At 43.7% G+C, this 120,543-nt stretch overlaps 2 protein-coding genes and 1 pseudogene across 2 annotated transcripts; 1 reads left to right on the top strand and 2 right to left on the bottom strand.

The window, feature by feature from the left end:
• Positions 1-10,954: 10,954 nt before the first annotated feature.
• Positions 10,955-12,506, bottom strand: LOC147309377 (uncharacterized). The gene is made up of 3 exons (XM_086269846.1): positions 12,233-12,506; positions 11,007-11,947; positions 10,955-10,975 (listed from the first exon to the last, which is right to left on the bottom strand). The coding sequence occupies exons 1-3, from the start codon at positions 12,267-12,269 to the stop codon at positions 10,955-10,957; spliced, it is 999 nt and encodes a 332-aa protein (XP_086125972.1). The 5' UTR covers positions 12,270-12,506.
• A 29,830-nt stretch (positions 12,507-42,336) lies between these two features.
• On the top strand, positions 42,337-107,198 carry LOC147309375 (uncharacterized). Its single transcript, XM_086270248.1, has 14 exons — positions 42,337-42,386; positions 46,428-46,561; positions 46,646-46,744; positions 46,833-46,937; positions 51,287-51,427; positions 72,174-72,252; positions 72,415-72,619; positions 72,785-74,582; positions 89,816-89,989; positions 90,647-90,820; positions 91,096-91,269; positions 104,958-105,131; positions 105,839-105,885; positions 106,046-107,198. The coding sequence occupies exons 2-14, from the start codon at positions 46,473-46,475 to the stop codon at positions 106,567-106,569; spliced, it is 3,783 nt and encodes a 1,260-aa protein (XP_086126374.1). The 5' UTR covers positions 42,337-42,386; positions 46,428-46,472; the 3' UTR covers positions 106,570-107,198.
• Positions 104,008-104,680, bottom strand: LOC147309376 (uncharacterized; annotated as a pseudogene).
• Positions 107,199-120,543: the final 13,345 nt, after the last annotated feature.

The raw sequence follows: 120,543 nt of genomic DNA, 5'->3' as shown, positions 1-120,543 counted from the left end.
GTTATTGGTCTACTGTTCATAATAGCCTCTGCCTCACAAAGAACTGTACAAAGGCCTTCTTCGTCCAAATTCTGCACTTTCAAAATGGAATTTAACACCTTCCTGACAGACCTTATTATTGTACATTATTGTACATTATTGTACATTATTGTACTTTATTGAGCCCCGTGGGACGTTCCCAAACACCGCCATGATGGGAACCAGCAGGAGGATTAAAAATCCACTTTATGCCCTTTTGCAGCAGCATCTCCTGAATCTGTGCCTGATTCCATCCTTCCACTGCCTCTCTCAACTCGCGTTCACCACCCACAAAGTTGGTACCATTATCCGATCGTATCTCCAATACCTGACCTCGCCTTGATATAAATCGACGAAGTGCATTAATAAAAGAATCTGTGCTCAAAGATGACAATACCTCCAAATGCACAGCTCTCACAGCCAGGCATGTAAAGATAATTCCATATCTCTTTACTTCACACCTTCCACGCTTAACTTGAAAAGGTCCGAAACAATCCACTCCAACCCGAGAAAATGGAGGTTCATCGGGTGAGATGCGATCTTGTGGAAGGTCTGCCATCATCTGATATCCTGATGCTGCATGAAGTCTGCGACACACTATGCATTTAGCCAAAATCCTCCTTATGGCAATGCTTGCACCTGGAACCCAATACCTTTGCCGCAATTCGGACAGCATGTGGTTACGTCCACCATGCCCTATTTTCTGATGTACATGTTGAAGTATTAGGTCAGAAATATGCAAATCCCTGGCTATAATTGCGGGATGCCTTGCATCTTCAGGCATAGCTGCTCTACTAAGCCTACCTCCCACTCTCAACACACCATTCTCAAGCTTAGGATTAAGCCTATAGAGCTCACTACTCTTCTTCACCATTTCACCCCTCTGCAATCTACTGATCTCATCGGCATATCTCCTCCGTTGACAAAAGGAAAGAACTGCATTCTCAGCATTGTTAAGTTCTTTTACCGAAAGAAATCCTTTAGCAGCATGGTCCTTGACAGTTTGCAACTCTCTTTTAAGCTTTTCCTCAAGATTTTCTTGAGTCACGCTAGACGCAAAGCTCTCTTCCAGCTGTTTCCTCTTTTTACTAAGTTCCTGCAACAAATCTTTGAGTCTAAGAACCCATGCAACCATCCTTTTTAGACGAGTCCACGAAGAAAAATAAGTAATGAACTTCATCGCACCATCCTTATGTTCACTTGCATCAACAGCATTGACTAAAACGGTCATTTTAGTCTCTGGATCATTTATGGAAATCTGTCCAAAATCAAGGTTCACTGGCCAATTAATTTCTGGTTCAGCAAGAAACTTTGGCCGTGACAACCAGGAATCATCCTTGACAAACATCTGTTTAAGGCTCATAGCTCGCTGTTCTACAGCCTTCCTATTATTTGGCATGTTTACCTGATTGTACCTAAAAAGTGAACCAATGGTGTAATGACCATCAACCAACTTAACCGAATCCATCACTGACTTCATAAACTGCTGATCTTCTCTAGACAAAGCAAACTGCTCATCCTGAATACATTCTGGAAAATCAGCCTTCATTTGACGTTCCCACAGCTCATCCAATCTTGCTACGGAAATCCTATTGACACTCACATCAAAAATATCAGTATTACAATCCTCTCTGAGAGGACCATTCACCGTCCAACCCAGCATAGTTTTTACCGCATAGGGACCTCCATTTTGACTTCTGATAACATCCCATGGCTCCAAAGCCTTGGGCACATTGGTCCCGATCAACAGGTCTACCCCGGAATTTATCTCCAGTATGTTAATATGGCGCAAATGTGGCCATCTATCGAGATCTTCCTGTCGGGGAATATTACGTTGATGAACAGGCATGCTTTTTTGAGTAAATAAGTCAGGCAAATCACAGTAATGATCTAAACCCAAACCAGCTACTTCCAAATCTGAAACCACGTAGCTACTGACCATTTTCTCCTGACCCATTGTCCGCAAAAGAATGCCAGTTTTCCTTCCTGAAAGATTTAGTCTATTCATGAGCGCTTCAGTACAAAATGAAGCTGAGCTCCCAGGATCTAGAAAAGCATAGGTTACCAATGACTGAGTACCTTTCTTAGACTTCACTCTAACTGGTATTACAGACAGAGCACTATTTTGCTCACCGGCCCCAGTAACACCACTGCTTTGCACAGCACAAGAAGGACCTTCATCTGATGGTTCTCTCCCTCCTATAGTTTGCACTGCGACACTTTCCCTCCGCTTCGAGTAGATATGTAAGAGTGTGGGGTTTCTGATTACAAACTTTACACAAGAGACGTTTCCCACAGTCTCTGCTTCTGTGCCCAATGTGCAGACAACCATAACACACGCCATTCTCTTTCAAAAAAGATAATCTTTCACAGTGTAACTTTCTTTCAAATGAAGGACACAACTCCAACATATGCCCTGCTCCACAAAACAAGCAGGCCTTGGTCATAACTGAACCATTTTCTCGCCTCAATGCTGGCTCAATCTTCCCTTCCACCTTGGCCACTGTAGTAGCAAAACTACTCCGCTTAGCCTTAGTGTAAAACTGAGATTTACTATTCCTCGCATCTTTTCTGGTGGCTGTCGGAGGATCCTGTATATCCCCAAACAATGGATCACTTGCAATCTTAACTTGCCTTTCAACAAACTCAACAACATCGCAAAAAGACACTTTACGTTGAAATCTCTCCTGCAAATCGCAGGCAACATTTCTCCACTTATCCCTGAGCTTGTAAGGCAACTTTTTTATAACTGCTTGCATATTAGCAGAGACATCCAACTCATGCAAGGACTCAACGTCTCCCATTGCATTGCAACATTGCCTTAATAAAAACCCATATTCCTGCAAAGCCTTCACATCATCAGATTTTATAGATGGCCATTTACTGACCCTTTCAATGTAGGCAGCAGCAATTTTCAGCGAATTGCCAAAGTTCTCTTGGAGCAACGATTTAGCTTTAGCATATCCATACTCAGCAGGCATATACTGACAGCTTCTGACCATTTCTCTTGGATGGCCTCTAGTGTATTGCTCGAGAAAATATAAACAAATTCAAATTCAAATTCAAATTTTAAATTTTATTCAAATTCAAATTTTATTTGTCACGTACACAGTCATACACAGTACGATATGTAGTGAAATGCTTGGACAACTGCTCGTGACCCAAAGAAAACAAAAAAGGAAAAGGCTATGAATAAGATAGGAAATAAATATGAAAAATTAAAAAGGGTAAATTTAACTAGGAAGGAATAGAATATAAATTAAGGTTAAAAATGAAATAACTGTACAACACAAATTAGAATGAAGGGTAAATTTAACTGGGAAGAATAAGATAAAGATAAATATATAAATTAAAGTTGAAAATAAAATAACTGTACAACAAAATACACAATACACAATATAGAACTATATAAGAATGTATGAAGAAATCTAAATATAAATAAATATATACACAATAACAGCAGCTGTACAAGTATTAACCGGAAATGAAGAATATAGTGACCAGTGTTGTGCAAAACCAAAGTCCAGAAAGTCCAGTGTGTGTGTAAGAACTGTATGTGTGGGTCAGTACTGTGTGGTGGTGTGATTGAGAGACCGTATCGCCTGCGGGAAGAAGCTCCTCCTCAGTCTCTCTGTGTTGGTCTTCAGGGAGCGGAATCGCTTTCCTGACCTCAGCAGAGAGAACAGTCTGTTGTTGGGATGGCTGAGGTCCTTCACGATCTTCCTGGCCTTGGTCCGGCACCGCCTGCTGTAGATTGAGTGCAGGTCAGGGAGCTCGGAGCGGATGGTGCGCTCAGCTGACCGCACAACCCTCTGTAGAGCTCGTCTGTCCTGCATGGTGCTGTTCCCGAACCAGGTTAAGATGTTTCCCGCCAGGATGCTCTCTATGGTGCACGAGTAAAAGTTCCTGAGCACCTTGGAGGGCAGTTGGAAGTCTCTCAAGCGTCTGAGGTGGTAGAGACGCTGTCGGGCCTTTTTCACCACGGTGTTGATGTGACAGGACCATGACAGGTCCTGCGTGATGTGAACTCCGAGGTATTTGAAGCTGTCCACTCTCTCCACTGGGCACTCGTTGATGACGGGGGTCTGGTAGTTCCTCTCCTGCTTAGTGCTGAAGTCCACTATCAGCTCCTTTGTCTTACTGACGTTTAGAAGGAGGTTGTTCCTCTGGCACCAGTTCTCCAGATTCCTAATCTCCTTCAGGTAGGCCGTCTCGTTGTTATCAGAGATCAGGCCCACCACGACGGTGTCGTCAGCAAACTTGATGATGGTGGTGGAGCTGGTAGTGGCCACACAGTCATATGTGTACAAAGAGTACAGCAGGGGGCTCAGAACACACCCCTGGGGGGCTCCAGTGCTGAGAGTGGTGGAGGCTGAGACATGTCCGCCCATCCTTACTGCCTGTGGTCTGCCAGTTAGGAAGTTGGAGATCCACTGACACATAGATGAGCTGAGTCCCAGATGCTCCAGCTTGGTGGTGAGTGTGGAGGGAATTATGGTGTTAAATGCAGAGCTGTAGTCTATGAAGAGCATTTTAACATAATTCCCCCTTCTAGTGTCCAAGTGAGTGAGTGATGTGTGGAGGAGATGAGAGATGGCATCGTCTGTGGAACGATTTGGACGGTAAGCGAACTGTAGTGGGTCCAGTGTGTCTGGTAGTGAAGAAATGATGAAGTCTCTGACCAGGCGTTCAAAGTACTTCATCACTACTGAGGTGAGGGCTACAGGGCGATAGTCATTGAGAGAAGCAGGGTGGGGTTTCTTCGGGACAGGAACAATGATGGACTCTTTGAAGCATGTGGGGATCACCGACTGAGATAAAGAGATGTTGAATATCTCAGTGAACACAGGAGCTAGCTGGTATGCGCAGTCTCTTAGGATACGACCTGGGATGCCGTCTGGTCCTGCTGCTTTCCTGGTGTTCACTCTCTTGAAGGCTCTCCTTACTTCATGCTCGGAGATGACGAGCACGTTTCCGGTGCTGGCAGTATCTTCCTGTCTGCAGCCGTTAGCGCCGCTAACACTAGCATTGTTGGAGACCTTAGCTGCAGCCTCGAAGCGAGCATAGAAAGTGTTCAGCTCGTCTGCCAGAGTCACGGCCGCGTTCGTCATACCGGTTGTTGGTGCTTTATAGTCCGTTATTGTCCTTAGTCCCCGCCACAGGCTCCTAGAGTCACTCTGTTGGAGTTGTGACTCTAGTTTCCTCCCGTAGCGCTGCTTCGCCTCTTTCACCGCCCTCCGCACGTTATATGACGCGGCTTTGTACGGGTCCATGTCCCCCGTCATGAGTCCCGTGTTGTAGGCAGCGGTGCGGGATCTCAGAGCGTCGCGGATGGTTTTATCCACCCACGGCTTCTGGTTGGGAAACGTTGTGATAGTCTTTGTCTCCACGGTATCATCCGCTAGTTTCCCGATGAATCCCACAACCGCTTCCGTAAACACGTTGATGTCATCGTCGGAGCTGTTTCTGAACATGCCCCAGTCTGCGTCATCGAGTGCGTCCTGTAACGCGGCCACCGATTGATCCGTCCAGCGCGCGACCTTCCTCTGAACCGGAACTTCCTGTTTCAGCCTTTGTTTGTATTTTGGCATGAGGAAGATGGCGGCGTGATCAGATTTGCCAAACGGGGGGCGGGATTGTGCCTTGTAGCCGTCCTTGACCGTAGTGTAGCAGTGGTCCAGTGTCCTTTCACCCCTGGTGGGGCAGGTGATGTGTTGATAAAAGTTCGGCGCTGCGCGTTTGAGGTTGGCGCTATTAAAGTCCCCCGTCACAATAAGCGCAGCGTCCCGGTGTTGTGTCTGGTGCTGTGTGAGTGCCTCATGCAGCTCGCATAAGGCGGTGACCGTGTCCGCTTGTGGTGGAATATAAACGGCACAATCCTTAGCACAACAATCCTTAGCACTGTGAGCTTGACTCTCCACCATGTGCTCAAAAGCTCTCATAAATGTTTGATATTGCAAAGGATCGCCATCAAATAACTGAATGTCACGTCTTGGTAACAAAAACAGAGACTGCTGCTCAGCTAATAAAGTTGTAATTTCATTTTGTTTCTTCAAAACTGTGACTAGATGATCATGACCCTCACCACCTTGCACTGTATGTGTGAGAGGTTTTGATTGTGCGTGAGACTGCGAAATCATCTGAGTAGTTGAAACTGCACCTGGAAATACTTGATGTAACTTCGTCTCTGACTTTTCCAATGAAACGACCTTGGGTTGAAAAGTATTTTTAAACTTGGGCCTTACATCCAATACCTGTGCTTGATGATCACTAGCATCCACACCCTGATATGGTTGTTCTGGTAACACAGGTTTGAACGTCGGAGCATTTGGATTTAAAACGGCTAAACTCCCCTGTTCTCGTTCTAAATACGAATTCATTCCATCAGATTTAACATTAGCAGCACTTGAGACTCGGGACATTTCAGAAGTTTTTAAAACATTCACCTTTGCTGCTGAGGCTGCTATTTCAGTTTCTAAGTCAAGCAGCTCCTTTCTTTTCTTAAGCTGTATTTCTTGTTCTTCCAAAGCATGCTTTTCTTTCAACAACCTCTGTCGAACAAGAAGGGCAGCCATGTCAGCTTCTGCCATTATGCGTGCTGACAAGGCAGATGAAACCATTGAGCTACTGAGTGATGATTTGCTTTTCCTACTTTTGTTTCCAACATTAGAGACGCTATCACTTGGATTAACATCATCTATCGCAGCACCTTTACCAACATTCCCGGTGTGCCTAGAAACACCAGAACCATTTCCAGCAGGTAATGGATCAGAGGAATCAACACCAGGTGGATTTAAATGTGGCAAATCAAGCTCAGACACCTGATTTTTGCTCTTAGGGTTTCCCTTTGCATCATGAAGCCATTTCTTTATTTCTTCCATAAACTCAGTATTATGTGTTCGCACACTTATAAACCAAGCAGTTTGTTTTTCTTGCTCTTCTTGAGGAAGCAAAGGAAGCAAGGTTTCATGCAGATGAGTCGCCTCTTTAAGCAACACAGACAAACTCTCTAACTGAGCCTGAACAGTTGAAACATTATCCTCAGATTGCTTTAACTCTTTAATAATTTTTATGACCTTTTTAATTTTATTAATCTTAGTGTGCCGTTCTGTTTGCAGCCTTTCAATCTGATTCTCCAAAGCCTTAGCAGTCGGTTTCGGCTGTCTTTTCTTTCCATCCACATCACCACATTGTGTTAATTGGTGTGTCTCCATTTTTCTTTAAAATATTACAAAAAATCCAAACGCTGAACTGCACCTATGCCACCCAGCTTCATTCCAAAGCATCAACTTGATGACATTCACTTCATAAACCCTGGCCATACACAATTGACAGGAGCAATATCCCCCACTAACTGCCTATTAAACCTAACTAACTTAACCTAGTCTTCCGTACATACTAGCGGTGGGTATTTATGTACCTCCATACCGTCAGCTGTGAGAAAAACAAACTGTCTTAAACACAAACTGCGGCGGTACTCCCAAGCCAATGGCTTCAGCCGCCTGATGCACAAGAACTAGAAAGAAAATCAGTACAACGCCTTGTGCAGCTGTACTGCTAAAACCTAACAGGGGAACAAAACTCCTGAACAAAATGTGCTCGTGTAGCCAAAGGCTTAATCTAAAAGCGAGTGGTAAAAGACAACAGCAAACTACAAAACTATCATCAATAAAACTCATCTATTTATAAATAATCCAATAAAACCTACAAAGAGCAACTTTCTGTTGACAATTTGTTGCGGCTACTCCAACCAATGGCCGCGGCAGGCTAAACATGAGGACACCGATGACGCGCAACAATTAACGCACAGAACACTTCTGTATCATTTGCTTCTTTATTTACACATGCCACTGTCCAAACTACAAATCAGCACATGGGATCAACTGTCAAACAAATGCACAGAATATCAAATCATTCAAATTGCGGTATGTTGCGATATGTTGCGGTCAACAGAAAGTTTTGCCTCGTGCTCACCCTACCTTCTGCTCATCACATCAGGTGCTGTGCACAAGTGAGTGCAACCACATTTACCTTATACCACACCCATGAGACACGCCCCACACCCATGCACCAATACAGTGAGTCCATTTAAACCAACCCACTTAGTCAGACGGAAACAACTCATATGGCTCCTACAAGTACAATATATTACAAAATTAGAATAAGAAGCAGCAGCTCTCAGTCACATAGAATATTAAACACCTTCTTATAAAGACACTTTATGCTTTTCACTTGGTTTGTTACCTGTTGAAGTTCAGGGTCTAATTGCTGGGCTGATGTCTGCATTCACTCACCTTTAACTCCTGACTAGCCTGTCGTTAGCATGCTTTCTGTGCATATGCTTACAGCCTTGTGTTGCATAATGCAGCTGTTTCTGTCCTGGATTTTACCGTCACACTCTCTTTTGTGTAATAAACAAAGTAACACAGCATGCACAGCACATAGCACGCTGCTGCTGCTGCTAGACTGAAATCTGCTCTCCACTCTGGGATTTTAATGTTCAGTGCTTATTCTGCACAATAAAGAGAGGCTTTGTATGAATTAATAATCTTTAATGTAAAGCAGCCCTCTTGATTTGGTGGTTTGGTGAGTCTGAGACAACGCTCAACCTACTGAATCTGTGTAAAGAAGAGCTGATCTGGGTCTACACGATCTCAACATCTGTGTCAGAAGTTGAGAGTCTCAGGTCTGGGCTTGTGATTTAGCGCGAGAACTCACACCGAGTTTAAAATCAGCCTGTGTTGTGCCAAAAAGTGATTGCCATCCACTGGTGCACGCGCAGCTCCTAAAAGCTGCAGCGCCCAGATTACTTACGTAGACAGTAGGGGTGGAGCCGAACCCGAATACAGTATTCAGAAAGGCACAAATAACGTGTTTTTTTTTACGAATACTTTTTTCGAACAAATTCTTTAAAAAATATTTGTATTCGGGAACAAGGAAAAACTTTATATCAAAAAAGCTGAGTTTCCTTATGAGACCGCAGTGCATGACTGGATGAGTGAGTGACACAGGCTGCTGCACACAGCAACAGAGAGGCTGAGTGATAAAAGACTCAACTGCATCACTATTATTGTTGAATAGATGTTTTTGTACCATAACTGGGCCCCAGAGGCAGTTTATAACTTTTGTGGAGATCGGGAGATTATTCCATTACGCTGCATTACTGACGTCTGCAGTCGGGTCTCTCATGTTCGCTCTGTTTACGTAGTTCTGTTAGCTCGGTCATTTAGACAATAGGCTGGTGACAGAGTAACATTAACATTTGGTTTAAAAGATTAAAACAATGGGAAGCACCCATTTGTTTTAAACAATGGGAAGCACCCATTGTTTTAAGCACCCAATGCAAAGAAGAAGCTTTGCATTGGGTGCGTGGGATCAGCCGCTATGCAAAGGGCTTTTTTAGTGAGACGGGTGCTGTAAATGTCCTGGAGGGAGGGGAGAGAGACACCAATGATCCTCTCTGCAGCCCTCACTATGCGTTGGAGGGTTCTATGACAGGACGCATTGCAGGCTCCAAACCACACAGTGATGCAGCACGACAGGATGCTCTCGATGGTGCCTCTGTAGAAAGTGTACATGATGGGGGCTGGTGCTCCTGCTCTTCTTAGTTTGCGGAGAAAGAAGAGACGCTGCTGTGATTTCTTGGCCAGTGCTGTGGTGTTGTACGTCCAGGAGAGATCCTCTGTGATGTGCACACCCAAGAACTTGGTGCTGCTCACTCTCTCCACAGACGCTCCGTCAATGGTCAGAGGAGCATGTTGGGTGTGCATTCTCCTGAAGTCCACAACAATCTCCTTCGTCTTCTCCACATTCAGAGAGAGATTGTTGTCAGCACACCACGTGGCCAGGCGTCTCACCTCACTTCTGTAGTCGGTCTCATCCCTGTTGCTAATGAGACCCACCACCGTTGTGTCGTCCGCAAACTTGATGAAGAGGTTGGAGCTATATGATGGAGTGCAGTCATGGGTCAGCAGAGTGAAGAGGAGGGGGCTCAGCACACATCCCTGCGGGGCCCCCGTGTTTAAAATGATGGTGCTGGATGTATTACTGCCGACCCGTACTGCTTGAGGTCTTCCGGTGAGGAAATCCAACAGCCAGTTGCACAGTGAGGTGTTGAGCCCCAGCTGGACCAGTTTTTGAGTGAGCTGTTGGGGGATTATAGTGTTGAATGCTGAACTGAAATCTATGAACAGCATTCAAACATATGAGTCTTTTTTGTCCAGGTGTGTGAGTGCTGAGTGGAGTGCAGTGGAGATGGCATCATCGGTTGAGCGGTTGGGCCGATACGCAAACTGGAAGGGATCCAGGGAGGGGGGCAGGACAGTCTTGATGTGTTTCATGACTAGTCGTTCGAAGCACTTCATCAGGATGGGAGTAAGTGCAACAGGACGGTAGTCATTAAAGCAGGAGGGAGATGACTTTTTTGGAACCGGAATGATTGTGGTGGCTTTAAAACATGTGGGGACGACAGCCTGGATGAGTGATATGTTGAAGATCTCTGTGAAGACATCAGTGAGTTCCACTGCACAGTCTCTCAGTGCACGACCAGGAATGTTGTCAGGACCCGGAGCTTTACGTGCATTGATCCTGCTGAGGGATCTCCTCACGCTGTCCGGGGACAGAGTCATCACCTGGTCACGAGGAGGGGGTGGGGTCTTCTGTGCAGTGGTGCTGTTTTGGATTTCAAAGCGAGCAAAGAAAGTATTCAGCTCGTTCAGCAGGGGGATAGTGCTATCACAGGTCTGTGGTGGGGGCTTGTAATCTGTGATGGTCTGAATGCCCCGCCACAGGCTCCGTGAGTCTCTGCTGTCTTTGAAGTGATGAGATATTTTCCTGGAGTACTGTCTCTTAGCCTCTCTGATGCCACGGGAAAGGTTGGCCCTAGCTGTCCTCAGGCTTGCCTCGTCTCCATCTCTGAAGGCAACATTCTGAGCTTTCAGCAGCCTGTAGACCTCTCCTGTCATCCATGGTTTTTGATTTGCCCATACAGTTATGGTTTTCGTGACTGTTACATCCTCAATACACTTGTTGATGTAGGCAGTAACAGTCTCTGCGTACTCCTGGAGGTCAGTGGTGTTGTTATAGGTGGCAGCCTGCTTAAACATGTCCCAGTCTGTGGTGTTAAAGCAGTCCTGTAAAGCCTCTGAAGACCCTTCTGGCCACACTTGTATCCGCTTACGAACCGGTTTGGTGGTTTTAACGAGCGGTCTGTAAGCAGGCATTAGCATGACAGTGATATGGTCTGAGGCGCCGAGGTGGGGGAGGGGAAAAGCTTTGTAAGCTCCTCTCTGGGTGGTGTAAACAAAGTCCAGTGTGTTATTTCCCCTTGTTGGAAAGTCTATGTGTTGTTGTATTTTTGGAAACACGCACTTTAAGTCTGCATGATTGAAATCCCCAGCCAGGATGAGAAAAGCATCAGGATGGGCTGTCTGTTGCTCACTGATGTGCTGGTACAGTTCATTCAGTGCCTCACTCCTGTTGTTGACATTGGAGGAGGGAGGGATGTACACAGCGCACAGTAGTATGGCTGTATATTCCCTCGGTAGATAGAATGGCCGGCACTTAATAACCATAAACTCCAGCACTGGTGAGCAGTGTTTGCAGACCGCAACAGCATCGCGACACCAGGCATCATTGATGTAAACACAAAGTCCTCCCCCGCGGGTCTTACCTCCCGCGACGATGACTCTGTCAGCACGGTAGCATGTTAGCTGGTCGAGCTGAATGGCGCGGTCCGGGACACTGTCGCTAAGCCATGTTTCCATGAACACAAAAGCACAGCAGTCCTTTACGTTCCTTTGAGATGAACGTAGCAGTCGGATGTCGTCCAGTTTATTTTCTAGCGAGCGTACGTTGGCCAGAACGATAGAGGGGATGGCGGGTTTGTGTGGGCTAGCCGCTAGCCTAGCTCGGATGCCACCGCGCTTACCTTTTTTTTTTTTTTTTTTTTTATTTTTTATTCCTATTTATTCTATTTATCCCCTTTGTATATTTTATTTATATTTGTCTCTGTATTTATATATGTGTGTGTGTGTGTGTGTGTGTGTGTGTGTGTGTGTGTGTGTGTGTGTGTGTGTATATATATATATAACAATTCTGTAACTGTAACTTCGGTCGTTGCTGTGCTTTTTTTGGAAGTCGAATTTCCCAGAGGAACCCACCCGAGGGATTAATAAAGTTCTATCTTATCTTATCTTATCTTATCTTATCTTACCCCTCTTCTGCTTCCTCTCACACCGCTTGAGGCGCATCCATTGTGGGCGAAGTGCAGGAGTGGGGGTCGGTGATTGAGTAGGCCTTCGGAGCAGACCCAGATCTTTCAGCTCCTCGATGTCCACAGAGTTTAACTTAAAAAGTTTGTTTCTGCCGATGTCGAGAAGAAGTGTTCGGGCATATCCTCGCTTGCACACAGATAGACGCGACAAAGACTTACAAAAACACTGCAACTTACAGGACGAAAAACACGAAAAAGTAGTTTGTTTGGGAGAGAGAGAAGCACGCGCCGCCATGAGCCATTATCTATGGCTGATAATTACCATTTTGATTATTTAAGTCAGAGCTGAATCTGCTCAGAGAAACAGGAAAGAAGAAGTGACACCAAGTTACTTTAATTCTGTCAGCACATAGTTAAACAGTCACAAACCGTCAGTGTTGTGTTACATTAGTTACAGAGTGCTCTTACTGTGAAAATCTGTCTGCCCTCAGGTGAAGCCCTGCCTTTCCAGGAAGCAGCTGAGCTATCAGGAAGTAAGTGGAGCTTGTTGTTGGTGTGTGTGAAGAAACTGTAAGTTTGCTTTGTTTCCTCCTTTAACAGTTCAGCTCATGTTTGATTTCTTCACACAACAAACTGTGTGTGTTTGTATTTCCGGTCTCTCCATTAAAGTCAGTGTGTAATGTTTTCCTGGCTAACATCAGCTGTGTGCAGCTTAGTTCCAGCACAAATCTGCGGCTCCATAGTTCACGGTAACGGACTCACAGCTGGACCAACGAGGCCGAGTGTGTCCACCACTCCGAGGTACGTTCGTGTTTGTGTACTTACAGTTTGTACTTTGTGAGTTCATTCAGAACCCACAGAGGACGCAGCGTACGTGATGACGTCACAGCCCTTTACCTCTGCTGTCACTAGTGGTGCAACGGATCACGGTTGATCCGAAATCCGAACCGATCCCACTCCACGGTTCGGTACATACGTGATTCGAAGATTCAAAAAAGAAAAAAAAAAAGTATGTGTATGGTGCGCGTGGTCAGTCTTTCAAGCGGTAGTTATCGCTAGCGCTAGCGGTCCAAGTGGAGGAGCAGAGGAGTTTGCGGTATTTAAGCAGCCCTTTGCTGCCCAATCCGACCGGGCTAAAGCTATTACAAAAGCTATTGGGGTGTTTAGCTGCAGACGGGAGGCCGTATGCCGTTGTGCAAAAAAAGGGGTTTAAACTGTGATGAACGTGCTTGAGCCATGCTATGATTGCGCGTCCACTTCAGTGACAAGATCGTTCAGAGCATGTATGAGCAGGAAAAGTTTAAAGTTATGGCTGAACTGTCCCAGGCATCTTCTGTTGCTCTAACTACAAATGGGTGGACCTCCAGGGCAACGGAAAGCCACGTGACCGTGACCGCTCGTTATATCACAGCGGAGTGGTAGACAGAAAGCCCTGTACTGCCCTATAGATTAGATGAAACTTTATTTATCCCTCGGGTGGGTTCCTCCGGGAAATTCAGTTTCCAGTAGCACAGCACCGACAGAAGTTGCAGAATGTGAGCAGAAATATACCATGGATACACATATATAAATACAGAGAATACAAAAGGAATAAATAGAATAAATAGGAATAAGAATACAAGGGAACGGCACATTTCAAGTATTGTGAGTCTATTACACCGTTGGATATTAACAAAAACTATTGCACAGTGAAAAGGCACTAGAGCTTACTTGTTCCCCCCTCCTTTGTCCCCATTTCCCCTCCCTCTCCCCTCCAGTGAGGAGTTAAACAGTTTGATGGCGTGTGGGACAAAGGTCTTTTTAAGTCTGCTGGTCCTTGACTTTGGGAGAAGCACTCTGAACAGACTCCTCTGGTTGTTTATGGCCGTGTGCAGAGGATGCCCAGCATGGTCCATAATGTCCATATTGCACCTCACATTATACCGGAAATACCGGTATAATGTGAGGCAATGATAAGAAAATGAAATATTGTGATAGAATATGGGCAGTGCATGCGCAGTGCCTTTGTTTTCATATGCACATGGCGGCGACGGAGAATGAGAAGGGCGAAAGCGGATCGTTGAATGTACCAGATGAACCAGAATTGGTTTGTAAAAATAGTGCCAACTTCAGTGATGTGGAACTGGTTTGGTTTTTGTCCATCAGACATCCACCAAAGCACAATTTTTGGTAGAACATGCAAGCCGAAAAACCTGTGGCTGCACGGCGTCAACGTGTCAGCGCCGTTCAGCCCCATGCATGGGGCGATCGCTAACGGAGATTTGCATTGTTAATGTGGTTATTGCGTTAATGTCAATTTTAACGAGACTAACGCTGACAACACTAGTTTTAATACGACTTTGGTAAGCTAGAAGGCACACCGCTTGATGAATTGTCGGAGCATTACGGCATATTTTCAAATATATATTGTGTATTTGTATTTTGTATTTGGCCAAATTGCCCTGTCCTAATGTTCACAATGGTATTTTATTAGTTGTTGGTTTAACCATGGATGAGTCAATGGCTGATATGTTATTTTCTTTTCAATGATTTTTCATTGACTTTTAAGCCTATTTTGAATTTTGCTCCAATACAAATACAAATACTCCCCCCCCCCCCTCAACAAATACAAATACAGATACAAATACCGGCTGCTTTGTACAGGCTGGTGGCAGCATTGTAATCAGTTTCTGTCTAATACCGAAAATTTTCCCTGTGGAGTCATTGTAAATATCTTGGTGCGCAAATGCTAACTAGTAACCAGCACTTTCGTTAGCATGTGTCTGTGAAGGTTCTCAGTCATCCATGTCATCTTAGTTTAAGGAGCTTGGAAAGAAAAGCGTCTGGACTTCTTTAAGTTGCTTGAAGACGTTTCACCTCTCATCCGAGAAGCTTCTTCAGTTCTAAGGTCAAATGGTGGAGAGTCCCAGATTTAAACCCATTGAGATTAACCCACTGAGAGGGACAAAAGGACCCCCTGATGATCCTCTACCTAATCACATGAGCCAAGTTGTGAAAACGAGTGTGGGCCCCAATCAGCCAGGGTTTCAGGTGAGCTCATTGTGAGACCTGGCCCCACCCTATCATGTGATTTCCTGAGGTCAGATGACCCAGGATGTGAGTGGGCATTAAGGCGTCTGGGCAGGATCTCAAAACTGGATTATAGATGTCAGACAGGAAGACGGGAGGACGTGAAGTTGTGAAGCTCTGTCCTCAGTTCTCAGCTCTGAACCCTCTAATCTGAGAGAGCTGGACCTGAGTAACAATAACCTGCAGGATTCTTGTGTGAAGCTTCTATCTGAAGGACTGAAGAGTCAACACTGTACATTAGAAACTCTCAGGTAAGATCAAGCATTTTTTTCTCTTCAACTGACAGAATTAGCAAATTAATACTAACGTAATCCTTTTAAACTAAACTATTTTAATTCAGTGTTTTGACTAGTCTAGTATTTTATGCATTTACTACCACCAGCATTGGTCAAGTTACTTGAAAAAAGGAATCAATAACTAATTACTGATTACTTCCCCAAAAAAGTAATCCCGTTACTTTACTGATTACTTATTTTCAAAAGTAATTAATTACTTAGTTACTTAGTTACTTTTTAAAAACACGATTTACACCCTGAATATGTGATAAAGCGATAGATCTTTCAGCCCAATTCTACTTTTTCTACATAATCCATCATACAAAATGTAATCAAATGGAAAGGTCCCTTTTTAAAACTTGTTTTATTAGTTTTAATCTTTTAACTTTATGCATCAAGCAAAAATTTAACTATATGCAACATTCTCTGACTGGAAGAAATTAGTTTAATATTTAAACCTATTTTCTGCACATTCCAGCACATAATTTTTTTTTTTTGTGTTTACACTCACTCTTTCAAATAGATGCAAGTAAAACACAGCAGAAAATAAATAAAATCAAAGACTAGCGGTCCTGTTGCTCTATTTTCACCTGTAAAGCAGGAGTGGCATAGGCGGAGGTTTACCCTGGTGCAGGTGTGCCGCGGTGGTCAGTGGAAGAATCCGTGAGTTTCTCTGTGAGTTTCCCATTACATCGTTGCGCACTCAGTGCTTGCTTGGAAATTTAGGGGGGTTTTTTGCTGTAAAAAGAAGTTTTCCTTTACTCAAAAAGCCATCTCTAGACCCAGCAGTCTTAGCTAATTATAGGCCAATCTCCAACCTTCCTTTCATATCAAAAATCCTTGAAAGAGTAGTTGTCAAACAGCTAACAGATCATCTGCAGAGGAATGGTTTATTTGAAGAGTTTCAGTCAGGTTTCAGAGCTCATCACAGCACAGAAACAGCTTTAGTGAAGGTTACAAATGATCTTCTTATGGCCTCTGACAGTGGACTCATCTCTGTGCTTGTCCTGCTAGACCTTAGTGCAGCATTCGATACTGTCGACCATAATATCCTATTAGAGCGATTAGAACATGCTGTAGGTATTACAGGTACTGCACTGCAGTGGTTTCTATCATATCTATCTAATAGACTCCAGTTTGTGCATGTAAATGGAGAGTCCTCTACACACACTGAGGTTAATTATGGAGTTCCACAGGGTTCAGTGCTAGGACCAATTCTGTTTACATTATACATGCTTCCCTTAGGCAGTATCATTAGAAGACATAGCATACATTTTCACTGCTATGCAGATGACACCCAGCTCTATCTGTCCATGAAGCCAGATAACACACACCAATTAGTTAAACTGCAGGAATGTCTTAAAGACATAAAGACCTGGATGGCCGCTAACTTTCTGCTTCTTAATTCAGATAAAACTGAGGTTATTGTACTCGGCCCTGAAAATCTTAGAAATATGGTATCTAATCAGATTCTTACTCTGGATGGCATTACCTTGGCCTCCAGTAACACTGTGAGGAACCTTGGAGTCATTTTTGACCAGGACATGTCCTTCAATGCACATATTAAACAAATATGTAAGACTGCGTTCTTCCATTTGCGCAACATCTCTAAAGTTAGAAATATCCTGTCTCAGAGTGACGCTGAAAAACTAGTTCATGCATTTATTACTTCCAGGCTGGACTACTGTAATTCATTATTATCAGGATGTCCAAAAAACTCACTGAAAAGCCTTCAGCTAATCCAAAATGCTGCAGCAAGAGTACTGACAGGGACTAGAAAGAGAGAGCATATTTCTCCTGTTTTGGCTTCCCTTCATTGGCTTCCTGTTAAATCCAGAATTGAATTCAAAATCCTGCTCCTCACATACAAGGTCTTAAATAATCAGGCCCCATCTTATCTTAATGACCTTGTAGTACCATATCACCCTATTAGAGCACTTCGCTCTCGCTCTGCAGGCCTACTTGTTGTTCCTAGAGTATTAAAAGTAGAATGGGAGGGAGAGCCTTCAGTTTTCAGGCCCCTCTTCTGTGGAACCAGCTTCCAGTTTGGATTCAGGAGACAGACACTATCTCTACTTTTAAGATTAAGCTTAAAACTTTCCTTTTTGCTAAAACATATAGTTAGGGCTGGAGCAGGTGACCCTGAATCCTCCCTTAGTTATGCTGCAATAGGCTGCAGTAGGCTGCCGGGGGATTCCCATGATGCATTGAGTTTTTCCTTTCCAGTCACCTTTCTCACTCACTATGTATTAACAGACCTCTCTGCATTGAATCATATCTGTTATTAACCTCTGTCTCTCTTCCACAGCATGTCTTTTATCCTGTCTTCCTTCTCTCACCCCAACCGGTCGCAGCAGATGGCCGCCCCTCCCTGAGCCTGGTTCTGCCGGAGCTTTCTTCCTGTTAAAAGGGAGTTTTTCCTTCCCACTGTCGCCAAAGTGCTTGCTCATAGGGGGTCATATGATTGTTGGGTTTTTCTCTGTACCTATGAAGCGCCTTGAGGCGACTTTTGTTGTGATTTGGCGCTATATAAATAAAATTGAATTGAACTGAATAAATATACGGACAACAGGCTCTTACACGGCAATCTCTTGTGGTCAATAAGCAACGTTAAGGAAGCTCTATAGTATTCAATGAGAGGACCCTGCACGTCAATTCTCGGTGTGAGGGGGGTACCCTGCGCGTCGATAAGTGAAGCAGAGGAAGCCTGACCATGCGTCACACATTTGACGAGTTGGGAGTGAGAACGTGTTGCACAGATTTACAACAGCCAGTCAGTTTATTGATTCCTAAAAGGTAGCAGACGTCAGGATGAGCATGGCCAAAACAACAAACAAAACTCTCTAGAAACAGAAGGAAAACTGGCTTACCTAACAAAGAAAATCCCAAAAGAAAATGCAGTTCTCTTACCTGCCTCCCTAACCAAAAACAGGAGAAACGGTTCCAAAAGGCAATGGCTTCTCACCCCTAGAGTTACCGAGTAAATATATTTACAACTATTTACAGCAAAACAATTTACAACACAGCAAACTTCCAGAACACAGATTCACACGCAGCAACATCCATTGCTAAAGGAGGTAATAAAGGAAGCACTGAATCATTTACTCTATTATTTGAAGAATTCAAGCAGCTCTTATTGTGTTTCATGCTTCCTGTGCGGCACATGCAAATATGACAAAATAACCAGTTTCTCTCATTACATTTCAAACAGGACAGTGGTAACAACAGCAGGCTATGGATAATGTTAAGTTTTAGATTTTAAAAAGGCTGTATAGATTTCAATGGGAGCAACAGGACGGGCAAATATCACTGATTTTACTACAGAGTAGGACGGATTGTAGGGTAGCAAACATCGTCGGGAAACACGTTTTCAACACAGCAGGTTACCTGGGTGTAATGTTTTTCAGTTAAAAAGAAACATGGCCTGCCTCCTACCTAACTATATAAAGAGTAACTGAAGGTTAAATGCAGCTAATATGTCCTGTTTTAAGCCAGACACTAAACCACCTCCACTCCGCTGCGTCTCAGCCACTATCAGAATCAGAAACTTTATTGTCATTGTCACAGGTACAACGAAATTAAGAATGGTCCCCGATCATTGCATCATCCCGAGCAATATCAAAATATAAATAAAACAATAAAATTCAATAAATAAAATAGATAGAATACTTAAAATACTAATAAGATGTAACAGTAAAACATTCACATACATTCCCACACACATGCTTCAGACCGTGCATAGATTAACACAAGAGTGGCGTGATGGACATTTTTTTTGTAGTATTCAGATGTGTTATTGCAGTTGGATAACAGCTGTGTTTGAGTCTATTAGTCCTTGCTCTGATTGCCCTGTACCGTCTGCCTGAGGGCAACAGTTCGAACAGGGAGTGGCCAGGATGTGAGGTGTCTTTTATGATGTTTTGGGCCTTTTTAAAACAGTGGATGTTGTGTAGAACTTGAAGTGTGGGGAGAGGGCAGCCAGTGATCTTTTGGGCGGTGTTAATGATCCCTTGGAGTGCTTTCCTCTGAGCCCCTGTGCAGCTAGTGTACCAAATACATATGCAGTAAGTTAGAACACTCTCAATGGTGGCTCTGTAGAAGGACACCAGCAGTCTCTGTGTGATGTTATTCCTCCTGAGAATTCTCAGGAAGTACAGTCTCTGTTGGGCCTTTTTCAGCAGCTCGGAGGTGTTCACACTCCAGGAAAGGTTCTCCTCTATATTGACTCCCAGGAAGCGGAAGCTTGCCACCCTTTCTACACAGTCCCCATTTATGAATAGTGGTTGGATCTCTGCCTTTTTCCTTCTGAAGTCTATTATGAGTTCTTTGGTTTTTGAAGTGTTGAGGAGGAGGTTATTGACCTTACACCATGACGTCAGCTGCTCCACCTCGTCTCTGTACGTAGACTCGTCTCCCTTGGATATGAGCCCCACCACTGTGGTGTCATCTGCAAATTTCACAAAGATGTTGCTGTGGTGGCGAGGAGTGCAGTTGTGTGTGTAGAGAGAGTAGAGCAGTGGACTGAGCACACAGCCCTGGGGTGAGCCAGTGGTGAGACTCAGGGCTGAGGATGTGTGATGGCCAACTCTGACTCTCTCTCTACGGCCTGAGAGGAAGCTATTGATCCACACACAGGTGCTGTATGGAAGCCCCAGGTCTTGTAGCTTGGCCACCAGTTTGTGTGGAAGGATGGTGTTAAAAGCTGAGCAGTAATCCACGAAGAGCATCGGCACATAGCTACCAAGCTCTTCCAGGTGTGTTACTGCAGCATGGAGTGCTGTGGCTACAGCGTCTTCCGTGGACCGGTTTGCTCTGTAGGCAAACTGGTGTGGGTCCAGGCTGTGGGGCAGGGCTGCTGTGATGTGTCTGTGGACCAGCTTCTCAAAGCATTTCATTACCCAGTAGTAATGAAATGCTCTGGCAGCAACGGCGCTAGAGCCAGAGCAGGGGAGAGGCGAGCTGGAACAAACCATTTTGGGAGGGGGGAGGGGTTATCTATACATTTGTTGTTAAAATGTTCCATCTCAATTAAGTACTGTATGCTTTTTATATTTTTAGTAGTGTGTCACACAAACAACAAATATTGTCAAAATCTTTGGGTGTCCTTTGATTCATTTTGGGGGTACTGGATCACAAAGAAATTTGAAAGAAATCTCAAAGGTATCAAATAGTAGAGATCTCTATAATATTTGACCTGACCTGAACACAGTCATGTCCTGACCTGTTCATTAAAGTCAGTATTAGCTCGCTACTCTGTTCTAAATCATATTCATGAGCAACAGAGGTATTTTTTAATTATGTAAGGTGTTTTCAGCCAAGGAAACATTCTTTAATGGAAGTTTCAACAACCAAACTAGAAAAACTAGTAACTGTATGCGGTATAGTTTCAGTTTTCAGCATACCTAATCTTTGTGAAGCATCAACAGTAACAACACTTTATTTAACAGACCTGTAAAAAGGCTAACACAGATCATGAGATTGATTTACACTTGTTGTGGCCATTTTTGTTGAATGTTTATAAAATGCAATTTGTATTCATTTTTGTTTTTTTCTTTAAAGGTGTAAGAATATACTGACCTGGTTTTGTTATGTAAATTTGTAATTAATTTTATTGGAGAAGCTTTTGGAAAGTGATTGGTTTATTAGCTTATGGACCCTCCCATTAATCAAGAGATTAAGAGCACCCTGGATGGGTGTGGTAAAGAGGTTTTTTGTTTGCCAAATGTCAGATGGGAAGACGGGAGGGTTAGAAAATGATTTTTTTTTTGACCACTTTTGAAGTTGTTAAAGCAAATTAAGTTAACTTTCGTTTAATTTTAAGTTTTAAGAAGTTATTTGGCTGATTTCTGTTTATAATTTTCCACGAAATAAACGGCATATGATTTTTAAACAATGGAGTCAGAAGTGCGTTCTAAAACAAACCTCCCGTTGCCACCCACGGCCTTTTCTTGGACTTTTTTGGTGTTTGGAACGTAAAAGGCCGCGACATTTAAGTCAAAAAATCATTTTGACTCGCTTGGATGTCAACTCGGAAGATGGGAAAACTTGCAAGATTGGACTTGGAAGATTGGATCTTCGCAGAATGGACTGAAAAAATGACGCAAAGTTCGTGAGTAAATGCGAAACTTTGTTTGGATCAACCGAGATGCTGAGCTGCAACATGAAACATTTGTATTAAACAATTATCTTTTGGACCTTGTGAAACGAATTTTCTGGTTAAAATGGAGGAACAAGAAAGAGAGCTTTTTAATTTAATTAAAAAACGCAGAGCGAAGCTTGGCGTTCTGACAAGAAAACGAAATGACATTAATGCTCTCATTGATGCTGGAGAATCAAAAGCCTCCATAGATGAACACATGAGAACATTTAATGATTATTTGGGAGAGTTTATGGACTTACAGACTTCAGTTCAAAAATTGCTGAACGATGATGAAAAAGAAACAGATCACAGCGATTGGTATGAACCTAAGCTGATCAGTTTTAAAGACTTTCTGCATGAAATCGACACTTGGATAAATGCAGACCCTGATCCACAAAAGGATGAAGTTGTAGCCTCTAATGTTGAATCAAAGGTAGCATCTCATGACAGTGACATTGCGCCGCATGATAGTGTCTCACAAGTAGCGCAAGAAGCGAGCGACATGATTTCTGAACGAGTTGCTAAACCTGTCAGCAAGGGCTCTAGTAAAGCGCCCAGTAATGTTACGGCAGCCTTAAGTTTAAGGAGTAAAAGCTCGCGTGCGGCTTCAATGGCTGAAGTGGAAAGAGCCGCTTTAAAAGCGGAGGTGGACGCACTGCAAGAAAAACATGCGAACTGGAAGAAGTTCAATTAAAAGCAAGAAAAGAAGCATTGGCTCTAAGAACTAAGTTGGTTAAGGCTGATGCAAAAATGCAAATTCTCACCTCTGCTCAGGATCGGCAGAGCCTTGCATTCAGGGCTGAGGTTGAATCAGAAGGTGGGATTACAGCTCCTTCTGGAACATCTACTGAGTTCATACCTGCTGCTACAGCTCGAAAGGCTCCAAGAACAAAGAAAGCCCCTTTAGTTCATTCTCCTTTGCCAATGCCCCTAGAGACACATCCACCTGCTAAGGTTAAACCAGAAGGGGAAAGCCCAAGGCCAATCTCTTCTCAGGTTGATGTTCACAGCAGTGCCCTAACAGAGATTATAACAAAGCAAAATGAAATTACTCAGATGCTTGTAAAACAACAGAGGTTGTCACTGCTTCCAGTTATAGAAATTCCTGTTTTTGGTGGTGATCCTTTGCGTTTTAGATCCTTTCTTAAGGCTTTTGAGCAAGGAATAGAAACTAAAACTGATAACATGCAGGATAGGCTTTATTATTTAGAACAGTTTACTACAGGACAGCCCAGAATTTTAGTGAGAAGTTGCATGCACATGAGTCCACAGACAGCTTATGTTGAGGCAAAAAGGCAGCTTGAGTGGAACTTTGGTAATAGAGCAAAGATAACGTCTGCATTTATAGACAAGGCTCTTAACTGGTCAGTTTTAAAGTCTGATGATGCTTCAGCATTACGAGCTTACACATTCTTTCTAAGAAGCTGCTTCAACACAATGGATGAAGCTGGGTTTCTTGATGAGCTGGAAAATTCAACCAATATGAGGATTCTTGTTTCAAAGTTGCCTTTTAGACTTCGTGATAAATGGCGAATAATAGTCGTTGATATAACAGAAAAGTGCGATCGCAGAGAAGGATTTAAAGATCTTCTTGATTTTCTTGAAAAGCAAACAAGAGCTGCATTAGTCAAGTCAAGTCAAGTCAACTTTATTTGTCAATTCTGCCACATGTACTGGACATACAGAGAATAGAAATTTCGTTACTCTCAAACCCTAGATGAAATAGCAATGAACATTTAAATATAAGAGAGTGATTAAAAAATGCAAATAAAATAATTAAAAAGTAAAAATTTAAATAAATACAATACAAATTAACAAGAAAGCTATACAATATACAATATACAGTATTCAGGTAAGGGTAAATGACATTGAGTGTAAACCAGGCAGAGTAGTGCAAATAGGCAAATGGAGATTTAGTAATGTACAGTAAGAGATAGTATAACAACAAAGTCTTATGAGGTGGTGGCAGTCCAATGCTCCACAATGTGACTGGTAACTTGTGTGTGTGTGTGTGTGTGTGTGTGTGTGTGTGTGTGTGTGTGTGTGTGTGTGTGTGTGACAGAGTTCAGTGAGACCATGGAGGAGAAGAGGGGAGAGGGGGCAGAATCGGGAGGGAGTTAAGCTTCCTGACAGCCTGATGGATGAAGCTGTCCTTCAGTCTGCTGGTCCTGGCCTGGAGACTCCGCAGTCTCCTCCCTGACGGCAGCAGCTTGAAGAAGCTTTGCATTGGGTGCGTGGGATCAGCCGCTATGCAAAGGGCTTTTTTAGTGAGACGGGTGCTGTAAATGTCCTGGAGGGAGGGGAGAGAGACACCAATGATCCTCTCTGCAGCTCTCACTATGCGTTGGAGGGTTCTATGACAGGACGCATTGCAGGCTCCAAACCACACAGTGATGCAGCTCGACAAGATGCTCTCGATGGTGCCTCTGTAGAAAGTGTACATGATGGGGGCTGGTGCTCCTGCTCTTCTTAGTTTGCGGAGAAAGAAGAGACGCTGCTGTGATTTCTTGGCCAGTGCTGTGGTGTTGTACGTCCAGGAGAGATCCTCTGTGATGTGCACACCCAAGAACTTGGTGCTGCTCACTCTCTCCACAGACGCTCCGTCAATGGTCAGAGGAGCATGTTGGGTGTGCATTCTCCTGAAGTCCACAACAATCTCCTTCGTCTTCTCCACATTCAGAGAGAGATTGTTGTCAACACACCACGTGGCCAGGCGTCTCACCTCACTTCTGTAGTCGGTCTCATCCCTGTTGCTAATGAGACCCACCACCGTTGTGTCGTCCGCAAACTTGATGAAGAGGTTGGAGCTATATGATGGAGTGCAGTCATGGGTCAGCAGAGTGAAGAGGAGGGGGCTCAGCACACATCCCTGCGGGGCCCCCGTGTTTAAAATGATGGTGCTGGATGTATTACTGCCGACCCGTACTGCTTGAGGTCTTCCGGTGAGGAAATCCAACAGCCAGTTGCACAGTGAGGTGTTGAGCCCCAGCTGGACCAGTTTTTGAATGAGCTGTTGGGGGATTATAGTGTTGAATGCTGAACTGAAATCTATGAACAGCATTCGAACATATGAGTCTTTTTTGTCCAGGTGTGTGAGTGCTGAGTGGAGTGCAGTGGAGATGGCATCATCGGTTGAGCGGTTGGGCCGATACGCAAACTGGAAGGGATCCAGGGAGGGGGGCAGGACAGTCTTGATGTGTTTCATGACTAGTTGTTCGAAGCACTTCATCAGGATGGGAGTAAGTGCAACAGGACGGTAGTCATTAAAGCAGGAGGGAGATGACTTTTTTGGAACCGGAATGATTGTGGTGGCTTTAAAACATGTGGGGACGACAGCCTGGATGAGTGATATGTTGAAGATGTCTGTGAAGACATCAGTGAGTTCCACTGCACAGTCTCTCAGTACACGACCAGGAATGTTGTCAGGACCCGGAGCTTTTCGTGCATTGATCCTGCTGAGGGATCTCCTCACGCTGTCCGGGGACAGAGTCATCACCTGGTCACCAGGAGGGGGTGGGGTCTTCTGTGCAGTGGTGCTGTTTTGGACTTCAAAGCGAGCAAAGAAAGTATTCAGCTCGTTCAGCAGGGGGATAGTGCTATCACAGGTCTGTGGTGGGGGCTTGTAATCTGTGATGGTCTGAATGCCCCGCCACAGGCTCTGTGAGTCTCTGCTGTCTTTGAAGTGATGGGATATTTTCCTGGAGTACTGTCTCTTAGCCTCTCTGATGCCACGGGAAAGGTTGGCCCTAGCTGTCCTCAGGCTTGCCTCGTCTCCATCTCTGAAGGCAACATTCTGAGCTTTCAGCAGCCTGTAGACCTCTCCTGTCATCCATGGTTTTTGATTTGCCCATACAGTTATGGTTTTCGTGACTGTTACATCCTCAATACACTTGTTGATGTAGGCAGTAACAGTCTCTGCGTACTCCTGGAGGTCAGTGGTGTTGTTATAGGTGGCAGCCTGCTTAAACATGTCCCAGTCTGTGGTGTTAAAGTAGTCCTGTAAAGCCTCTGAAGACCCTTCTGGCCACACTTGTATCCGCTTACGAACCGGTTTGGTGGTTTTAACGAGCGGTCTGTAAGCAGGCATTAGCATGACAGTGATATGGTCTGAGGCGCCGAGGTGGGGGAGGGGAAAAGCTTTGTAGGCTCCTCTCTGGGTGGTGTAAACAAAGTCCAGTGTGTTATTTCCCCTTGTTGGAAAGTCTATGTGTTGTTGTATTTTTGGAAACACGCACTTTAAGTCTGCATGATTGAAATCCCCAGCCAGGATGAGAAAAGCATCAGGATGGGCTGTCTGTTGCTCACTGATGTGCTGGTACAGTTCATTCAGTGCCTCACTCCTGTTGTTGACATTGGAGGAGGGAGGGATGTACACAGCGCACAGTAGTATGGCTGTATATTCCCTCGGTAGATAGAATGGCCGGCACTTAATAACCATAAACTCCAGCACTGGTGAGCAGTGTTTGCAGACCGCAGCAGCATCGCGACACCAGGCATCATTGATGTAAACACAAAGTCCTCCCCCGCGGGTCTTACCTCCCGCGACGATGACTCTGTCAGCACGGTAGCATGTTAGCTGGTCGAGCTGAATGGCGCGGTCCGGGACACTGTCGCTAAGCCATGTTTCCATGAACACAAAAGCACAGCAGTCCTTTACGTTCCTTTGAGATGAACGTAGCAGTCGGATGTCGTCCAGTTTATTTTCTAGCGAGCGTACGTTGGCCAGAACGATAGAGGGGATGGCGGGTTTGTGTGGGCTAGCCGCTAGCCTAGCTCGGATGCCACCGCGCTTACCCCTCTTCTGCTTCCTCTCACACCGCTTGAGGCGCATCCATTGTGGGCGAAGTGCAGGAGTGGGGGTCGGTGATTGAGTAGGCCTTTGGAGCAGACCCAGATCTTTCAGCTCCTCGATGTCCACAGAGTTTAACTTAAAAAGTTTGTTTCTGCCAATGTCGAGAAGAAGTGTTCAGGCATATCCTCGCTTGCACACAGATAGACGCGACAAAGACTTACAAAAACACTTCAACTTACAGGACGAAAAACACGAAAAAGTAGTTTGTTTGGGAGAGAGAGAAGCCGCTGCGTGTGCACGCGCCGTCATGTTGAATCAAAAGATCCTGTTTTTGGAGAGAGTCAAAACACAAAAGAAAAGAGAGCTTCAAAACCATCAAAGACACCGCTTAAAACTAAAAGCAGTAGCTTTGCTACTTCTGTTGCTGTAGTTTCAGAACAGAACAATGACAAACACAAACCCGAACGGATTCAGATACAGTAAGCCATGAAGATAAAGGGTTAGATCAAACTCGGTGCTTGTTTTGTGACCAAACTCATTTTTTGGACGTATGTGACTCATTCAAACTAAAAGCCAACAAAGAAAAGGTGACATTCCTTAAGAGTAAAGGTTTATGCTTTGGTTGCTTACAGAGAGGCCACATGAGTAAAGCTTGTCCACATCGTTTGACGTGCCACACCTGTAACAAAAATCACCCTACTGTTCTCCACATAGACTCAAAAGAACGGCAGTGGCAAGCAGCTAAAGCTGAATGTAAAGAATCATCAGTCTCAAATGCTCTTGTTTCTTTGAACTTTGGTAGCCATACTGGGGCCGGGTCTAATGAATGTGCCTTGTCAGTTGTTCCAGTAAAAGTGAAGTTGGAAAATGGGACGAAGGTTGTGGAGACGTACGCCTTTCTTGATCCCGGCAGCTCTGCAACTTTTTGCACTGAGGCGTTGATGATGCAGTTAAATGCATCTGGAAAGAAAGTGGAAATCATGTTAAAGACTATGGGTCAGGAAAGGCCAGTAAGTAGCTATAAACTTTTTGGTATGGAAGTAGCTGCTTGGAAATAGAATGACTATTTGAGGTTGCCTGATGTGTACACTCAAAAGTTTATTCCTGTCACTAAAGAAAATATCCATGAAGAAGAAAACTTAAGAAAATGGCCTTACTTAAAGGATGTTGAGTTGACACCGATAAATGCTGGCATTGGGCTGCTTATTGGTGTAAATTCGCTGCAACCTTGGAGAATCATTAACAGTGAGGGTAATGGACCCTATGCTGTGCTAACTCGTCTTGGTTGGGTTGTCAATGGGCCACTCAATCAGGGTAGTGAAAAGGATGAGCATGATGCTAGTTTTGTCCAGGTAAACCGCATTTCTATAAGTAGTTTAGAGGAAATGCTGGTTAAGCAGTATAATCAAGATTTTGTGAAGAACCAGTGTAATGAGCGTGCAGAAATGTCTGTAGAAGATAAACAGTTCATGAACATAATGTCAGTCAGCTGTACTTAAGGGTGGCCATTATTACTTGAAATTACCCTTTCGTAAACCTGAAGTAAGAATGCCAAACAACAAGCAGGTGGCTCAGCAGAGGGCGCAATATCTGCTAAAACGGTTTCAGAAGGACCAGTTATTCTTTGAAGAATACAAAGAATTCATGCACAATGTTAGTATGGAGGGACATTCAGAAATCATACCACAAGAACAGTTGAAGAATGAGGAAGGGGAGGTGTGGTATATACCTCATCATGGGGTCTACCACCCCCGCAAGAAAACACTGCGTGTTGTGTATGATTGTGCTTCAACATTTTCTGGAACATCACTGAACAAAGCGCTATTACAAGGCCCAGATCTGACTAGCACTTTATTAGGTGTGCTGATTCGCTTTCGGCAGGGTCCAATAGTGCTTATGACAGACATTAAAGGGATGTTTCATCAGGTCAGAGTAGCTGAGGAACACGTAAACTTTTTACGTTTTCTCTGGTGGCCCGATGTGACATCACAAAACAGCTGGTGGAACATAGAATGCTAGTCCACATTTTTGGTGCAGTATCCTCCCCCAGCTGTGCCACCTATGCACTACTAAAGACTGCTGATGACAACCAACATCTGTACCCAGAGGAGGTTATACATACAATCAGGCATAGTTTTTATGTAGATGACTGTCTTAAATCTACTCAGTCTGTTGAGCAGGCCATCTCACTTTATCAGCAGCTTACTGAGGTGTGTGCCAAGGGGGGATTTAAGCTCAATAAGTGGGTATGTAGTGATCGCTCTGTCCTCTGTCAGATCCCGGAGGAAAATAGAGCCACAGGTGTAAAGATGCTGGACCTTAGTCGGGATTAGATACCCACAGAAAGAGCTCTCGGTGTGCAATGGGATATTGAACGTGATGTTTTCACATTCAGTATTGTGAACAAGAACAAACCACTTACAAGACGTGGTATTCTGTCCAATGTCAGCTCCATTTACGACCCTTTGGGTTTCTTAGCTCCAGTCATTCTGCCTGCAAAACAAATTCTGCAACATCTATGTAAACTAAGGTTTGGCTGGGATGAGACAATACCAGCAGAAATGGCACAAACTTGGCAAAAATGGGTTGAGGATTTAGTTCTTCTTAACAAGTTTAGTATTAGTAGATGTGTCACACCCAAAGGATTTGGGGAGATAAAAAATGCACAGCTGCATCACTTTTGTGATGCCAGTGATATCTTAGGCTATCTCATAGCAAGCAGGAAGTGTGTGTTTCCTTTATTATTGGTAAAGCAAGGGTGGCGCCGTTAAAACAAGTCACCATCCCACGTCTTGAGCTGGCTGCTGCAGTCTTAGCTGTGCGCTTGGACAAAATGCTATCAGTTGAACTTAATCTTAATCTGAGTGAGTCAGTCTTTTGGTCTGACAGCACAACTGTGCTACAGTACATTGCAAACACAACCACACGGTTCGTATGTAGCTAATAGAGTTTCCATCATTCATACTTTGACAAAAGTTGAGCAGTGGAGGTACATCAGTTCAAAGCTGAATCCAGCTGATGCAGCCTCTCGAGGAATGACAGTTGGCTGTTTCTTGAAATCTTCCACCTGGATCAGTGGTCCAGAATTTCTCAGTAAACCTGTTGTTCACTGGCCTGTAGGCATGAATTGTGTATCTGTCCATTTGGAAGCTGACCCAGAAGTAAAAGGTGTTAAGGTTCAAAATTGAGGAGGGAGAGTACAAACCACCCTTGGTCCAGAAGGTCTTGGTCAAACAATGATTTTAATGACTACACACGTGTGGGAAGAACACTCTGTACGCCGACAGCAAGTGATCTCCGACTTCCTCAAAGCATACACAGATTTTATACCGTCAGGGCTTGTTTACTGACGCCCCTTCATGTGTCACAGATACATTTTATACATAGATCAGATCAACACCACAATGACTTTTAACCCAGAAGATCATCTTCTATTTTCATGGCTGGTACTTTCCGTTCTTGTCTTAAAGTGAATTGTTCCTCTTTCTTGCCGAGACATGACTAATCTCTCCTCTAAATAAATCTAACTCATGTGTGTGTGTCACGACCTCACATGCTCTTTGTGTCACCTCTTCACCTACTAACTGTCTGTGTCTCGTCCTCAAATGCTCTTTCTCAATTCACCTGTTGCACTTCTGACCTTTCACCAGGACAGAGGCTCACTGAGACTATGTGTATGTCTTCTACTAAATAAATGTTTTAACCAAGAACCTCTACTAAAACCTTAATATGAAATGACCTGATATATAAGTGTTTTGTAAGCATGTATTGCAATTCCTTCTATGGCTCCAAGTCACTTGCACAATAGATTGTCCGGACATCGCGCCGAACAAAGCTTCCAACCCCCAATTAATTGACCGAGCTCCAACTCTTTAATAAGCACAGATATGCATTGTGTATAAAATAGTCATAACTGCACCTGAAATACAAAATTAACATCATCATAAACATCTTAAGGCCATCTTAAAGCTATCTGTTACATTGTTAAAGCCTCGTCTTAGCCTGCTGCTCAAAATAACTTCCTGCTTCTGCAAACTCTCTGCAAGCCTGTTTCCTGTCAGCCTGTGACTTTTAGCCTTTCTGAAAGACACACTGTTCAACCCCTGAATGCAATATAAACTCCAGATTATATTATTAATGCAATGGTAATAATGATGATTATTTAACAATAGCAGTAAAATAATTTCCCTGCTCCACACTCCCTCTCTCGACCTCTGGAACACCAGAGGTCGCAATACATTGTGTCCTCGCTCAGACCCTCTCTAGCCATCCTCTGGCTCAACCAGCTCCCATTCGAGAACACTCCATGTGTAAGCTTAGGTTTTCTCGGTCCCTCTCTTTTGGTTCATGAGGCCTCGAGATCTCCAGCATCCTCGCCCCTCCTGTGGTCGCCGAGATCTTCTGTAAAGGAAACAAAACACCTTTTCCTGCACCTCCCTAACTTATCCCATTTGGGACTCTGTAATCAAAAGCCTGATCCTAATTATGCTCTTAACTTATTGACTTATATTTATATATATTCTTCAACGTTACTCATCCCTTTAAAACTCTTTAAGCCCTGCTTTCACGTCCGGTTGCTCGCTCTATTTTCCCTATATGATCATCGACCTCCTGTACACAAACTGTCCACCTTTTTAACAAAAAATCATTAGAACCAGCCTATTCTACTAAAAGCTCCAAAAACAACCACTTTAATCAATTAAGTTTAAGCATATAAGCAATTACTCCTGTATACATTTCATCATAGCTAAATGCTGCCTTGAAACAACTCCTGTGTGTTAACACTAACTTCATTTTAACCTCACATTTCCTATGTTATCACCTGTTTTTGGTATAGCCTTTTATTTCATTTGCTCCTTTTAATTTAACAATACCTTCTAATTCTAGTTTATCAGACTTAACCAAAATATATGCTTTCCTTCCTCTTTGGTCCTTCTTTAAGTTCAGTTAAAAGCTAAATGAATTTGAGGCCTTTTGCCTGGAATCAATACTGTCATGTGTGTTTCTGTGTAATATCTGTCTGTGTAAGCCTACATTATAACCACTACTTCTAGAAATCAAAAGAAATCAAACCTGTTCTCCTCCTTCAACCCTCACTAATTTTCCCCTAAGGATATCTTTTTGTCAACGTGTCCCACAATTTCCCTCTAAGATTTGTGCACAGCTTTGAAAAACCGGCATTGTATCTTCTAAACAGGATTCAGTTCACTTTAATCCTTTAACCTTAACATAAAAATAACAGTTTCAGTTTTACCATATCCAAATGATCAAAAACCCCAAAAGTCCTAAAATGATCCTAAATTATTAAACAATTAAATTAATACACCCTAAACCCCCCTTTATTTTGACACATGAAATGTGTCAAAATACTATACAAAACTAAAAATGCTCAGTTTTCCCCACTCATGTTCCAATCTATATCATAAAAATAAACTTAAAACAGAACAAGTATCAGTCATGTGTTTCTTCAATTAATGGTAACATGAGTTATATCAAAAAATATTTCCCCTTTAACATTTGGCATTCTCCCAACAATATACTATAATCCCATAATCTAACCCCAGTCAACAAAACAGAAATTTTCTCTGGTAAAAGCAAATTGTTTGTCCACCTGTATTCATCCTCACCTTCACTCACACATTCACTCCATATTTTTGCTAATAGTGGAGCTTCCCGCGTCAGATTCTCCACCCTCAGCAAAATGAGCTCAGTCATTTTTTATTTTCCATAGGAAAATATTTCTTTATGCTTTTGGACTGGATTGACTCGCATAAAATCCTTTTTACAGGGACTTAGACCTGATCACAGGTAGCTTTCTCCTTAGCCAGTTGTAATCTGGAAAGCCCCCCTTACATTTGCTCTTCCCGAGAATTTTCAGCGCCGTTATTCACTGTTGCAGGCCTCCTTAAAACAGAAATGAGAAAAAATAGAGCTGATTATTAGCTCATGAAAACACAAAACAAAATCACCTGACAGGTTTTCTTTAAGTGCACTGTTACAAAATAATGGGCCCAATTTTAGACATGTCCATGTTTCCTAAAACTCCCTCTATTAAAAACAAAAACAACAACAACCCGAACCTAACTGACAAAATCAACCCATCACCACAACAACCTCAACAACCTTAAACACACAAGTCTTGCCACCACATAATTTCACCTCCTCAATACACCGAAAGTCTCATTAAAACCACACAATTTGCACACAAAAATCACCCCCTTTAACATACTTAAATTCAGCATAAAACCCCCTTACGACAACATATAATCACTAAACTATAAACTATTTCCTACCCAAATCTGTACTTCTCTTCTCTGCTATGCTTCCTCTTCTGAAAGTCACTTCCTCAGTCACACACACACACAGGAAGTTCCTTCGTCACCACTCACTCCAGCTAATTTGCATACTGAGTCATCTCTCAATGAGTTGCTGTAACAACAGAAACATATGTTTAAACATTACCAACTCATTAAATCATTTTATTTCTTTCAACAGTGATCACTAGTGTTGATCACTCAGTACGAGAGCACTCCTAAGTCACTCTTTTTAAAACTACTTTAATCACCGTTTGTTTTCATAACCCACTCCCTTTGTCATATAACTTCTTTGAGTTATTCCTCAGCTTCAAACTCAAGTGTATTTCATTAACCATTCACACCATTCTACCACTCATACAAGTAGCAAACTGATCTTCATTGCGTATCTTTGTGTTCTAAGCCAGGTTTAATCAGTATCTATACAAATAATCATCATGAGCTTGTCTTGTCTTTATAAGGTTAATGCATTTTCTGTTTGTGTATGTGAATTTGCATATGTTGCTTTTGCAGTGTGTCAGACTCCTGCACAATTTTGCCTTTAAACAGTCAATTTACTCCTTCCCAAATTTACTAACCCAAATTCTAAGTTCCCACCTTAAATAGCAGCATTCCTTGTCCTCAGCCAGAAGGTAGGGCTCCACTTGCCACTTACCCCCTCCGCCTTAGCCCAGCGGCTTTACCCTTGAGGTCCCGTCTTCTTCACTTCATCTCACCAGTGAGTCTGAGCTCACAGGGACTGAGTGAGGCCGAGTAATCGTGACTGTGCCTGCCTTAGGTTGTCCCAGGGTTTCGAGGTGGGATCTTACCCGTCATGGGCTATCCAGCCTTCCATACTCGCCTGATACGGGGCCCAAGTGGGCAGGGGAGGGAACACACTGGCTCTGGAAATTAAAGGAGTATAAGCTGCTTCCTTCATTGCATCTTATATTAAACTATCTCACTTCTGATTCCTTCCTAGAATAATTTCACATATGGCACTTTGTGTATGTGTGTTTTCTATTCATTAATGTAATTGTCAGTTATTTTTTCTCTTCATTTTACCTTCTTTTGTTTGTTTGTAACGTTCTACTTTAGTTCTACTAAACCTTGATGTAAAAACAATACTCCCTTATTTCACGCACACACTCTGCATTTTGCCTACGCACACACTTCTCTCTCAGACTTCCTTTTATGGGCATGTAACTTCCTGTCACACACATAGCACGCAGCTTATCAGAGCAGCTCAAGCTGCTTTTCTGTTTCTGCAGACTAATCAAACTCATTTTGTATTCACAATCTACAAACCCTCTGTAATTCTGCTAACTTTTGATCTAAAATGTAGCATCATTCACACAATGATTTCATAATCCTCTCACACACACACACCTGTCAGCATTCACATCACAATCTTCACCGTGCTCACTTTCACTCAGTACCAGACGCGGAGATGGACATCTCCTTTACCTAACATAAACTAAATTACCATATCAACATACAATTGCTGAAATTCAAACTCAAATACACCGTCTGTTTTAATAAAGTAAAAGAGTAAACGGGTGTACCAAGTGTATGTACTTATGCGTTCTTGAACTGAAAGAAAAAGAAACTCAAACTCTTATAACATCACTCATGCCTCTCTCAAATTAAAAACACTTTCAAACTTTAAAACATCCTACTTTACATCACCAAAGAAATACCTCTCACACCTTTATTCCTCATTCAAAACCTTCTAGTCACCGCATTCACACTTAAACTGTGACTAGAGTTGAGGAATATAACTCAAAACACACTTTCCTAAGAGTATTTTAGACATGCTTGTCATAATCAGAAAGAGCAAGTCAAAAACAAACAAACGAAAAATTGAAACCTCCATTACTTCTCACCGCACACACAAGAAATTGAAAAATAAAACACACCAGCAACTATTGCTGGAGAGAAGTAGTATGTTAGTTTTAAGTATATACAGTGCACTCAATATATTTATATATCTACATCCAAACTCAGTCACTTACTATACATCCACTACGGCAACTCAAAACTTTATTTATAGTCCTCTAATAAACATAAATGGCATCTTAAACACACACTCAACAATGTTTGCAGCAGTATTTGTAAAACCAACTGTGGTTTAAACAGTTCACTGCTTACTCATTTGCATTTTCACTCACACACACACCGTCTAAAAATAGCTCCAGCATTGCCTCAGACTCCTTTCACACAGAGATCTCTTATTTTATATTACAAAGACATCTTATATTTACAACCACTGTCAGATCTGTCAGCTTTAGCGCCTACACAATTTCGACAAATTTAAAATAACCGCCCAGCGGATAAACTCCCTGAGTTTTTTGCGACCAATTAACCAGTATCAGACTTTAACTGTTTCTGGCCTCATCTCTAAAATCCCTAACTCAATTTAAAAGCGTCAACCAACCCAAACTTTGCCTGAAGCTCTATTTTTGGCATTACACAGCCAAGGCTTACCCCGAAGTTTTAAGTTAAAGTTACACGCCCGAAGTCCAACTTCTTCTGACCAAAAAAGCGCAGGTACCGTTCCAAACGGTAAGGAGACTCTAACTCCTAGCTATTTTGGAGGTTCCCAAGTTCTCCCCGGTTGCCGACCGTACTAACCCTATTCGCCGATAGGTCAGGGCCAAGCGTCCTTGGCCGGGAGGGAGCGTTACCTCAGGGCTCTGCGCTTCCTAGCAGACTCGAACTGCCGTTCTAGAATAATTTATAATACTTTGAAACAACAATCAACACCCAAAACAAGTGTATAACTGAGGCAGATCGACCCTGATGGACAATGGGGACTCTAACCCACAAATTGACCAACAAAGGTCTGACCTAATGACCAACCGGGACTTTAACCCACAAAATGACCAAATTTCCTACCAAACTACTTGAGACTCTAACTCAATTTCTTTGGGACTTCAACCCAGTATTTAAACTTTTCCTGGCAGACTCTAACTGCTCTCGCAGACTTTAACTGCTTTCATTTCTTCTTTCTTCTTAGCAGAACTCTAACTGCTTCAACTCATGAGATTTTTCATCAAAATCAAAACAGACATCCACCAGTAACTTCAGTGAGCGGACTTAAATTTTATCATATCCAATTTGGCACACTCTGGAAATAATTCAACAGGGATTAGATACCCACAGAAAGAGCTCTCGGTGTGCAATGGGATATTGAACGTGATGTTTTCACATTCAGTATTGTGAACAAGAACAAACCACTTACAAGACGTGGTATTCTGTCCAATGTCAGCTCCATTTACGACCCTTTGGGTTTCTTAGCTCCAGTCATTCTGCCTGCAAAACAAATTCTGCAACATCTATGTAAACTAAGGTTTGGCTGGGATGAGACAATACCAGCAGAAATGGCACAAACCTGACAAAAATGGGTTGAGGATTTAGTTCTTCTTAACAAGTTTAGTATTAGTAGATGTGTCACACCCAAAGGATTTGGGGAGATAAAAAATGCACAGCTGCATCACTTTTGTGATGCCAGTGATATCTTAGGCTATCTCATAGCAAGCAGGAAGTGTGTGTTTCCTTTATTATTGGTAAAGCAAGGGTGGCGCCGTTAAAACAAGTCACCATCCCACGTCTTGAGCTGGCTGCTGCAGTCTTAGCTGTGCGCTTGGACAAAATGCTATCAGTTGAACTTAATCTTAATCTGAGTGAGTCAGTCTTTTGGTCTGACAGCACAACTGTGCTACAGTACATTGCAAACACAACCACACGGTTCGTATGTAGCTAATAGAGTTTCCATCATTCATACTTTGACAAAAGTTGAGCAGTGGAGGTACATCAGTTCAAAGCTGAATCCAGCTGATGCAGCCTCTCGAGGAATGACAGTTGGCTGTTTCTTGAAATCTTCCACCTGGATCAGTGGTCCAGAATTTCTCAGTAAACCTGTTGTTCACTGGCCTGTAGGCATGAATTGTGTATCTGTCCATTTGGAAGCTGACCCAGAAGTAAAAGGTGTTAAGGTTCAAAATTGAGGAGGGAGAGTACAAACCACCCTTGGTCCAGAAGGTCTTGGTCAAACAATGATTTTAATGACTACACACGTGTGGGAAGAACACTCTGTACGCCGACAGCAAGTGATCTCCGACTTCCTCAAAGCATACACAGATTTTATACCGTCAGGGCTTGTTTACTGACGCCCCTTCATGTGTCACAGATACATTTTATACATAGATCAGATCAACACCACAATGACTTTTAACCCAGAAGATCATCTTCTATTTTCATGGCTGGTACTTTCCGTTCTTGTCTTAAAGTGAATTGTTCCTCTTTCTTGCCGAGACATGACTAATCTCTCCTCTAAATAAATCTAACTCATGTGTGTGTGTCACGACCTCACATGCTCTTTGTGTCACCTCTTCACCTACTAACTGTCTGTGTCTCGTCCTCAAATGCTCTTTCTCAATTCACCTGTTGCACTTCTGACCTTTCACCAGGACAGAGGCTCACTGAGACTATGTGTATGTCTTCTACTAAATAAATGTTTTAACCAAGAACCTCTACTAAAACCTTAATATGAAATGACCTGATATATAAGTGTTTTGTAAGCATGTATTGCAATTCCTTCTATGGCTCCAAGTCACTTGCACAATAGATTGTCCGGACATCGCGCCGAACAAAGCTTCCAACCCCCAATTAATTGACCGAGCTCCAACTCTTTAATAAGCACAGATATGCATTGTGTATAAAATAGTCATAACTGCACCTGAAATACAAAATTAACATCATCATAAACATCTTAAGGCCATCTTAAAGCTATCTGTTACATTGTTAAAGCCTCGTCTTAGCCTGCTTAGCTCAAAATAACTTCCTGCTTCTGCAAACTCTCTGCAAGCCTGTTTCCTGTCAGCCTGTGACTTTTAGCCTTTCTGAAAGACACACTGTTCAACCCCTGAATGCAATATAAACTCCAGATTATATTATTAATGCAATGGTAATAATGATGATTATTTAACAATAGCAGTAAAATAATTTCCCTGCTCCACAAAGGGGAGGGCCTGATGTGTGCAGCTGTGCTGAAAGAAGATGTGTGTCCCACTACTAAGCTGCTGTTGTACTTCTCCAGCTGGACAAAATTAAAAAGGTGTGTGGCATGGATCCTGAAAGTAAAAGAAAGACTTAAACTGCAAACAAGGAAAAGACAGAAGTTGCTGGGCACGCACTGTGGAAGTCAAATATGTGTTAAGCAAGATGATAAATGGAACACTCTGCTCAAAACTGAGGATTTGTCCAAGGCTGAGGAAGCTATAGTGAGCTTTGTGCAGAGAAAACATTTTGCTGATGAAATGACTGCCCTAAACTCTGGCACTGTAAGGAAGTCAAGTCATCTGTATAAGCTTGATCCTGTAGTTGCTAATGGTGTCTTGAGAGTGGGTGCTGAGCAAAGCGGATTTACCTGAGGAAACAAAACATCCTGCAATTTTGCCAAAAGAAAGCCATGTTTCAAAGCTTATTCTTCAGCATATTCACGAAAAGATTGGTCACAGAGGAAGAAATCACATGCTTTCAACCCTTCGCCGTCAATACTGGATTCCTCATGCTAATTCAGCAGCTAGAAAAATAATCAGAGATTGTATAGTGTGTCAAAGACAACGGCAAAAGCCAGGTGAGCAGAAAATGTCTGATCTTCCTATTGACAGAATCTCAGCTGATCTTCCACCATTTATTTATGTTGGTGTTGATTATTTTTGGACCAATAGAAGTAAAGAGAGGCAGGAGTCTTGTTAAGAGGTATGGAGTTCTCTTCACATGCCTAACCTGTCGTGCAGTCCACCTTGAGGTGGCACATTCTCTTGATACAGGCTCCTGCATTAATGCCATCAGGAGATTCATCTGCCGCAGAGGACAGGTCAAAGAAATCGGGTCAGACAATGGAACCAACTTTGTCAGCTCAAATCGTGAGTTAAAACAAGCTATGTTAGAGCTAAACCAAAGTTCGCCGTGTTCTAGTTAAAACACAAACAAATGAGCTGGCGAGGCCAATCAACAAAATATGTCTCCTGGTGTAGGCCATCTAGAGGAAACAATGAATGTTTGCCTCCAACTGAGCCAAGTTCTGGAACCTCTGGCTCTACATTTACACTGACACTCACTTTGCTCTACACTCCATTATGCAACATCCACCTTTTTTGAATACACACAAAGCAAACACATGAACATCAGAGACTTGAAATCATAGAACATTGACCTTTCCTTTTGTTTGGTTTTTAAGAAGACTCATACGGATGGACTACTGAAGAAAATTATTGGTATTGCATTTTGTGATGGCCACTTAGACAGATATAATTCATGTTACACAGGAATTAGGGGCCGGAATGTTGTGGCCATTTTTGTTGAATGTTTATAAAATGCAATTTGTATTCATTTTTGTTTTTTCTTTAAAGGTGTAAGAATATACTGACCTGGTTTTGTTATGTAAATTTGTAATTAATATTATTGGAGAAGCTTTTGGAAAGTGATTGGTTTATTAGCTTATGGACCCTCCCATTAATCAAGAGATTAAGAGCACCCTGGATGGGTGTGGTAAAGAGGTTTTTTGTTTGCCAAATGTCAGATGGGAAGACGGGAGGGTTAGAAAATGATTTTTTTTTTTGACCACTTTTGAAGTTGTTAAAGCAAATTAAGTTAACTTTCGTTTAATTTTAAGTTTTAAGAAGTTATTTGGCTGATTTCTGTTTATAATTTTCCACGAAATAAACGGCATATGATTTTTAAACAATGGAGTCAGAAGTGCGTTCTAAAACAAACCTCCCGTTGCCACCCACAGCCTTTTCTTGGACTTTTTTGGTGTTTGGAACGTAAAAGGCCACGACAACACTTTAATCCAGATCATACCTTAAATTTACTTCATGTAAAGTAAATCAAAATGTTTCACTTTCTGTTCTGCTCTTTCAATTTCATCTGTTTCTTTGATGAGTGTGGAATAGCGATGGGTATCGTTTAGGTTTTATCCAAATCGGTACTTTTGAAACGGTGCCGGTGCTCAAAACAGTGCTTAAAGAATGGAGAACACAAAATTGGTCCAAAAACCTCTCATGTTCAGCTGTTTGTTTGTTTTTTGGTTTTTTTTTGTAAAAAGATAGCAATGTTAACCTTTTCTGCAGCTATGGGGCATATATGGTATCACTCTTGGCTGGAAGCAGTGCTTAAACAATGGAATAAACACAAACTTTGTCCAAAAACCTCTCATGTTTTAACTGTTTTCCACTTTTTCTTTGGTAATTTTAGCCTTTTTGGCCAGGGTGAAGGGAGTATCTGCCATCAAATAAGAAGACAGCCGCATGTAGCTATGATGGTGTTTGCTAGTTCACCTTACATGCATTAATGTAATAACGTGGTTAGCCTACTCAACGTAAATTACACACCAACAACATTAAGCTACTCACGCAGAGAAGAACGGCTGCTGCTGCATCATCATCCTCATCATTTCTGCTACACTGGCAGGGCTAGGGGCCAGGACGCTATTCTTCGGGGTTTTTGGGGGATGTTGCTAAATCCGGGTCCGATAACAGGCACCACACCCGCAGTAGATGCGCTCGGTGTGAGGTCTCGTAGCAAGCTATCAAATACGGCACATTTCTCGGCTTTTAAAAAAAAACAAAAAACGCTATGCGTCGCCAGGTGTTTCATCGGATTTGAGGTGTTACCTCCTTTGACAGTATCACAGTATCAGCTTAAAGCACTTGTTGCAGGCTGCTGAGTTTGCATCTTTTGCTGTGAAGTACAGCCAGACTTTTGACCGCTTCGCCTTGGGCATTTTTAATCTGTAGCTCTGCTCTAAAAGAACGTACGTACCTGGACCCGCCTACTATCCTCGGAAACGTAAAATGATTGGCTAGAAGTGTATCACAGCTCAGGAAAAAAAAAGCACCGAAATAAAGCACCGAAATGTGCGCTGCTTTTCGGTCTGGTTACTACCGTTTATGTCAGAAGCGGTGCCACAATGGCACCGGATACCGGTACCCATCCCTAGTGTGGAAATATTACCCAGGTTATTAAAAATTGATTGCAGTGCTTCTGTTTTTAAATCTATTCTTCAGTGTTTTATCAATAAGTCTCACTCTTTGTAAAAAGAAAGTAAAAATAGTCTGGCTCAAATTGCTTCCTTCTCTTTAGATTCTCACCTCTGATGACCAGAAGCATCATGAGGTCTCAGACAGACTGACTGATCTTCTGGTAACAAGCAACTGAGTCATTATTAAAGTAGTTCAGATCTTTACACTTTAACATTTCCAACACACTGAGAACAGACTCAGTTCAGTGTCTGTAAATACAGGGTATAGCATCCCCTGGGTAACCCCCTCGATGATATGTAGGGTGGTTGATGATTTTGTCCTTTTCAAGTTCTTGAAGACAAGACTCAATTTCACCATTTCTCCTCAACAGTTGCCCATAGTGGACCACATCACAGCCACAGAAACTGGGATTAATCAGAGGGATTAATAAATTACCACATACAAAAGCAGGGTAAATCAAGATGAAGGTTTCAGCCACCTTCTCCAGTGCTAAAGTCCCTCTGTCTACCCTCACTATACAAGAAAATAAGTCAGTCACTTCCCTGAGTGAACCCACAACATCACCATATTACCAGCTGAAAGGGGGGGGGGGGGGGGGGGGGTGCACTGTTGTTCTAAAAAACAATGGATTATCACACAAAAATTCTGTGACAACAATACCTTAAAAAGCCTTAAAACAAGATCCCACAAGCAGGTACAAAAAGAAAGTAATCGGTTGCCTTCAAGAACTTGAAAAGGAGAAAATTATTGACCGCCCTGCACATCATCGTCTATACCAGGGGTGTCGAACTCCAGGCCTCGAGGGCCGGTGTCCTGCAAGTTTTAGATCTCACCCTGGATCGACATACCTGAATCACATGATTAGTTCATTACCAGGCCTCTGGAGAACTTCAAGACATGTTGAGGAGCTAATTTAGCCATTTGAATCAGCTGTGTTGGATCAAGGACACATCTAAAACCTGCAGGACACCGGCCCTTGAAGCCTGGAGTTCAACACCTGTGGTCTATACCAATGGGATTCTATACTGACTTCACCAACAAAGTCCAGAAACTTACACTTGACCCAGATGAAACCATAGTGTCCTTTGATGTAGTCTCTCTCTTCACTTGCCTACCTGCAACAGAGGCAGTGGAGACTGTCAAAAAATGAATGTAAAATGTAAATGTGAAATGTCAAGTACTGCTGTAGCAACAGTTTAACTTTTTAAGCATCAAGATGGTCAATCCCTCAAAGAGCTGTTTAACTGAGTTCAGCCTATGTATTAAAGAGCTGTGATGTGTAAATTTTGAAGTGATTAAGGGGCACTCTTCCACATGAAATGAGTGTTAGCACCTTGAAATGGCACCAATGAGCTGGGACGAGTCAAATCTTCAGTGTGACATTAGTTAGAAAAGGAAGTGCTCTTATTGTGAAAATCTAACTGTTACTGCAGGTGGAATCCCGCCTCCTTCCAGAAAGGAGCTCACCTGTGTGTCGTGTTTAGTGTCCAGGTGTGGATGGGAGCTTGTTGTTGGTGTGTCTGTGTGAAGAAACTGTAAGTTTGCTTTGTTTCCTCCTTTAACAGTTTTACTGTAGGTTTCTGCTCTGTAATGTTAGGACCAGATCTTCAGCTCTTAATTCAGGACAAACAGGACAAATCCACATGATTATACATTGTCTGTAATCAAACATGTATAAAGTCTGTACCTGCTAATAATATCTGCATATGGAGGCTGTGACTTATGTCAAGCATAAAGTGCAGAAACATTGTTGAATTATTTCAGCTTTTTCATGTTGTGTCACTGTCATGTTCATTTTGTACTTTTGTGTTCTTAATCAGAGGATTTGATTTTTCTTCTTTTACTCTTTCAAGCTTTTAATCATCAGTAGTTGGTTAGATTTTTCTTCTTTGTGTTTCCCTCTATAATCGCTAAAAAACACCCACTTTGAACATGGTTCTTTTAAAACTGTTTTCAGTCTGACTGAAGCCTCGCTTAGTTATTTGAGTTTGTTGCAATAAATTTGGCTACAAACCTCTCCCAGCTAATGCCAATAACCTTTTTGTTAAATTCATTAGTGCCTTAATGATACATTTGGATGAGTTATATATTAGAACTGCAACATATTAAAATTATGTTAGTTGTAATCAAGTAAAATTAGTGAATCATGACTTTTATGTCAAAGAGAGGTCTCACAGCCAAAAACAAATTTATGCCTCTCCTTCCATAAGGAAAGAATGTAAGTTATAAAGTGCAGAACCTAACCCTGACACCTCTGTTTAATCAATTTTCATTTTTTCTTATTTACTACTATTTCAATAGCCAGTTCATTATTCTGTCAAAATACTGTCGATTTAGGGCATGTATAAAGGTTAAAATCTATCCATGTTACGTTCCATCACCACATCAGATACAAAAAGAACCACAAATAATTACAAATGACCATTAGTTAGTAGAGATTATCTGTTACCCGCATATCTGTCCTTATATATTAGACAGTCAGTGAACTCGATCTGTTTTTAGTGTTGGAAATGTTCAGGTGTGAAGATCTTAACCATTTTAACAAGGATCAGATAGTTGTGTCAGAAGATCAGGTCTCAGTCTGTGTAAGTCCTCATTGTCTCCTGGTCAGTGGAGCTGTGACCTACAGAGCAGGAAGCAATGTGGGCAGACTGCCCATCCTTTCCTTTAAGGCAGGGGTGTCAAACTCAAATACACAGTGGGCCAAAATTCAAAACTGGAACAAGGTCACGGGCTAACATTAATATTTATTGAAAAAAAAAATCTTCCTCCAGATTTAAGAATGAATCTCTTCTTATGGACTCAAACAAGTTTTGCTGAAAAACTGAATATAGAACAAGCAAAGCTTAATACTAAACAATATATATATTAGCTGTATAATACCAGTAGGCCAGCTCTAACAATAATTTGGTATGGCTTTGCGGGCCAAATGTAATTAGGCTGTGGGCCAAATTTGGCCCACGGGCCAGAGTTTGACACCTATGCTTTAAGGACTCCGATTTATTCATGAAAAATCAAAGAATGGATTTAAAATCAGAAGTACAGAGTAGAACACAGTGTGACACACTCAGACATGAGGAAGTGTTCAGTTAAACATTCCTCTGCTGACAGCTGATGATTGAGGCAACACAAATACTGATGAAGCTGATAGAAGAAAGTGAGACTTTTCTTTTCTTTCATTTACATAAAAATAAATAAATAAATTGGACATATAATCTGAATTGGGGTGTAAATCAAACTCCCGATGTGTGTTATTCCTTTTACAACTATGTTAAATAAAATGTTGTTCCTGTTGATCAAAGATCAGCTGTGCTGAAACTACATTGCATACAGTTACTAGTTTTTCTAGTTTGGTCATGGAAACTTCCAAGAAAGAATGTTTCCTTGACTGAAAACACCTAACATCATAAAAATACCCTTGTTCCGATTGAATATGATGTAAGACAGAGCATCATGCTAATGATGACAGTAGTGAACAGTTCAGGACCTACCTCTTGTGACCCGACTTTTTTTTTTTTTTTTTTTTTTTTTTTTTTTAGGGATCTCTATAAGATTTTATACCTCAGAGCAGTGGTGTCAAACTCCACTCCTTTAGGGCTGGTGTCCTGAAACTTTTAAATGTGTCACTGCTGCAACACAGCTGAATAAAATTAGTAGGTCATTAGCAAGACTATAGAACTTGGCTACATGCTGAGGTGGCAACCCCTAACCCTACTCAAGTAAATTTAAGCAAATGTAAGTACATGTATTGCACCATGTTCATTCACTTATAAGCTGCTGTAATATGAATCAAATGGCTTAATTGCCAGTCTTGTTAATGACTGGCAATTACAACACAGCTTAATGTTTATTAGGCTGTGTTGCAGCAGGGAGATAGTTAAAGTTTCAGGACATTGGTCGACGAGGACTGGAGTTGGACAGTTGGCCGCCACCTTAGAAGTTTCTTATGTACTTCTTAATTTCGGTACCTCTGGATTCCCTTTATTCTGGATCATGAATAACTTTGATGTCTGCTCATTGTTGCATCAGTAAAATCTAGACTAATAATTCTGATGGTATTATGATGTCTGTCTGGTCTGTCAGCTTTCTGCTGGTGCATCCAATGTAGAAACAGTTTGGTCTCATAGTCTGTACTGATGGAGTTAAGTCAGTCACTTCTTTCTGTGTTACTCTCCCAGAACATGTGACCCTGACCAAAGAATAGTTGTTGGACTTATAGGTTTCTCTTATAATGTCCGGTTAGGTAATGCTGCTGATGTGTACTAGCTCACTTGTAGTGGCTGTTTGGCGGGGCCTGGCCCCCCTGGCTCTGTTGGGCCCCTTCCGGGTGTGGAAGGCCCTCCGATCTTGGGTCTCTGGGTCCAGAGCTTGGTCTGCTCTGGGGTAGCCGGCTGCTGGTGGAGACTGCGGGCTCGTCGCTTCTGCGCCTTGGCTGCTGGGTGAACCCCATTTGGGGCCCTCCTGAGCTCTTTTCTAGTTAGGAGACATGATGTGTTTACACAGATGTACAAAGAGGTACTCACACATACACACTGCCTTGGTAGGCTGCTGCCTCTAAAATGTGTGTTGTTAGTCCTGTGTGCTGCTCAGCAACATTCATTATTGATTATTTACTGTTGCTTATAAGATAAGATAACCTTTTCTAGTCCCACATGTGGGAAATTTGTTTTCTCACAGCAAGAAGTGGACAGTGCAAAAGTTATATAGCAAAAATTAGAATACAATGAGAATAAAATGCTGTACACAACTGTACAGAATAGAATAGAATAAAATACTATATACAATAGAATAAAATATACAATAGGATAAAAATAGAATACAAATTCTATATACAACTGAGCAAAAATACAACTTTGTCAGAAAAGAGTATTGCACTTAGTCTTATTGCACATGTGTGGATGTGTTTGATCAGTTAAAGTCTTTGTTGTGGAGTCTGACAGCAGTGGGGAGGACAGACCTGTGAAATCTCTCCGTCCCACACCGTGGGTGCCGCAGTCTCCCACTGAAGGAGCTGCTCAGTGCTGTCACAGTCTGCTGCATGGGGTGGGAGATGTTGTCCAACAGGGATGACAGCTTAGCTACCATTCTCCTGTCACTCACCACCTCCACTGGGTCCAGAGGGCGTCCTAGAACAGAGCTGGCCCTTCGGATCAGCCTGTTCAGTCTCTTCCTGTCCCCGGCAGAGATGTTGCCGCCCCAGCAGACCACACCGTAAAAGATGGCTGAGGCCACCACAGAGTCATAGAAGGTCTTATGCTTATGTTGGTTCCCAAAAGGTTGATTTTGTTCATCTGGACATAGCTAGCAGTTAGAGTATGAACACTCTGTAAGCAGTCAGCTTGGTCCTGAGCATTGTTGGTGAAATAAAGCTGCTCTCTGTCATTTCTACAGCCATGTTTTACCTGCTGCTTTCTATGACTACAGTAATGGAGGCATTTCGGCTCTCTGTGACACTTTTTGTAGTGAACTGATGAAAGCTGTGTCTCAGATGGAGTGCATGTTAGTCCAACACATCCCACATGAACTCTGCAGCTCTCAGTTGATGTGCACATGAATGATTTGTGTTTCCTCTGCAGGTGAAGGTAGAAACTGTGTATGTGAGCTGATGTGAATTCAGCAGCATGGGTCAGTGTTGTAGAAGAGAGCAGGCAGTCTCTCTCTCTAAAACCACTCTGTGTGGGGAACATGAGAGCCAGACCAAAGCTCAGAGGTGAGATGACCATCTCTAACTGTCCATGACTCTTCTCCATGTCACAGCTCAGCACTCACATCACTGCTCCATCATTATTCACAGGAACCCACCTGCACCCGCACCCGGCTCTTTGTCCTCTAGGAGTAAACGGTTGAAGAATTTCTTCAGTATTTCCTCAGGGAAAAAGTCATTTGAGAACAAGTAAGTTTATGTTTATATTAGATCATCTAAAATTGTAGGAGTTTATATGTCATGAAGCTTTTATTGAGGAGTTGAGCTTTTTATTTAGGATCCATCAGAGAGTCAAGCCTGGACTTCAACCCACCTTAAGGAGTGATACCCCTAAAGGTTGCCTCATTGATTTTAACGTCCAGCAGGCTTCTCCTGCAGAGAGGTAAGCTGTTAGTAACATGAACTATTTGATATCAGTTTGGTGTCTGATTTAAATGATTTTGATGTTTCCTGTTTTCTAAAATGCATACAGGGAGTGCAGAATTATTAGGCAAGTTGTATTTTTGAGGAATAATTTTATTATTGAACAACAACCATGTTCTCAATGAACCCAAAAAACTCATTAATATCAAAGCTGAATGTTTTTGGAAGTAGTTTTTAGTTTGTTTTTAGTTTTAGCTATTTTAGGGGGATATCTGTGTGTGCAGGTGACTATTACTGTGCATAATTATTAGGCAACTTAACAAAAACAAATATATACCCATTTCAATTATTTATTGTTACCAGTGAAACCAATATCACATCTCCACATTCACAAATATACATTTCTGACATTCAAAAACAAAACAAAAACAAATCAGCGACCAATATAGCCACCTTTCTTTGCAAGGACACTCAAAAGCCTGCCATCCATGGATTCTGTCAGTGTTTTGATCTGTTCACCATCAACATTGCGTGCAGCAGCAACCACAGCCTCCCAGACACTGTTCAGAGAGGTGTACTGTTTTCCCTCCTTGTAAATCTCACATTTGATGATGGACCACAGGTTCTCAATGGGGTTCAGATCAGGTGAACAAGGAGGCCATGTCATTAGTTTTTCTTCTTTTATACCCTTTCTTGCAGCCACGCTGTGGAGTACTTGGACGCGTGTGATGGAGCATTGTCCTGCATGAAAATCATGTTTTTCTTGAAGGATGCAGACTTCTTCCTGTACCACTGCTTGAAGAAGGTGTCTTCCAGAAACTGGCAGTAGGACTGAGAGTTGAGCTTGACTCCATCCTCAACCCGAAAAGGCCCCACAAGCTCATCTTTGATGATACCAGCCCAAACCAGTACTCCACCTCCACCTTGCTGGCGTCTGAGTGGGACTGGAGCTCTCTGCCCTTTACCAATCCAGCCACGGGCCCATCCATCTGGCCCATCAAGACTCACTCTCATTTCATCAGTCCATAAAACCTTAGAAAAACCAGTCTTGAGATATTTCTTGGCCCAGTCTTGACGTTTCAGCTTGTGTGTCTTGTTCAGTGGTGGTCGTCTTTCAGCCTTTCTTACCTTGGCCATGTCTCTGAGTATTGCACACCTTGTGCTTTTGGGCACTCCATTGATGTTGCAGCTCTGAAATATGGCCAAACTGGTGGCAAGTGGCATCTTGGCAGCTGCACGCTTGACTTTTCTCAGTTCATGGGCACTTATTTTGTGCCTTGGTTTTTCCACACGCTTCTTGCGACCCTGTTGACTATTTTGAATGAAACGCTTGATTGTTCGATGATCACGCTTCAGAAGCTTTGCAATTTTGAGACTGCTGCATCCCTCTGCAAGATATCTCACTATTTTTGACTTTTCTGAGCCTGTCAAGTCCTTCTTTTGACCCATTTTGCCAAAGGAAAGGAAGTTGCCTAATAATTATGCACACCTGATATAGGGTGTTGATGTCATTAGACCACACCCCTTCTCATTACAGAGATGCACATCACCTAATATGCTTAATTGGTAGTAGGCTTTTGAGCCTATACAGCTTGGAGTAAGACAACATGCATGAAGAGGATGATGTGGACAAAATACTCATTTGCCTAATAATTCTGCACTCCCTGTATCTGTAGGAGAGCAGTGTCTCAAAGGAAAAACAGGCTAAGGCGTAACTTTCATTTTTATTTTCTTTTTAGCCACATTTTGACAAAATTGTCTGTTTTAACTATTTTAACCACGTGGAAATTTAGACATCAGACATCTGGATCCTAAACTATCATAGAAAAAACTGCTAGCAGTGGGTAGTTTGACTTTAGCCTAGTGGCTAAGCTAACAGAAACAAGTGTACCAGCTGCGCTCTGTGAGGAGCACAGCTGGTACACTTGGTACATCTGCTCAGCTGATATGCTGCTCTAGAAAGCAAACCAAAGGTTTGCAGACCTTAAAGAGGACATCACTCTGATCAGTGGAAGATGAAAGCTTCATAGACGTGACGAAAATACAGTCTGAAACATTGGCTTGCTCAGCGCAGCCCTCCAGAACACAGCTGTGTGGGTTCCTTCCACCTGTCCTCACCCTCCCCCTGCTCCTCACCTACATGTCAGTGGTCCTGGGCTGAAGTGTTAGTCCCCAGTCACAAGAGCGACTCCGAGCTTTTTCTGAACTGCAACACGTGGTGTTTTAGCAGACTGCTTAGCTTCAGCACCTGGCTGCAGAATACAGAGCTTCTAACACAGGTTTTACTGACACTTTAATCTGTTTGTGAAATCATTCCTCTCTTTTCTAAACAACTCTAACACCTGTCGGCGTACAGCTGCCGCTCCCGATCCTTTGTTTCTGACCTGATAAAAAAAAAAACAAAAACAAACAAACGACTCAAGATAGACTTCTTCCCTTCAACAACTTCTTTATTAAAGTGGTCTTGCTCAACAATTCATCTCTCCTTCTATTCGTGTGTGTGGGTGTGGGTGGGTGGTATATGTCCCTATCTGCTGTGTGTGTGTTGCCGGTGGGGCGTCTACGTGTGCTACGTTCTCTACCTAGTTCTGCTTTTTGGTCTATACTTGCCATCTATGTTAGACTATTATTAATGCTGCCCTTTTGCACCCTTCTCTTCTAATGCTACTTCTGCATTCTTTCCTTAGAAAGAAAGCGCTATATAAATACAGGCCATTTACCATTTACCATTTAGAACACTGTCTCTGCACCTCTTCCTGTAATGCTGCTTTATGATAACTATTTTTGCTCCTGGAGTTACACAGGGGCCTGCTTAAAAGTATAATGCTAAGCAGTATAAGGCTATATCCAATCCCACACACCCTAACAGCATGTCTCCAGAACCACTGTCATTTGGACTCCTTTAAGAGAGTAACAACAAAGACCTCACAGAGGGGATTTTTCTCAATGAAGCCCTCTTCCTTCAACTTGGAGATCCTGCTGTTAGATTTGTACAGGATGTTTGTGAATCTGCACATTCTGTCTGTAATTAATTCCTAACTTCTGATTGGTTCTGTCCCTGTTTAGAAAAATGAATCAATTATAATAATAATAAAAAAAAATAAAATAATAATAATCATCGTCATCATTAATAATAATAGTGATGTCAAAATTAACGCGTTAACGCAAATTAATCCGTCGACGTGATTAAAATTTTTAATGCAATTAACGCATCTTGAGTGCAGAATGACTCAAAATCCCTGAAATGTTTCTGTCAACACATTTTGGGCAGTTTGTCCAAGTAGAGGTACCTTCGCACATGCGCCAATGGGCAGTTGAGCTGGTAGTGAGCGGCAGCTGAACCAATCAACTCAATATGGAAGATGATAAACGTACGTTTCTTAAGTCTGTTTGCGCATGCAAAATGAAATGTGATTAATATAGAAAATGAATGATATTTAATTGTAATTAATCAAAATTAATCCAGTTACCCTGTGATGAATCTGATTAAACATTTTAATTGTTTGACAGCACTAATATATATTATATATTAGTGTATACTTACCTATTAGTATATAGTTTTTTTCAAAAGTTGTATTTCACAGGAGAGAACCTGTTTTAAAAAGATTGACAAACTATTCAAATTCTCTTTGAATTTAAGCATACATCCTTTGTGTTTATTCTGCATTTACTTCATTATATTGCATAAATATCAGTCACAAGCTTAAATATAAAATTGAAAAAATGTAATTGCAACCAGGCTATTGATTAAGTAATTGCGATTAATTACAGAAAATTGTGGGATTAATTAGTTAGTTTTTTTTTTAATTATTATTGACAGAACAAAATAATAGTCAATAATAATAAAAATGATAATAATCAATAATAAAATGGATTCACAAGAATTGGGTTAATTACAATGAGATATTAGAACTTAGTGAACTCGTACTGATCAAACTTACATTTCTTTATCCACAGTTCTATCTTTGCCTGGATTAGTTCCTTTAAGTCTATCTTGTAGCTGACACAGATCAGGATTAAATCCAAACCTGAACTGGACAGGGAGAGAGATTTCTTTCTTTCTGTTTTTTGTCTATGCTGTGATTGTGATGCATAAATTAATCACTGGAGGCATTTATATTTTTTCTGTTTCCCATAAACCAGCCAGCAGTTCAAACCTACCCTAGTTTGTGGTTTGTTATTTTGGAACTTCCAGTCAGAAACTGCTCCTGCAAACCTAAACTTTGGCCGAGGATTAGGTCTTGGAGTTTCCTTCTGCTCATGCTCTACTTGCAAAATAGTTTCTCTTTGGGATGATGAAGCTATTCTAAGTCTTCATTAGTAAGCTCTGTGGCTGCAAATGATTTTTATTTTATTTTTATTTAATAGGATCTATGGGAGACCTGCGGAACCTGGACCTGAACCCAAACCCGGACCTGGACCTGAGTCCATATGTGTGTTCTTCAAAAGTGATCAGTCTATAGAAGGCCCCATTACTTTTGAACACCAGCAAGCGTCTGCTGTAGAGAGGTGAGCTGTTAGTAACATGAACTCTTTGAGAGCTGATTTAACTGCTTCTTGTTGTGTGTAGAAGGACTCAGTGCAGAGCTACATTAAACAGCCAGATTTTGAGATAGTGCTAACAGCTTCGAGCAGTCAACCTGAGCAGTTCTGATCACATCAACTCTCCTGCAGATGCAGCAGCTTCAGCTACATCACATCCAAATAGCACATGTTTTTATATGTTTTAAAATGGGAAAGGTTTAAATAAATTGGCTCCCAAACCTGGAGTAAGTCAAATTTCATAATAATTATATTGAATTTTATTAACTTGAACTTGTTTTATAAATTCACTAAAAATAGCACCAATAAGAGAAGACAAACAAAGTTTATTACTTACAAATTTACAGTGAATTATCTGCTAAGGCCTCAGTAAATCAAATTGTTACAATATTGTTAAATTGTATAGTATATAATATAAGTTTATTTTTACACCACCTTTGTAAGCCATTGTATAATACAGCAATACAGAAAAGAAGAGAAAAAGAAGAAATCCTAACAAAAACAAAAATACCAAACTCAAGAATAAAACATTAAGTTGACTTTACACAATCATCAGTCTATGCAGGTAGCTTTCACGTATGGATTTTGAAACTTAAAAAAACAATAACAAATAAAAGGGTGTGTAATACAGTATTCTTAACCACTAGAGTGGAGAGTAAGTTAGGATCTTAAGACATTTTAATTTGGATTCTGAGTTATTTCAGTGATAGGAAGCAGTTTGTGAAATTGAATGGTTGCTTCTTTTTATGAAACAGCAGTTACTGCAGTCATGAACTGAGAATCATCGCCACATCCAAGATGGCGCTAGTGTGCACGGCAAGCCGTCTCTTTCGCTTTTGTTTGCCGTTTGCTGTCCTTCTCTCTCTGTGCTGCCCTGATGTCTTCATGTTACTTGCCTATGATTGTCAAACTCTTTTGAATCTCCGGCCTTTGGATCACCAGACGCTAGATTTGAAATGGAAATCTGAGAATCCTCCTCCGCTCCCGATGGACTTTCCTGATTATCTACGCCATTTACCATCTACTCTCCCACAAAAGAAACATTCACGAAGACAGGGTAAATGGCCCGGTATCCGCATTCACATGAAGGCCTATTTAAACTCACATGTTGTGATAAATCATCGCTTATCTATTGACGTCCTATTATCTCTCTCTGCTCTCCGCGACCACACTAACTTCAGACTGTTCTGTCATCGCTGGATTTGCCCTGTTGGACTTCATGCTTACCTGGACCACACCCAGCTGATCTTCCACCTGCTGGGTGTGGTCCTCTAGAGGAGGTGTGAATCACGCCAACATTCGCCTGCTCCGGTGTTCTCCAACAAACAGCACTGTGACTCCAAATTACCTTGTTAAACACAAGGTCACTGGCTAATAAGACTTTCATTTTAAACGATTTTATTCTATCATAGTGGCTGGATTTCTTATTCTTGATGGAAACTTGGCTGCGCCCCAGTGAGCTTTTTTCCTTCTCGGAACTGCTTCCACCTGACTGCAGTTTTATTAGCTCACCCTGGACCACTAACAGAGGTAGAGGGCTAGCTTCAGTTTTTAAAAACAAATTTCAATGTTGGCAGCTGCCTCCTGTTCTTTACCCCAGTTTTGAGGTGCAGTTATTGAAACTGAATTGTATTCCTGAATTTACTGATCTACTGGGGAGTCTTGTCTTACGTTATGACCGTATCCTAATTGTTTGTGATTTTAATATTCATTTTTGCTGTGATGACAGTTCACTCAGTAAGGATTTCCTTGCCATTATTAATACTTTTAATCTCACTCAGTGAACCAACTCAGACAAAAGGTCATATACTTGACTTGGTATTGTCTTATGGGCTGGACATTTGCGTCATGGACATTAGGGACTCTGGGATTTCAGATCACTTCCCAGTTTTGTTTAATACAGTGGTGAGCAATGTGGAATTGAACAGTGATGGTTTTTTGTGGCAGATGCGCACGATTAACTCCAAGTCAATTGTTCACTTCACTGCTGCTTTCTTTGATTCTCCCCTCTCTGATGCTAACTGTAATGTGAATTTATCAGCGGATGAGCTTGCCAACCATTTTAATTCTATATCTGCTGATATTCTTCATTCTGTGGCACCTCTGAGGACTAAATGTGTCAAATTCTCAAGCCAACCCTGGCTAAATGATATTACCCGTGCCCTCATGCGTGAATGTTGTCGTGCTGAGAGAAAATGGAAAAGATAAACTTCATGTCTCTCTGGATATCTTTTTTTTTTTTATCTTAGTATCAAAAGTCTGTCAAAGCTGCTAAATCTGCCTTTTTGTCTAGCATTATTATGACTAATAGCCATAACCCCCGAGCCCTTTTTAATATCTTCAACTCTGTGACAAACCCTTGCACTATCGCTTATAGGGATGCCTCCCCTGCACTTTGTGATAATTTCTTAAATTATTTCACTGAAAAAATCTCAGCTCTAAGGACTTCTCATTCATCTCATTCATCGTTACTTTCCGACCTTGTTACAGTTTCTGAATGCTTGACTGTCTTTCAACAGTTCAAGCCAGTGTCTTATTATGCTTTAAAGGATACAATTGATCATCTTAAAATCTCCGATTCTCCACACAATATTCTTCCCTCTATTTTTTTTTTTCATTTTTATCTGGCTTGCTGTGTTGTCACCTATATTGTTTCTTGCCATGTTCCTTGTTCACTGTTTTGCTCTAATTGTCTTATGCTATTGGTCTGTCTGACCGTAAAGCACTTTGGTCAACTCCGTTGTTTTAATATGAGCTATAGAAATAAATTTAGATTTTTGATGTATGCCTGTGGTGTACCCCAATGGGTCAGTTTTGGGCCCCAAATTCTTTAACTAATGCATCAATGACATTTTTAAAGTATTAAAATTTGCACTCTTTGCTTGTTATACGAATATTTCCTGCTCTGGTCATGATCTGCAGCATTTATTGGATAAAATGAGTAATGAAATAAGCAAAGTAAAACTCTAGCTTGATAAAACAAATTATCATTAAAGTTGAATAAAACTAAAAGGAACACTGGACCAGCTCTTTATCCTCTCCAGGATACTTGAGGGCGCATGGGAGTTTGCCCAACCAGTCTACATGTGTTTTGCTGACTTGGAGAAGGCATTCGACCGTGTCCCTCAGGTGTCCTGTGGGAGTATGGGGTGTCTGGCCCATTGTTACGGGCTATTCAATCCCTATACAACTGTTGCAAGAGCTTGGTTTGCATAGCCTGCAATAAGTCGGGATTTGTTCCCGGTGGGTGATGGGCTCCGCCAGGGCTGCCCTTTGTCACCAATTCTGTTAGAAACTTTTATGGACAGGATTTCTAGGCACATCCAATTGGCGGATGGCTTTTCACTTAGGTAGCCTCAGAATCTCACGACCACATCATCCTAATTTTTGCGGATGATGTGGTTCTGTTGGCTTCATCGGGTGATGGACGACAGCTCACACTGGAACAGTTCGCAGCCGAGTGTGAAGCAGCGGGATAAGATAAGATAAGATAGAACTTTATTAATCCCTCGGGTGGGTTCCTCTGGGAAATTCGATTTCCAAAAAGCACAGCACCGACAGAAGTTACATTTACAGAATAATATATATATATGTATATGTGTATATATATATATATATATATATATATATATATATATATATATGGTGCATATATATATATATATATATATATATGCACCAGAGCAGCTGGATAGCGTAGTGGTTAAACTACACGCCTTTGGAACAGAGGATCGCAAGTTCGATTCCTGCCTGGGGCGTCTGTATCCAGTAAGGGTCCTAAGGCTAGACCCCCTATGCTAAGCAAGCCTACCGCAGACATGAGCGAGACAGATAAATATGAAGGCATGCCGGCTCGGACGTCGCCCGGATCAACAAGGTCCGCGTCAGGTGTTGAGGAACCAGGGCACCCTGACGAAAAGTGGGCTACTGGAACAAGAAGGCATCGGTGGGCAAGGGACGAAAACAGGGCGTTGTTGGAATGCTACTACGCAAGTAACCCCGGCGGAAGGGGCTACATGAATAGGATGAGGGACCTATGGATTCTTCGATACCCAACATCCACAATGACGGCGAAACAACTAGTAGCTCAGTGTTCCAACATTCGAAAGAAGGGACTGCTCTCACAGCTAGAGATTGACGAGGTACAACACAAATGCTACGGCAAGGAGGAGTCAGGACGCCAGGTCAGGGGGGAGATATCATCACCCCCACCCGAGATTGGGTACATAGCCCCAAGTGCGATAGGAGAAGGATCGTTGAGTGCGAGAGGAGCTGACCTGAAAAATAGGATCATGGCCAAGCTTGAAACCTGGATCCCCCGTAGCCGGTTACCAAGATTACGTGAAGTACCCTCAGAAGGTCTGCTAGATGATGTTAATGCAGCACTACGGGCAATACCTACAACCACGATTACCGACACTAACAAGCTGATCTACAATACGGCAGCAGTGATCAGTGAGATGCTTGGCTACAAGTTGAACAGCCACAAGGGGCAGTACCCTCCATGGAGAAGGAGGCTAGAGGGCAAGATCAAAGTAGCACGGAGGGAGGTTAGCCAACTAACGGAGTTGCAGAAAGGTGCGACAAATAAGGTGCCTAAGAAATACAGCAAGCTGTCCATACCTGAGGCCTTGGAAACTGCCAAGCAAAGACTCACAGCCTTGGCCAGCCGCTTGAGGAGGTACACCAGAGAGATAGAAGGCAGGAGAATAAACCAGCTGTTCTCCACAGAACCAGCAAAGGTGTACTCTCAGTGGCAAGGGAACAATAAGAGAACAGCACCACCAAGGCTGGAGACGGAGCAATACTGGAAGAGCATATGGGAGAAGGATGCAACCCATAACGGCAATGCTCAGTGGCTAGTGGATCTGAGGGCAGACCACAGCGACCTCCCTGAACAGGGTCCAGTAACCATCACAGTGGCAGATATCCAAGAAAGGGTCTCCAGTATGAAGAGTTGGACAGCACCAGGGCCCGACATGGTTCACGCCTACTGGCTGAAGAAGCTGACTGCACTCCACGAGCGTCTGGCAGCACAAATGAACCAGCTGCTAGTTAACGAGAGACACCCGGAATGGCTAACTGAAGGCCGGACGGTCCTGATCCCCAAGGACCCCAAGAAGGGACCGGTCCCCTCCAACTACCGACCAATAACCTGCCTCAGTACTACATGGAAGCTCCTGTCAGGCATCATATCGGCTAAGATGAACAGGCACATGGGTCAATACATGAGCGGGACACAGAAAGGAATTGGCAAGAATACCAGAGGTGCAAAACACCAGCTACTGGTAGACAGAACAATCAGCCGAGACTGCAAGACCAGACTGACCAACCTGTGCACTGCCTGGATTGATTACAAGAAGGCCTATGACTCAATGCCCCACAGCTGGATACTGGAATGCCTAGAATTGTACAAGATCAATGGGACCCTAAGAGCCTTCATCAGGAACTCAATGGGGATGTGGCGTACAACACTAGAGGCCAACTCCAAGCCCATAGCACAAGTTACCATCAAGTGCGGGATCTACCAAGGAGATGCTCTGTCCCCACTGCTGTTCTGCATAGGCCTGAACCCCCTCAGTGAGATCATTAACAAGACTGGCTACGGATACCGACTACGGAACGGAGCAGTTGTCAGCCACCTCCTGTACATGGATGACATCAAGCTGTATGCCAAGAGTGAACGAGACATCGATTCACTGATCCACACTACCAGGCTATACAGCAATGACATTGGAATGTCGTTCGGACTGGAGAAGTGTAGTCGGATGGTAACAAAGAGAGGGAAGGTAGTCAGAACTGAGGGGATTGAACTACCAGAAGGCAACATTGCAGACATAGAGGACAGTTACAAGTACCTGGGGATCCCGCAGGCAAATGGGAACCATGAAGAGGCCGCTAGAAAGGCTGCAACCACCAAGTACCTGCAGAGGGTCAGGCAAGTCCTGAGGAGTCAGCTGAATGGTAAGAACAAGATCCGGGCCATCAACACGTACGCCCTGCCCGTGATCAGGTACCCTGCTGGGGTAATAGGCTGGCCAAAGGAGGAGATAGAAGCCACTGACATAAAGACAAGAAAGCTCCTTACCATGCATGGAGGGTTTCACCCCAAGTCCAGCACCCTGAGGCTGTACGCTAAGCGGAAGGAAGGGGGCCGGGGACTGGTGAGTGTCAGCACCACAGTCCAGGATGAGACAAGGAACATCCAAGAATACATTGGGAAGATGGCCCCAACTGACCGAGTGCTCAGTGAATACCTCAGGCAGCAGAAACCCAAGAAAGAGGAGGGAGACGAGGAACCATCATGGAAGGACAGGCCCCTGCACGGTATGTACCACCGGCAGATAGAGGAGGTGGCTGATATCCAGAAATCCTACCAGTGGCTGGACAAAGCTGGACTGAAAGACAGCACAGAGGCACTAATCATGGCAGCACAAGAACAAGCTCTGAGTACAAGATCCATAGAGGCTGGGGTCTATCACACCAGGCAAGACCCCAGGTGCAGGCTGTGTAAAGATGCCCCAGAGACAATCCAGCACATAACAGCAGGGTGCAAGATGCTAGCAGGCAAGGCATACATGGAACGCCATAACCAAGTGGCCGGCATAGTGTACAGGAACATCTGTGCGGAGTATAACCTGGAAGTCCCGAGGTCAAAATGGGAGATGCCCCCAAGGGTGGTGGAGAATGACCGAGCTAAGATCCTGTGGGACTTCCAGATACAGACGGACAAAATGGTGGTGGCTAACCAACCGGACATAGTGGTGGTAGACAAACAGAAGAAGACGGCCGTAGTGATCGATGTAGCGGTTCCGAATGACAGCAATATCAGGAAGAAGGAACACGAGAAGCTGGAGAAATACCAAGGGCTCAGAGAAGAGCTCGAGAGGATGTGGAGGGTGAAGGTAACGGTGGTCCCCGTGGTAATCGGAGCACTAGGTGCGGTGACTCCCAAGCTAGGCGAGTGGCTCCAGCAGATCCCGGGAATAACATCGGAGATCTCTGTCCAGAAGAGCGCAGTCCTGGGAACAGCTAAGATACTGCGCAGGACCCTCAAGCTCCCAGGCCTCTGGTAGAGGACCCGAGCTTGAAGGATAAACCGCCCGCAGGGGTGCGCTGGGTGTTTTTATATATATATATGTATATGTGTGTGTGTGTGTATATATATATATATATATATATATATATATATATATATATATATATATATATATATATATATATATATATATATGTGTGTGTATATATATATGTGTGTATATATATATATATATATATATGTGTGTATATATATATATATATATATATATATATGTGTGTGTATATATATATATATAAAAATACAAGTGAATTGCACATTTCAAGTATTGAGTCTATTGCACCATTGACTATTTACAAAAAGTATTGCACAAGGTATTGTACAGTGAGGTGAAGAGGCACTACAGCTTAGTTGTTCCCCCCTCCTTTGTCCTCCTGTTTCCCCTCCCTCTCCCCTCCAGAGAGGAGTTAAACAGTTTGATGGCGTGTGGGACAAAGGAGTTTTTAAGTCTGTTAGTTCTTGTCTTGGGGAGAAGCAACCTGTCACTGAACAGACTCTTCTGGTTGTTTATGGCCGTGTGCAGAGGATGCCCAGCATTGTCCATAATGTCCATCAGTTTCTTTAGTGTCCTTTTCTCTGCCACTGTCACCAGAGTGTCCAGCTGCATCCCGACTACAGAGCTAGCCTTCCTGATCAGTTTCTCCAGCCTGCATGAGTCCTTCTTTGCTGTGCTGCTCCCCCAGCACACCACAGCATAGAAAAGTACTCCAGCAACCACTGACTGGTAAAACATCCTCAGGCGCTTCCTGCAGATGTTAAAAGACCTCAGCCTCCTGAGGAAGTACAGTCGGCTTTGGGCTTTTTTATACAGATGCTCTGTGTTGCATGACCAGTCCAGTTTATTGTCCACCCACAGCCCGAGGTACTTGTACATGTTGACCACGTCCTCCCCCTCTATCTGAACCGGCAGTGGACCTTCTCTGGACCTCCCGAAGTCCACAACCAGTTCCTTAGTCTTTGAGGTGTTGAGTTGCAGGTGGTTTGTGTGACTCCATGCGACAAAGTTCCTCACCAGACTTCTGTACTCCTCTTCCTGATCATCCCAGATTGAGGATCAGCACTTCCAAATCTGAGGCCATGGTTCTCAGCTGGAAAAGGATAGAGTGCCCACTCTGGGTTGGGGACGAGTGCCTGCCCCAAGTGGAGGAGTTTAAGTATCTTGGGGTCTTGTTTGCGAGTGATGGGAGAAGGGAGCTGGAGATCGACAGATGTATTGGGGCTGCGGCTGCAGTGATGCGGACGCTGCACCGGTCCGTCGTGGTGAAGAGGGAGCTGAGTGTAAAAGCGAAGCTGTCAATTTACTGGTCAATCTATGTCCCTACCCTCACCTATGGCCACGAGTGGTGGATAGTGACCGAAAGAACAAGAATGCAGATACAAGCGGCGGAAATGAGCTTTCTCCGAAGGGTGGCTGGCCTCTCCCTTAGAGATAGGGTGAGAAGTTCGGCCATCCGGGAGGGGCTTAGAGTAGAGCAGCTGCTGCTCCACATCGAAAGGAGCCAGCTGAGGTGGTTCGGGCATCTGACAAGGATGCTTCCTGGGCGCCTGCAGTAGTGGTTTGTGATACGGGCGACACGGGCGACACGGGCGGTTGCCCGCGGTGGCATCATGGTGGGGGGCGGCATCACGGGCATCGGGAAAAAGAAAAATTACTCGTAGTCATGCTTCCCCGACATCATGCCAGCGCATATCGGGAATGTCGTAGGCACAGATTGGTTTTCTATCGCCCATTTGCTGGGAGTAAGGGCGCCCTCCATTTGCGAGGTGCGCCTGTTGCTTGCTGCACAGGGAGGCGGGGGATTCACTGGCTGGCTGGAGCAGCACCTAATAACCAGACATTATTATACAGACTTATAATTTGCACCGATGTTTTTTCAAAATTCTATACACAAAAAGTGAGTGCGAGGAAAAAGAGAAAAGAGAGCCCTCAGTGCGCCTGCTCGCTGCTGAAGTCAAAGTAAACTTTATTGTCATCTCCGCTACATACAGTCCAGTATATAGAGAGACGAGACGACGTGGCTCCAGTTACAGCAGTGCAAGTAAACAAACAGTGTGTATATATAAGAAGAGTAAGAAAATAAATATACACTTTAGGACTAGGGGTAAAGGGATCAATAACAATTTAAAATTTATAATTTACAGTTTGATGATTTAAAGTCTCACACACAACACATCGAAACGTTGAGGGGGCCCGGCTGCTTCCAAATAGAGCACATTTCATTCATAATGCTGTAAATCCAAGCCCATTATGTATTCATGATTTGAACCCTGGGTTGTGCGAAATCCCAAAAATAAACCCTAGACAAAGCAAATCTGTGAACTAAGGTGTAGGTCTATTAGGTTATGTTGTGGTAATCCTCGGGTTGGGGGATGGGTGTTCATACTGTGCAAAATTAAAACCAAGGTGGAATAGAAAAGTTCAAAGCCATCAGGTGCTCAGTTTAGAAAAAAAGAGAAAAGAAGAGGAGGAGAAACGAAAGATACAGGCAAGCAGATGTGTGATTGGATAATGGCGGGTTATGTATCCTGAAACAATCAGAATACTTTATTAATCCCTAAGGAAATTATGTGGGTTACAGTTGCTCCAAGAAGAAATGGTAAAAATAGTAACAGTAACAGACTAAACTCCAAACAATACATTATATTACAGATTTTAATATTAATTAGTCATTGTCAGTTGTTGATTTGTCCTGTTCTCAATGTACGACGAATTCTGATGGCTGTTTGGTAGTCGTTTGCATACTATGCATACTCTCTCTCTCTGTGTGTGTGTGTGTGTGTGTGTGTGTGTGTGTGTGTGTGTGTGTGTTGAAATTCAGTATGGTTCCGACAACAGTTTTATGTTAATGTACAATCGTTAATTTTTATGTGTGGGAGTGGGGCGCCAGGGGGAGTGTTCGCCCAGGGCGCCAAACAGGCTAGGACCGCCACTGCTGTCAAAGGTACTTGTCTTTGAGTGAAGATTTAAGGTGATAGGAAATATAAATAACTGCAACTTGAATCTCTGACCCAGAGTTCAAGCTCACTAATCAATCTGACAATACATATAATATTGTCCATATTATATTTACATTACCACAGTGAGATGGTTTTAGTCTCATGAACAACATTAGCTAATTGTTATTTACTAACTAATCTTGAATGACTGTTCAGCACAGAAAGGAAGCCCAACAATCATGTTTACAGTCCTGTGGTCTCAACTAATCAAAGTGATGTCATGACAAAAATGAATGACCAACAAAACATTTTTTCTCCTTCATTTCTGTCACACAAAGCTGTGTGAAACATTTCTCGCGGTTAGTATCATGGTTGCTAGGCAACCTGAACAGCGCAACGAAGGCAAGACCGTCCCATTTCACAAGCCTCTCACTTCCGCACTGCTCGTGCGCACCATACGTAGTGCGCGTACTTCAAGCGTGCGGTCTCCTAATTGGGATACAGGCTGTGTCCCAATTCAGGGTCTGCACGCTTGAAGTACGCATTTCAAGTGCGGTTACGTCACCGCCACGCGACGACGGCTGTCCCAATTCGAAGTGTACTTCAAATGCATACTCCAAATTCGCCATAGATTTCCCTAAATATAAGGCGTGGTCCAGTGCACACTTCGTGGTCCCATATATCCCACAATTCATAGCGCGGCAGTGGGTGTGGATAATTTTGCCGCAAAATACGGCAGGAGGGAGCGGCCGGAGGTTCTCTTTTTTTTTTTTTTTTCTTTTTTTTTTTCCCCAAACTTTATTGAACTTATAAAGCTGGAATGCAAAATCAAAACCAATGGAAGATGGACAAGAAAAGTTCAAAGCCATCAGGTGCTCAGTTTAGAAAAAAGAGAAAAGAAGAGGAGGAGAAACGAGCAGATGATACAGGTAAGCAGATGTGTCACTGGATAATGGCAGGTCATCCTGAAACAATCAGAATCAGAATACTTTATTAATCCCTAAGGAAATAATGTGGATTACAGTTGCTCCAAGAAGAAATGGTAAAAATAGTAACAATAACAGACTAAACTCTCTCATATAAACCAATAATAATCAGCATATAAGCATTTAAGATTATATATTTATTACCTAACAGGACCTCATTGTGTCTCCATGTGTATCTGCCTTGAGTAAGGCTAGTCCTACAACCAACAAAGATGTGGTTGAGTATTGCTGGGACTGTACACGGGGAGCAAGATGGGTCCTTTCCAAACCAGAGCCGTGTCATGGTGGAGTATGCCAGTGTATTTTCGGTATGGACCCAAAAGCAGACAGGGACGGAGACGAAACGGAGTCGCAGATGAAAAACAAGCCTTTATTGTGGCTGATAACATTAATACACAACTCAAATTAAGGCAAACGGGTGAGAGATAACTGAAAACCTAAACTGGGAAAACTAAAATAACTGAGATCATCAGAGATGAGACCAAGGAACTATGAAACAACTATGATAACTCTGATAAGACTATAATAACTATCACTATGAATACATGAAAAAAAGCACACAGACTAAATATGCACAGGAGGTGATCAGGGGAAGTGGAGACACACAAGGAAACATCTGACCCAAATAAACACCACATGGGAAAGTAACACTAAGCACGATGAACATAGAAACAAGACTTAAAAAACAAACAAAAAAACAAACAAAAAGAAAACAGAATGAGATGCCGACAGGACACAAGCTTGACAACATGACACACACAGAAGCAAAACATGACAGGTTAAGACATGAACCAGAGAGACCTGGTGAAGACGCAAAGGGATTTAATAAGCAAAGAACTAAAACTGAGCAATCTAGGAGCTAATATCTAAATTAACATGACATAAACAATGGATGTCAAAATAAAAGGAAACACAAATCCTAAATAGCATTAGCAATACAAGACGTCAACAATGCAAAATGAACACAAAATTCTGGGTCACAGGCTGCAGATTTACGGGGGAAGGTAGTACATCATATGTGGCTCGGATGAAGAAACTAGCCTATTCTACTCCATTCCCCAGATTTCACTCCATGTGAGAGATAATTTATTGAGTACGAAGCTACCCTCTATTACTGTTTTGCATACTGTGAGAATGGGAGGGAGAGCCTTCAGTTTTCAGGCCCCTCTTCTGTGGAACCAGCTTCCAGTTTGGATTCAGGAGACAGACACTATCTCTACTTTTAAGATTAGGCTTAAAACTTTCCTTTTTGCTAAAGCATATAGTTAGGGCTGGACCAGGTGACCCTGAATCCTGCCTTAGTTATGCTGCAATAGACATAGGCTGCCGGGGGATTCCCATGATGCATTGAGTTTTTCCTTTCCAGTCACCTTTCTCGCTCACTATATATTAACAGACCTCTCTGCATTGAATCATATCTGTTATTAACCTCTGTCTCTCTTCCACAGCATGTCTTTTATCCTGTCTTCCTTCTCTCACCCCAACCAATCACAGCAGATGGCCGCCCCCCTCCCTGAGCCTGGTTCTGCCGGAGGTTTATTCCTGTTAAAAGGGAGATTTTCCTTCCCACTGTTGCCAAAGTGCTTGCTCATAGGGGATCATATGATTGTTGGGTTTTTCTCTGTATCTATGAAGCGCCTTGAGGCGACTTTTGTTGTGATTTGGCGCTATATAAATAAAATTGAATTGAATTGAATTGTGAGATTAATAATTTTATGTATTAAAATTGCTACTCCCCTTTGTGTAGAGTTCCATTTCCCACTTCCCACTCCTTTTCGATATGTAACTGAATGAGAACAGTTGAAGCAATATTGAAAGGTATTAGCTTTAGTTTGTATTATTATTATTATTATTACTACTATCATCATTATTTTATTAACATTTTTTCTTCTTTTCCTTACTAAATTAACTTTGTGTATTGTTTACATGATTGAAATAAATTAACTAACAAACAAACAAACACACAATAATGGATTACACAGCAGTGGGGAATAGATTTTATCACTGATTTCTCTAAAGGTGGTGAACAGCTAAGGATGCAATCCAGTCAGTCAGTTTATTTATAAGCACATTTAAAAAAAACAAGCAATAACATCTTAAAATCAATTCTAGAACATAATGGAAATGGGCCAAGACTGGGGAAATATGGTCGTGTTTATGTGTGCCTTTCAAGAGTGGGGCTGCAACATTCTGAACAAGCTGAAGATGAGATAGCAGAGCCTGGTTGATATCAAAATAAATCCAATCCAATCCAATTTTATTTATAAAGCACTTTAAAATACCCAGCACAGGAACAAAGTGCTGTACAGAAAATAAGTTAAAACAATAGAATAACAAAAAACAGCAAAATAAATAAATAAAACACATAAAACATAAAATTAAAACAGCCCTATGTTAAAACAAGATAAAACAGCATCGAATCACCTAAAAACAACTAAAATAAAAAACCAACATCTCACGTGGTGTCAAAGGCCAGGGTAAAGAGGTGGGTTTTCAAGAGTGACTTAAAAACAGATAAAGAACTGGCCTGTCTAATCTCTAAAGGAAGCTCGTTCCACAGTTTGGGAGCTAAAACACCATTACAGTAATCAAATCTGGATGAAATAAATGCATAAATCACTTTCTCGTAGTCAGCAGACAACAAAATGTTCCTTCTTTTTGCAAGGGCCTTAAGCTGGAAGAAGCAGGCTTTTACAACAGAATTTGTTTCTCAACTGAAAAACTGCCATCAAAGAACACTTTGAGATTTCTTTGCAAAGGGAGTTCTGAACTTAGCCAGAGAAGAACGTGTATGTTTCATATATACTGTATGTATATATATATATATATATATATATATATATACATATGTGTATATATATATACATATGTGTATATATATATATATATGTATATATATATATATATATATATATATATATATGTTTTTTATATATATATATATATATATATATATATATAAAAAAAAAACACCCAGCACGCCCCTGCGGGCGGTTTATCCTTCAAGCTCGGGTCCTCTACCAGAGGCCTGGGAGCTTGAGGGTCCTGCGCAGTATCTTAGCTGTTCCCAGGACTGCGCTCTTCTGGACAGAGATCTCCGATGTTGTTCCCGGGATCTGCTGGAGCCACTCGCCTAGCTTGGGAGTAACCGCACCTAGTGCTCCGATTACCACGGGGACCACCATTACCTTCACCCTCCACATCCTCTTGAGCTCTTCTCTGAGCCCTTGGTATTTCTCCAGCTTCTCGTGTTCCTTCTTCCTGATATTGCTGTCATTCGGAACCGCTACATCGATCACTACGGCCGTCTTCTTCTGTTTGTCTACCACCACTATGTCCGGTTGGTTAGCCACCACCATTTTGTCCGTCTGTATCTGGAAGTCCCACAGGATCTTAGCTCGGTCATTCTCCACCACCCTTGGGGGCATCTCCCATTTTGACCTTGGGACTTCCAGGTTATACTCGGCACAGATGTTCCTGTACACTATGCCAGCCACTTGGTTATGGCGTTCCATGTATGCCTTGCCTGCTAGCATCTTGCACCCTGCTGTTATGTGCTGGATTGTCTCTGGGGCATCTTTACACAGCCTGCACCTGGGGTCTTGCCTGGTGTGATAGACCCCAGCCTCTATGGATCTTGTACTCAGAGCTTGTTCTTGTGCTGCCATGATTAGTGCCTCTGTGCTGTCTTTCAGTCCAGCTTTGTCCAGCCACTGGTAGGATTTCTGGATATCAGCCACCTCCTCTATCTGCCGGTGGTACATACCGTGCAGGGGCCTGTCCTTCCATGATGGTTCCTCGTTTCCCTCCTCTTTCTTGGGTTTCTGCTGCCTGAGGTATTCACTGAGCACTCGGTCAGTTGGGGCCATCTTCCCAATGTATTCTTGGATGTTCGTTGTCTCATCTTGGACTGTGGTGCTGACACTCACCAGTCCCCGGCCCCCTTCCTTCCGCTTAGCGTACAGCCTCAGGGTGCTGGACTTGGGGTGAAACCCTCCATGCATGGTAAGGAGCTTTCTTGTCTTTATGTCAGTGGCTTCTATCTCCTCCTTTGGCCAGACTATTACCCCAGCAGGGTACCTGATCACGGGCAGGGCGTACGTGTTGATGGCCCGGATCTTGTTCTTACCATTCAGCTGACTCCTCAGGACTTGCCTGACCCTCTGCAGGTACTTGGTGGTTGCAGCCTTTCTAGCGGCCTCTTCATGGTTCCCATTTGCCTGCGGGATCCCCAGGTACTTGTAACTGTCCTCTATGTCTGCAATGTTGCCTTCTGGTAGTTCAATCCCCTCAGTTCTGACTACCTTCCCTCTCTTTGATACCATCCGACTACACTTCTCCAGTCCGAACGACATTCCAATGTCATTGCTGTATAGCCTGGTAGTGTGGATCAGTGAATCGATGTCTCGTTCACTCTTGGCATACAGCTTGATGTCATCCATGTACAGGAGGTGGCTGACAACTGCTCCGTTCCGTAGTCGGTATCCGTAGCCAGTCTTGTTAATGATCTCACTGAGGGGGTTCAGGCCTATGCAGAACAGCAGTGGGGACAGAGCATCTCCTTGGTAGATCCCGCACTTGATGGTGATTTGTGCTATGGGCTTGGAGTTGGCCTCTAGTGTTGTACGCCACATCCCCATTGAGTTCCCGATGAAGGCTCTTAGGGTCCCATTGATCTTGTACAATTCCAGGCATTCCAGTATCCAGCTGTGGGGCATTGAGTCATAGGCCTTCTTGTAATCAATCCAGGCAGTGCACAGGTTGGTCAGTCTGGTCTTGCAGTCTCGGCTGATTGTTCTGTCTACCAGTAGCTGGTGTTTTGCGCCTCTGGTATTCTTGCCAATTCCTTTCTGTGTCCCGCTCATGTATTGACCCATGTGCCTGTTCATCTTAGCCGATACGATGCCTGACAGGAGCTTCCATGTAGTACTGAGGCAGGTTATTGGTCGGTAGTTGGAGGGGACCGGTCCCTTCTTGGGGTCCTTGGGGATCAGGACCGTCCGACCTTCGGTTAGCCATTCCGGGTGTCTTTCGTTAACTAGCAGCTGGTTCATTTGTGCTGCCAGACGCTCGTGGAGTGCAGTCAGCTTCTTCAGCCAGTAGGCGTGAACCATGTCGGGCCCTGGTGCTGTCCAACTCTTCATACTGGAGACTCTTTCTTGGATATCTGCCACTGTGATGGTTACTGGACCCTGTTCAGGGAGGTTGCTGTGGTCTGCCCTCAGATCCTCTAGCCACTGAGCATTGCCGTTATGGGTTGCATCCTTCTCCCATATGCTCTTCCAGTATTGCTCCGTCTCCAGCCTTGGTGGTGCTGTTCTCTTATTGTTCCCTTGCCACTGAGAGTACACCTTTGCTGGTTCTGTGGAGAACAGCTGGTTTATTCTCCTGCCTTCTATCTCTCTGGTGTACCTCCTCAAGCGGCTGGCCAAGGCTGTGAGTCTTTGCTTGGCAGTTTCCAAGGCCTCAGGTATGGACAGCTTGCTGTATTTCTTAGGCACCTTATTTGTCGCACCTTTCTGCAACTCCGTTAGTTGGCTAACCTCCCTCCGTGCTACTTTGATCTTGCCCTCTAGCCTCCTTCTCCATGGAGGGTACTGCCCCTTGTGGCTGTTCAACTTGTAGCCAAGCATCTCACTGATCACTGCTGCCGTATTGTAGATCAGCTTGTTAGTGTCGGTAATCGTGGTTGTAGGTATTGCCCGTAGTGCTGCATTAACATCATCTAGCAGACCTTCTGAGGGTACTTCACGTAATCTTGGTAACCGGCTACGGGGGATCCAGGTTTCAAGCTTGGCCATGATCCTATTTTTCAGGTCAGTTCCTCTCGCACTCAACGATCCTTCTCCTATTGCACTTGGGGCTATGTACCCAATCTCGGGTGGGGGTGATGATATCTCCCCCCTGACCTGGCGTCCTGACTCCTCCTTGCCGTAGCATTTGTGTTGTACCTCGTCAATGTCTAGCTGTGAGAGCAGTCCCTTCTTTCGAATGTTGGAACACTGAGCTACTAGTTGTTTCGCCGTCATTGTGGATGTTGGGTATCGAAGAATCCATAGGTCCCTCATCCTATTCATGTAGCCCCTTCCGCCGGGGTTACTTGCGTAGTAGCATTCCAACAACGCCCTGTTTTCGTCTCTTGCCCACCGATGCCTTCTTGTTCCAGTAGCCCACTTTTTGTCAGGGTGCCCTGGTTCCTCAACACCTGACGCGGACCTTGTTGATCCGGGCGACGTCCGAGCCGGCATGCCTTCATATTTATTTGTCTCGCTCATGTCTGCGGTAGGCTCGCTTAGCATAGGGGGTCTAGCCTTAGGACCCTTACTGGATACAGACGCCCCAGGCAGGAATCGAACTTGCGATCCTCTGTTCCAAAGGCGTGTAGTCTAACCACTACGCTATCCAGCTGCATATACATATGTGTGTGTATGTATATATATATATATATATATATATATATATATATATATATATATATATATATATATATATATATATATATATATATATATATATATATATATATATATGTGTGTATATACAGTGGGGCAAAGAAGTATTTAGTCAGCCACCGATTGTGCAAGTTCCCCCACCTAAAATGATGACAGAGGTCAGTAATTTGCACCAGAGGTACACTTCAACTGTGAGAGACAGAATGTGAAAAAAAAAATCCATGAATCCACATGGTAGGATTTGTAAAGAATTTATTGGTAAATCAGGGTGGAAAATAAGTATTTGGTCAATAACAAAAATACAACTCAATACTTTGTAACATAACCTTTGTTGGCAATAACAGAGGTCAAACGTTTACTATAGGTCTTTACCAGGTTTGCACACACAGTAGCTGGTATTTTGGCCCATTCCTCCATGCAGATCTTCTCGAGAGCAGTGATGTTTTGGGGCTTTTGCCGAGCAACACGGACTTTCAACCCCCGCCACAGATTTTCTATGGGGTTGAGGTCTGGAGACTGGCTAGGCCACTCCAGGACTTTCAAATGCTTCTTACGGAGCCACTCCTTTGTTGCCCGGGCGGTGTGTTTTGGATCATTGTCATGTTGGAAGACCCAGCCTCGTTTCATCTTCAAAGTTCTCACTGATGGAAGGAGGTTTTGGCTCAAAATCTCACGATACATGGCCCCATTCATTCTGTCCTTAACACGGATCAGTCGTCCTGTCCCCTTGGCAGAAAAACAGCCCCATAGCATGATGTTTCCACCCCCATGCTTCACAGTAGGTATGGTGTTCTTGGGATGCAACTCAGAATTCTTCTTCCTCCAAACACGACGAGTTGAGTTTATACCAAAAAGTTCTACTTTGGTTTCATCTGACCACATGACATTCTCCCAATCCTCTGCTGTATCATCCATGTGCTCTCTGGCAAACTTCAGACGGGCCTGGACATGCACTGGCTTCAGCAGCGGAACACGTCTGGCACTGCGGGATTTGATTCCCTGCCGTTGTAGTGTGTTACTGATGGTGACCTTTGTTACTTTGGTCCCAGCTCTCTGCAGGTCATTCACCAGGTCCCCCCGTGTGGTTCTGGGATCTTTGCTCACCGTTCTCATGATCATTTTGACCCCACGGGATGAGATCTTGCGTGGAGCCCCAGATCGAGGGAGATTATCAGTGGTCTTGTATGTCTTCCATTTTCTGATGATTGCTCCCACAGTTGATTTTTTCACACCAAGCTGCTTGCATATTGTAGATTCACTCTTCCCAGTCTGGTGCAGGTCTACAATACTTTTCCTGGTGTCCTTCGAAAGCTCTTTGGTCTTGGCCATGGCGGAGTTTGGAATCTGACTGTTTGAGGCTTTGGACAGGTGTCTTTTATACAGATGATGAGTTCAAACAGGTGCCATTCATACAGGTAACGAGTGGGGGACAGAAAAGCTTCGTACAGAAGACGTTACAGGTCTGTGAGAGCCAGAGATTTTCCTTGTTTGAGGTGACCAAATACTTATTTTCCACCCTGATTTACGAATAAATTCTTTACAAATCATACCATGTGAATTCATGGATTTTTTTTCACATTCTGTCTCTCACAGTTGAAGTGTACCTCTGGTGCAAATTACTGACCTCTGTCATCATTTTAAGTGGGGGAACTTGCACAATTGGTGGCTGACTAAATACTTTTTTGCCCCACTGTATATGTACCGTATTTCCCGGACTACAGAGCGCACCTGAATATTAGCCGCACAAGCTAAAATCAGGGGACAATCCTGTTTTGTACATACATTAGCCGCACCTGACTAAAAGCCGCAGGTGTTTCAATGTTGACTTATCATATATAAGAGAATATGCACAAAGGGAATTGTCAGGAAAGAGATGGCTGTTTGGAGACACACCCCTTTTATTAATATTTTGAAAAACAAGTTATGGGTACATATTTGCACATGTAGTACATAACAGTAACCTATAGCACACCAGAAAAATAGATCCGGCCTACCTTTTAGGCTCAGGTGCAGTGACACGGCTTTAACAAGAAGAAAAGTCAGTCATTCACCACCATCTTTCTCTTCTTCCTGCGCACTAAAACCACCAAAGTCCTCTTCTCCAGTGTCGGATACAAACAGGCTCAGGGTGGCTTCGTCATCCACTCTCCGCTTCTCTCCTTCGTTGTCACTTTCAAAACCAAACAAATCCTCGTTGTCAGTGTCAGAGTCGAACACCCTCTGAAGGGCCGTGGCAGTGTCCTCCTCTCCATCATGCAGCAGTCCAGCCCTTCAAAATCCGTTAGTGATCGTGGATGTTTTCACACTTTTCCACGCTGTCAGAATCCACCGGTGGAGTTGAGCATAACTTACTTTTCGCAAGTTTATCATCCACACCTCCCGCTGAGCGCTACTTTGAAGTTTGTTTTTCGCGCTACTTCGTACGACACTACGTTGCCTGGCGGACGGACATGTGACCAACATACCACTCTTGAACCCCGATCCTTCCGCCAGGCAACGTAGTGCCGTACAACAGCGGAACAAACAAAACAAATCCTCTTACGATATGACAAAAATCACGGACAATCCATAGAAAAGCCGCACCTGACTAAAAGCCGCAGGGTTCAAAGCTTGTGCAAAAAGTAGCGGCTTATAGCCCGACAATTACGGTATATGTGTATATGTATGTGTATGTATATGTGTATATATGTATGTGTATGTATATGTGTATATATGTATATGTGTATATGTATGTGTATGTATATGTGTATATATGTATGTGTATGTATATGTGTATATATGTATATGTGTATATGTATGTGTATGTATATGTGTATATATGTATGTGTATGTATATGTGTATATATGTATATGTGTATATATGTATGGATATGTATATGTATATATGTATGGATATGGATATATGTTTATATGTGTGTATATATGTGTATATACATGTGTGTGTGTATGTATGTATATGTATGTATATGTATATGAAACACAGACACTAACCAGACTAACATGTTGCCTAGAAACCAAGTCAGCTAGGGACACTATGACAGTTTTATTATTATTATTGTTATTAATATTGTTATTATTGTTATTGTTAACTCTCCTGGAAAAAATGTGTCTTTAAATCCATGAGCAGACAGTAAATGATTATTTCTAGTTAAGGAAATAGTAAACCTGACTGTTTCTTAGCAGAGAACTACTCCACCTTTTCTCTGTGCTTTACCTAATTCTTCATGGTTCCTCCACAGAGTGGACCAGGAGAGCTCAGAGGTTCCCAGTGGTCAGTCTTCCCAGCAGGATCAAACACACCTGGACTCCATATTTATGGTCTGTACATGTACAACAACTACTTTTACATCTATCCTGTTCACAGTCATCTCCATGCTGCTCGTTGTAGACCAGTGGATTGTCAGTGTGTCCGAAATGGATCTGAAGTTTGGCTGTATGATTTCAGTCTGATTGGGTCATTCATAAAGTATTCTGTTCCAGCTGTTGGAGGACAACATCATCACTTTTGTGAAGAGCGAGCTGAAGAAGATCCAGAACGTTCTGAGTCCAGATTACCCAGAATTTTTGCAGCATCAGAAGGAGGATGATGTGGAGAGGAGCAGCAGCAGAGAGGCAGTTATGAAGATCACACTGGATTTCCTGAGGAGAATGAAGCAGGAGGACCTGGCTGACCTTATGCAAAGCAGTAAGAGGATTTCTATAAAGATTTAAGCTGCTGGATGAAGGAATATTTGCAATTGTCATATGAGATTAACAGACTTGTATTGAGTCATTTCTTGAGGGAACTGAAACGTCATAAAGATTTTGTTAACTGATTGTTGATGTTGTATTTTTTATTATTGTTATTCAGAACTTCTAGATGCAGTTTATCCACAGAAATTTAAATCTGCACTGAAGAAGAGGTTCCAGTGTGTATTTGAGGGGATCGCTAAAGCAGGAAACCCAACCCTTCTGAATCAGATCTACACAGAGCTCTACATCACAGAGGGAGGGACTGCAGGGGTCAATGATGAACATGAGGTCAGACAGATTGAAACAGCGTCCAGGAAACCAGACAGACCAGAAACAACAATCAGACAAGAAGACATCTTTAAAGCCTCACCTGGAAGAGATGAACCAATCAGAACAGTGCTGACAAAGGGAGTGGCTGGCATTGGGAAAACTGTCTTAACACAGAAATACACCCTGGACTGGGCTGAAGACAAAGCCAACCAGGACATCCAGTTCATATTTCCATTCACTTTCAGAGAGCTGAATGTGCTGAAAGAGGAAAAGTTCAGCTTGGTGGGACTTGTTCATCACTTCTTTACTGAAACCAAAGAAGCAGGAATCTGCAGCTTTGAAGACTTCCAGGTTGTGTTCATCTTTGATGGTTTAGATGAGTGTCGACTTCCTCTGGACTTCAAAAACCCTGAGATCCTAACTGACCCTAGAAGGTCCACCTCAGTGGATGTGCTGCTGATGAACCTCATCAGGGGAGAACTGCTTCCCTCTGCTCACCTCTGGATAACCACACGACCCGCAGCAGCCAATCAGATCCCTCCTAACTGTGTTGACATGGTGACAGAGATCAGAGGGTTCACTGACCCACAGAAGGAGGAGTACTTCAGGAAGAGATTCAGAGATAAGAACCAGGGGAAAAGGATCATCTCCCACATCAAGACATCACGAAGCCTCCACATCATGTGCCACATCCCAGTCTTCTGCTGGATCACTGCTACAGTTCTGGAGGATTTGCTGAAAACCAGAGAGAGAGGTCAGCTGCCCAAGACCCTGACTGAGATGTACATCCACTTCCTGGTGGTTCAGGCCAAAGTGAAAACGGTCAAATATGATGGAGGAGCTGAGACAGATCCACACTGGAGTCCAGAGAGCAGGAAGATGATTGAGTCTCTGGGAAAACTGGCTTTTGATCAGCTGCAGAAAGGAAACCTGATCTTCTATGAATCAGACCTGACAGAGTGTGGCATCGATATCAGAGCAGCCTCAGTGTACTCAGGAGTGTTCACACAGATCTTTAAAGAGGAGAGAGGACTGTACCAGGACAAGGTGTTCTGCTTCATCCATCTGAGTGTTCAGGAGTTTCTGGCTGCTCTTCATGTCCATCTGACCTTCATCAACTCTGGAGTCAATCTGCTGGAAGAACAACAAACAACCAACAATTCTGAAAGGAGAGAATTTGCTGCGAAACACTTCTACCAGAGTGCTGTGGACAAGGCCTTACAGAGTCCAAGCGGAAATCTGGACTTGGTCTTGCGCTTTCTCCTGGGACTTTCACTGAAAACCGGTCAGGCTCTCCTACGAGGCCTGCTGACACAGGCAAGAAATGGCTCAGATTTAGGTCAGGAAACTATTGCGTATATCAAGAAGGTGATTAATGAGGAAGACCTCTCTGCAGAGAAAAGCATCAATCTGATCCACTGTCTGAATGAACTGAATGATCGTTCTCTGGTGGAGGGGATTCAACAGTCCCTGAGATCAGGAAGTCTCTCCACATACAAACTGTCTCCTGCTCAGTGGTCAGCTCTGGTCTTCATCTTATTGTCATCAGAAAAAGATCTGGATGTGTTTGACCTGAAGAAATACTCAGCCTCAGAGGAGGCTCTTCTCAGGCTGCTGCCAGTGGTCAAAGCCTCCAACAAAGCTCTGTAAGTAAATATCTACTTATCCTGTCATTTTTTAAATGTTGATTATACTTAACTAAAAGCAAGCAATAAAAAGCAACAATTAATCTTGTCTCCAAGCTCAAGCATTTTTTCCACTTATGTCTTATGCATATCTGTAGTCAGGCCGTAACTACAGTGCTGTGAAAAAGTACAATCAGAGTTCCAGAAAAATTGGGACATTGTTAATATATGAATAAACGGAAAACCAAAAGACAAAAATAACATAAAAAAAGTTTAAACTCATGAACAAAATTTGCTGAATTTCATCATTTGATTCAATTTTGATTCTTGCTACATGTATATTAAAAAAACAAAGAAGCTGTTCCTAGGACTGCGCTCTTCTGGACAGAGATCTCTGATGTTGTTCCCGGGATCTTTTGGAGCCACTCGCTTATCTTGAGAGCCACCACACCTAGTACTCCGATTACCACTGGGACCACTGTTACCTTCACTGTCCACATCTTCTCGAGCTCTTCTCTGAGTCCTTGGTAATTCTCAAGCTTCTCATGTTCCTTCTTCCTGATATTGCTGTCTTTTGGAACCACTACATCTATCACTACGGCTGCCTTCTTCTGTTCGTTTACCACCACTATGTCCGGTGGTTTAGCCACCACCATTTTGTCCGTCTGTATCTGGAAGTTCCACCGGATCTTAGCTTGGTCATTCTCCAGCACCTTGGGGACATCTCCCAATTTGCCCTCGGGACTTCCAGGCTATACCCTGCACAGATGTTTCTGTATACCCGGCCTCCTTCCTTCTGCTAGCATACAGCCTCAGGGTGCTGGACTTGGGGTGAAACCCTCCATACATGTTCAAGAGCTTCCTTGTCTCGATGTCAGTTGTTTTTATCTCCCCCTTTTACCAGCCTATTATCCCAGCAGGGTAGGTGAGGTAGGTGTTGATCTTGTTCTTACCATTTATCCGACATGGATAAGAACCTCTGCAGTGTCAAGTGATAAAACTTGATTGATTTTAGCAATGTTCCTCAGATGATAAAGGGTAGTCCTTGTTGTCTATTTAACATGGGAGTCGAAGGAGAGCCTCGTGTCAAACCACACATCCAAGTTTTTTACCTTGTCCCTACAATTGATGACATAGTCATCAATTTTCAAGGTGAAATTTTGGGACAAGTACTGAAATTATCAGTATTAAGAAGCAGGAAATTATCAGACAATAAGCTCCTAATTGCAGATAGCTGGCTTCTAATTTAGGCAAGTCAGCAGAGTTTCCAATGGTTAAAGGAACATATAGCTGCAGGTCATCAGCGTAACAATGAAAGGTTACATTAAAAGAACATAGAAGAAGTCCAAGAGGCAGCAGATACAGAGAAAACAGCAACGGGCCAAGTATAGAGCCCTGAGGGACCTCATGACTCACTGCACAGGTCTCAGAGAGATCATTTTTAAAACAGAAAGGATTTCAGCTACGATAAAACATTTCCTGTACCTCTGATAAAATGTTCTAGCTTATCCATTAAAGTACAGCGATCCACAGTGTCAAAGGCAGCACTTAGATCTAGCAGTAATTAAACTGAGGTGTGATCATTGCATTTACCAACGGATCATTTACCACTTTGATTAAAGCTGTTTGTGTGTAATGATTTGGTCTAAAACCAGACTGAAATGGTTTAAACAGATTGTTTGTTGACAGATGGTTGGTGAGCTGCTTAAAAACAACTTTTTTAAACGCCGTAGGCAAAGATAGTTGTGAGATGGGTCTATAGCTTGCAACCATGTCAACATCTAGTCCAGACTTTTTCAAGATTGGTATTACCAAAACTAAAAAATTAGGAAACATGAGAACCATTTGGAATGCATCTACACAGGTAGGTTTATTTTACTGTAATCGCTTTGGAAAACACAATCTAACATGATTAAGGTGGTGGTTAAGGTTGAGATAAGGTTATGGTCAGGGTTAGGGATAAGGTTACTGTTAGGGCTGGAATGCACGGCTGGAAAATGTGGTATCATAGAAACACGGAAGGTTAACTTTTGCATATTGCACTGCTGGAAATAGTTTATTTTGATGCATATGCTGCTTTTTTGCAAATTTGCAGTATAATATTTATTTTCGTTTTTCCTGCAGTGTATAAAAATTGGTGTATTTCAAAAATAAAACTATGAAGACACTCAAAATAAATTTCCTGTGGTAGAAAACTATTTTGTGCAACTTTTTTGTATTTACAGTTTTGAGGGATAAGCCTCTTAAATTTCTCTAACTACAAATATATGTTAAAAAAGCAAAAACGATTTTCAATTTTTTTGTAGTTTATTGCACTTTTTTGCAATTTATGTAATTACTATGCACTTAATGAATACATATTATTAAAATCTGGGCTATAATGGTTGTATTGATGTATAGCAACTTGAAATGCTCCCAAAAATGGCTCCACAGCATGTAAAAATATAATATAAGCTCTGGCGGACTTGGTTCTATGGTAGGTCTTAAAGGGTTAAGATCAATTCTAGCTTGAATAATGCGATAGCAATTCATTAAAATTCTGAATCGATTTTTAAATATAAATTTATTTTGCCCAAAATGCCATAATCTCAGGTTAAACCTCACAATTCAACAACTACCAAACAGCTAAAACAGTAAATGGGAGCAGGTACACAAATTCTGCACAAAGACCTAAACACAAAGAGCGGTCCTGCTGATGTATCCAGAGGTGGGTAGTAACAAGTTACATTTACTCCGTTACATTTACTTGAGTAAGTTTTTGAAAAAAATGTACTTTTAAAGTACCTTTTTTGCACGATACTCTTTACTTTTACTTGAGTACATTTGTGAAGAAGAAACGGTACTTTTACTCCGCTACATTTGCAAAATTCGACTCGTTACTTTTTAAAAAAAAATTATTAGTTTAACACATTAGATAACATGCCGCCAGTGGACTTTCCGGTAACTTTTTTTTACCAATGAGATGTGGCCATGCAGTCACATGACCAGTTTGAAACTGTAGCGGGAAGAGCGGCCCAAGCGTTTCAAAGTAGTGACACACGGAAAGAAGAAACATGAAAACATGGCAGAGCCACTTGTCTAGACTAGAGCTGAAGAGGATGAACAGCCTTGGCCTCATGTACAAAGAATGTTTCGCTTAAAAGCAGTACAAAAGAACAGCTATGTCTTCAGCGTCGGTGTCTTCAGTGAGAGCCAAAACAAACCAACTTTTCAGCGTGAAACAACTCAACTCGTGTAACCTGAGGAAATGGTACGTTTTCTCTAAATCTCTTTTTAGCTGTGGTTAGCTGGATGTCAGTCTTATGTTACAGCAGCTGTGTCGAGCTCGAGCTGCGAGTCATATTTTCGGCACTACGTTGTAGTGAGATAAGTTTGTGGGTGTTTTGTGCAGCTTCAGCTGTCCTTTTAACTGCTCGCTGGTTAGCTAGTGTGAGCTATAAGCTAACAGCTAGCCTGGTTAATGACGCTAGAGTTCCACGCACATGTAAACGTCTCTACTGCTTTAACTGTTAAAACAGAAGGCAATACTGCGGGTGACAGGGTTTATTATGTGAAACAGCAGCTTGTTTAGTTTAAACAGTCTGCATTAAGCTGGGCAAACACTATGCGATTTTTTTTTTTTCAGTCACGTTATTCAAGGTTCAAGGTTCAAGGTTCTTTATTTGTCACATGCATAGTTATACAAGTATAACACACAGTGAAATGTAGCCTGACACGCTCCTCGACATGTGCAAAAATGGGGGGGAGAGGAAGAACATTATATATAGTATATACATTGGGTGAATGTGCAGTAGTAGCAGCAAGCAGGTGAATTCTGTACATTAATATGAATAGACATCTGACTATTTTACAGGATAGATAATATAAACATATTTAAAATTAAAGGAATTGAAATGTACATTGTGCCTTGGTTTAGAGTGTCTGGAAGAGAGTCCTGTCTCAGTCAATTATAGATGATGTGAGAGGGCGGGTGTGTGTGTTTAGGGCACGGATGGCTTGGGGATAGAAGCTCCTCTTGAGTCTCTCTGTCCTTGCCCGGAAGATGCGGAACCTTCTACCAGATTGCAGAAGTTGGAACAGTTTGTTGCCAGGATGGGACGGGTCCTTCAGTATCTGCGCTGCTCTAGTCCGGCATCTCCTGGTGTAGGTGTCCTGAAGCGGGGGGAGAGCAATCCTGCAGCAGCGTTCTGCTGTACGGATCACTCTCTGGAGAGCTTTTTGGTCCTTCACACAGCTGTTCCCAAACCACGATGTCATGTTCTGTGTGAGGATGCTCTCCACAGCGCCTGTATAGAAAATCCTGAGGATCTTTGGAGAGACCCTGAACTTCCTCAGTTGTCGTAGGTGATACAGGCGCTGCCTAGCCTTTTTGGTCTGGACCTGAATGTGGGCAGCCCATGTCAGGTCTGAGGAGATGCGGACACCAAGATACTTGAAGGACTGCACCCTCTCCACTGGAGCTCCATTGATGATAATGGGCTTGTAGTCTCTGTGCTGACCCCTTCTGAAGTCCACCACCAGCTCCTTGGTCTTGCCGACGTTCAGCTGGAGGTGGTTGTCCTGGCACCATGATGCCAGATTCTTCACTTCATCCATGTAGGCCGCCTCATCGTTGTTGGAGATGGCACCCAACACCACTGTGTCGTCAGCAAACTTCACAATGGTGTTGGAGCCATGGGTGGCCACACAGTCTGAAGTGTAGAGGGAGTAGAGCAGTGGTGAGAGGACACATCCCTGAGGTGCTCCTGTGTTGATGGTGATGCTGTTAGAGACGCATCTACCCACCCTCACCACCTGAGTTCTGCCAGTGAGGAAGTCCAACACCCATGCACACAGACGGTTGTTAAGTCCCAGATCCCTGAGCTTTGTGAACAGTCTGCAGGGCACTATTGTGTTAAATGCTGAGCTGTAATCAACAAACAGCATTCGCACATAGTTACCCTGTTTCTTGTCTACGTGGCTGAGAGTGGTGTGTACGTGGGCGATGGCATCCTCTGTGGATCTGTTAGATCTGTATGCGAACTGCAGCGGATCTGTGGTGTCTGGGATGGAGGAGGAGATGATGTTCTTCAGCAGCCTCTCAAACACCTTTATTACTACCGAGGTCAGTGCAACTGGCCGGTAATCGTTCAGGGATGAGGGTTTGCTTGTTCTTGGGCACAGGGATGATGGTGGATCTTTTGAAGCATGTGGGGACCACAGACTTCGCCAGGGACTCGTTGAAGATGTAAGTGAACACACCTGCTAACTGGTCAGCACAGCAGTGCAGCAGACGGCCGGTGATGCCGTCTGGCCCCGCCGCTTTCCTTGTGTTCACTCTCCTCAATGCTGCTCGGACGTCATGCTCCATGATGCTGGTCACCGGTATCTCGCTGATGACGTCACTGTCCTCGGTAGTCAGGCGGTAGATAGCATTAGCCACCTGGCTAACCTCGAAACGGGCGTAGAACTGATTCAGCTCGTTGGTGAATACAGAGTCGGCGTTGATCGGCACAGTGTCCCTGGCTTTGTAGTCCGTAATGGTGCGTAGTCCGTGACACATACTCCGTGTGTCGCCCTGTAGGAAGCGGGACTCCACACGTCCCCAGTACCGGCGTTTGGCATCTCTCACCGCGCACTGCACGCCGTATGAGGCCGCTTTGTAGGCGCTCATATCGCTAGTGGCGAGACCCGCGTTGTAGGAGGCGGTCCTGGCGTTTACTGCAGTGCGGATCGATCTGTCCATCCACGGTTTCTGGTTTGGGAATGTGGTGACTCTGGCAGTGGGGATAATCTCCTCCGCTAGCATATTGACGAAGCATAATGCTACTTCCGTAAACTCGTTGATGTCGACTGCGCATGCTCTTAACATGTCCCAGTCGACGTCGTTGAGTGCGTCCTCATCATTCCGCTCCTGATCAAACTGTACAATTAAATTGCAGGGGTTAGAAGTTCATAGGTCAAGATGCAGGGTCTCACACTATACGGCCTGATGCTCTGATGCGACCTGAGTGCTCACACTGTGCGTCCATAACATGAAGCTTATCATACAAAATCTGTCCCTCGCTCTCCCTCTCTCTGTCTTTTACCTACACAGATACACACACCATCAACTTTGCTAAATTACTAATGAAAAAAATTAACCAGGCAGCTGTGATTGAGCAGCAATGTCCATCCAGCTCTTTTCATGGTTGTTGTAGTCGTGATAATTTTGTGAGGCCACATTGAAAAGCCTCGGATATGGAAGCGTAGAGCTGCCACCCAGGCAAAGAAAAATAGAGCTATATAACGTTTATAACATGAAAAGTATATTGTTCTAACAATATACCTTTCACGTTTGAACAATATAATATCACGTTATTACAATATACATAATTATCACGTTTGTACGATATAAATATTATATTGTACGAACGTGATATGATATTGTTTAAACGTGAAAGGTATATTGCACGAACATGAAAGGTATATTGTTAGAACAATAAACTTTTCACGTTATAACGTGATATAGCTCTATTTTCCTTTTGCCTGGGTGGCAGCTCTACGTCTATGTACTCTGATGAGCTTGCCTCATCCTACAAGTTGTGCCTCCATCTCTTGTGTCCAGATCACACGCTGCACTGCCGTGCTGCTCCACCTTTTCTCTTTCTGTGTTTGTGCGTGCGCAGTGTGAGAGGCTGCGTTGAGGGGCGACAGGATTTCAAACAGGTTTGATTATCTTGTAACCATACAATTGATGATTGGGAGCTGGTCGTGAGGTGTTTACTGCTTTTCGTTACCCCATGTAAACTACACGATGCACACACGATTAAGGCAAAACACGGCTGATCCCCAAAACGGTTGCGTGACTGAAAAATCGTCTCAAAATGGGCCAAAAATCGCACAGTGTATGGCCAGCTTTTAGAGGCTAGCTCCAAACAAACATCTGCAGCTTGGCAGTGTATACAGCACTATAATGACCAGACCTAATTCTTTTGAAAACCATACATCTTTCCACAGGTCTCCACTTCATCAGACATCACCTAGACTCAGAGCTGGATGAGGCCAGAACAAACAATAGAATAGAATAGAATAGAATAGAATAGCCTTTATTGTCATTGTACAGAGTACAACGAAATTGGAGTGCCACTCCCTTGGTGCAAGTTTCAATAATAAATATAAATGTAAAATATAAAAAGTACAAAAAAAAAAACAATCGTAAGTACTCAAACAATAGTATGTACAATATATACAGGATAGCAGCATTAATATAATGACAGTATGAATAGCAGCATAATATAATGACAGTGACGGTATGGAATAGGTTCAATTGTTTTTGTGCTTATTTACTACGGTGATAGCTCTGGGAAAGAAGCTATCCCTGAATCTGTTTGTCCTGGTTTTATGTGACCTGTACCGTCGGCCTGACGGTAATAGTTCAAACAGTTGGTTGCTGGGGTGAGAGTGGTCCTTGATGATATTGCCAGCTCTGCTGAGGTACCGAGAGTTTGCAGTGACCTCCAGGCTGGGCAGAGAGCAGCCAGTGATCTTCTGGGCTGTGTTGATGACCCTCTGCAGTACTTTCCTGTCTGCAGCTGAGCACCCTGCATACCATGTTGTTATGCCGTACGTTAGGATGCTCTCTATGGTGGCTCTGTAAAATGTCACCAGCAGCCTCTCCTCCAGGTTGTTCCTCCTGAGCACTCTCAGAAAGTGGAGACGCTGCTGGGCCTTTTTAACCACCGCTGTAGTATTTGCAGTCCAGGAGAGGTCATCAGATATCTGCACGCCCAGAAACCTCATGGAGTGTACCCTCTCCACACAGTTCCCGTGGATGTAGAGTGGGGCCGGGTCTGCTCTGCCCTTCCTGAAGTCCAAGATAAGTTCTTTAGTTTTCGTGGTGTTCAGTTGGAGGTTGTTAACTGAACACCACTCAGTCAGTCTGTTGACCTCATCTCTGTAGTCCGACTCATCCCCCCTTGAGATGAGTCCAACCACTGTGGTGTCATCCGCGAACTTTATGATGGTGTTTGAGAGATGGGTAGGGGAGCAGTCGGATGTGTAGAGCATAAACAGGAGGGGACTCAAAACACATCCTTGTGGAGACCCAGTGCTGAGTGTGATGGTGCTGGACCGGTGGGGGCCGAGTCTGACAGACTGTGGTCTATTTGTCAGGAAGTCCTTGATCCAGAGGCAGATGGGGGTGGAGAGTCCCAGGTGAGACAGTTTCTGGACCAGGATCTCCGGGATGATATGATTGAATGCTGAGCTGAAGTCCAGAAAGAGCATTCTCACATAGCTTCCTCGGTGCTCCAGGTGACTCAGCGCAGTGTGGAGCGCTATGGTGATAGCGTCCTCGGTGGAACGATTTGTCCTGTAGGCAAATTGGTGGGGGTCCAGAGTGGGAGGCAGACCGGCCCTGATGTGCTGACAGACCAGTCTCTCAAAGCACTTCATCACTACAGGCGTAAGTGCAACAGGCCTGTAGTCATTTGGGCTGGCCACAGCTGTCTTCTTGGCGATGGGGATGATGGTGGAGGTTTTGAGGCAGGGCGGGACGGTGTTTGATGACAAGGAAAGGTTGAAGATTTTAGTGAAGACTCCGGTCAGTTCGTCAGCACATGCTCTGAGAACCTTTCCATGTATTCCATCAGGACCTGCCGCCTTCCTGGGATTCACTGACCTTAGAACACACCTCACTTGGTGCTCCCTAAGTGTTAGTGTGCCAGTGCTGGGGGCGGGTGGAAGTGGTGTGGCAGCTGAGGGCTTGGTTGACTCAAAGCGGGCGAAGAAACGGTTTAGATCCTCAGCCAGTGAGGCATCAGTCCTAGATGTTGCCTGGTTATTGCTTCTGTAGTTGGTAATGTGATTGATCCCCTGCCACATTTTTCTGGGGTCGTTGTCAGCAAAGTGATCTTCAATCCTCCTCCTATAGGCAGCCTTAGCTTTCCTGATGCCTCTACTCAGGTCTGCCCTGGCCGCCCTGTACGCAGCCCTGTCCCCTGACTTGAAGGCAGTGTTGCGGCTTTTTAGGAGGGATTGCACTTCGCTATTCATCCAGGGTTTTTGATTTGGAAACACCCTGACCCTTTTGTTGACGGTGACATTGTCAACACAGTTCCTGATGTACGAGAGTACAGTGTTCGTGTACTCCTGGAGGTTGTGGCTGGAGAATAAATCCCATACAGTTGTTGAGAAGCAGTCCTGCAGTTGAGAAAGGGCTCCTTCAGGCCAGGTTTTTATTGTCTTTGTCTGGGGCTTTGTTTTTCTCAGCAGGGGGGTGTAGGTGGGGGAGAGGGACATGCAGAGGTGGTCAGATCCAGCCAGGTGGGGGAGGGGTGTCGCTCTGAAAGCATGCCTGATGTTTGAATAGACATGGTCCAAAGTGTGTTCTCCTCTCGTAGCAAAGTCCACGAACTGGACAAATTTAGGAAGCACAGTCTTTAGGCACGCTTTGTTAAAGTCGCCGGCGACAATAAAAACCCCATCGGGGTGGGCAAGCTGTTGTTTGTTTATGGTGTTGAGCAAGAGGCTGAGAGCCGTGCTAACGTTAGCATCAGCAGCCTAACCGACGAAGATGATGGATCCATGGGGTCAGGAAAGCCAGAAGCAGGGGAGCTGGAGAGGTACCTTTCATGTCCATTCACTGGAGGTGTGGTTCTATTGCATGGCATTCCTCACATCAAGAAACTGTCGATCAAAATCAATACAGCTCTTCCTGCATCTGGAGCTTGTGAAGGACTTCTCAGTCATGCAGGATTCCTGTTCACTGCTAAAAAACAGTTACAGCTTCACAGAAAGAACCTTGAGAGCAAACTGCTGCTGAAGCTTAACCATCACCTCACTGAGTGAAGAAATGGTACATTTCTGCTAAATATGCAGAAATAAATGCACACCCATACAACTTATGGTAAACTGAGCTGCCTTGTATGAACATACACTGAACAAAAATATAAACGCAACACTTTTGTTTTTGCTGCCATTCCCCATGGGATGGACGTAGAGACCTAAAATTCATTCCAGATACACAATATAACCATCCCTCCCAAACAGTGGTCACAAATCAGTCCAAATGTGTGGTAGTGGGCACATCTGCTACATTGAGATAATCCATCCCACCTCACAGGTGTGCCACATCAGGATGCTGATCTGACATCATGAGTAGTGCACAGGTGTACCTCAGACTGCCCACAACAAAAGGCCACCCTGGAATGTGCAGTTTTGTCTCACAGCAAAATGCCACAGATGCCACAAGCAATGAGGGAGCGTGCAATTGGCATGCTGACAGCAGGAATGTCAACCAGATCTGTCGCCCGTGCATTGAATGTTCATTTCTCAACCATAAGCCGTCTCCACAGGCGTTTCAGAGAATATGGCAGCACATCCAACCGGCCTCACAACCGCAGACCTCATGTAACCACACCAGCCCAGGACCTCCACATCCAGCAGGTTCACCTCCAAGATCGTCTGAGACCAGCCACCCAGACAGCTGCTGGAACAATTGGTTTGCACAACCAAACAATTTCTGCACAAACTGTCAGAAACCGTCTCAGGGACGCTCAACTGCATGCCCGTCGTCCTCATCGGGGTCTTGACCTGACTCCAGCTCGTCGCCGTAACAGACTTGTGTGGGCAAATGCTCACATTCGATGGCGTCTGGCACGTTGGAGAGGTGTGCGCTTCACGGATGAATCATGGTTCACATTGTTCAGGGCAGATGGCAGCTGAGAATGTCCCAGTTCTTGCATGGCCAGCATACTCACCGGACATGTCACCCATTGAGCATGTTCGGGATGTGCTTGACCGGCGTATACGACAGCGTGTACCAGTTCCCACGAATATCCAACAACCTCGCACAGCCATTGAAGTGGAGTGGACCAACATTCCACAGGCCACAATTGACAATCTGATAGACTCCATGCGACGATGTGTTGCACTGCATGAGGCAAATGGTGGTCACACCCGATACTGACCGGTTCTGGGTCCCCAGACCCCCAATAGCGCAAAAAACTGCACATTCCAGGGTGGCCTTTTGTTGTGGGCAGTCTGAGGTACACCTGTGCACTACTCATGATGTCAGATCAGCATCCTGATGTGGCACACCTGTGAGGTGGGATGGATTATCTAAATATAGCAGATGTGCCCACTACCACACATTTGGACTGATTTGTGACCACTGTTTGGGAGGGATGGTTATATTGTGTATCTGGAATTAATTTTAGGTCTCTACGTCCATCCCATGGGGAATGGGAGCAAAAACAAAAGTGTTGCGTTTATATTTTTGTTCAGTGTATGTTGAAGATGCCTTGTTCTAATGTTTTCTGTGAGGCTGCTGTGCCATTTGGAGCAAAAATGAATATAAAGTTTAAAGCATATCTTGTCACTGGAAATTGTTTGCACTGTTTATATATTTATATTATTTACTGTAAGTATTGGTGAAAAAAGCTTTATGTTGTGAAAAACTGAAATCTGGAAATTAGAATTGTTGTGCCTTATTTTGTTGATCTTTTTACATATATTCCTTTTGAAAATAGTTAAATTAGTATATTTATTTATTTTTGTTTGATAGCATTTATTTAAAAAATAAATCGGACATTTCAAACAGTTACTCGCTACTTGAGTGGTCTTTTCGCCAAGTACTTTCTTACTCTTACTTGATTAACTTTTTTGACGACTTCTTTTCACTTTTACTTGAGTAAGAATATTTTAAAGTAATGCTACTCTTACTTGAATACAATTTTTGGATACTCGACCCACCTCTAGATGTATCAGAATTTCACCCGACAGCATGTCACGTCTTATCACGTCGTCTTATACAGGATGTTATCATGAATAATAAGCAATGCCAATTTAAGTTTGAGGCAGTGAATGCGGAAATGGTAGAGCGCTTATTGATATCACTTCCTGACGATACATCCTCCGGCTCTGATAACATAGAGAGTAAACTGCTCAAAGTTGCAGCCAAGTTTGTGTCCCTTCCTATATGTCACATATTTAATAGATCGTTGGCATGCAGCTTATTTCCATTGCAGTGGAAAGAATCAAAAATAATTCCCATTCCTAAAAACAAGAATGACATTTTTAATGGTGTCAATAGCAGACCTATTAGTCTACTCCCCGTTCTAAATAAAATTATGGAGAGGATTGTCTATGAACAAATTCAACATTACCTAACAGAAAATCAGTTACTCACTCAGTTTCAACATGCTTACAAACCTGGTTATTCCACCAGTTCAGCTCTCATTCACATGACAGATAACTGGTATGAATATCTAGATAATGGGATTTTCTTTAGATTGTTTTAAACCTGTAATTAGTTTAGCAACTTCAGTGTCTGAAATATGAGTGATGGTGAACAAATTTTGACGAACATCATTCACATTATAAGAGCATATGACTGAGTCAAAGCTCTGATTGATTTCCTTAACAGATGAAATAAAAAAAAAGTGTTTAAGTTACTGGCAATAGATAGAGGCTCTCTAACAATAGTTATTTACATAAATGGTAAATGGCCTGTATTTATATAGCGCTTTACTAGTCCCTAAGGACCCCAAAGTGCTTTACATATCCAGTCATCCACCCATTCACACACTGGTGATGGCAAGCTACATTGTAGCCACAGCCACCCTGGGGCGCACTGACAGAGGCGAGGCTGCCGGACACTGGCGCCACCGGGCCCTCTTACCACCACCAGTAGGCAACGGGTGAAGTGTCTTGCCCAAGGACACAACGACTGAGACTGTCCAAGCCGGGGCTCGAACCGGCAACCTTCCGATTACAAGGCAAACTCCCAACTCTTGAGCCACGATCGCCACGATAAAGTTCAATTGTGTTTTTGCTTTTGTTTGAATGACGGCCAAGTAATTTATTTAGGTGTTGCCAGATAATTTTACCTTTACCTTTGGCTCTTTCAATTATATTTATAAAAAAATTTGCTTTGGCCTGTCTCAAACTTCTTGTTATTTTGTTCCACATTGAAGTCAATCTGTCTATCCAGAGTTGGACCTGTTTTCAGGAACTGTTTTAGTAATTGATCTCTTGTTTTCATTAGATTCTTGCACTCTTTGTTTAACCAGGGCAGATTAGATGTTGTCTTTATTTTTTGTTGACCTCTAATGGAGTATGTTGATATAACATCCTTGACAATGTCAGTGAAGTGACTGCTGCAGAATTGTGGCTCATCACTACACAATAAACGCTCCCAGTTAGCTGATGCTAATGCTTCTGCTACATTTTGTCGCTGACTTCTTGGTATAAATTCATAAAAGGATCTCCTATTAGATGAAATATGAAAGTGATTCTTAACCCGTGATTTTATAAGTTTTCTAGAAAATAATATAAAATTGTGGTCTGAAATACCAGTGATAAAATTATAAGATTTAATAATTCGCTCGAGCTTATTACTGAAAACCAGATCTATTTTAGTTCTAGAGTGTCTCGTTATTCTTGTGGGTTGTTCAATGTGTTGAGTAATGTTTAAAGTCTCCATTATGTCCTTGAGTGTTTTTCTGTCCTTTTCACAGTCCCAGTTGACATTAAAATCTCCCATTATAATTATTTCATTAGACTTATTATTTATAGTATGATATTCAAGTACTATCTGTAGTTGTTCATAAAAAATATTCTTTGCGGAAGGAGGGCGATATAAACAGATCAACGTAAATGACATTTCTGGGGAAAGAGTGATTTTAACAGAAATATGTTCTATTTCAACATCTATTGGTGAACTAAGTAAAGAGCAATCCAGGTGTTTTTTTACATACACAAGTATTCCTCCTCTTGTTCCAATTCTATCCCTTCTAAATACTGTGTACTCTGGAAAGACAACTGCAGACTCAGGAGAAGAACTTGAGAGCCAAGATTCAGAGATACCCAAAATAGAAATATTGGAATTGCTTAGAATATGTTCCAGTTGCTCATGCTTTGGTAACATACTGCGAATGTTAATGTGTCCACATAGAAGCCCCTTTGGTTTATTTTTAGTGTCCCAGAGTACTTTAGCCTGATTAAATGTCTTGCAGATCTTTGTTCCTCTGTAACTTTTAATAGCAGGATTTCCTGTCCTTTTGTTGACAATGCTATGAGCATTTAATGATGAGAAACCCTTTACCGGAGACTGTAGTTGGGGTACAGCAGATGGAGGCCCAGGCAGCCGAGATGGGGGCCCAGGCAGCCGAGATGGGGGCCCAGGCCGCCGAGATGGGGGCCCAGGCAGCCTGGTACTTCGGCGGGTCCACTCTTAGTGTGTGCACATCTTTTTTTGCGCTAGATTCTGAAGCTGCAGCTTTTGTCTCTCTCCAAACAAAATTGACTGAACAGCAGCAAGAAGATCCAAACTACGCTTCACATTTTGCTTCACATAAACATCGTCAGGAATTCCATTTTACCTTTTCTGTTTTGCTTCCACCACAATAAAATGACACTTTCTGCAGAGTTCTCTCTCTCAGTGTACAATTCCCATCTAAAAACCTCTGCTTTCGGCATTATTCACTTGTCTATTACCCACCAGTTTACTGTTGCTTACAGCGCTGTCAGGCGCTTTTTTTGGGGGGGGGGGGGGGGGGGGGGGGGTTGTTTGTTTGTGTTTTTTTAAATCATTTGCAACAAGAAAGCCTAATTTCTGTTGTTCAATACTGAAGAAAGTTAAATTTATGCCAAATTGCAAAACGCTTATCTGTGTCTCTAATCAAACCCCTGTAACTTTGCTCTGCTTCACTTCAGCAGCATAGGGTATTGTTCATATGTTGATTCATGTTTTTATTCCGTTTTTGTTCTATTGCAGAATATTTTTAAGGTTATCTGCTATAAAAATTTGGACCAGGAAAATGTCTTTCATGTTTTTCTGTGTTTTATCCTCAGTTACTTTGGCATAAAGTCATCTGCTGTGATGCTTGCACCTTCGATAAATTCTCGCAAGTGTCAGCTTTCTTTTTATAGATATAAAAGTATGGATATGTACTGATAAGTGATCAGAGTTATATTTCTGACTGAGGCAAAATTTCCCCAATTAGAGTGATTCTAGAAATCAGTGACGATATCCAGCCCTACTATGAAGGTAAAGCAGCATGCTTTCTGAAAGTGGCCAATGAAAATAAAGTGGTCTTTCTGTGACAGGTGAACTGAGAGGGGAAAAGGTTCTAAAACCATTAAATCTTTCTTCTTTTTCCATACATAAATTGTAATGTATTTATGTATATATTGACTAATGATAAATAAATTATATTGCACATAAATATATATTCCTTGTCTTGATTCAACATATGGAGGATTTCATTTGATTACAAATTGTTTTTCAGACTGAGTGCTTGTAACCTCTCAGAGAGAAGCTGTGACGCTCTGTCCTCAGTTCTCAGCTCCAAGTTTTCTAGTTTGAGAGAACTAGACCTGAGTAACAACAACCTACGGGATTCAGGAGTGAAGCTTCTTTCTCTAGACCTACTAAGTCCCCATTGTACACTGGAAACTCTGAGGTTAGAAATTCCTGTTCTTATTCTGCTGTTTTTAATATATTTAATTGCTGCCATAATTGAATCCAGTGTAGAGTAAATGCCAAGATTTCTTATTTTAAATGGCCAAAGGTAACCTTAGTTTTTGTTTTTCTTTTCTGTCATAAGCTGCAGCAGAGCAGTACAAAGCATGCTTTACTAGAAAGCTGTCATAAACAACCCCTTTTAACAGGGATTCTCTTTTATATGGTCAATGTTCCAAAGAAGAATGTTTCAAACACTGACCACATTATAAAGTTTACCACACAGGGATGTCTTTGTTTAGGTTACTTTTTGACTCATGCGCTAGAAATTGTTTTTAATAGGTTTACAGTTTGTTTTCACATCTTCTGCATCAGAAGGCTGAGGAGTTGAAGTAGCATGCTTCTTGAAACTTGCAAATAAAAATGAGGTAGTTTTTTTAGGATGGGTGAACTGAAATGGGGAATGAGGTAAAATGACTTCTTTCATATAAAGGATTAAGTGGGGACTACACCAAGGTCAAAACATGTTTCTTTTTGTCCCCAAAACATAAACTGCAATGTATTTATATCTTTATTCATGTTAAATTATATTGCACATAATCATATTTCTTGTCTTGATTCACCATGTGATTTTGTTTGATAACAAATTGTTTTTCAGACTGAGTGGCTGTAACCTCTCAAGGAGAAGCTGTGAATCTCTGTCCTCAGTTCTCAGCTTCCAGTCCTCTAGTCTGAGAGAACTGGACCTGAGTAACAATAACGTGCATGATTCAGGTGTGAAGTTTCTGTATGCAAAACTGCAGAGTTCACTTTGTACACTGGAAATTCTGAGGTCAGAACTTTTTACTTTTTGTTTGAATGAATTTATGTTCTTTTTTACTATATTCCTCGGATTCCCCACCCCACGGTTAACTGACAAGAATTTGATGGATCATTGGACGATTCAATGAAATTAACTAATTAAAACTTTAGCTTGTAAAGTGTTTATTGCTGTTTCTTAGTTAACTCCATTATTTCTAAGTTTAAGTAAACTGCCACATTCCTAACCTTTTCATTTGACAGTAAGATTCCTTAACAAAAAGTTTGTTATTTATTTTTAATTTTCAGACTGAGTGACTGTAACCTCTCAGAGAGAGCCTGTGCAACTCTGTCCTCAGTCCTCAGCTCCAAGTCGTCTAGTCTGAGAGAGCTGGACCTGAGTAACAATAACGTGCATGATTCAGGCGTGAAGCTTCTGTCTGATGGACTGAAGAATCCACAGTGCAAAGTAGAAACTCTCTGGTCAGAATTTTGATTTTTTTCTACTCATTACAACTTAAAATCTAAATCATTAAACTGCGCAAAGAGCTACTTTTTATAAGGAGCACTATTATGTTTTGGTGGAATTTTACACACTGAATTAGAGTCTACAAATTTGTCATAATAAGAATTTTCTTTGTGATTGTTAAAAAAAAACATTACTTGATGCCCTTTTTCAATTTATAGATGTACGTTGCATCTTTATTACATGTTATATAGAAATATATGGGTCTGCCCCGGGGCCTCCTCCCGGTGGGGCATACCCAGAACACCTCACCCAGGAGGTGCCCAGGAGGCATCCTTGTCAGATGCCCGAACCACCTCAGCTGGCTCCTTTCGATGTGGAGCAGCAGCGGCTCTACTCTGAGCCCCTCCCGGATGGCCTAAGTTCTCACCCTATCTCTAAGGCAGAGGCCAGCCACCCTTCGGAGGAAGCTCATTTCCGCCACTTGTATCCGCGATCTTGTTCTTTCGGTCACTACCCACAGCTCGTGGCCATAGGTGAGGGTAGGGACGTAGATAGACCGGTAAATTGAGAGCTTCGCTTTTACACTCAGCTCCCTCTTCACCACGATGGACCAGTGCAGCGTCCGCATTGCTGCAGCCCCAATCTGTCTGTTGATCTCCAGCTCCCTTCTCGCATCACTCGCGAACAAGACCCCGAGATACTTGAACTCCTCCACTTGGGTCAGGAACTCATCCCCGACCCGGAGTGGGCACTCCACCCTTTTCCGGCTGAGAACCATGGCCTTAGATTTGGAGGTGCTGATCCTCATTCCCGCTGCTTCACACTCGGCTGCAAACCGTTCCAGTGCGAGCTGGAGGCCCCCACCCGATGAAGCCAACAAAACCACATCATCCGCAAAAAGCAGAGATGAGACTCTGAGGCCACCAAAGTGAAAGCCCTCCGCCACTTGGCTGCGCCTAGAAATCCTGTCCATAAAAATTCTGAACAGAACCGGAGACAAAGGGCAGCCCTGGCGGAGCCCATCACCCACCGGGAACGAGTCCGACTTATTGCCGGCAATGCGAATTAAGCTCTTGCAACAGTTGTATAGGGATCGAATGGCCCGTAGCAATGGGCCAGACACCCCATACTCCTGCAACACCTCCCACAGGACACCCCGAGGGACACGGTCGAATGCCTTCTCCAAGTCCACAAAACACATGCAGACTGGTTGGGTAAACTCCCATGCACCCTCCAGTATCCTTGAGAGGATAAAAAGCTGGTCCAGTGTTCCGTGACCAGGACGAAAACGGCATTGTTCCTCCTGTATCCGAGGTTTGACTAGCAGACGAACTCTCCTTTCCAGCACCCTGGCATAGACTTTCCCAGGGAGGCTGAGGAGTGTGATCCCCCTGTAGTTGGAACACACCCTCCGGTCTCCCTTCTTAAAGATAGGGACCACCACCCCGGTCTGCCAGTCCAGCGGTACTGCACCTGATCTCCACGCAACATTGTAGAGGCGTGTCAACCAGGACAGCCCTACAATGTCCAGAGCCTTCAGGAATTCGGGGCGGACCTCATCAACACCAGGGGCTCTGCCACCAAGGAGTTGTTTAACTGCCTCAGTGACCTCGCCCCCGGAAATTGGCATTTCATTTCCCTCATCCCCAGACTCTGCCTCCTCCTCAGAAGACGTGTCAGTGGGATTAAGGAGGTTCTCGAAGTATTCCTTCCACCGCCTGACAATTTTCTCAGTCGACGTCAGCAGCACTCCGCCAGCACTATACACAGTGCAGGTAGAGCACCGCCTGACGGTTTGCCAGAATCTCTTCGAGGCAGTCCAAAAGTCCTTTTCCATGGCCTCTCCGAACTCCTCCCACACCCGAGTTTTTGCTTCAGCCACTGCCCGAGCCGCATTCCGCTTGTCGATACCTGTCGGCTGCCTCCGGAGCCCCACAGGCTAACCCGTATATATATGTATATATGTGTGTATATATGTATATGTAAGATAAGATAAGATAAGATAGAACTTTATTAATCCCTCGGGTGGGTTCCTCTGGGAAATTTGGTTTCCAAAAGCACAGCACCGACAGAAGTTACAGTTACAGAATGATATATATATATATATACACACACACACACATATAAATACAGAGACAAATATATATATATAATACACGAAGGGGATAAATAGAATAAGTGATTTGCACATTTCAAGTATTGAGGTCTATTGCACAATTGACTATTTACTATTTACAAAAGTATTGCACAAAGGTATTGCACAGTGAGGTGAAGAGGCACTACAGCTTAGTTGTTCCCCCCTCCTTTGTCCTCCTGTTTCCCTTCCCTCTCCCCTCCAGAGAGGAGTTAAACAGTCTGATGGCGTGTGGGACAAAGGAGTTTTTAAGTCTGTTAGTTCTTGTCTTGGGAAGAAGCAACCTGTCACTGAACAGACTCTTCTGGTTGTTAATGGCCATGTGCAGAGGATGCCCAGCATTGTTCATAATGTCCAGCAGTTTTTTTAGTGTCCTTTTCTCTGCCACTGTCACCAGAGTGTCCAGCTTCATGCCGACCACAGAGCCAGCCTTCCTGATCAGTTTCTCCAGCCTGCATGAGTCCTTCTTTGCTGTGCTGCTCCCCCAGCACACCACAGCATAGAAAAGTACTCCAGCAACCACTGACTGGTAAAACATCCTCAGGCGCTTCCTGCAGATGTTAAAAGACCTCAGCCTCCTGAGGAAGTACAGTCGGCTTTGGGCTTTTTTATACAGGTGCTCTGTGTTGCATGACCAGTCCAGTTTATTGTCCACCCACAGCCCGAGGTACTTGTACTTGTTGACCACCTCCACCTCCTCCCCCTCTATCTGAACCGGCAGTGGACCTTCTCTGGACCTCCCGAAGTCCACAACCAGTTCCTTAGTCTTTGAGGTGTTGAGTTGCAGGTGGTTTGTGTGACTCCATGCGACAAAGTTCCTCACCAGACTTCTGTACTCCTCTTCCTGATCATCCCAGATACACCCCATGATGGCTGTGTCATCTGCAAACTACTGAATATGGCATAATTCAGAGTTGTAGCAGAAGTCAGAGGTGTACAGGGTGAAGAGAAGAGGGGACAGCACAGTTCCCTGTGGTGCTCCTGTGCTGCTGACCACTGTGTCAGACGTGATGTCCTTCAGCCTGACGTACTGTGGTCTGTCGGTGAGGTAGTCGGAGATCCAAGCCACCAGGCAGGGGTCCACCTCCATCCTGTTCAGTTTTTCCTGAAGCATACAGGGCCGGATGGTATTAAAGGCACTGGAAAAGTCAAGAAACAGGATCCTGACCATGCCTTTTCCCCCATCCAGGTGTGAGTGGGCTCTACAGTATGTATATGTATATATGTATATATATATGTATATATGTGTATATATATGTATATATGTGTATATATATGTATATATGTGTATATATATGTATATGTGTGTGTGTGTGTTTATATATGTATGTATATGTGTGTATGTATATATGTATATATATATATACGTGTATGTATGTATATACGTATGTATATATTGGCATGAATACACTTGAAGCTCTTTATGAACAATTCTCTTCTAGTAACTGTTCATCATTCCAGCCTACCAAGCAGTTCTGCAAACTCTCCAAATGACGTGCCAACAGAATTGTAATGATCATCTTGGTGTTGTGACCACCCCTAGTAAATCTCCTGTGCTAATTTCAGCTGGCTGCACAGTTGTGGTCGAGGGTTCTGCCAAGCTTCTCAGCCCAGCTAGTCAATGTGTTGTCATTCAGCACCCGGGTTCAGGCCTGCCGGGTGGTTTGTGTGTCAGTAATTGTCTAGTCGCTCTTAAAGCTGGTACACACACTCAGGTTCCAGTTGTTGTATCAAACGGAACAGAGCAAGAGATCTACATACCAGCTTTGAGTGTTATTGCAGAGCTGGGAGGCTATGACTGCATAGTCTCTGAGCACAGTGTGACAAACCCCCCAGATCGGGAGATGTTGTCAACACCCCTCACTTTCAATTTCGGTGAGTCACCAATACCAGCAGAATGGAAAGAACGGATCACAACAAAACTGAATGCCATGTCTGAAGTTTTTTCACATCATGACTTGGATTTTGGTTGCACTAAAGAAGTGAAGCATCACATCAAGCTCCATGACAATACCCCTTTTAAACACAAAGCAAGACCTATTCATCCCCAGGACATAGAAGCTGTTCGTAAACATCTTCGAGAGCTTCTAGATGCTGGTGTTATGAGGGAGTCGGAGTCATCATTTTCATCACCAATAGTGGTTGTCAAGAAGAAAAATGGAGACATTCAACTATGTATTGACTACCGCAAACTCAACCTGCAAACGATTAAGGATGCGTATGCATTGCCCAACTTGGAGGAATCGTTTACAGCACTCACTGGATCGAAATGGTTCTCTGTGCTTGATCTCAAATCTGGTTATTATCAGATAGAGATGGATGAAGCTGATAAAGTCAAAACCGCTTTTGTAACACCAATTGGGCTTTGGGAGTTCAACCGAATGCCTCAAGGAGTTACTAATGCACCTTCAACGTTCCAAAGACTTATGGAGAAGTGCATGGGAGACTTGCACCTGAAAGAGGTCATGGTGTTTTTGGATGATTTGATCATATTCTCCAACACTTGAGGAGCACGAAGACCGTTTGCTGAGAGTGTTGAATCGCTTGAAAGAATTTGGGTTCAAACTTTCTCCAGAAAAATGCAAATTCTTTCAGACATCCGTCCGATACTTGGGCCACATTGTTTCAGAAAATGGTGTTGAGACAGACCCAGAAAAGGTTGCCACCTTGAAATCCTGGCCAATTCCATCCACCTTGAAGACCTTGAAATCTTTTCTGGGATTCGCTGGCTACTATAGGCGTTTTATTAAGGGATATTCCATGATCGACAAGCCACTTAACAACCTCACACGCGGGTACCCATCCACACAAAAAACCTCTAAAAATGAGACTTCTAAGAGCTCACAGTTTGATCCCAAGCAATCCTTTGGTTCCAGGTGGAGTCCTGAATGTCAGTTGGCTTTTGATACTCTCATTGACAAACTTACCACTGCACCAGTTCTAGGTTTTGCTGATCCGGCACTGCCTTACATTCTCCACACAGATGCCAGCACCACCGGATTGGGTGCTGCCCTTTACCAAGAGCAAGAGGGGAGACTTAGGGTGATAGCCTATGCTAGTAGGGGTTTGTCATCCAGTGAAAGTCGTTACCCAGCTCCCAAGCCTGAATTCTTGGCACTGAAGTGGAGCGTGACAGAAAAATTTCATGATTACTTGTACGGAGCAAGTTTTACAGTGGTCACGGATAACAACCCACTTACCTATATCTTGACATCAGCAAAGTTGGATGCTACCGGCCATCGTTGGCTGGCTGCTCTTTCTACATTCTCATTCAAGATACAGCAAAACCTGGATGCAGATGCACTTTCCTGTCGGCCCCATGATGGTACTTCCTTTAGTGAACCTGCTCAAAAAGATGAGGAGCTAATTAATCAGTTTACTCAACATCTCTCAACCAGCAGTGGCGGTGAAATATCAGCTGAAGTTGTCGATGCGATTTGCCAAAGTTGTGTTGTCAGGACCCAAGCTGAGAATAGTTTGGTCGAATCCCTGTCCATCAACACAGCAGTGCTTCCTGAGAATTACTCAGAAGATTCCCATGGACTTCCTGTTATTTCCACCATATTCCATTCTGAGCTTTATGAAGAACAGAGAACTGATCCAACTCTCCGGGAGGTTATTCACCAGTTGGAGTCAGGAGAAAAAGTTCCTCTGACAGCCACGAAAGAGTTTCCTGAAATTCCTCTTCTCCTTCGAGAACTGAACAAATTGGAGCTGATTGATGGTATTCTCTATTGGAAGTGATATGAAAATGAACAACCATCATACCAACTGGTCCTTCCGACAGAACTGCGGCAAACTGTTCTCCACAGCCTCCACAACGATATGGGCCACCTGGGAGTGGAACGGACCCTTGACCTTGCCAGGACTCGGTTCTATTGACAGGAATGGCAGTGGATGTGGAAAATAAAATAAAAACCTGTGGCCGGTGTATTCGCCGGAAAAGCTTGCCGGAGAGAGCTGCTCCTCTTGTTAACATTCGGACATCACGTCCACTTGAACTCATCAAATATGCCCTTGCCATTCCAACACCAAACCAAAAGGCAAAAAACTGTGGCTAAATGTCGTTGGGAAAACTTCATCATTTATTATGGAATTCCAGAAAGACTCCATACAGATCAAGGGCCAGACTTTGAGTCGAAATTGATAAAGGAGTTATGTGCCCTGTTGGGAGTCCAAAAGTGTCACACAACACCGTACCATCCAAGAGGAAACCCAGTAGAGAGGTTTAATCGCACTCTACTGGCCATGTTGGGAACTCTTTTTTTTTTTTTTTCCTGCCTGTCCCGTTTGGCTCTTTTGCCATCAGAATTATTGTCTAAAGGCAAAGAAAGATACCCAACGGATTTACTTTACCAAATTGACCATACCAGCCTTGCCGTAATGGTCCATTTGATTCACCTTTTATTGTTTATTTTATTTTCACTTGCTGAATACGGGACAGACTTGACTGGGGGAAAGAAGGGGAGAAAGAAAGAGGGAAAGAGAAACAGCTGAGAAGAGGGACGGGGGAGAAGGGCAAAAACAAAAACCAACAGAATGGGCAGAAAAAATAAAAAATACAAAAACAATGCATCTATCAATCACCTGGATCACCTGCTGAGAAAGAAAAAAGAAAACAAGCAGAAGAGAACAAGAGTAATAGAATAAACAACATCACAATGATATATGGGAATATGACAGTAAATACTAAATATTAAACATTATTGTGCAGCACATAAGATCAACAGAACACAGTGTGCTTTGAGTTAGGAGCCAAAAAGGGTGTAGTTTGTGGGTGTGATCACCCGTGTGTACACCTGTGAGCATGGACGCGCTTGTTTTTTTTAAAAGGTTCCTTCATGTAATGATCTGCTAGAGGGTGTGGGGGAGCCACTGTCCCGTCCTCCAGGGCATGAAGCAGGTATGGAGGATTTCGAAACTCCAGACATCCAGAGGCCCCCAGAACACAAGAGACCAAGGAAGACCAACAGAGGGGCAGCCGCGCCACTGTCCCAGAAAGAGCTGAGGAGAGTCCCAGATGAGGGCTCACTCAGCAGCCGCGGAGCAGAAGCCAGGGGGAGTTGCAGTGACGCGCCCGTGAGCTCCGCCGGCAGCCAGCCGTGCCTGAGTGACCGAGCCCCAGGCCGAGAGGCCGGGGGCACCCCACCTCCGAAGTGGCCCGAGCGAGCCCCAGGCTCCAGGCCCCGATAAGCGGCCGCCAAGGAGTGAGCCGATGTGTACCTGGACGCCCATCCCCGGACACAAAGAACCACCAACGCACCGATGTCTGAGGGAGTCCGCCACTGGCAGGGGAAGTGGTGGTAGAGGGAGATAGGCCTCCAAACCTTGGAGGGCCTGAGATGTCCCCAGAGAGGTGGCGTCTGACACCCAACCTGAAATATAGACACAGACATACAGGCACACACATATACAAACATCCATTCCCACCCTCATGCTCTCATATGCACTTACTCCACACTCAACCAATGTGGAGACAGACATAAAGAGACACTGTACACACGATCACACTCCCCAAGCGTACTCTACGAACTGGGTTTAGGTACCCTTGCCCCTGGAGGGGGGAACTGCACCCAGACCCAGGTGGTGTTACCCTTTTCCCTTCGGTGGGGAGAGGCAGACCGCCCCGACTCCTCAGCAGCAGGGAGGCCCCACATTCCAGACCCCAGTCGGATGGACAACTCCTCCTCCTAGCCCCCCCGCTCCAGCAGGCCGCAGAGAACGGGGGTGAGAGAAGACTCCAAACCTCCCTCCACCCGCTCTTTGTAGTGTTGATGCATGTGTGTTCTAAGGTGCATTTAAAACCCAAGAGGGCATGGAGCTACCTGCCAGAGAGCAGCAGGTAAGCGCATAGTCCCTCCTGCTAGCCCTCAATGTCTACGTGTATTTAAAATTGAGAGGTGGGCAACGACACCAGGGGTGAGATGTACACCCTGATGGTCTTTTGGAATCCGTGTAGCGTGCCCACCCCCAAGATCCTATATGTATGTGTAATGAGAGTGTGAGTAATGTGAATGTCTAAGTTGTGAGATAAAATTGAGGCAGAGGCAGCCAGAAGGGGACAGGGGGGGGGTAGCCTCCTCTGCATATTGGGAACTCTTGAATCCAAAGGTTGCTAACCAACCGGACATAGTGGTGGTAGACAAACAGAAGAAGACGGCCATAGTGATCGATGTAGCGGTTCCGAATGACAGCAATATCAGGAAGAAGGAAGACAAGAAGCTGGAGAAATACCAGCTATATATACATACATATGTGTATATATATATATATATATATATATATATATATATATATACATACATATGTATGTATGTATGTATGTATATATATATATATATATATATGTATCAACAAGAAGGCATCGGTGGGCAAGAGACGAAAACAAGGCGTTGTTGGATTGCTACTACGCAAGTAACCCCGGCGGAAGGGGCTACATGAACAGGATGAGAGACCTATGGATTCTTCGATACCCAACATCCACAATGACGGCGAAACAACTAGTAGCTCAGTGTTCCAACATTCGAAAGAAGGGACTGCTCTCACAGCTAGAGATTGACGAGGTACAACACAAATGCTACGGCAAGGAGGAGTCAGGACGCCAGGTCAGGGGGGAGATATCATCACCCCCACCCGAGATTGGGTACATAGCCCCAAGTGCAATAGGAGAAGGATCGTTGAGTGCGAGAGGAACTGACCTGAAAAATAGGATCATGGCCAAGCTTGAAACCTGGATCCCTCGTAGCCGGTTATCAAGATTAAGTGAAGTACCCTCAGAAGGTCTGCTAGATGATGTTAATGCAGCACTACGGACGATACCTACAACCACGATTACCGACACCAACAAGCTGATCTACAATACGGCAGCAGTGATCAGTGAGATGCTTGGCTACAAGTTGAACAGCCACAAGGGGCAGTACCCTCCATGGAGAAGGAGGCTAGAGGGCAAGATCAAAGTAGCACGGAGGGAGGTTAGCCAACTAACGGAGTTGCAGAAAGGTGCGACAAAGGAGGTGCATAAGAAATACAGCAAGCTGTCCATACCTGAGGCCTTGGAAACTGCCAAGCAAAGACTCACAGCCTTGGCCAGCCGCTTGAGGAGGTACACCAGAGAGATAGAAGGCAGGAGAATAAACCAGCTGTTCTCCACAGAACCAGCAAAGGTGTACTCTCAGTGGCAAGGGAACAATAAGAGAACAGCACCACCAAGGCTGGAGACGGAGCAATACTGGAAGAGCATATGGGAGAAGGACACAACCCATAACGGCAATGCTCAGTGGCTAGTGGATCTGAGGGCAGACCACAGCGACCTCCCTGAACAGGGTCCAGTAACCATCACAGTGGCAGATATCCAAGAAAGGGTCTCCAGTATGAAGAGTTGGACAGCACCAGGGCCCGTCATGGTTCATGCCTACTGGCTAAAGAAGCTGACTGCACTCCACGAGCGTCTGACAGCACAAATGAACCAGCTGCTAGTTAACGAGAGACACCCGGAATGGCTAACCGAAGGTCGGACGGTCCTGATCCCCAAGGACCCCAAGAAGGGACCGGTCCCCTCCAACTACCGACCAATAACCTGCCTCAGTACTACATGGACGCTCCCGTCAGGCATCATATTGGCTAAGATGAACAGGCACATGGGTCAATACATGAGCGGGACACAGAAAGGAATTGGCAAGAATACCAGAGGCGCAAAACACCAGCTACTGGTAGACAAAACAGTCAGCCGAGACTGCAAGACCAGACTGTGACCAACCTGTGCACTGCCTGGATTGATTACAAGAAGGCCTATGACTCAATGCCCCACAGCTGGATACTGGAATGCCTAGAATTGTACAAGATCAATGGGACCCTAAGAGGCTTCATCAGGAACTCAATGGGGATGTGGCGTACAACACTAGAGGCCAACTCCAAGCCCATAGCACAAGTCACCATCAAGTGCGGGATCTACCAAGGAGATGCTCTGTCCCCACTGCTGTTCTGCATAGGCCTGAACCCTCTCAGTGAGATCATTAACAAGACTGGCTACGGATACCGACTACGGAACGGAGCAGTTGTCAGCCACCTCCTGTACATGGATGACATCAAGCTGTATGCCAAGAGTGAACGAGACATCGATTCACTGATCCACACTACCAGGCTATACAGCAATGACATTGGAATGTCGTTCGGACTGGAGAAGTGTAGTCAGATGGTAACAAGGAGAGGGAAGGTAGTCAGAACTGAGGGGATTGAACTACCAGAAGGCAACATTGCAGACATAGAGGACAGTTACAAGTACCTGGGGATCCCGCAGGCGAATGGGAACCATGAAGAGGCCACTAGAAAAGCTGCAACCACCAAGTACCTGCAGAGGGTCAGGCAAGTCCTGAGGAGTCAGCTGAATGGTAAGAACAAGATCCGGGCTATCAACACATACGCCCTGCCCGTGATCAGGTACCCTGCTGGGGTAATAGGCTGGTCAAAGGAGGAGATAGAAGCCACTGACATAAAGACAAGAAAGCTCCTTACCATGCATGGAGGGTTTCACCCCAAGTCCAGCACCCTGAGGCTGTACGCTAAGCGGAAGGAAGGGGGCCGGGGACTGGTGAGTGTCAGCACCACAGTCCAGGATGAGACAACGAACATCCAAGAATACATTGGGAAGATGGCCCCAACTGACCGAGTGCTCAGTGAATACCTCAGGCAGCAGAAACCCAAGAAAGAGGAGGGAGACGAGGAACCATCATGGAAGGACAGGCCCCTGCACGGTATGTACCACCGGCAGATAGAGAAGGTGGCTGATAACCAGAAATCCTACCAGTGGCTGGACAAAGCTGGACTGAAAGACAGCACAGAGGCACTAATCATGGCAGCACAAGAACAAGCTCTGAGCACAAGATCCATAGAGGCTGGGGTCAATCACACCAGGCAAGACCCCAGGTGCAGGCTGTGTAAAGATGCCCCAGAGACAATCCAGCACATAACAGCAGGGTGCAAGATGCTAGCAGGCAAGGCATACATGGAACGTCATAACCAAGTGGCCGGCATAGTGTACAGGAACATCTGTGCCGAGTGTAACCTGGAAGTCCCGAGGTCAAAATGGGAGATGCCCCATAGGGTGGTGGAGAATGACCGAGCTAAGATCCTGTGGGACTTCCAGATACAGACGGACAAAATGGTGGTGGCTAACCAACCGGACATAGTGGTGGTAGACAAACAGAAGAAGACGGCCATAGTGATCAATGTAGCGGTTCCGAATGACAGCAATATCAGGAAGAAGGAACACGAGAAGCTGGAGAAATACCAAGGGCTCAGAGAAGAGCTTGAGAGGATGTGGAGGGTGAAGGTAACGGTGGTCCCCGTGGTAATCGGAGCACTAGGTGCGGTGACTCCCAAGCTAGGCGAGTGGCTCCAGCAGATCCCGGGAACAACATCGGAGATCTCAGTCCAGAAGAGCGCAGTCCTGGGAACAGCTAAGATACTGCGCAGGACCCTCAAGCTCCCAGGCCTCTGGTAGAGGACCCGAGCTTGAAGGATAAACCGCCCGCAGGGGCGTGCTGGGAATTATTATTTATTATACATACATACATACATATACACTATGTATGTATATATGTGTATATGTATGTATATATATATATATATATATATATATATATATATATATGTGTATATGTATGTATATATATATATATATATATATATATATATATATATATATATATATATATATATACACTACGTATGTATATATGTGTATATATATATATATATATGTATGTGTGTGTGTGTGTATGTATATATGTGTGTGATTAAAGTGGTGGGTGAGTTCTTTTACATTTTGAGAAAAGCCAATTGAGCCTAATAACAGATTAAATGTTTTGTTGAGGCTGTCGTTTTTAGCATCTACAGTACATGGATGTTAAAATCACCCATCCATCCATCCATCCATCCATTCGCTTCTGCTTATCCTTTTCAGGGTCGCGGGGGGCGCTGGAGCCTATCCCAGCTGTCATAGGGCGAGAGGCGGGGTACACCCTGGACAGGTCGCCAGTCTGTCGCAGGGCCAACACACAGGGACAGACAACCATTCGTGCTCACATTCACTCGCACATTCACACCTAGTGGCAATTTGGATTATCCAATTAACCTATCCCCACAATGATTATTTTATCTGAGCTGGGCACTAAATCAGATAAAAAGTCTGAGAAATCAGACAAACTCTGTGTAAGGCCCAGTTGGACGATAGATGATAACAAATAAGACTGGGTTTTGAGTTTTACAGCTGGGGTGGACAAGGCTAAGCATCAGGATTTCAAATGAATTAATTAAAAGTCTGTCTTGGTCTTTCGTTGAATAATAGGCTGGTGTGAAAATTTGCTGATTTCTTAATCAATTATTAAGTCATGCACTAACAGAGACTTGGAAGAGAGAAACCGAATGTTTAATAATCCACATTTCACTGTGTTACTCTTTGGTTCAGTTATGGATACTGTATTGTTCTTTCTTTGTGATTTTTTTTATGTTTGTTTTTTTGCTGGTTTTTAGTTTGTTGTTTTTCTGTGTGGGAGCTGACACAATCTCTATGGAGAAGTGGTTTGGGGGGAATAACAGGAGAAGCTGCAGAGAGGCGTGTAAGACTGCAACTCTGCTTCCTGGTCCCAACTCTGGATAGTCATATTTTGTGAAGTTTAATAAATTTTCCCATATTTCTAGAAATGAGAGCTGCTCCATCCAAAGTGGGATGGATGCCGTCCCTCCTAACAAGACCAGGTTTCCTCCAGAAGGTTTGCCAATTATCTATAAAGCCCACATCGTTTCTGGGACACCACTCAGACAGCCAGCAATTTAAGGAGAACATGCGGCTAAACATTTCACTCCGGGTTTATTTGGGGAGGGGACCAGAGAAAACTACAGAGTGCGACATAGTTTTTGGCAAAGTTACCTCCAATTGACGTAACCGGGTGTCATTACTGCCAACGTGAATTATAATTTTACTTAATTTCCATTTATACTGAGCCAGCACTTTGAAATATCCCCCAGTGTCGCCTGCTCTGGCTCCTGGAAGACAATTGACTATGGTTGCTGGTGTCTCTAGTTTCACGTCTAAGAACAGAATCGCCAATTACCAGAGTTTGAACCCCGGCGGGTGTGTCGCTGAGTGGGGAAAAACATGTAGACACATGAACAGGTTGGTGGTGTACCTGGGACTGCTTTTTAAGATTATGCTTCCTCCTCACCGTCACCCAGCCACCCTCTTTCCACAGCTGTATGTGCAGGTATGTATGGGTGTATTCGTATGTACGCATGTGTATACATAATTTGTACATGTCCTTTTTGTGTAAATGTAAATGCCTGTGTTATTGTGTTGATACTTATGTTATTGTGTATTACACACAACGGAGAGATGCCAAACTTACAATAAAGGGGTATTCTATTCTATTCTATTCTAGCTCCTCCAAGACCATGAATTAGACAAGCAGACGAAGTTTAATAAATGAAATTGAATCGATGTTATTGTATCTGACAAACAAAAACAAATCATTGCTCCCAGATGGACTAGTTTTCATTTGAATCTCTCTGCAGTCTGTCAGGCTGTCTGATCACAGAGGGTGGCTGTACTTCTCTGGCCTCAGCTCTGAGCTCCAACCCCTCCCATCTGAGAGAGCTGGACCTGAGCTACAATCATCCTGGACCGTCAGGAATGAAGCTGCTGTCGGCTGGACTGAAGGATCCAGGCTGGAGACTGGACACTCTCAGGTATGGAGAGAATGTCTGATAGACGAGGAAGAGCTGGAAACATTCCCTGGGTCCTTCACTCACTTCCTGTTTGTTTGTTTCATGTTGATATGACATGAACAATCACACATGCAGGAACATTTTCTGGGACAGAAAAAAATATTCAGAATCAGAATCAGAAAGGGTTTTATTGCCAAATGTTGAGCGGGTTTACAACATTAGGAAATTGCTGCGGTGCTTCAGTGCAAACATACTGTTAGAAATTAAGCTTAAATAGACATGAAAATAAAAATGAGAATAAGAATTAAAAGTGCTAAGTAGATAGATAGATATATACATGATATATACATGAGTGCAGGTGGTGATCAGTGCCAAACATGGAATGATGCAGTGAACACAGCGTAGGGTCATGTGTTAGTGGTGGGAACAGTTCAGGCTGAATAATAAAGAGAGAAGGGATTTGGAACTAACTAGTTATACTTAATTAAACACAAAATAACACTTGTAATTCACCTCTTCGCTGTCAAGTTCTACCATAGTTTGCTTGAATAAAACATTACCTAATTTATTTTTAATGTTTTGATCAAGCTAGGCTAATAGCTTCCAGTCCTTGTACTAAACTAGGGGGAACAGTTCCTTTATCAGTGTCTAACAGTGTGTGTATGAGAGCCATGTAATGTCCATGTGTGCATGCTGATTGTGCTGGTCTGACCCCCTCCTCCTTTCAGTTTGGAGCCTGCTGGAGTCCGATGGTTGAGACCAAGTCTGAGGAAGTGTAAGTGTGTTTTTAATGGGATTCATGAAAACAAACAGCACACATTCAACCATCTTCATCATTCACATCTCTGATGTCATGAGTCATCATCAAAGTGTCAATCAATGAACAGATGATGGATCAATAACTGCAGCTGGATTGTGTTTGTTCTCTCCATCAGATTCATGTCAACTCACAATCGACACAAACACAGTGCACACAAACCTCCAACTGTCTGACAACAACAGGAAGGTGACACATGTGGAGAAGGTTCAGTCATATCCTGATCATCCAGACAGATTTGATGTTCCTCAGCTGCAGTGTAGAAATGGTCTCACTCGTCGCTGTTACTGGGAGGTCGCATGGAGAGGAAGGGTTTATATATCAGTGAGTTACAGAAGAATCAGAAGGAAAGGAGGCAGTGATGACTGTAGGTTTGGACACAATGATCAGTCCTGGAGCCTGGACTGCTTTGATGATGGTCCTCGTTCTGTGTGGCACAATAACAGAGAAACATTCGTCTCCTCCTCCTCCTCTGTCTCTAACAGAGCAGCAGTGTATGTGGACTGTCCTGCTGGCACTCTGTCATTCTACAGAGTCTCCTCTGACACTCTGATCCACCTCCACACCTTCAACACCACATTCACTGAACCTCTTTATCCTGGGTTTAGACTCTGGTCTGGTTCCTCAGTGTCCCTGTGCTGAGTGGAGTGTAAAGAGTGTCTCCTGTTAGAGAAACACTCTGACTGTTGAACAGATAGTTCAGTCTGTACATGTCTGTCTCTTTCACTCAAACACATTTTCAGATTCATGGATTAAATCAGTTGATGTTTGAAACTCTTCTAAATGATTCCTTGTAAACTTCTTCCTCTTCAGTTCTTTAAAAACTGAAGCTCCCATTATTCCAGGATCCACATGTTGTTTTTCTGTCTTTTTCCACTCAAAGCTTCACAGTGAATCTCAGTATGTTGTGTTTCTCTGAAGCTCAGTTCACAACCAGCTCCTCTCCATTTTCAACAAGTCTGAGCTCATTAAAATGAAACCAAATGTTTGATTTCATTCTTAATGAGATTTGTCTAAACTCTCTACATGCTTTTACTGTTTCACTCATTATTGGAAGCTCATCATTTAAAAATGTTTCAGCCATATAAGCTGAAAATATTGGCTGAATAGTTTTGAATGCAGTTTTAACCAGAATATGATTGTATTGAGGGATCATAATGCATGCAACACATGTAGTAAAAAAGCAAAGGCTGCATTAACCATTTAAATGAAAATGTGTAATGTCTGTGTTTAAAAAAAAAAAGACTTTCTTCTACTATTCTTTCAAAATAAATCCCTTGTTAAGAAACAGGAAGATATGATGGCATTTATTTCATCGCACTTTGGATCTGGCTGTTTAAGAGAGCCTTTGTTTGTCTTCACAGTCCACAGCTAAAATAATATTCACATATTGCCCTTTTTCCTTTATATGTTACCCTATGTAAGTTTATCTATGTAAGTTTATTTATGAAAGATGGCGCCGGTGAGGTCGGCTGCCGTCACGACTGCTCCGACCACTTTTTCTTTGTCTTTGTTTTTTAAGTTAGTTTTCAGCGTTTCTAAATCGGCAAAATCATCACCATTGGGTACATTAGGTATGACAGTGACACTCTTGTTTCTATTGGTATACAATGTACTCACAATTCGAAGTTTTTAACTCCGGATCCGAGCTGGCCGAGTGAGATCTCGAGGGAGAACAAAGGGAAGCGGCGGCGGCCTAGAGGGAAGCGAGCTGGCGTCAGGAACAGGCTGAGAGCTCGTGCACACCGCACACCTCTGCCTAGCATCCTGCTCGCCAACGTCCAGTCACTGGAGAACAAGCTTGACGACCTCAGGGCCAGGATAAAGTTCCAGAGAGACATTCGGGACTGCAATCTCCTCTGCTTCACCGAGACATGGCTGAACCCAGCGGTGCCGGACCACGCCATCCAGCCGGCCGAGTTCTTCTCGGTTCACCGCATGGACAGGACACGGGACTCGGGGAAGTCAAGGGGAGGCGGCGTGTGTTTAATGGTGAACAACAACTGGTGCAACAGTGCGAACGTTGTTCCTCTCACACGCTCCTGCACACCAAATCTGGAACTACTGTCCATCATGTGTCGTCCTTTTTATCTACCTCGGGAATTTACATCGGTCATTATAAGTGCCGTTTATATTCCACCACAAGCGGACACGGTCACCGCCTTATGCGAGCTGCATGAGGCACTCACACAGCACCAGACACAACACCGGGACGCTGCGCTTATTGTGACGGGGGACTTTAATAGCGCCAACCTCAAACGCGCAGCGCCGAACTTTTATCAACACATCACCTGCCCCACCAGGGGTGAAAGGACACTGGACCACTGCTACACTACGGTCAAGGACGGCTACAAGGCACAATCCCGCCCTCCGTTTGGCAAATCTGATCACGCCGCCATCTTCCTCATGCCAAAATATAAACAAAGGCTGAAACAGGAAGTTCCGGTTCAGAGGAAGGTCGCGCGCTGGACGGATCAATCGGTGGCCGCGTTACAGGACGCACTCGATGACGCAGACTGGGGCATGTTCAGAAACAGCTCCGATGATGATGTCAACGTGTTTACGGAAGCGGTTGTGGGATTCATCGGGAAACTAGCGGATGATACCGTGGAGACAAAGACTATCACAACGTTTCCCAACCAGAAGCCGTGGGTGGATAAAACCATCCGCAACGCTCTGAGATCCCGCACCGCTGCCTACAACACGGGACTCACAACGGGGGACATGGACCCGTACAAAGCCGCGTCATATAACGTGCGGAGGGCGGTGAAAGAGGCGAAGCAGCGCTACGGGAGGAAACTAGAGTCACAACTCCAACAGAGTGACTCTAGGAGCCTGTGGCGGGGACTAAGGACAATAACGGACTATAAAGCACCAACAACCGGTATGACGAACGCGGCCATGACTCTGGCAGACGAGCTGAACACTTTCTATGCTCGCTTCGAGGCTGCAGCTAAGGTCTCCAACAATGCTAGTGTTAGCAGCGCTAACGGCTGCAGACAGGAAGATACTGCCAGCACCAGAAACGTGCTCGTCATCTCCGAGCATGAAGTAAGGAGAGCCTTCAAAAGAGTGAACACCAGGAAAGCAGCAGGACCAGACGGCATCCCAGGTCGTATCCTAAGAGACTGCGCATACCAGCTAGCTCCTGTGTTCACTGAGATATTCAACATCTCTTTATCTCAGTCGGTGATCCCCACATGCTTCAAAGAGTCCATCATTGTTCCTGTCCCGAAGAAACCCCACCCTGCTTCTCTCAATGACTATCGCCCTGTAGCCCTCACCTCAGTAGTGATGAAGTGCTTTGAACGCCTGGTCAGAGACTTCATCATTTCTTCACTACCAGACACACTGGACCCACTACAGTTCGCTTACCGTCCAAATCGTTCCACAGACGATGCCATCTCTCATCTCCTCCACACATCACTCACTCACTTGGACACTAGAAGGGGGAATTATGTTAAAATGCTCTTCATAGACTACAGCTCTGCATTTAACACCATAATTCCCTCCACACTCACCACCAAGCTGGAGCATCTGGGACTCAGCTCATCTATGTGTCAGTGGATCTCCAACTTCCTAACTGGCAGACCACAGGCAGTAAGGATGGGCGGACATGTCTCAGCCTCCACCACTCTCAGCACTGGAGCCCCCCAGGGGTGTGTTCTGAGCCCCCTGCTGTACTCTTTGTACACATATGACTGTGTGGCCACTACCAGCTCCACCACCATCATCAAGTTTGCTGACGACACCGTCATGGTGGGCCTGATCTCTGATAACAACGAGACGGCCTACCTGAAGGAGATTAGGAATCTGGAGAACTGGTGCCAGAGGAACAACCTCCTTCTAAACGTCAGTAAGACAAAGGAGCTGATAGTGGACTTCAGCACTAAGCAGGAGAGGAACTACCAGACCCCCGTCATCAACGAGTGCCCAGTGGAGAGAGTGGACAGCTTCAAATACCTCGGAGTTCACATCACGCAGGACCTGTCATGGTCCTGTCACATCAACACCGTGGTGAAAAAGGCCCGACAGCGTCTCTACCACCTCAGACGCTTGAGAGACTTCCAACTGCCCTCCAAGGTGCTCAGGAACTTTTACTCGTGCACCATAGAGAGCATCCTGACGGGAAACATCTTAACCTGGTTCAGGAACAGCACCATGCAGGACAGACGAGCTCTACAGAGGGTTGTGCGGTCAGCTGAGCGCACCATCCGCTCCGAGCTCCCTGACCTGCACTCAATCTACAGCAGGCGGTGCTGGACCAAGGCCAGGAAGATGGTGAAGGACCTCAGCCATCCCAACAACAGACTGTTCTCTCTGCTGAGGTCAGGAAAGCGATTCCGCTCCCTGAAGACCAACACAGAGAGACTGAGGAGGAGCTTCTTCCCGCAGGCGATACGGTCTCTCAATCACACCACCACACAGTACTGACCCACACATATGGTTCTTACACACACACTGGACTTTCTGGACATTGTTTTTGCACACATTGTTTTTTTGCACAACACTGGTCACTATATTCTTCATTTCCGGTTAATACTTGTACAGCTGCTGTTATTGTGTATATATTTATTTATATTTAGATTTCTTCATACATTCTTATATAGTTCTATATTGTGTATTTTGTTGTACAGTTATTTTATTTTCAACTTTAATTTATATATTTTATCTTATTCTTCCCAGTTAAATTTACCCTTCATTCTAATTTGTGTTGTACAGTTATTTCATTTTTAACCTTAATTTATATTTTATTCCTTCTTAGTTAAATTTACCCTTTTTAATTTTTCATATTTATTTCCTATCTTATTCATAGCCTTTTCCTTTTTTGTTTTCTTTAGGTCACGAGCAGTTGTCCAAGCATTTCACTACATATCGTACTGTGTATGACTGTGTACGTGACAAATAAAATTTGAATTTGAATTTGAATTTGATCTTCTTCTCTGTTTAACATTTAGTTATGACCTTCAATTCAATTCAATTTTATTTATATAGCGCCAAATCACAACAAACGTCGCCTCAAGGCGCTTTATATTGTACAGTAGATCGCACAATAATGGATACAGAGAAAAACTTTCATCTCCCTTATCCGTTCCCATGTGTCTCTACTTTTGTTCTGTCTCCCCCCAGTCTTTCATATGTGTGTGTTTCAATGTTCTATTGTCAAGCTGGTGTTGTCATGTCTACATTCAAAGCCCTGCATCACACCAAAAATGATTCCTGGCCAGAATCTGTCCCTGGGGTCTAGGCAGAGGCTTTCCTCAAGACAGCTCTCATTTGAAAGAGAGGACTGACGTTGTCCTCCTCTTAACATCCAAATCGAGTTAGGGATGCTACCCAAGGGTTCCTTCCCACAGCCAAGCAGGCCCCCCTCACTGTTCGCAGACAGGGAAGGGGGACTGGTGGCAGAGCCCAAGGAAATTTCAGGAGGAAGGGGGGCGGCTGTATGGCAGATGAGTCCCAGCTGCATGCCTCCTGATTTCCCTTGCATGCTGAGGTTACATTTGCAGAAGGCCTCCAGCTGGGGCCTGAGATCCCCTGGGCCCCATGCTGGAACCTCAGAAGTAGACTGAGGCTTGAAAGCTCTGGGCTCCCTATTGCTTACAAATCGCCTGCATAGGCAGCTCACCACCTCTTATGGTGGCTGTCCTGACTGTTTTGTAAGAGTTGGGTTGCCCCTGGGGCGAACAGTTCAACGGGGCCGACCGGCACCCTCATCAGGCAATTTGGTCATCCAGCAAGAGCTGGAACTGGCATAGCCTGCGGCGGTGGCGTGCCAACCAGATCAAGGCCAGGGAAATACAGGTAGCTATAGCCTGCATCTTCATGAGCAAAGCCAGTGGGTGGAGATGGCCAGCAGCTCCCCTGGGTTACCGGGTCTTGAGAGCCTGCCCAAAAGTGAGGCGATCATGGCTCAACAGTTGGCAGTTCATCTTATAATCGGAAGGTTGCTGGTTCGAGGCCTGGCTCGGACAGTCTCGGTTGTTGTGTCCTTGGGCAATGCACTTCACTCGTTGCCTACTGGTGGTGGTCAGAGGGCCCGGTGGCGCCAGTGGCTCCCTGAAGACACCGAGTGCAGTTCCAGAAGCACAGCCTTGAATATCAACAGTGGACAGGAGTCCAAGAGACTATATCAGAGTTCTGAGCAGAGAGGTCCAGCAGCACTGTGGGCAAATGGCATCAGAAAGAGAAGATCCACCATCTTGATTGGATGGATGGAGATGCGTTTCCAGCAAGCTGCAACCTCACTGTGTGTGAAGGACTTTTGAGAAGACTGTCTGAGCTTGACATTTTCCATGTTTGGAGTGAGATGACAATGAAAGCGACAGTGGGACAAAGAGATACACGGGACAAAGCTGAAGAAAACTGACTGCCATTGGACTGCAAAGTGGGAGAGAAGAACGGAGAGAAAGGAGAAGGGGAGGACAGAGGCTGCTGTTTTAGTGTGGGGAATCAAATTGGGTTAAAGAATCCAGGGAGACAAGCGACTGCCTGGAAGTGGAGGATTGACACAGTGTCCAGACCACCACAAAAGGGGGAGGAAGACAAGCACTGACGTATGCAAGTGTACTGTTAGAAAATGGAAAGACGACACCACACATACACATAATATGCACCAGAGATGACACAGCATCATGCATAAAGTGGCACACATCCAAAGAGGGTATTTGTAGAAGGGGTTAATGACACACAGTGTGGTTGCCTATGGTAACCTGCAAGCATTTGGGGTTTAGCTGTGCCTGACTATGACAGAGTTTTTCATTTAGATGTTTCTGAAAAAAAATTTGGAGTGAACGGAGTTTTGTCTCAGAAAAAAGGGGGAAGGTACATAAAAGGACACATAAAAACAGAAAATGTATTAACCCGACTAACACACAGACACACACACACGTTATGAAGATCAAACACAATTTCAAGTAGGTAATACTGTTACCATCATCCTGTCTGGTTTAGTGAGTGGGGTGAGAACTGATACATAGACGACTGAATTAGTATTATTTTGGGGAACATGGTAGCAGGGGTGAACAGAATCCTGCAGCCAGAGTTTAAATGAGTGAAACTAGAATAATTTTTTTTTGTTTTTTTTGTTTTTTTTGTTTTTGCTTCTGAAGTATGAGGAAAGTTTTACCATGGCACCAAGTTTTAGATTTGGTGTTTTCTCACCTATAAGAGAAAGAATATTCTGTGACAAGTCCTAAGACCGGGCTTCTGTATTTTTATTTACTTTTGTTTTTCAGTTTTATCTGTCATTTTTCATTTTATTTTTATTTTTTGAACAGTGCACTGATTTCTCTTTGTGAATTTCTTTTCTTTAAGCAGATTTGCACGTCGGGAATTAAAAGCGCTACACGTCGTCGAGAAAATTGTTGCAAGTGAGTTTCTCCACATTAAAATGGGCTCTGGAGAAAGCCACTTATTTGGGACAATTAGAAAATGAGAGTCCCAGCCTAAAAAAGATTCAGCGAGGTAATCCGACCTAAAGTTCTTCTTTTTCTTTTTGAAATGACGTCATTTTGCTGACAGTGGAAACTAAATGCGACGATGGTTTCCACTATCAGCAAAGAAAGAAAGAATGGATGAATGAATGAATGAATGGAAATAAAAACAAACTGACTGACTGGTAAAAGCTGACAAGACTTGACCATGACTCAAGGTTAACCTCCACCTAGACAGGACAAAAGGGTGGATGAATTTATGTGTTTCATTTTACAGGAGCAGAAAGATGACAGCACCATTCGAGGTTGCGTGATGATTTAACCTTTTAAATGCCACTTTCTATGTTTGTGAATCTACCAGGGGTGTGTTATTCATAGGCTTGTGTTGCTCACAGAAGTTTTTTTTTTTGTTTTTTTTTTGCCTGTCCCGTTTGGCTCTTTTGCCATCAGAATTATTGTCTAAAGGCAAAGAAAGATGCCCAACGGATTTACTTTACCAAATTGACCATACCAGCCTTGCCGTAATGGTCCATTTGATTCACCTTTTATTGTTTATTTTATTTTCACTTGCTGAATACGGGACAGACTTGACTGGGGGAAAGAAGGGGAGAAAGAAAGAGGGAAAGAGAAACAGCTGAGAAGAGGGACGGGGGAGAAGGGCAAAAACCAAAAACCAACAGAATGAGCAGGAAAAAAAAAAAAAAAAATACATATATCAATCACCTGGATCACCTGCTGAGAAAGAAAAAAGAAAACAAGCAGAAGAGAACAAGAGTAATAGAATAAACAACATCACAATGATATATGGGAATATGACAGTAAATACTAAATATTAAACATTATTGTGCAGCACATAAGATCAACAGAACACAGTGTGCTTTGAGGTAGGAGCCAAAAAGGGTGTAGTTTGTGGGTGTGATCACCCGTGTGTACACCTGTGAGCATGGACGCGCTTGTTTTTTGTTTTTTTTTAAAAGGTTCCTTCATGTAATGATCTGCTAGAGGGTGTGGGGGGGCCACAGCCCCGTCCTCCAGGGCATGAAGCAGGTATGGAGGAGATCAAAATTCCAGACATCCAGAGGCCCCCAGAACACAAGAGACCAAGGAAGACCAACAGAGGGGCAGCCGCGCCACTGTCCCAGAAAGAGCTGAGGAGAGTCCCAGATGAGGGCTCACTCAGCAGCCGCGGAGCAGAAGCCAGGGGGAGTTGCAGTGACGCGCCCGTGAGCTCCGCCGGCAGCCAGCCGTGCCTGAGTGACCGAGCCCCAGGCCGAGAGGCCGGGGGCACCCCACCTCCGAAGTGGCCCGAGCGAGCCCCAGGCTCCAGGCCCCGATAAGCGGCCGCCAAGGAGTGAGCCGGTGTGTACCTGGACGCCCATCCCCGGACACAAAGAACCACCAACGCACCAATGTCTGAGGGAGTCCGCCACTGGCAGGGGAAGTGGTGGTAGAGGGAGATAGGCCTCCAAACCTTGGAGGGCCTGAGATGTCCCCAGAGAGGTGGCGTCTGACACCCAACCTGACATATAGACACAGACATACAGGCACACACATATACAAACATCCATTCCCACCCTCATGCTCTCATATGCACTTACTCCACACTCAACCAACGTGGAGACAGACATAAAGAGACGCTGTACACACGATCACACTCCCCAAGCGTACTCTACAAACCGGGTCTAGGTACCCTTGCCCCTGGAGGGGGGAACTGCACCCAGACCCAGGTGGTGTTTCCCTTTTCCCTGCGGTGGGGGGAGGCAGACCGCCCCAACTCCTCAGCAGCAGGGAGGCCCCACATTCCAGACCCCAGTCGGATGGACAACTCCTCCTCCTAGCCCCCCCGCTCCAGCAGGCCGCAGAGAATGGGGGTGAGAGAAGACTCCAAACCTCCCTCCACCCGCTCATTGTAGTGTTGATGCATGTGTATTCTAAGGTGCATTTAAAACCCAGGAGGGCATGGAGCTACCTGCCAGAGAGCAGCAGGTAAGCGCATGGTCCCTCCTGCTAGCCCTCAATGTCTACGTGTATTTAAAATTGAGAGGTGAGCAACGACGCCAGGGGTGAGGTGTACACCCTGATGGTAATTTGGATTCCGTGTATCGTGCCCACCCCCAAGATCCTATATGTATGTGTAATGAGAGTGTGAGTAATGTGAATGTCTAAGTTGTGGGATAAAATTGAGGCAGAGGCAGCCAGAAGGGGACGGGGGGGACGGGGGGGGGGGGGGGGGGTAGCCTCCTCTGCACCCTGGTGACATACTCCTACTCCAAGGTCCTGCATGTGTGGGTGGTTGTGGTGGAGTGGGAAGGGGGAGGCAGCTGGAGATGGGGAGGGAAGGAAGGGAGGGGCAAGTGACCCCTCCCTGGGGCCAGCTCCCCCGCTGACCCTAGTAGGCACCCCCATACTCCGCGACCCGCCAGGGAAAGGGGGCCCAGGCCCATCCAGACCGGGGCCCAGTGCAGCAGCGCCTCCCGGCCCCACAGAGCCCGGGACAGTCCACCCAACCCCACCACAGAGAAAACTGTACCCACCTCACCATCCACTCATCTTCCAGACTACATAAGACAATAAACACCCAGGCTGAGATCTTCCTCCACCTCTCCTGTATCTCCTCCTCCTGCAGAGAGAGTTCCTGAAGAGAGGAAAGTTCCTGCAAGATGTGACAATCTCCCCCACCAGTTGAAGAGCCCCCCAGTTGGCTCGATGCACCGGCGGCACCCTGCTCCAGGGCTGGGCCCCCATGCACCCACCCGCCCACAACCCCGGCAACACACCAACCAGGACCCAAGCCCCCGAGGCCCGGCCCGGGCCCCAGCCCAGAGACAGAGCGCCCCCAGAACCTCACGCCCATCCTGGACCCACCCAGGGGCAGCCAGGCTAACAGGTCAGTAACCCACGTCCGTCAGCACAGACCCTCCCCTAGCCCCGCTGCACGCAGCCGCGAGGAAACAGTCACCTGAGAGCCAACAGAGCCCCTAACCGGACATGACCGCTACCCCGGGTTGAGCCCCCCAAGGAAGATGCCTCCGGGGAACCCCCCGATGCCCTAAGCCTGTCCCTACCCCCACACCAATCACAACAGTGAAGGCGGGACCAAACTATGACCCCCCACCCCCACTAGGTGATGGAGCTGATCAAAGGAGCCCAGAGCAATTGATCTGATGTGGTGGCAGAGGCTGTATCAAGACTAATGTAATCTAATAGATAATTTCTATATTGGTTAGAATTAAGATTACTTTTATTTTTCCAGTTCATGAGGACAGTTTTCTTGGCTATGCATAGGGCAGTGAAAACCATATGGGCGATATTCTTTTCTGAAGTGACATTATCTAAGCTGCCCAACAAACACACTAAGGGGGAAGTTGGAATGTTAGATTTCAGACACTTCGATAAGTCTTCACATGTCTCGCGCCAAAACTTCTGAACTGGTGGACAGAACCAAAGAGCGTGGATATAATTGTCCGGTGAGTTGGTTTGGCAGTGTGAGCAGTTGTTGGTAGACGTAAAGCCCATCTTGAACATCCGATGACCTGTATAGTGCACTGTCAATGGAAAATTTCTTCATACATTCTTATATAGTTCTATATTGTGTATTTTGTTGTACAGTTATTTTATTTTCAACTTTAATTTATATATTTTATCTTATTCTTCCCAGTTAAATTTACCCTTCATTCTAATTTGTGTTGTACAGTTATTTCATTTTTAACCTTAATTTATATTTTATTCCTTCCTAGTTAAATTTACCCTTTTTAATTTTTCATATTTATTTCCTATCTTATTCATAGCCTTTCCTTTTTTTGTTTTCTTTAGGTCACGAGCAGTTGTCCAAGCATTTCACTACATATCGTACTGTGTATGACTGTGTACGTGACAAATAAAATTTGAATTTGAATTTGAATTTGAAATTTGAATTTGAAATTGTATTTAGTAGTCAGTATAATCTTTTAGTGATATAAGTTTGCTTATGGTAGGATGCTGTTTGTAGTTATTTGGTAGTGACAGGATGTGTGATTTTTAGCAGGCTTGGTTCACCCCCGCATCCTGGGAGCATGGGAGAGGTCGTACCTTGTTTTATTGTTTTAACGTAGCTATGTCTGTTTTAGTCTAAGTGCTTTAACTGCTGGACTTCCTCACCGTGCCATCTAGGGTGGGGGAGACTACCCTCTTTATAACCAAGGATGTACCTTTTGTGCTTTCATGTTATATGACCCTTTGATCAGCAGGACACACACACACACACACACACACACACACACACACACACACACACACACACACACACCTACTGAAGTATAAATAAAGATTGGGGCAGTTTCTTAGTGCGAGTCTCTCAGTAGGGAGCTGCCCTTGCAAGCAAGAACTCTGTGTGTTTCTCTTCTCTGAGTCTTTACTGAAGAAGTGTTTTAGAATATTTTCCCTAACATTGATTTGGTCCTTCGAGCCGGAGCAGAAAATATCAGAATTGTTATCTGTGACTCTGTTCCAAGATCCAGCACTGATTCCTGACGCCGTGGGGAGCCAGCACCGAAGCCTGTGCACAGCCCTCTTGGATGAGGAGAGAGCCCCAGGACGTTAAATTCGGGTCTGAGCTGGTGTTATAATCTGGTCCACGGCGGTGGGATTCAGTCCAATGATCTGAACCACCAGTGGGACGTCAGGGGTGAGAAACACTATTTTGGTATATAAGACGGCCGCAAAGGTTTAAAGAAACGTGATAAATTAGGTTGGGTTCGCCGAAAGGAGCTGAATTAGACTTAGGTTTTAGAGGTAGCCGAAATTACTTCGTGACAAATTAAAAAAGGTTGGGTTCGCCAAAAAGAGCTGAATTAGACTTGAGTTTTAGAGGTAGCTGAAATTATCTCGTGACAAATTAGCGCGCAAATGTCTATGTGTGTGTATGTGTCTGGAAGTAAGTTGATTTTACAGCACAATACGCTGCTGAACTACTTCCATTTTTGTTTTCTTTGCTGAGGCTCACGTGCTGGTGACAAAGGAGAACGGTTGAGTTTCATCTCATAAAACTGATACCGCTTCACCGTTAGGGTGAAGTCGAAGGCCGTATCAGTAAACCACTCTGAAGTCAAGCGTGCCAGCGACGGCCCAGCAAAATCTTTGAAAATGGGTGATAAACAAGTAAAATTAACACCTGATGAGAAATGTCTAGAAAAACAGCAAGCCGGAGCAGGACTAATCCAAAAGAAAGAGAGAGGAATGCATCGTGGAAGAGCAAGAGGTAGAAGAAACAAAGTAGACAGTAACTCAGAATAGGATAGCAGCTCAGGTGAAGAGAGCAGTTCAGACTAGGAAGAACATAATAATCCCTCACCCAGTGAAGATTAGAGATCACAGTAGTTTGAAGTAGTTTAAAAAAGGGTTGGGAACAGACCCGACTGAATAGATATAAATGCAAGAGGAATAAAGTAAAATAAACAAAAAGCTAAATTACAACTTAATTTTAATGCATTCAAACTAATAATAAAAAGGATAACAACCTATAAACTGGTATTAATAATGAAAGCAGATAATTCACACAAACAGAACTGTGATAACTAGAGTGTGCAGCGTTTCCGTGAGCAGTTTTCCTGCATCTTGACTTGTGTGTAGAGTGTTCATAGCATCAGCATTATGTTTTTGTTTATTTGTTTTGTTGGGTTGAAAAATAGTTAAATAAACTGGTGATCATATTTATGGATCACCATGGTACATATCATCAGCCATGTGATTTATTTACGCAGATGAAAAAGTGAGTGTGAATGTGTCTGACGTCACAGTGCTTCTGTGCGCTGTGTAAAAGTGATTGCCTCTGATTGTGAGAGCGGTGATTCTGCAGGTCACCGGCTATTTAAAAAAAAAAGGAGTGAAAAAGAGAGAATTTACTTTGTAGATGAAAAAAATCATAGGAAAAAGGTTTTGTGTTGATCAACCAAGAACAACTACAATCTTATTTTCTGCTTTTAAGAAAGGACTGTTCACAAAAACAGAGAGAGAGAGAGAGAGATGTGTGTTGATTAAGCAGTGATGATAATAATGAAAATGTCTTAGTTTGTCACTTTCAGGTGAAAAGCAGACCTGAATCAATTTTCCACATGCAGCAGTCGGAAGAAAGTTATAGTTTAACATCATTGGAAACATGCAGGCCAAGTTTCTGGCTGACTTATTTACAGCGCAATGTGTATGTGTCTCTCAACCTCACAAGCAAGTGCTCACTCCTCCCTGAAGAATGCAGCTCCAAAGAGCAATAAAATGGCAGATAAAGAGACAGCAGCAAGTCCTGAGCAAAGAGTCCCAACAAGCAGCAGCAATGTGGACAAACAGCATCAGAGAAGAAGAGCAAACCCATCATCCTGACTGATCGGATGAATGGCACTGTGTCTACAACAAGCTGAAACTTCACTGTGCATGTGAAGAAAACGTTTGAGGAGAACTGAACAGTTGGAGTTTGACATTTGCCACCTGTGGAGTAAAATGGCAAGAAGAGACAGTGGAACACGGGACAAAGCTGAAGGAGAACTGCCGGGACTGTTGAAGTGGGAGAGGACAAAAGAGTGAGAGGACAACAGAGTGAGAAGACTAGGTGAGAACACAGAGGAATGCTGTTATTTAATGTGGGAAATCAAAATTTGGGTTAGCAAACCTGGGGAAAAGAAAACTGACTGCTTAAGTTGGAAAATTGAGAAGGAGTCTGGATATATGCAAATATAAAAAACATATACATCATATACAAAATCACACACACAAGAAGAACATGCATTAACCCTACTAACACTTCCAAACACAAGAGAGCTCATGAAGATTAGACAACATCTTAAGCATGTGAGTCTGTTTATCATCTTGTCCAAGTCACTTAGTGTGATGCCAATACCAGTGGACTCATAGCACATCAGTTAAGAAATGATCAAACAATAGTAGAGAAGTGTGTAGGAAAGGCAGCTTTAAGAACATGCTCTGTTGGATATGCAGCTCCACAGACATGCATTAAACCTGCCTAATAACACAAACACACATGTAATGAAAATTATCTTGTTATCTTTCATCAGTGTTAAAATAGTGTCAATTTAGCAGACACTTGTTATTAAATACTGAATTTATCCAATGCAAAAAATTGACTCTCTAGGTTGCAGGACAACAGTTTAAACTTTTGTGGGAAAAAAGATCCTGGTTTGACCAACCAGTGATC

The sequence above is a fragment of the Aulonocara sp. 'chitande type north' Nkhata Bay genome, linkage group LG17, assembly GCF_057382095.1.
Source record: "Aulonocara sp. 'chitande type north' Nkhata Bay isolate Kocher_YH1m ecotype deep benthic linkage group LG17, A_spYH_male_GT1.1, whole genome shotgun sequence".
NCBI lineage: Eukaryota > Metazoa > Chordata > Actinopteri > Cichliformes > Cichlidae > Aulonocara > Aulonocara sp. 'chitande type north' Nkhata Bay.
Note: the sequence above shows the minus strand (reverse complement) of the source record. Positions and strands in the feature narration are given on the sequence as shown.

What these genes read in the sequence shown, in the direction of transcription:
- LOC147309377 (XM_086269846.1), bottom strand. Translation starts at nt 12,269, where the DNA reads ATGCGCCTCAAGCGGTGTGAGAGGAAGCAGAAGAGGG. An exon ending in TGAGAGGAAGCAGAAGAGGG is followed by an intron (nt 11,948 to 12,232) that starts GTAAGATAAGAT and finishes AAAAAAAAAAAG; the next exon opens with GTAAGCGCGGTGGCATCCGA. An exon ending in CAGTCACGAAAACCATAACT is followed by an intron (nt 10,976 to 11,006) that starts GTATGGGCAAAT and finishes CATGGATGACAG; the next exon opens with GAGAGGTCTACAGGCTGCTG.
- LOC147309375 (XM_086270248.1), top strand. Translation starts at nt 46,473, where the DNA reads ATGGGTCAGTGTTGTAGAAGAGAGCAGGCAGTCTCTCTCTCTAAAACC. An exon ending in ACCTGGACTCCATATTTATG is followed by an intron (nt 72,253 to 72,414) that starts GTCTGTACATGT and finishes ATTCTGTTCCAG; the next exon opens with CTGTTGGAGGACAACATCAT. An exon ending in GGCTGACCTTATGCAAAGCA is followed by an intron (nt 72,620 to 72,784) that starts GTAAGAGGATTT and finishes ATTGTTATTCAG; the next exon opens with AACTTCTAGATGCAGTTTAT.